At 41.9% G+C, this 121,896-nt stretch overlaps 3 protein-coding genes and 1 long non-coding RNA gene across 8 annotated transcripts; 2 read left to right on the top strand and 2 right to left on the bottom strand.

Moving 5' to 3' along the window:
* Positions 1 to 467: 467 nt before the first annotated feature.
* On the top strand, positions 468 to 93,482 carry URGCP (upregulator of cell proliferation). Of its 5 annotated transcripts, XM_033411282.2 has the most exons (6): positions 468 to 1,078; positions 11,887 to 12,010; positions 75,587 to 75,657; positions 88,145 to 88,177; positions 88,400 to 88,438; positions 90,156 to 93,482. In XM_033411282.2, exons 4-6 carry the CDS (start codon positions 88,162 to 88,164, stop codon positions 92,747 to 92,749), a joined length of 2,649 nt encoding a protein of 882 aa, XP_033267173.2. In that variant the 5' UTR covers positions 468 to 1,078; positions 11,887 to 12,010; positions 75,587 to 75,657; positions 88,145 to 88,161; the 3' UTR covers positions 92,750 to 93,482. The 5 variants fall into 5 exon arrangements, with proteins under 5 accessions (XP_033267173.2, XP_033267174.2, XP_033267172.2 ...); XM_033411283.2 differs by lacking the exon at positions 11,887 to 12,010; XM_033411281.2 differs by lacking the exons at positions 468 to 1,078; positions 11,887 to 12,010 and adding an exon at positions 24,981 to 25,074.
* Positions 23,693 to 25,085, bottom strand: LOC101273821 (ADP-ribosylation factor 4-like). Its single transcript, XM_012537853.3, has one exon. The coding sequence runs from the start codon at positions 25,083 to 25,085 to the stop codon at positions 24,570 to 24,572; it is 516 nt and encodes a 171-aa protein (XP_012393307.1). The 3' UTR covers positions 23,693 to 24,569.
* A 3,861-nt stretch (positions 93,483 to 97,343) lies between the features above and the next one.
* On the bottom strand, positions 97,344 to 101,014 carry LOC125965417 (uncharacterized). Its single transcript, XR_007479269.1, has 2 exons — positions 99,803 to 101,014; positions 97,344 to 98,647 (listed from the first exon to the last, which is right to left on the bottom strand). It is a non-coding gene; the product is annotated as an uncharacterized LOC125965417 (long non-coding RNA).
* A 307-nt stretch (positions 101,015 to 101,321) lies between these two features.
* MRPS24 (mitochondrial ribosomal protein S24) lies at positions 101,322 to 104,207 on the top strand. Its single transcript, XM_004283002.4, has 4 exons — positions 101,322 to 101,411; positions 101,499 to 101,567; positions 101,700 to 101,811; positions 103,775 to 104,207. The coding sequence occupies exons 1-4, from the start codon at positions 101,373 to 101,375 to the stop codon at positions 104,056 to 104,058; spliced, it is 504 nt and encodes a 167-aa protein (XP_004283050.1). The 5' UTR covers positions 101,322 to 101,372; the 3' UTR covers positions 104,059 to 104,207.
* The last annotated feature ends 17,689 nt before the right edge of the window (positions 104,208 to 121,896 follow it).

The raw sequence follows: 121,896 nt of genomic DNA, 5'->3' as shown, positions 1-121,896 counted from the left end.
TATATTAAACGCCTGCAAGGACTCCCAATTACTTACAGGACAAAAAAGTTATCCCAGCACTGCCCCTAAGGCCCACCCACTACCATCCCCAGCTCCAGCTGCGCTTAAACCCCAGTCATCCCCTCCCCGCCCCAAGCCCGACCACGTCTCTCCCGGGCCACGAATCCCCTTGTCCCTTTTCTGCACCTGCAGAGACCCTACTCATCCCTTAGGGCCCAGCTCAAACGTCGACTCCTCTGCTCAGCCCTCCAGATCCCCCGACAAGGGCATACCCTCCTTCCTCTGGGGCCAGCCGCCGTCACTCTGCTCAGGATGCCCGCGCACATGGCCCAAGGCGTGGCGAGTCCGCAGCTGGTTCCAAGTGCCAGGTGGAGACGCTCCGCTCGCCCCGCCCCGCCCCACGCTAGCCCCACGCGACCTCGCCCCACCACCACCCGCGCAGAGCGCGGTTCCCTTTTAAGGCCGCGCGGGCGCTGGTTCTGCTTCCCTCACTGGCAGGTGTCACCATACCCTGTTCCTTCTCAGCCGCCGTTCACTTGGCGGCCGCGCCACCCCCGCCCGCGAATCGACGCTTCGGACTAGCAAGGAGCCCGAGGGCGGGAGGACTCCTTACCTTTTGGGTCCGCCTCAGCGCCATCCTGCCCCCGCTGCTGGGGACAGGGGCTACCGGGCCTGCTTGGCCACTGGCCGGCTTGGCCGCCGCGCTGTGCTGCAAGCTGGGAACGGCCGCCTGCGCGTGCGCGCCGCGGGGCACTATGGGGCGGTGTTCTGCCTGTGGCGCGTCTCGGCGCGTGTCGGCGCGTCCTGGCGCCGGCGAGCGAAGCAGGCTCTGGCGACCCGGAGCGGCCGCGCCGCCGGTTGCCTCTCCCCTGGTCTCTGCCGCCCCGCGACCCTACCTCCCGGGTCAGTGAGGGTCTAGGGAGGCTGGCGGAGAGAGGGGCGGTCGTTGCTTTAACAGCGACCCGCCGAGCACCCAGGAGGTACCGCAGCCATGCCCTCTGACCCACGCCCCCGCCGTGTTCCATCCCAGGCTGTCACATACTCCTGAAAGTAGTGGTTCTGCTTTGAACTTAATTCTGTAAGTATTCATCCCCTTTCATGTGTTATTTGTCAAATATGTTACAGCTCTTTACATAGAAATACACGTAGTAGAGCTTTCTATGCAGTGGGCCTGGAGATGGGCATTTTCAGTAATGCTTTAGTTGATTTTGATGCACTGGCAAGGGTGAGAACCATGGCCTTAAACTGTACATATCCAAACTTAACTGTCTTCTTCCCCCTTTTCCCAAGACCTGACAGGCATCTAGGTCAGAGTTTTTGGGCTAGGAGCTATTAGTGTGTCAAAGTCAGTTTAATGGGTTGCAACCAATATATATATATTTTTAATGAAATAAAATAGAATGCAAAATCTCAGTGCATTTCGCATAATAAAGGTGAGAATTGTGAAAGTTCTGTTGTGTGTGTTTGTGTGTGTGTGTGTGTTTGTGTGTGTGTGTAGATGATAATATTTATCTTCCAAATTTGGGCGCTTTTGACAATGAAAGGGGGTGCAACTCTAGGACCAAAGGTGTAATCTGAGGCTGTCTCTGACCAACCAGGATGTATGGTCATCTGCATGTGAGTACGCCGAATATAAAATGTATCCCAGACATTTCCATGGTCCCCGGCCATGTCTTTGTCCAGAAGTCTTCAAGGATGCCCCGTGGCCTGCATGGATTGCATCCCATGCCATGGAAGCCCCTTCAAAATCCAGTGTCATCCAGTGTGGCTTACTATCAGGGGTTTACATCACTGCTCCGTTGACATTCCTTTACTCCTGGTTGCCCTCTAGAAAACTTCCTCTCTCTTTTTCCCCTAAAGCACAGCCATCATTCACCTTGTAAAGCCAGTTCAAGTCATTGCCCGCTGCATGGCCCTGGTTGGGCACCGCCTCTCCTTGGTGTAGCATGGCAACACAAATTCCTGTTAGTCCATGAGTCATCCATCCCCACATTGTTTACATGGCTCGCCCCTCATAGAACAAATGATCCTCAATTTTTATGAGTGTTTATAAGCTTGTGTGAGACTATAAACTTCAGTGACAGTGATGGTTATCCCTGTATGGTGAGTTTACTAATGATGTTAATTTCTAAAATTTCCAGAGAATTTGCATCACTTGTATAATCTAGAAAAAAGAAAAGAAACAGAATTGTGTTGAATAGCAAATGAAAAATTCCATTTCTCCTTCCTTTTGGTAGTCTAGAACATAGTCTTCTAAACTTTTTACATAGATTTTTATAGTTTTTTTATGTTGAAGTAATTTTAGATGTACTGAAGTCTTGCAAATATAATAAAAGATATGAAAGTTGACAAATTGGACTTCATAAAAATGTAAAACTTTTGTGCTTCAAACAGCACCATCAAGAAAGCAAAAAGAATGAGAAAATACTTGCAAATCATATATTTGATAAGGATCCAGTATCCAGAATATATAAACTCCTACAAGTCCATAAAAAAGATAAACTCATTAAAAAACTAGGCAAAGGATTTGAGTAGAAATTTCTTCAAAGAAGATATAGAAATGGCCAATAAGCACATAAAACAAAAAAAGCTCAACATCCTTAGTCATTACAAAAATGCAAATCAAGGCCACCATTAGATACTACTTCATACTCTCTTAGCTATGATCAAAAGGACAGATAGTAACAAGTGTTGGTGAGGATGTGGAGAAGTTGAAACCCTCACACTTCACTGGTGGGAATATAAAATAGTGCAGCTACTTTGGAAAATAGTTTGGCAGTTCCTTAAAAAGGTAAACATAGAATTATATGACCTGGCAATTCCATTCTTAAGTATATACCCAAGAGAAATTAAAACATGTCCACACAGAAACTTGTATGCAGATATTTACAGCAACATTTTTTATGCTAGCCAAAAGGTCAAAATAACCCAGATGCTGAGTGGATAAGCCAGATGTCATACAGCCACACAGTGGAATAATTTTGGCAATAAAAAGGAATGAGGTAGTGATAATATGCTGTATCATGAATATATTCAATTTCTGGGGTTGCCATATCAAAGTACCAGAAACTGGGAGGCTTAACAGAAATTTATTGTCTCATAGTTTTGGAGGCTGGAAGTCTGAAATCAAGGTATTGGCAGGGTTGGTTTCTTCTGAGGAGTGTGAAGGAAAATCTTTTCCATGCCTATCTAGCTTCTTGTAGCCTCAGGCATTCTGTGGCTTGCAGATGGTGTTCTTCCTGTGTCTTGATCTCATCTTCCCTCTAAGTGTACCTATCGCTGTGTCCAAATTTCCCCTCTTTATGAGGACTCAATCATTGGATTAGGGCCCACCACAGCTAATGACCTCATCTTTACTTGACATCTGCAGAGATCCAAATTTCAAATAAAGGCACATTCACAGGTACTGGGATTAGAACTTGAACATCTTTTGGGGGTACACAATTCAACACATAACAATGGATGAACCTCGAAAACATTATGCTGAAAGAAAGAAGCCGGTTACAAAAAGCTTCCATTTCCAAATGATTCCATTTATGTGAAAGGTCCAGAATAGGCAACTCTAGAGACAAAGTGTATTAGTAGTTGCCTAGGGCTGAGGGAGAGCAGGATTGCTAGTGGGTAAATTATACGTCTGTAAAGTTGTTTGAAATATAACAATACTCAGAGTTCTTGTATACCCTTCATCCAGCTTTTAATGTTAGTATATTACATAACTGTAATATAATTATTTAATTGAGAAAATTAACATCTATACAATACTCTTTACTAGACTCCATTTAAATTTCATTAGTTATCCAAACATGGATACCAAGGGGGAAAGGGGGGTGGGATGAATTGGGAGATTGGGGTCAATATACACTATTGATACTATGTATAAAATAGATAAATAATGAGAACCTATTGTATAGCACAGGGTACTCTACTCAGTGCTCTGTGGTGACCTAAATGGGAAGGAAATCCGAAAAAGAGGGGATACATGTATACATATAGCTGATTCACTTTACTATACAGTAGAAACTAACAACATTGTAAAGCAACTATACTCCAATAAAAATTTTTAAAAATAAACAAAATAGTTCAATAAAAGATGGTTCTTAAAAAAAATTATCCAAGCAATGTCTTTTTTTCTGGTTCAGGATCCAATTTAGGATCCCACTTTGTGTTGGTTTATCCTGTCGCCTTAGCCTCCTGGAATCTTAGACAATTTTTAGTCTTTCTTTGTCTTTGATGATCTTTGATGATCTTGACACGTGAAGAGTATGGGAAAATTATTTTGTAAGATGTCCCTCAATTTGGGTTTTCTGATTGATGAGAAATCAATCAGTTTGGGTTTTCTGATTGATGCATTTTTGGCAAAACGATTACAGATGTGATGTGCCCTTCTTGGTGCATCATATTAGAGGTACGTGAAATTGGTAAGTCATTAATGGTTAAGTCTGATCATTCTGTTAAGTTGTTATTTATCAGATTTCTGAACACTAAGGGCAAGAGAAGATTGATATCAGCTCAAGCATTTGCACTTGAGCTTTTGTTCTGTTCAGGCTCTCAATAGATTGGATGATACCCACCCACTTTGGAGAGGACCATCAGCTTTACTCAGTCCACCAATTCAAATGCCATTTCTGTTAAGTTGTTATTTATCAGATTTCTTTAACTGTAAAGTTAAAAACTTTTCTTTTTAAATTAATAAGTAGCTTGTGGGGAGAAACTTTAAGACTTTGCATTTACCTTATTTTTTAAATCAGAGTTTCATCCAGTAATTTTAGATTTCATTCTTGCTCACAGCAGTTATTACTGTGGTATTTACCAAATGGTGATTTTCTATTTCCTGTTTTCTTTCTACCTTTGTTAAATGGAATTCTACTCTAAGGAAGAGCTGTCCTTTCCCCTCCATTTATTTACAGACAGTCCCTGACTTACAGTGGTTTGACTTATAATTTTTTGATTTTACGACAGTGTGAAAGCAATAGAAGTTGAGTAGAAACTGTACATCGAATTTTGAATTTTGATCTTTTCCTGAGCTAGTGATATGTAGTATGATACTGTCTTGTGATGCTGGGCAGTGGCAGTGAACCAGTCAGTCACACAGTCAGGGAGGTAAACAACCAGTACACTTAGAACCATTCCGTACCCTTACAACCATTCTAGATTTTTACTTTCAGCATAGTATTCAATAAAATACATGAGATATTCAGTAGTTTATTATAATGTAGGTTTTGTGTTAGATGACTTTGTCCAACTTTAGGCTAACGTAAGTGTTCTGAGCACATTTAAGATAGGCTTGGCTAAGCTATGATGTTCCATAAGTTAGCTGTATTAAATGCATTTTCAACTTATGGGTTTATCAGGACATAACCCCACCATATTTTGAAGATCTGTATTTATTTATTCAATTATTTTGTTTATAACAGTATGGACTCATGGATGTTTATTCTATCAGTTTTAATCCATTAGTGTCATTTATTATGCTGCTCAAATTGTCCCAAATTTGGCCACTGAAAGCTTGTAGGGAGCCTCTAAGATGGCCTCTGACAATATCTACCTCTTAGTATTCAGGCCCTTTCTTAATCTCTCCTTGAGTGTAGGCTGGATATAGTGACATTTCTAATGAATCGAAAAGGTGATGGGATGTCACTGCTGAGATTAGGGTTAAGTAAAAGACTGGCTTCTCTCTTGAGCAGACACTCTTGCTTTCTCATTCTCTTGTTCCCTTGCTCCTTCACTTCCTCACTGTGATGGAAACCAGCTGCCATATTGTGAGCTGCCCTGTGGAGAGGCCCCTGTGCCAAGGAACTGAGAGAGGCCTCCTAGCAATAGCTAGTGAAAAACAGGCCCTCAGCCCAACACCCCACAAGAAACTGAATCCTGCCAACACCATAGTAATGAGCTTGGAAATTCATCCTTCCTTATTTAAGCCTTGGGATGATCCTGGCTGACAGCTTGACTGCAACCCCATGAAAAACCTTGAGCCAAGGGAATCTGTATTAGTTTGCTAGGACTACCATATGTACCACAGGCTGGGTGCCTTAAACAGCAGAAATTTATTTTCTCACAGATCTGGAGGTCAGAAGTCCAAGATCAAGGTTCTGGCTGACTTGGTTTCCCGTGAGGGCTTTCTTCCTGGTGTGTAGATGGCCTCCTTCTCACTATATATTTACATGGTCTTTCCTTGGTGCATGTACATAGGGATTGGGGCTGCATGGGGAGAACACTAGTTCTCTGGTGTGCCTTGTAAGGACACTAGCCCTATTGGATCAAAGCCCAACGTTATGACCTCATTTAACCTTATTACTTCCTTAGAGGCCCCATCTGCAAATACAGCCACACTCAGGGGTAGGGCTTCAAAATATGAATTTGGGGGGGAAATAAACAAGGACCAGGAAAGAGGCAACTTAGCAAGACAGAAAACTTACAGACAATAACTGCTTTACTGCAGCCAGACACCATGGAACAAAATGGGCCCTCATCCCCCTCAGCAAAGGTTAAGTGGGGAACCTAGACTTCCACGATTGTCTTGCTGGGATGATTTCAGAAAAGACCAAGAGAAGCTGGGATTGTCATGGCCACCCAATAATAATGAGACCTTTCCTCCTTCATAGTGTTCATGAAAGTCATGAACATGTAGGGAGCAGTTACAAGGCACTCTCCCCTCTTCCCCCCACCGCCCATGCCTCGTAGTAGGGTTCTCCTGAGAAACTAGAGGGAGGTGGGAAGAAGAGATGAACCAGGAACACTAAGGGCAAGAGAAGATTGATATCAGCTCAAGCATTTGCGCTTGAGCTTTTGTTCTGTTCAGGCTCTCAATAGATTGGATGATACCCACCCACTTTGGAGAGGACCATCAGCTTTACTCAGTCCACCAATTCAAATGCCAACCTCTTCTGGAAACACTCTCACAGCATATCCAGAAATAATCTTTACAATCAAGGCATTCTATAGCCCAGTCAAACTGACATACAAAATTAATCATCATACCCTCCCAGCCAGGGTGATGGAATTTCACCCCCACTTGGCAGAATTGAGGTGGGGTCTTCCCTTCTGTGCTGATGTGATGTGAGAGGAGCCTGTAAAGCAGAAGATTTAAATAGGATCTGAGTCTCAATGCAGTAATCAAAATGTCCAGGGTACAACTGAAAATCACTCATTATACCAAGAACCAAGACTATCTTAACTTGAGAAAGACAAGATAATCATCAGACACCAAACCAGAAATGACACAGAGATGGGCATTTTCTGACAAAGGTTTTAAAGCAGGCATGATAAAAATACTTTAATTAAAAAATTCTGAAAATGCTTGAAACAAAAAACTAGAAAGTCTCAGCAAAGAAATACAAAATATAAAGAGGAACTAAGTGGAAATTTTAAAACTGAATATTACAATAAAGGAAATAGTAAACTCACTAGAAGGATTCAGCAGCAGAGTGGAAATGATAGGGAAAGGATTGGTGAAAGTAAAGATAAAACAATAGAAATTAACCAACAGAGAAAAATAGATTGGAAAAAAAAAAGTGAATAGAGGCTCAGGGACCTATGGTAGTATAACAAATGATCTAATATTTATCTCATCTGCATCCCAGAGGGAGAGGAGAAAGAGGGTGGGGTTGAAAACATATTTGAATAAATAATGACTGAAAAAAAATTTTGGCAAAAGACATAAAACTACAGATTCAAGAAGCTGAGCTAACCCCAAATAGGATGCACCCCCAAAAATATCATGCCAAGGTACATCATAGCCAAAATTCTGAAAACTAAAGACGAAAAATCTTGAAAGCAGAAAGAAAAAAAGAATACTTTACCTATAAGTAAAAAACAATTTGAATTACAGCAAGTTTCTTATCAGAAACTAAAGAGGCCAGAAGGAAGGGGCATCACATTTCCAAGTGCTGAAAACAACTATAACTAAGAATTCTATATGCAGTGAAAATATTCTTCAGGAATAAAGTGTATAGATATCAAGACATTCTCAGATGAAGGAAAACTAGAAGGGTTTGTCACCAGTAGATCCACCCTATATTTTTTAAAAAGGGCTGAAGGAGGTTCTTGAACTGGAAAGGAAATGATAAAAGAAGAATTCTTGAAACATCAGGAAAGGAGATAGAACAATAGAAAGAGTAAAAATATTACTTAATACAATGGAATTTTTTTTCTTCTTAAGTTTTCTAAATTACATTTGGTGATTGAAGCAAAAATTGTAACATTGTCTATGGATCTCAAAGCATGTAGGGGAAATATTTAGGACAATTGTATTATAAATGACAGAGGGCAAAGGAACTGAAGGGATTGAAAGGTTTTTACACTTCACTCAAACTGGTGAAATCTTGACACCAGAGGACTATGAAAAGTTATGTGTGCATAATATAATACAACTAAATGTCTATACAAAGAGATACATTCAAAAGCACTATTGATAAAGCAAAATGGAATTCTAAAAGAAAAAAAGGTACAAGTAACCCAAAGGAAGGCAGAAGAAGAAAACAGAGGAAAGAAACAAAATGAAACAAAAAACCCCACTGAAGTCCTAGCATATCAATAATTACATTACATGTAAATGTCTGAATATACCAACTAAAAGAGAAGAACAGAGTAGATAAAAAACAAGACCCTACTATATGCTCCCCACAAGAAACTCAGTTCAAAATTAATGGTATAGGTAGTAAAGTAAAAAGATGGCAAAAGATATGCAATGCAAACATTAATCAGAAAAAAGCTGTAGTGGCTACATTAATGTCAGATAAAGTAGACTCTAGAGCAAAGAAAATTACTAGGGTCAGAGAGGGGCATTTCATAATACTAAAAGGGTCAGGCTATCAAGAAGACATGGCAATCCTAAATTTGTATGTACCAAACAACAGAGCTGCAAAATACTTAAAGCAAAAACGGACAGAACTGAGAGGAGAAATTGACAAACCCGTGATTATAGTTGGAGACTTCAATGCCCCTCTTTCAATAATTGACTGAACTATGTGGAAAATCAGCAAGGTTATATAATAACTCAACAGTACCATAAATTAACAGGATGCAGCATGCACACGCACACACCACTTCACCCAACAACAGCAGAATACACATTCTTTTCAAGTTCCCGTGGGTAGTTTACCAAGATAGACCACTTACCATGATAGAGCCATGAAACAAACTTCAACATGTTTAAAATAAGTGAAATCATACTGTGTGTGTTCTCACCACAAATGAACCAAGCTAAAAATCGGTAACAGAAAGATAACAGGAAAATCTCTAGTTGGAAACAAGTTGCTAAATAATCTTTGAGTCAAAGAGGAACTCTCAAGGGAAATAAAAACAACACGTTGAACTAAATGAAAATGAAATTAAAACACACCAAGACAAGTGGGCTATAACTAAAGTAGTGCTAGAGAAAAATTTATAGCACCAAATTCTTACATTAGAAAAAAGGGAAAGTCTCAAGAAAATCATGTAAGCTCTCACTTTAGGATCCTATCCGGTGCAGAAGTAGGGAAATAATGAAATTGAAAGTAGAAAAACAATAGAGAAAGTAAGCAAAAGATGGTTCTTTGAAAAGATCAATAATATTGCCAAATGATGCAAATTAGCAATATCAGAAATGAAGTTGGATACCACTACAAATCTTGTAGCTCTCAAAGAAGTAATAAGGAAATATAAATAATTTTACATACATAAATTTGACAACTAAAGTGAAATGGACTAATTCCTCAAAAATCATCCAATATGGAATATAAATTTTTTATAGTTCTATAAATATTAAAGAAATTGAGTTTTTAATTTAAAACCTCCCAAGAAGGGACTTCCCTGGCGGTCCAGTGGTTAAGACTCCATGCTTCCAATGCAAGGGGCGTGTATTCAATCCCTGGTCAGGGAACTAAGACCCCACATGCCATGCAGTGTGGCCAAATAAATAAATAAATAAAACATAAAAACTCCAAAGAAAGAATCAGATGTTTTCAGCAGAGAGTTCTACCAAACATTAAAAGAAGAACCAATTTTACACATTATCTACCAGAAAGCAGAAAAGGAGAAATTCCCCAACTCGTTTTGTGAGGCCAGTGTTATCCTGATATCAAAACCATACAAAGACCATTCAAGAAAGGAAAACTGCAGATTAATATCTCTCATGAATACAGATGCAAAAATTCCTCAATGAAACATTAATAAGTAGAATTCAGCAATATATAAAAAGAGCTTTGGGATTCTGGGAAGACAGAGTAGGAAGTGCCGGGAACCTTGTCTTCTTTCCTGGACAGTTATACTGGCAGAATCTGCTTGATATAGCTATGTTGGAACTCTGAAGTCTATTCAGACTTGCAACTTCAAGGAGAAGGGAAATTGCAGTTAATTTTGGTCAATTTCAGCCATTGCTACCCATCCCCCAACCTCAGCTCTGAGACAGTCAGTTGTGCATTTGTACCAGGAGCAGCTGACATGCAGCTTGCTGACCCAAGGTGGGCAATAAGGACCCTGTCCTCCAAATATCAGGGACCTGTTTTCTGATTGTTGATTGCTGCTTCTGATAATGGAAGTACAGACATAGAACTGGGCAGTCATTGCTGCACCACCCCTCCCATTGTTGCAAGCCCCAAGCCCTATAGCTGAAACAACTTCTAGGAGATTTAAAGAGCTGGCACTTTTCTCTCCATCTTTATTTATCTTTTCTCCTTATTTGGGGAGCCAGACATTTAAGGACTAGGACATTCAAAAGCAACCCATGTACAGATCACCATACATGTCTAAGGAAAAACACAGACTCAGACCTGATAAGACCTTAAGTTTATACCTCAGGCTTATCCCTGGAAGAGAGAGCATAAAACAATAAAAATACCAATAAAGCAAACAAAAATGAAACTCTTGAGAAATGGAACAATCTGATTTCCAGACTTACTACATTGTTAGATTCAAATATTAAATTTTCAGGGAAAAAAATTATAAGATGTGCAAAGAAACAGGAAAAAAATTTTTTCCATGCAAAGAAAAAAAAATCAACAGAAACTGGTGAGAAAGGCCATATGGCAGACCCAATAGACAAAGAATTAAAAAAAACCTGTCTTAAAGACGCTCAAAAAACTAAAGGAATACATAGAGAAAGTCAAGATAATGATGTATGAACAAAATGGAACTATGAATAAAGAGAAAGTATAAGAGCACACTAAAAAGAGATTCTGGAGCTGAAAAGTACAATAACTTGAATAAAAAACTCACTAGATCCCAGTCAAAAGCAGATGTGAGTAGGAGAAGAAAGAATCAGTGAACAAGAAGATAAAACAATTGAAATTGTCAAGTCTGCAGAACAGAAAGAATAAAGATTGAAGGAAAGTGAACAAAGCCCAAGGAACCTGTGGAACATCTTCAAGAGTACCAACATGCATTGTGGGAGTCCCAGAAGAAGAGAGAGACAGACAGGAGCAAAGGGATTATTTGAAGAAATAATGCCTTAAAACTTCCCAAATTTGAAGAAAGACATGAACATAAACACCCAAGAACCTTAATGAACGCCTAATAAGATGAATTCAAAGAAGGTCACACTGAGACATAGAAACTGTTGAAAGCAAAAGAAAATCTTGAAAGCAGCAAGAGAGAAGTGATTCATCACATAGAAGTGACCTTCAGTAAGATCATCAGCAGATTTCTCACTTGAAACTTTGGAGGCCAGAGGTCAGTGGGCTGGTATATTCAAAGTGCCAAAAGAAAACCACCAAAAAGTGTCAATCAAGAATCCTAAATCTGCCCCAAACTGTCCTTAGAAGGGAGGGAGAAATTAAACCAAAAGCTAGCACAAGGAATAAATAATAAAGATTAGAACAGAGATGATGAATGAAATATAAATTAGAAAAATGGCAGGGAAAATGAATGAAAACAAAACTTTTTTTTGTTTGTTTGTTTGTTTTTAAAAAGGAGGCTTCTGGGAAGATGGTGGAGCCAGAAACACCAGGAATCTGTCTACCCAACTAGGCAAAAATTGCACCAGCAGAATCATCTGATGTAACTGTTTTGGACCTCTGGAGTCTGTTGAACACAGGTAACTTTTAGGGGAACCCTTGAATGGTAAATTTCTGTCAATAATCAGCACTTGGCACAGTAGCAGCTACCAATTCCCAACACACAATCTGTGTGACTGTGTTCCTGGAGCAACTTGCACCCAGCTTGTGAGAGTCAGGGTGGGCAACAAGTACCTTTTCTTTCAAATATCAGGGATCTGTTATATGATTGTTGATTGCTGCTTCTGATCACAGAGGTGCAGACAAATAGAGCTAGAGGGGAGCCATTGTTGTTGCACCTCCTCCCATTATTGCAAGCCCCTACCCCATCTGGCTCAAGTGTCTTTCAAGATATTTAAAGGCCAGCACTCTTCATCCCCCCTTCATTTTTTGCTTTTCCTCTTTTGGGAGACAGACATTAAAGGCTAGACTATTAAAAAACAGCTGCATATATGGGTAAAATTAGAAAGTGATTACACATGCCTAAGAAGAGTCTCAGAAAAGACATAAGCCCTTAACTTTACACCTTAGGCTGATTCTCAGGACAGAGACAGCCTATGGCAATCAAAAACAACAACAACAGCAAACCCTGGGGAAGGGGGAAGAATCTGATTTCCAGAGCTACCACATTATTAGATTCAAATGTCCAGTATTCAACAAAAACATTACAAGGCATACAAAAAAACAGGAAAGTGTGGCCCATTCAAAGGAAAAAAATATATCAACAAAATATGTCCCTGAAAAGAGTTTATGGAAGGAGAGGAGGCAAGATGGTAGAGTAGAAGGATGTGAGCTCACCCCTTCTTATGGAAACACCGGAATCACAACTAACTGCTGAAAAACCACTGACCAAAAAAAAAAAAAATGCTGGAACCTACCAAAAAAGATAGGATACCCTAAATCCTAAATCCAAAGGCAAAGAAGAAGCCACAAAGAGATGGTAAGACAGGTGCAATCACCATAAAATCAAATCCCATACACACTGGGTGGAATTTGTTCTCCTACAGGAGTGAAAGTTCAGAGCGTCATGTCGGGCTCCTCAGCTTGGGGGCCTGGGAATGGGAGGAAGAGCCCCCAGAGAGTCTGGCATTGAAAGCCACTGGGGTTTGACCACAGCACTGGGGGAAAGAGAAACTCCACTCTTGGAGGGTGTACACAGGGTCTCATGTGCACCAGGACCCAGGGAAAAAAGCGGTGACCTCATAAGTGACTGGGCCAGACTTAGCTGCTATTGTTGGAGGGTACCCTGCAGAGGTAGGAGGCAACTGTGACTCACTGTGGGGAAAGGGACACTGGTGGTGGTGGCTGTGGCGAGTGCTCATTGGCGTGGGCCCTCTAGGAGGGTGCCATGTTCTCACCAAGACCTGGCACCACCCAACAGCCTGAAGGCTCCAGTGCTGGGACACCTCAGGCCAAACAACCAACAGGACTGAAACATAGCCCCATGCATCAGCAGACAGGCTGCTTAAAGTCTTCCTTAATAAACAGCCACCCAATAATGCACACACACTCAGACACAACCCTGCCCACCAGAGGGACCAGGCCCAGCTCCACCCACCAGTGGGCAGGTACCAGTCCCTCCCACCAGACAGCCTCAGGTGGCAGACAGCAGAGGCAAGAGAACTACAACCCTACAGCCTGTGGAACAGGAACTGCAATCACAGATAGTTAGAAAAAATGAGATGGCAGAGGAATATGTCCCAGATAAAGGAACAAGATAAAACCCCAGAAAAACAACTAAGCGAAGTGGAGATAGGCAACTTACCTGAAAAAAATTCAGAGTAATGGTAGTAAAGATGATCCAAGATCTCAGAAAAAGAGTGAAGGCACAGATTGAGAAGACATAAGAAATGTTTAACAAAGACCTAGAAGAACTAAAGAACAAACAAACAGAGATGAACAATACAATAACTGACATGAAAAATACACTAGAAGGAATCAGTAGCAGAATAACTGAGGCAAAAGAACGGATAAGTGACATGGAAGGCAGCATGGTGGAAATCACTGCTGCAGAACAGAATAAAGAGAAAAGAATGAAAAGAAATGAGAACAGTCTGAGAGACCTCTGGGAAAACATGAAATGCACCAACATTTGCATTATAGGGGTCCCAGAAGGAGAAGAGAGGGAGAAAGGGTCTGAGAAAATATTTGAACAGATAATAGCTGAAAACTTCCCTAACACGGGAAAGGAAACAGTCACCCAAGTCCAGGAAGTGCAGAGAGTCCCAGGCAGGATAAACCCAAGGAGGAACACACTGAGACAGATAGTAATCAAACTGACAAAAATTAAAGACAAAGAAAAAATATCAAAAGCAACAAGGGAAAAGCAACAAACGATATACAAAGGAACTCCCATAAGGTTGTCAGGTGATTTCTCAGCAGAAACTCTGCAGGCCGGAAAGGAGTGGCACAATATACTTAAAGTGATGAAAGGGAAGAACCTACAACCAAGAATACTCTACCCAGCAGGGCTGTCATTCAGATTCAACATAGAAATCAAAAGCTTTACAGACAAGTAAAAGCTAAGAGAATTCAGCACCACCATCCAGCTTTGCAACAAGTGCTAAAGGAACTTCTCTAGGTGGAAAAGAAAAGGCCACAACTAGAAACAAGAAAATTATGAATGAAAAGCTCACTGGTAAAGGCAAACATACAGTAAAGGTAGGAAATCATCTGCACACAAATATATCAAAATCAGCAATTGTGAGAAGAGGAGAGCACAAATGCAGGATATCAGAAATGCATTTGAAATTATAGACAATCTATATTGTCTTTATTGAATTAAAACAATCTATATTGTTGTTTATATACAGACGTCTACATCAAAACCTCATGGGAACAGCAAACTGAAAATCTACAATAGATACACACAAAAAAGCAAAAGCAATCCAAACAAAACACTAAAGTAAGTCATTGAATCACAAGAGAAGAGAATGAAAGAGGAAGGGAAGAAAAAACACAAAAACAAATCCAAAACAATTAACAAAATGGCAATAAGAACATACATATGATAATTACCTTAAATGTAAATGGATTAAATGCTCCAACCAAAAGACATAGACTGGCTGAATGGATACAAAACAATACCTGTATATATGCTGTTTACAAGAGACCCACTTTAGATCCAGGGAAACATACAGACTGAAAGTAAGGGGATGGAAAAATGTATTCCATGCCAATGGAAGTCAAAAGAAAGCTGGAGTAGCAATACTCATATTAGACAAAATAGGCTTTAAAATAAAGACTGTTACAAGAGACAAAGAGGACACTACATAATGATCAAGAGATCAATCCAAGAAGAAGATATAACAATTGTAGATATATATGCATCCAACATAGGAGCACCTCAATTTATAAGGCAATTACTAACAACCATAAAAGGAGAAATCAGCAGTAACACAAAAACAGTGGAGGACTCTAACACCCTATTTTCATCAATGGACAGATGATCCAGACAGAAAATCAATAAGGAAATGCAGGCCTTAAATGACACATTTGACCAGAGGGACTAAATTGATATTTATAGAGCGTTCCATCCAAAACAGCAGAATACACGTTCTTCTCAAGTGCACATGGAGTATTCTCCAGGATTGAGCACATGCTGGGCCACAAAGCGAGCCTCGGTAAATTTTACTGATTATTGACCCAGGGATTTTTGCAGAAAGTAATGCCTTTAGCTGGTGATTTTTATTTTGGCTGGCCAAAAATTAATTCTTTTATTTCACTAACACTTTGTGGGTTATTGCCTTCAATAGAGACACTTGACATACCTGTAAAATCTTCTAATTTTCATGAAATGTTGTTTTCACTTCACTATTCTGTAGAAGCAAAGGTGCATTCTCTGGCACCCTGAGTTTCATTTTCACTTTTTGTATCAGAATCAGTCACTATTTTTTAAAATCTTTTTATTGGCCTAATATTCACATCATCTGAATCAGAACTGTATTCTGAAAAACTATCATCTTCTGAGACACTAGTACATGTGTCAATCAGACAATCAGAGAAAGTATGTGCATAAAATGGACTGAAAAATTCTTCACTCAAAATTTTGCAATGCGTCATTTTGGAAGATTTTATGTATATAATATATACAAGGTTGGAACAAAAACTTAATGGAGCAAAATGTGAATGATAATGACAATTGTAAGTTGTATAAAGAACTTTGATCAATTTATGCTCTAACAAATTGCACAGTGATGTTAATTGTAGCACTCTCTAAGAACATATTGATACATCTCTGGTCAATAACATCCGGGTAACAAAAGATGTATTAATACGTCTCTGGTCAATAATGTGTTAATAAAATTGAAGTCATAACAATCATCTTTAATGGCCATAATGCTGTAAGATTAGAAATCAACTACAAGAAAGAAAAAAAGTGTACAGAACACAAACACGTTGGACGTTAAACAATAAGCTTCTAAACAACCAATGGATCACTGAAGAAATCAAAGAGGAAATCATAAAATACCTAGAGACAAATGAAAATGAAATCACAACAATCCAAAACCTATGGGACACAGCAAAAGCAGTTCTAAGAGGGAAGTTTATAGCAATAGAGACTTACCTCGGGAAACAAGGAAAATCTCAAATAAACAACCTAACCTTACACCTATAGCAACTAGAGAAAGAAGAACAAAACCCAAAGTCAGTAGAAAGAAACAAATCATAAAGATCAAAGCAGAAATAGATGAAATAGAGATGAAGAAACTAATAGAAAAGATGAATGAAAGTAAAAAGTGGTTCTTTGAAAAGATAAATAAAATTGACAAACCTTTAGGGCTTCCCTGGTGGCGCAGTGGTTGAGAGTCCGCCTGCCGATGCAGGGGACACGAGTTCATGCCCTGGTTCGGGAAGATCCTACATGCCACGGAGCGGCTGGGCCTGTGAGCCATGGCCACTGAGCCTGCGCGTCCAGAGCCTGTGCTCCACAACAGGAGAGGCCACAACAGTGAGAGGCCCACATACCGAAAAAAAAGAAAAAAAAATTGATAAACCTTTAGCCAGACTCATCAAGAAGAAGAGGGAGGGGGCTCAAATCAAAAAAATTAAAAATGAAAACGGGGACGTTACAATGGACACCACAGACATACAAAGGATCATAAGAGACTAGTACAAGCAACTATATGCCAATAAAATTGACAACCTAAAAGACATGGACAGATTTTTAGAAAGGTACAACCTCCCCAAACTGAACCAGGAAGAAACAAAATATGAACAGACCAATCACAAGTACTGTAATTGAAACTGTGATTTTAAAACTCCCAACAAACAAAAGTCCAGGATCAGATGGCTTCACAGGCAAATTCTATCAAACATTTAGAGAAGAGCTAACACCTATCCTTCTCAAACTCTTCCTAAAAATTGCAGAGGGAGAAACACTCCCCAACTCATTCTACGAGGCCACCATCACCTTGATACCAAAACCAGACCAAGATATCACACAAAAAAATTACAGGCCAATATCACTGATGATCATGGACACAAAAATCCTCAGCAAAATACTAGCAAATGGAATCCAACAACACATTAAAAGGATCATGCATCATGATCAAGTGGGATGTATCCAAGGGATGCAAGGATTCTTCAATATATGCAAATCAATCCATGTGATACACCATCTTAATAAACTGAAGAATAAAAACCATATAATCATCTCAATAGATGCAGAAAAAGCTTTTGAGAAAATTAAACATCAATTTGTGATAAAAACTCTCCAGAAAGTGGGCATAGAGGGAACCTCCCTCAACATAATGAAGGCAATATATGACAAACCCACAGCAAACATTATTCTTAATGGTGAAAACCTGAAAGAATTTCCTCTAATATCAGGAACAAGACAAGGGTGCCCACTCTCACCACTATTATTCAACATAGTTTTGGAAGTCCTAGCCATGACAATCAGAGAAGAAAAAGAAATAAAAGGAATCCAATTGGGGAAAGAAGGACAACTCACTGTCTGCAGATGACATGGTTCTATACATAGAAAATCCTAAAGATGCCACTAGAAAACTACTAGACCTAATCAATGAATTTAGCAAAGTTGCAGGATACAAAATTAATACACAGATATCTCTTGCATTCCTATACAATAACAGTGGAAGATTAGAAAGAGAAATTAAGGAAACAATCCCATTTACCATTGCTACAAAAAGAATAAAATACCTAGGAATAAACCTACCTAAGAAGGCAAAAGACCTGCATGCAGAAAACTATAAGACACTGATGAAAGAAATTAAAGATGACACAAACAGATGGAGAGATATACCATGTTCTTGGATTGGAAGAATCAACATTGTTAAAATGACTATACTACCCAAAGCAATCTACAGATTCAATGCAATCCCTATCAAACTACCACTGGCATTTTTTCACAGCACTAGAACAAAAAATTGCACAATTTGTATGGAAACACAAAAGACGGACTCCCTTTTTGTAACTCATAAAGGTAAAATAATATTTGCTTTGTGCCAAGTTTTCTCAAAAGGAAAAGGACTATATACCATGACCAAATTGGATTTATCCCCGGAATTTAAGGATGGTTCAACATAGGAAAACCAATCATTGTAATACATTACATTAACAGTAGAAAGGGAAAAAAAACCACATGATTATCTCAATTGTTGCATAAAAGCATTTTACACAATTTAACAGCTTTTTATGATTAAAAAAACACACAACAAACTATGAATAGAAGGAATACCTCAACATAATAAAAGCTGTATATGAAAACCCCTCAGTGAACATCTTTCACTCAAAGGTGAAAGTCTGAAAGCTTTTCCTCTAAGATCAGGAACAAGACAAAAAGGTCCACTTTCACCATATCTATTTAACAGAGTCTTGGGAATTCTAACCAGAGCAGTTAGGCAAGAAAAGGAAATGAAAGGCATCCAAATTGGAAAGGAAGAAGTAAAATGATCTCTGTACACAAATGATATGATCTTATAGGTAGAAAACTCTAAAGATTCCACACACATACACAGATTGTTAGAACTTATAAACAATTTCAGTAGAGTCACAGGATACAAAATCAACACAAAAAGTCAGTTGCACTTCTACACACTAACAGTGAACCAAAAGGAAATTAAGAAAACGATTCCATTTACATTAGCATCAAAAAGAATAAAATACTTAGTAATACTTAGGAAGCAAGGAGGTGAAGGACATGTACAATGAAAACTAAAAAACATTGCTAAAAGAAATTAAAGAATGCATGAGCAAATGAAAAGACATTCCATGTTCACATTGGAAATCTTAATATTGTTAAGATTATCAGTATTACCAAAGAAATCTACCATTTCAATGAAGTCGTTATCAAAATCCCAGTGACAGTTTTTGCACAAATGGAAAAACCCATTCTAAAATACATATAGAATCTCAAGGGACACTGAATATCCAAAACTATCTTGAAAAAGAACAAAGCTAGAGGACTTGCCATCCTGATTTCACAACTTAGTATTAAGCCATAGTAGTCAAAACAGCGTAATACTGGCAAAAGGCCTACATATATAGACTACCCGAAAAGAATAGAGAGCCCGGAAGTAACCCTCGCATAGTCAAATGATTTTCCACAAGGGGCCAAAGAGTATTCAATGGGGAAAGGACAGGCTTTTCATGAAATGGTGCTGAGAAAACTGGACATCCACATGCAAACATGATGTTAGACCCTCACACCATATACAAAAATAAGCTCATGTATGAGCTCGGGCTGCTGTAACAAAATACTACAGACTGGGTAGCTAAACAATGTAAATTTAATTTTCTCACACTTCTGGAGCCTGGGAAGTCCAAGATTAAGGTGCCAATAGAGTTGGTGTCTGGTGAAGGCCTTCCTCCTGCATTGCAGATGACTGCCTTTTGCTGTGTGCTCATCTGGCCTTTCCTCAGTACATATGGAGAGAGGGTGGAGGGGGCACTCTGATTTCTTTTCCTCTTCTTATAAAGTCATTAATCCTGTAGGATTAGGAACCCACCCTTATGACCTCATTTAACCTTAATTACCTCTTAAAGATCCATCTCCAGATACGCTCACATTGGGGGTTAGGGCTTAAATATGAATTTGGGGGGAACACAATTCAATCTATAGCAATTCAAAATGGATCCATGACCTAAATATAAGACCGAAAACTATACAACTCTTAGAATATAGGGCAGAAGCTTCATGTCATTGGATCTGGCCTTGATTTATTGGATATGACACCAAAAAATCGCAGACAACAACAACAAAAAAATAAAAATAGACCAATTGGATTTCATGAAAATTTAAAAAATTTGTGCATCAAAAGACATCAACAAAGTAAAAAGGAAACTCACAAAATGGGAGAAAATATTTGAAAATCAAATATTCATGAGAGATTAATATGAATATATATAGAACTCCTGAAACTAAACAAGAGAACAAACAACCTGATTAAAAAGTGGGCAAAGGACTTGAATAGGCTTTTCTCTAAGGAAGATACACAGATGGCTGATAAGCACATGAAAAGATGTTCAACATCACTAGTTATTCAGCAAATGCAAATTGAAACTGTAGTGAGATACCACCTCACACCCATTAGAATGACTGCTATCGAAAAAACGGTAAATAACAAGTGTCAGTGAGGATGAGGAAAAATTGGAATTGTGCACTGGTGGTGAGAATGTAAAATGGTACAACCACTGGGGAAAAGAGAATGGTGGTTCCTCAAAGAATTAAACATAGACTTACCATTTAATCCAGCAATTCCACTTTCCTCAAAATAATTGAAAGAGGGTCTGGAAGAAATATTTGTATGCGCATGTTTATAGCAACGTTACTCACAATACTCAAGAGGTCGAAACCAGCTAAGTGTCCAGTGATGTATGAATGGATAAGCAAAATGTGGTATATGCATTCAAGGCAATAGTATTCAACCTTAAAAAGGAAGAAAATTCTGACATATACTACAAAATGGATGCAACTTGAGGACATTATGCTAAGTGAAATAAGCCAATCACAAAAAGACAAATAATGTATGGTTCTACTTATATGAAGTACTTAGAACAGACAAAATCATAGCGACAGAAAGTAGAAGGGTGGTTGCCAGTAGCTGGGGGTGGTGGTGGTGGTGGAATGGGGAGTTATTGTTTAATTAGTACAGAATTTCAGTCTTGCAAGATGAAAAGAGTTCTGGAGATGGGTCATGGTGATGGTAGCACAACAATATGAATATACTTAACACCACTGAACTGTACACTTAAAAATAGTTAATATGGTAAATTTTATGTTATGTGTATTTCATCACAGTAAAAAAACAAAAAAAAGACAATTGAAACCATGATCACAGCAAACTTAATCTTTCATCTTGACAGTTTTGACAGCCTTGTAAGTAATGGGCTCAAAAATCAAATTCAAGACCTGTACTAGAGTCTAAATACATTTGTATCCCAAAGTGCTATGGCCCTAGATTAAGTGGCAACATGAAGTAACTCTTCTAAATTTCAGCCTAGGTTTGTACTGCTGGGTGGTCTGCAGAGGGGGACCTCAAACCTTGAATTTGGTGGAGATAATTCTAAACTGATAATACTTCCAGGTGCTTAACAGAAGCAAAAGCAGATCCTCTGTGGAGGACAGTGTTGTCATCTAAGGCCTCAAGTTAGTTAATTTTTTATGCATGATAACTGGTACCATGGTGAGAAGTAGCAAAACCAAAAGATAATCAAAACAGATTTTAAGCACTGGAATTATAAAAAATGAATTATCAGGAGCAGAGGTCCAGAAGGAAGTAGAAATCTCTCTATTGCTTAAGGCCTTGCCCTTTTGGAAGAAATATTATTTTTCAAAATTATAAGATCCTTGTTCACCAGTGTTTTTATTCCTCCTCCTTAAAAATATGCAGAGTTTATAAAAATCGATAAGGAAAAGGCCCAATGGAAAAAGCAGGTGAAGGGTATGAATAACAATTTACATTGGAGGAAATCCAATGACTAAAGACAGTTTGAAAAGATTCCCAGCCTCACTGGTGATCACGGAAAATGAAATTGAAAACAGCCAAGGGATATTCTTTTTCATTTAGCCAATAACCATAATACTTCAGAGCAGGGCCTCAGATGTTCCTGATGGGAGTATGGATTGCTCCATTCTTTGGGAAGAAAAGCCTGGAAATAGATATTAAGATGAAAAATACATATGTTCTTTGAAATTTCATTTTGGGGGATATATCTTGTGGAAATAAAGCATACACAAACACACAAACAAACACAGATATTTTCCACAGGCAGGTTTCTAGGGGCATAAATATATACACAATTAATTAACAACTGAACGCTACTTGAATGCCAATCAATAGAATGTTTGACTAAACTATAGTACATCTTTACTATGGATTATTTATTATGCAGTTATTAAAAAGATGAATTATATTTGTTATGGTAACCTGTGATCAGCGATCTTTGATATTACTATTTTAATTGTTTTGCATTGCCACAAACCACTCCCATATAAGATGGTGAACTTAATCAATAAATGTTGTGTGTGTTCTGACTGCTCGACTTATCAGCTGTTCCGTCATCTCTGTCCCTCTCCTCAGGCCTCTCTATTCCCTGAGGCAAAACAATACTGAAATTGGCCAATTAATAACCTGCAATGGCCTCTAAGTGTTCAAGTGAAAGAAAGAGTTGCATGTCTCTCACTTTAAGCCAAAAGCTAGAAATGATTACGCCTAGTGAGGAAGGCATGTCAAAATCCAAGATAGGCTGAAAGCAAACGGTTGCACCAAACAGTTAGCCAAGTTGTGAATGCATAGAGTACTTTCTTTTTTCTTCTTTTTAAAAATAATTGTTTAATATGCAACTAATATGTGATTACTATAGAAAAATTAGAAAATAAGTAAAACAAATCATCTAATTCTTTTGCATGAAAATAATGTTAACCTTTTTAATATCTTTCCAGATTTTTTCTCTATAAACCTATGTACTTTTTAAAGCAGCTTATTGAGAGACATTTCTCACACCATGCAAGTAATCCATTAATGTGTACAATTCAGTGGTTTTTTAGTATATTCACAAGATTATGAAAATCACCACAACCAATTTTAGAACATTTTCATGACTCCAAAAAAGAAACCCCAATTAGCGAGTACCCCCCATTTGCTCATAACCACCACCCTCAGTCCTGGACAGCCACTAATCTACTTTCTCTCTCTATTTACCTGTTCTGGCCATTTCATATAAATGGAATTATACAATATATGGTCTTTTGTGACTGGATTAATTCATTTAGCATGTTTTCAAGCTTCATCCATGTCGTAGCATGTGTCATACTTTTTTTAAATTGCCAAATAATATTCCATTTTGTGGATATGCCACAACTATATACTTTTAATAAAAACTATCATACAAAATGACTACTAGTAGATGTAAGATTTCTTTTAGAGGTGATGAAAATGTTCTATAATTGGTTGATGTCATGGTTATTCAATTCTAAATGTACTGAAAACCATTGAATTGTATACTTTAAATATGTGAACTGCATGATATATGAATTATATCTCAATAAATCTGTTATTAAAAAGTATACCATATTTGCTCTTTAGAAACCACTCTTCAATGATGTTATTAACATTCTCCCACATAACTAAGTAGGTTTCAAAATATAGTTTTTAATGGCCATATAATAATTTTTATTTTACTTAACAAATCCCCTAGTTTTATTTTTTTAATTAATCAATTAATTATTTTTCATGTTTTATCAATTTATTAGGAATAATTCCAAATGGGTTATGGAGAAAACTTATTCATTGAGTTTGATGAATTTTCCAAAAACTCTTAATGAAGACATGTTCACCAATAAACAATAAAACATGCAGCAGAACTATCATATACTGAGCAAAGAGTCTGGCTGATACCCAAAGCAACATGCAACATAAAAAAGATACAATATAAAGGAAGACAATCTGCTGAGTATTAAAAATCATCTCAATATGAACTCTTTGCAACTAGCACAGAATTAATTAGCTATCAAATCCAAACCACACCAAGGTAAGCTTGGCTGATGGAAGCCAGGAGTCAATAATAGGGGGGAAATATAAATTCCTCAGTGCAAAAGATCTGGACAGTGTTTTGGAGCATTTCCCTGGCTGGTACAAGCAGTATTAAAAAATCTTTTTGGCAAGGGAGAAAAATAAATACAAATGGATTGCTACATTTTTTAAATCAGCAGACTGTCCCAGGAATGATAAAGGTATCAATAAAATAGCAAGGGGACAACTTTAAAACATTATTTACTGTGGGCTCAGAAAAACATTCAAAATGGATTGATTTAAAGGTGTCACCTTAGCTATGTCCAAGCGTTTAGGCTTAAGGGAAGTAAAATTAAAAGAGGACACCTTTTTTTCCCCCAAGTTAAGGAGAATCTCTTTAAAACCAAGCATATTGCTAAATGGCAACATTATACTTGGTAAACAATAGCTGGCAACAAAATATGTTTAAATGCTGTAATATTCTGCCCAAACCAGTCCCAGATACTGTTTAATAACCAAGATGCAAACTAATTTTGTTGTAACAAGCCTAGACCAGTTCTATCAAATGTGTCCTTGGTTAGATATCTAGTTTCATTTAACGTTTTGAAAGCTCATTTGACAGTCAGTCAAGTCCCTCATGCAGACCGGTTCCTTGTGTAGCACAAGTGCCTTGAACATACCATGTTCTCTTACGAAGAGACTGAAGACCTAATTTATCCGTCATTTCCCTAATGGCCGTAGCATTTGGCAAATCCTGTTTGTTTGCAAAAAGCAGCAATGCTGCATCTCGCAGCTCATCTTCCTGAAGCATTTTATGCAGCTCTTCTGCTCCTTTCTGAATTCTTTCACAATCATTGCCATCTACCACAAAAATAAGACCCTGGGTATTTTGGAAGTAATGCCTCCAGAGATGCCTAATTTTATCTTGACCATCAACATCCCATACTGTGAAACAAACGTTCTTATATTCTACTGTTTCCACATTAAAACCAGTGGTAGGAATGGTGGTGACTATCTCTCCTAACTTCAGTTTATACAGAATGGTCGTCCTGCCAGCAGCATCCAATCCAACCATCAAAATACACATCTGCTTCCTGCCGAAGAGATGCGAGAAGAGGGAGAAGAAGGTGAGGCCCATGGTGGTAGTGGCACTTGCAATGGGCAGGAGCAGAAGGGGTTTAGGGCGTCTCTGGGCCTTCTTTCATGCTCCTGGCAAACTCAGGGAGGAAAGAGGAGATGAGGTTGGCAGGGACAGCTCGCTAACCGCTGTGTAGGCTGGAGCTGCCCTCTGGGACAGGAATTAGCGGGTGATGACCTGCTCGACGACTGGCGGGGCAGCTCTGGCTCTGGTGCTAAATCTTTAGCTGTGCCATGTCACATGGCAGCCGCGGCGACTCTGGCAGCGGCCCGGCCCCTCCAACGTGGAAAGAATCGCGTCACCGCCACCACCTCCCCCTCCCCAAGTTTTAAAAAGTTAGGTTGTTTCCAGTGATTTTGCAATTATACAAAATACCTTGATGAACCTCTTGGTACATAAATCTGTTTGCCCGTATCTGATCATTTCATGAAAAAAGCTTTTGAACTCTTTTTCTGGCACTACAGTTATGTTTCTGTTGCTAAAAATTCTTTCAGCTTTATTGCCATACATGGTAGTTTTCTCTCTGAACTCTAAATTTCTGTTTGAGCCTTATAATGATTTTATTAAAGATTCCTTTTATCCTTAAAAAATATTTAATAGGTTTAGTATCGGAAGTGAACAAGTAAAGCTTCCTAGGCTAAGACTCAGTTTCTTTACAGTTTTTTCTTGTAGTTGATTTCTAATATTATAGCGTTGTGGTCGGAAAAAGATGATTGATATGACTTCAATTTTCTTAAATTTACCGAAGCTCACTTTGTGGCCCAACTTGTGATCAATCCTGGAGAATGTTGCACGTGCACTTGAGAAGAATGTGTATTCTGCTGTTTTTGGATGGAATGCTCTATAAATACCAATTTAATCCGTCTGGTCTAATGTGTCATTTAAGGCTTGTGTTTCCTTATTGATTTTCTGCCTGGATCATCTGTCCATTGATGAAAATAGGGTGTTAGAGCCCTCCACTATTATATATATTGTTACCGTTGATTTCTCCTTTTATGATTGTTAGTATTTGCCTTATAAATTGAGGTGCTCCTATGTTGGGTGCATATATATTTCCAATTGTTATATCTTCCTGGATTGATTTCTTGATCATTATGTAGTGTCCTTTTCGTCTCTTGTAACAGTCTTTATTTTAAAGTCTATTTTGTCTGATATGAGAATTGCTACTCCAGGTTTATTTTGTTCTTGTTTTTGTTTTTTGCGGTACGTGGGCCTCTCACTGTTGTGGCCTCTCCCTTGGCGGAGCACAGGCTCCGGACGCGCAGGCTCAGTGGCCATGGCTGACAGGCCCAGCTGCTCCGTGGCATGTGGGATCTTCCCGGACCGGGGCATGAACCCATGTCCCCTGCATTGGCAGGCGGACTCTCAACCACTGCACCACCAGGGAAGCCCTACTCCAGGTTTATTTTGATTTCCATTGGCATGGAATACATTTTTCCACCCCCTCACTTTCAGTCTGTATGTGTCCCTTGATCTAAAGTAGGTCTCTTATAAACAGCATATGTACGGGTCTTGTTTTTGTATCCATTCAGCCAGTCTATGTCTTTTGGTTGGAGCATTTAATCCATTTACGTTTAAGGTAATTATCAATATGTATGTTCTTATTGTCATTTTGTTAATTGTTTTGGATTTGTTTTTGTGTTTTTTCTTCCCTTCCTCTTTCATTCTCTTCTCTTGTGATTCGATGACTTACTTTAGTGTTGTGTTTGGATTGCTTTTGCTTTTTTGTGTGTATCTATTGTAGATTTTCAGTTTGCCGTTCCCATGAGGTTTTGATATAGATGTCTGTATATAAACAACAATATAGATTGTTTTAAGTTGCTAGTCTTTTCATTTCAGATTCATTTCCAATATCCTGCATTTGTGCTCTCCTCGTCTCACAATTGCTGATTTTGATATCATATTTGTGTGCAGATGATTTCCTATCTTTACTGTATGTTTGCCTTTCCCAGTGAGCTTTTCATTCATAATTTTCTTGTTTCTAGTTGTGGCCTTTTCTTTTCCACCTAGAGAAGTTCCTTTAGCACTTGTTGCAAAGCTGGATGGTGGTGCTGAATTCTCTTAGCTTTTACTTGTCTGTAAAGCTTTTGATTTCTATGTTGAATCTGAATGACAGCCCTGCTGGGTAGAGTATTCTTGGTTGTAGGTTCTTCCCTTTCATCACTTTAAGTATATTGTGCCACTCCTTTCCGGCCTGCAGAGTTTCTGCTGAGAAGTCACCTGACAACCTTATGGGAGTTCCTTTGTATATTGTTTGTTGCTTTACCCTTGTTGCTTTTAATACTTTTTCTTTGTCTTTAATTTTTGTCAGTTTGATTACTATCTGTCTCAGTGTGTTCCTCCTTGGGTTTATCCTGCCTGGGACTCTCTGCACTTCCTGGACTTGGGTGACTGTTTCCTTTCCCGTGTTAGGGAAGTTTTCAGCTATTATCTGTTCAAATATTTTCTCAGGCCCTTTCTCTCTCTCTTCTCCTTCTGGGACCCCTATAATGCAAATGTTGGTGCATTTCATGTTTTCCCAGAGGTCTCTTAGACTGTTCTCATTTCTTTTCATTCTTTTCTCTTTATTCTGTTCTGCAGCAGTGATTTCCACCATGCTGCTTTCCAGGTCACTTATCTGTTCTTCTGCTTCTGTTATTCTGCTATTGGTTCCTTCTAGTGTATTATTCATTTCAGTTATTGTATTGTTCATCTCTGTTTGTTTGTTCTTTAGTTCTTCTAGGTCTTTGTTAAACATTTCTTATGTCTTCTTGATCTTTGCCTCCATTCTTTTTCTGAGATCTTGGATCATCTTCACTATCATTACTCTGAATTTTTTTCAGATAAATTGCCTATCTCCACTTCACTTAGTTGTTCTTTTGGGGTTTTATCTTGTTCCTTTATCTGGGACATATTCCTCTGTCAGATATCTCATTTTGTCTCATTTTTGTGATTGCAGATTTGTTCCACAGGCTGCAGTGTTTTAGTTCTTCAAGCTTCTGCTGTCTGCCCCCTGGTGGATGAGGCTGTCTAAGAGGCTTATGCAGGCTTCCTGGTGGGAGGGACTGGTAGCTTCCCACTGGTGGGTGGAGCTGGGTCTGGTCCCTCTGGTGGGCAGGGTCGTGTCTGGGTGTGTGTTCATTATCCGGCAGCTGTGTACTCAAGAAGACTTTAGGCAGCCTGTCTGCTGATGCATGGGGCTGTGTTCCCACCCTGTTGGTTGTTTGGCTTGAGGCATCCCAGCACTGGAGGCTTCAGGCTGTTGCGGCGGGGCCAGGTCTTGGTGAGAAAATGGCAGCCTCCAAGAGGGCTCACCCCAATGAGTACTCCCCAGAACTACTGCTGCTAGTGGCCTTGTCCCCACAGTGAGCCACAGCCGCCCCCCAGCCACCTCTGCAGGAGACACTCCAATACTAGCAAGTAGGTCTGGCCCAGTCTCTTATGATGTCACTGCTGTTTTCCCTGGGTCCTGGCACACATGAGACCCTGTGTGCACACTCCAAGAGTGGAGTTTCTGTTCCCCCCAGTCCTGTGGAATTCCTGCAATAAAGCCCCACTCACCTTCAAAGCCAAACTCTCTGGCGGCTCCTTCTCCCATTGCTAGACCCCCAGGCTGGAGAGCCTGAAGTGGGGCTCAGAACTTTCACTCCTATAGGAGAACTTCTGTGGTATAATTATCTTCCTGTTTGTGGGCCGCCCACCTAGGGTGTATGGGATTTGATTTTATTGCAGTCTTGCTCCTCCTACTATTTAGTGGCTTCTTTTTTAAAAAAATATTTATTTATTTGTTTATTTGGCTGTACTGGGTGTTAGTTGAGGCACACGGGATCTTCGTTTCTGTGTGCGGGATCTTTAGTTGCAGCATGCGGGGTCTTTTAGTTGTGGCATGCAGGACCTAGTTCCCTGACCAGGGATCAAACCTGAGCCCCCTGCAATGGGAGCACAGAGTCTTTTTTTTTTAACATCTTTATTGGAGTATAATTGCTTTACAATGGTGTGTTAGTTTCTGCTTTATAACGAAGTGAATCAGCCATACATATACATATATCCCCATATCTCCTCCCTCTCGCGTCTCCCTCCCACCCTCCCTATCCCACCCCTCTAGGTGGTCACAAAGCACCGAGCTGATCTCCCTGTGCTATGCAGCTGCTTCCCACTAGCTATCTATTTCACATTTGGTAGTGTATATATGTCCATGCGACTCTCTCACTTCGTCCCAGCTTACCCTTCCCCTGCCTCATGTCCTCAACTGCTGGACCACCAGGGAAGTCCCTGTGACTTCTTTGTTTTTGGATGTAGGGTATCTTTTCTGGTAGGCTGCAGTGTTTTTGTTTGTTTTTTGTTTGTTTTGTCGATTGTTGTTCAGCAGTCAGTTGGGATTTTGATGTTTCCATAAGAAGAAGTGAGCTCATGTCCTTCTACTCCGCTATCTTGTCTCCTCCTCCTCCAAGAGATACTTTCTTGAAGGAAATTAAAAATGCTACTCCAGTGAACACGTGAATGAAACAGCCTTATTGCTGATATGGAGATGGTTTTAGTGGTCTGGATAGAAGATCAGATCACAACATTTGCCACAACATTTCCTTAAGCCAACTAAACCAGAGCAAGGTCCTAACTCTATTAAATTCTATGAAGGCTGAGAGAGGTGAGGAAGCTGCAGAAGAAAAAGTTGAAACTAGCAGAGGTTGGTTCATGAGATTTAAGAGAATAAGCCATCTTCATAACTTCAAAGAGCAAGGTACGGCAGCAAGTGCTGATGCAGAAGCTGCAGCATCTTATCCAGGAGATCTAGCTAAGATAATGAAGGTGGCTACACTAAATAACAAATGAATCAGTGTAGATGAAACCGCCTTATATTGGAAGAAGTTGCCACCTAGGACTTTAAGCTAGAGAGGAGAAGTCAATTCCTGGCTTCAAAGCTTCAAAGGACAGGCTGATGTTCTTGTTGGGGGCTAATGCAGCTGGTCACTTTAGGTTGAACCCAATGCTTATTTACCATTCTGAAAATCCTAGGGCTGTTAAGAATTTTGCTAAACCAACTTGCCTATGCTCCATAAACAAAACAACAAAGCCTGCATGACAGCACGTCTATTGACAACATGGTCTACTGAATATCTTAAGCCCACTGTTGTGAACTACAGCTCAGAAAAAATGATTTCTTTCAAAATATTACTGCTCATTGACAATGTACCTGGTCACCCAAGAGCTCTAGTGGAGATGTATAATGAGATACATATTGTTTTCATGCCTGCTAACACAATATCTATCCTGCAGCCCATGGATCAAGGAGTCATTTTGACTTTCAAGTCTTATTAAGAAGTACATTTCATAAGGCTATAGCTGCCATAGAAATTCCTCTGATAGATATGGGTAAAGTAAATTGCAAACCTTCTGGAAAGGATTCACCATTCTAGATGCCATTAAGAACATTTGTGATTCATGGGAAGAGCTCAAAATATCAACATTAACAGGGGTTTGGAAGAACTTGATTCTAACCCTCATGATGAGTTTCAGGGGTTAAAGACTTTAGTGGAGGAAGTAACTGCAGATGTGTTATAAACAGCAAGAGAACTAGAATTAGAACTGGAGCCTGAAGATATGATTGAATTGTTGCAATCTCATGATAAAACTTTAACAGATGAGGAGTTGCTTCTTATGAATGAGCAAAGAAAATGCTTCTTTGAGGTAGGGTCTATTTGTGGTGAAGACTCTGAAGATTGTTGAAATGACAACAAAAGATTTAGAATGTTGCTTAGTTTATAAAGCAGCAGCAGGGTTTGATACGAATGATTCCAATTTTGAAAAAAGTTCTACTGTGGATAAAATGCTCTCAAACAGCATTGCATGCTACAGAGAAATCGTTCATGAAAGGAACAGTCAATCGATGTGGCAGACTTCATTGTTGTCTTATTTTAAGAAATGGCCATGGCCACCCCAGCCTTCAGCATCCACCACCCTGATCAGTCAGCAGCCACCAACACCAACGCAAGACCCTCCATCAGCAAAAAGATTATGACTTGTTGAAGGCTCAGATGATGGTTAGCATTTTTTAGCAATAAAGTATTTTTTTTTAGAATTGACATCTTTGCTATATTTTTTTAATTAATTTATTTATTTATTTATGGCTGCATTGGGTCTTTGTTGCTGCACACGGGCTTTCTCTAGTTGCAGCGAGCAGGGGCTGCTCTTCGTTGCAGTGCGTGGGCTTCTTATTGCGGTGGCTTCTCTTGTTGCAGAGCACGGGCTCTAGGCACATGGGCTTCAGTAGTTGTGGCACATGGGCTTCAGTAGTTGTGGCTCGTGGGTCTACAGAGTGGGCTTCAGTAGCTGTGGCGCATGGGCTTAGTTGCTCCACGGCATGTAGGATCATCCTGGACCAGGGATCGAACCCGTGTCCCCTACATTGGCAGGTGGATTCTTAACCACTGCTCCACCAGGGAAGTCCCTAAAACATGTTTTAATGTAGGTATGGACATTGTTTTTTTAAAAAAACATAATGCTACTGCACAGTTGATAGACTATAGTATAGTAAACATAACTTTTATATGCACTGGGAAGCTAAAAAATTTGTGTGACTCACTTTATGGCAATATTCACTTTATTGCTGTGGTCTGGAACCAAGTCTGCTATATCTCTGAGGTATACCCGTGAATCAAATGTTCAGATGGCAGTGACTTCTGGTAATTGACATAGTAGCTTGATTGAACCAAAACCCTCCCACAGATAATAATTACAAAATATGGGGAAAATTCAAAAAAATTATTTGAAGGCTCTGGAGACAAACAAAAGCAGGTAGAAGTTGGAGGGAAGTCTACCCTTGAACAGCCCAGGGCAGGGTTTACATTACCCTGTCTCTTTGCCTGTAGGGAAGCTGAAAGCTGAAGTGTCAATGGACAGAAGTCCAGAAATCATGGCGAAATCCTGGGGTAGGGCCATGCTGAGAGAGTGAATCCCCAAACTGTATATAAACTACTCCCAGATTCTCACTGGATAGCTGAGACCTGGGGCCTAGGCTGCATCGAGCCCATTGTGTGGAGGACATTCTGGAGGTAGCACCCAGCCTTCCTATGGACCTCAGTAACTGTTGGCTTCTTGTCTTCTTGGCTCAAGAAATCTGCTTTTGTTTATATGAAAATGGTTCAATGTATACAGAATTCTAGGAAATGCAAAATAAACTATAGAGATAGCAGGTTAATGCTTGAAGAAGATGGGGGAGAGGGAAGAGGAAAGGATTACTAGGGACATGAAGAAACTTTGGAGGTGATATGTTCATTATCTTGATTGTGGTGGTTTTGTGTGTTTATGCATATATCAAAACATGAAATTACATACTTTACGTGCAGTTTATTTATTGTATGTCAGTTATACTTCAATAAAGCCATAGTTTTATAAAACCGCACAGGGAGTTGAAAGCAAATGGATAGGAAAGATATATCATGCAAACTCTAAACATATGAAGGCTGGAGTATCCACACTTCAGTATTTCCAGAATTAAAGCAGAGCATTTAATAGTGGGAAAAGGATTAATCTGTCATAAAGCTATAACAATGATAAATGTCTATGCTCCAAATAATTGAACTTCAAAATATATAAAGCAAAAACTAACAGAAATGAAAGGGAAAATGGGCATATCCACAACAAGAGTTGAAGATTTTAACTCCCCTCTTTCAGTAACTGATAGAGCAGCTAGGCAAAAAGTCAGGTACAATACAAGACTTGAACGCCACCACCAATGACTTTGACTTAATTGACATTTATAGAACACTTTACCCAATAACTGCAGAATACACATCTTTTCAAGTGCACAGGAAACATTCACTGAGATAGACCACTCTGTGGTCTGAATGTTTGTATCCCTCACATATTCATATGTTGAAGCCCAATATAATGGTGATGGAACTTGGAGCCTTTTGAAGGTGCTTAAGGCATAATGGTGGAATCCTCATTAATGAGATTAGTGCTCTTATAAAGAGATACCCTAGAGAGCTTCCTAGACCCCTTCCATCATGTGAGGACACAGTGAGAAGGCACTGGCTGTGAACCAGGAAGAGGGCCTTCACCAGAATGGGGCCTTGCTGAAGACTTGATCTTGGACTTTGCAGCCTCTAGAGCTGTGAGAAGTAAATATCGGTTTATAAGGTACCCAGCTGATGGTATTTTGTTATAGCAGTCTGAACAGACTAAGACAGACTCTGGTCTGGGCCATCAAACAATAAAATTCAAATGTCTGAGTTCTCACAGACTGTGTTTTTTTACCATTATAAAGTTAAACTTGAAAAGCCCAAATATTTGGAAGTTAACACAGTTCTAAATAATGCACAAGTAAAAATCAAAACTCAAAATTATTTTTAACTGACCAGTAATAAAAACACAGTATTTCAAAGTTTGCGGGATGTAGCTAAAGTTAAGGTAGATTATTACATTGAGATAATATTTAATCATCCCTGAATGCTTAGGAAAAACCTGCTTGGTCATGATACGTTACTCTTTTAGAATAGATTGCTAGATTTCACTTAGGATTTTTGCATTTAAGCTCACAAGTCTGGTTTCCGGTTTTCATTGTTTGTACTATTTTTGTCTGATTTTGAAATTAAAGGTTACACTATCATCAAAGAATAGTTTGGAAGATTTCCATCATTTTTTCTCCTCTGTTCTCATTCTCTGATCATAATGTAAGAGAATGATCTCACAATAAAACGATGTAGTAAAAGCTCTTCCATAAAGTGCTGAACTGGTATCATTTTTAGGGTTAAAATATTTTCAAATTATTCCATACTTGTTGGTCTATTCAGGTTTTCTCTTTTTGTGAGACAATTTTATTAACTTACCCTAAAATAATCCTTTTTTTTTTTTTTTTTTTGGTACGCAGGCCTCTCACTGTTGTGTCCTCTCCCGTTGCGGAGCACAGGCTCCGGACGCGCAGGCTCAGCAGCCATGGCTCACGGGCCTAGCCGCTCCGCGGCATATGGGATCTTCCCGGACCAGGGCACAAACCCGTGTCCCCTGCCTCGGCAGGCAGACTCTCAACCACTGTGCCACCAGGGAAGCCCTTGAACTCTATTTCTTAAAACTGGGTATCAATAGACTTTTACATTTTTATTTAATTCAATATATTATATTTTACATTATAATTTCTTATTGATGCAAACTTTATTTAAAAGTGAGTTTCTTAAATACATGCACCCCAGTGTTCATAGCAGCACTATTTATAAAAGCCAAGACATGGAAGCAACCTAAATTTCCATTGACAGATGAATGGATAAAGAAGATGTACATATATACAATGGAATATTACTCAGCCACAAGAAATAATGAAATAATGCCATTTGCAGCAACACGGATGGACTTAGAGATTATCATAGTAAGTGAAGTAAGAGAGAGAAAAACAAATATTGTGTGATATCACTTATATGTGGAATCTAAAATATGATACAAATAAACTTATTTACAAAACAGAAACAGACTTACAGACATAGAAAACAAACGTGGTTACCAACAGGAAAAGTGGGGTGGTAGGGGGAGGGAATTAGAGGAGTTTGGGATTAGGAGATACAAACTACTATATATAAAATAGATAAACAACAAGGTCCTACTGTATAGCACAGGGAGCTATATTCAATATCTTGTGGTAAATTATAATGGAAAAGACTATTAAAAAGAATATATATCTGAATCACTTTTGTGTACATCAGAAACTAACTTCAAAAAAAAAACCTCAATTAAAAACAGTGAGTTTCTTAATTTCTAAACATAGAAATATTATTAAGTTGTCTTATTAATTTCTAATTTAATTACATTGTGGTCAGAGATGTGGTCCATATTGTTTTAATCCGAAACATTTTGAGAATGCCTTTATAGACATATATATGGTTAATTTAAAAAATTGATATAAAATTCACATACTGTAAAATTCACCACTTAAAAGTATACAATTCCATTGTTTTTAGTATACTTACAAGATTATGCAAACATAACCTCTAGTAATTCCAGAACATTTTCATCACCCCTGAAAGAAACCACAGACCCACTAGAAGTCACTGCCCACCCCCCCACCAGCCCCTTGCAACGAATCTATTTCCTGTCTCTATGGATTTGCCTATTCTGGATATTTCATATAAATGGATCATAAAATATGTGGCCTTTTGTCTCTAGTTTCTTTTACTTACCATAATGTTTTTAAGGTTCATCCATTTTGTAGCATGTATGAGTACTGCATTCCTTTTTATGGCCAAATTTATATATATATATATATAGAGAGAGAGAGAGAGAGAGAGAGAGAGAGAAAGAGAGAGAGCTTATATATATAGTTTATAAACTATATATATATATACATATAGTTTCTCAGTGATGGAAATTTGGTTTTTTTCCACTTTTTGGCTATTATGAATAATGGTACTATGGACATTAGTCTGTAAGTTTTGGTGGGGATTTATGATTTTATTTCTTTTAAGTAGAAATTTATTTCTCTAAAAGTAGAATTGCTAGGTCCTATGGTAACTCTGTGTTTAATTTTTTGAGGAACTGCCAAACTGTTTCCCAAGTGGCTGTACCATTTTACATTCCCACAAGCAGTGTATGAGGGTTCTGGTTTCTCCATACCCTCACCAACACTTACTGCTTTTTGTCTGTTGGGGAAACAGTGCTGTTGGGGAAACCCAAGATGAAAAGCAGAGTATGACAAATGAATCTAACTGTATTATAAATGTATGACATTCCACACTTGAAAAGGGTAGAAAAGAGCTAACCTATATAACTTTGAACAACAGTGTTCTGACTGAATATTGTAAGGCTAATAATAAAAAGAACTGTATAATACATAAACACTGAATTGGGTTGTTAAATTTATTTCTCACATCCTTTAACCCACAGGAAATGGGTTAGCAATTCTAAAACTAGTTTACATATATGACAAACAGGTAAATATATATATATTATGATAACGAGAGTCATGTTTCTTACTGTCAGAGAAAGAAGTTACAGATACACAAAGGAAAAATTCTATGCTGTTGTGCTGGATTAGATTCTTTTTTTTTTTAATTTTTAGCTGCGCTGGGTCTTTGCTTCGTTGCTGTGCACATGCTCCTTGTTACGACGCATGGGCTTCTCTAGTTGCGGTGTGTGGGCTCCAGAGCGTGCGGGCTCAGTAGTTGCAGTGTGTGGGCTTAGTTGCCCCACGGCATGTGGGATCTTAGTTCACCGATCAGGGACCAAACCTGCATCCTCTGCATTGGAAAGCAGATTCTTAACCACTGGACCACCAGAGAAGTCCCTGGATTAGATTCTGAGGTATTAGTCTGACCTTTTTTTTATATGCATTTTTAATGTGGTAAAAATACATAACATAGAAGTCCTTATTTTAATAATTTTTAAGTATACAGTACAGTGGAAATAGTACATTCACATTGTTGTGAAAGCACCACCATTATCAATTTCCAGAACTTTTTCATAATCCCAAAGTGAAACTCTGCACCTATTAAACAATACCGCCCCATTCTCCCTCCCCCAGCCCCTGATAATCTCTGTTCTACTTCATTTCTTTATGTTTTTAACTCTTCAAGCTTCCTCATATAAGTGGACGCATACAATATTTGTATTTTTTTGTTTGGCTTATTTCACTTAGCATAATGTCTTCAAGGTATATCTACACTGTAGCATGTATCAGAATTTCATTCTTTTTTAAAGATTATATATACCACATTTTGTTTATCCATTCATCCATTGATGGACATTTGGGTTGTTTCCACCTTTTGGCTATTGTGAACAATGCTTCTGTGAACACTGATTACAGACAATTGCTTGAGTTCATCTTTTCAGTTTTTTTAGTTATATACCCAGAAGGAAAATGGCTAGATCAAATGTTAAGACTATGTTTAATATTTTGAGGACAGCCATACTTTTTCCACAATGACTGCACCATTCTTTTTTTTTTTTTAACATCTTTATTGGGGTATAATTGCTTTACAATGGTGTGTTAGTTTCTGGTTTATAACAAAGTGAATCAGTTATACATATACATATGTTCCCATATATCTTCCCTCTTGCGTCTCCCTCCCTCCTACCCTCCCTATCCCACCCCTCCAGGCGGTCACAAAGCACTGAGATGATCTCCCTATGCTATGCGGCTGCTTCCCACTAGCTATCTGTTTTACATTTCGTAGTGTATATATGTCCATGCCACTCTCTCGCTTTGTCACAGCTCACCCTTCCCCCTCCCATATCCTCAAGTCCGTTTTCTAGTAGGTCTGTGTCTTTATTCCTGTCTTACCCCTAGGTTTTTCATGACATTTTTTTCTTAAATTCCATATATATGTGTTAGCATACGGTATTTGTCTTTCTCTTTCTGACTTACTTCACTCTGTATGACAGACTCTAGGTCTATCCACCTCATTACAAATAGCTCAATTTCGTTTCTTTTTATGGCTGAGTAATATTCCATTGTATATATGTGCCACATCTTCTTTATCCATTCATCCGATGATGGGCACTTAGGTTGTTTCCATCTCTGGGCTATTGTAAATAGAGCTGCAATGAACATTTTGGTACATGACTCTTTTTGAATTATGGTTTTCTCAGGGTATACGCCCAGTACTGGGATTGCTGGGTCATATGGTAGTTCTATTTGTAGTTTTTTAAGGAACCTCCATACTGTTCTCCATAGTGGCTGTACCAATTCACATTCCCACCAGCAGTGCAAGAGTGTTCCCTTTTCTTCACACCCTCTCCAGCATTTATTGTTTCTAGATTTTTTGATGATGGCCATTCTGACTGGTGTGAGATGATATCTCATTTTAGTTTTGACTTGCATTTCTCTAATGATTAATGATGTTGAGCATTCTTTCATGTGTTTGTTGGCAGTCTGTATATCTTCTTTGGAGAAATGTCTATTTAGGTCTTCTGCCCATTTTTGGATTGGGTTGTTTGTTTTTTTGTTATTGAGCTGCATGAGCTGCTTGTAAATTTTGTAGATTAATCCTTTGTCAGTTGCTTCATTTGCAAATATTTTCTCCCATTCTGAGGGTTGTCTTTTGGTCTTGTTTATGGTTTCCTTTGCTGTGCAAAAGCTTTTAAGTTTCACTAGGTCCCATTTGCTTATGTTTGTTTTTATTTCCATTTCTCTAGGAGGTGGGTCAAAAAGGATCTTGCTGTGATTTATGTCATAGAGTGTTCTGCCTATGTTTTCCTCTAAGAGTTTGATAGTTTCTGGCCTTACATTTAGGTCTTTAATCCATTTTGAGCTTATTTTTGTGTATGGTGTTAGGGAGTGATCTAATCTCATACTTTTACATGTACCTGTCCAGTTTTCCCAGCACCACTTATTGAAGAGGCTGTCCTTTCTCCACTGTACATTCCTGCCTCCTTTATCAAAGATAAGGTGACCATATGTGCGTGGGTTTATCTCCGGGCTTTCTATCCTGTTCCATTGATCTTTCTGTTTTTGTGCCAGTACCATACTGTTTTGATTACTGTAGCTTTGTAGTATAGTCTGAAGTCAGGGAGCCTGATTCCTCCAGCTCCGTTTTTCGTTCTCAAGATTGCTTTGGCTATTCAGGGTCTTTTGTGTTTCCATACAAATTGTGAATTTTTTTGTTCTAATTCTGTGAAAAATGCCAGTGGTAGTTTGATAGGGATTGCATTGAATCTGTAGATTGCTTTGTGTTGTATAGTCATTTTCACAATGTTGATTCTTCCAATCCAAGAACATGGTATATCTCTCCATCTATTTGTATCATCTTTAATTTCTTTCATCAGTGTCTCTTTTTTTTTTTGGCACGCAGGCCTCTCACTGTTGTGGCCTCTCCCGTTGTGGAGCACAGGCTCTGGAAGCGCAGGCTCAGCGGCCATGGCTCATGGGCCCAGCCGCTCCACAGCATGTGGGATCTTCCCGGACCGGGGCATGAACCCGTGTCCCCTGCATTGGCAGGCGGACTCTCAACCACTGTGCCACCAGGGAAGCCCAACTGCACCATTTTATACTTCCACTATAAATGCACAGAAGTTCCAATTTCTCCACATCCTTGCCAACGCTTCTTGTTTTCAGCTGAAAAAATACATACCTGTACAGATAGATTTTAAAATACAGATGTATGTATATATGACTTAATATTCACACATTTCCTTGTTCTGCCAGCTGAGAGGATCTAGAAGCAGTGACACACCAATGGTGATGAGAGAAAAAAAATGGGAGCACATAGAAAGACACAGGAGCCAACCTGAAAGAGCTCCCATTGTCACAGCTGGAAAAATTTGAGCAACATTTCTGTGGTATTCTCCAAAATTTGTAACCTCGGTCCACTTACAAGATTACATCAGGCAAACCCAAATTGAAGGACATTCTTCAAAATACCTGACCTGTGCACTTCAAAAATGTCAAGGTCATGAAAGGCAAGGAAAGAGTGAGGAACTGTCACAAATTAGAAGAAAGTAAGGAAACATGACAGCTAAATGCAAAGTGGAATCCTGGATTGAATTTTGGAAGAAAAAAAAGAACATTAGTGGGAAAATTGGTAAAGTCTGAGTAAGGTCTGTAGTTTAGTTAGTGTGGTATTGCAACAATGTTAATTTCTTAATTTTGACAATTGTATTATGGTTATACAGATGTTGACATTAGGGGATGCTGGGTGACGAACATAGCGAATTATGCAATCATTGCAAATTTTCTGTACATTGAAAATGTTCCTTAAGCCAAGTTTTTGTGAAAATGTTTTATGTGCTTAACTGATTTTTTGTGCATTTCTCAAGTATTGAATGTGTTAAAATCTTCCACCATGATGGTAGATTAGTCTATTACTCTTCATAATTGTATCAGTGTTTACTTTATATAGTTAATGCTATATTACTAGGCACATGCAAATTTAAAATTGTGTATCTACCTGGTGAAATAATACTTTATGAAGTTTTCCTCTTTATCACTTGTAGTGATTTTTGCCTTGAAGTCTATTTTGTCTGGTATCAATGTAACTTTAGCAACTTTCTTTTGGTTAGAATTTCCCTAAATATCTTTTTCTAACCTTTTACTTTCAACATCTCAGCATCCTTGTGCTTGAAAAGTGTCTCTTTAAAGCAGGTAGTACACTTAAAAAAAATCCAGTCTGACAACCTTTGCCTTTTATGATTGTAATCACTAATGTTTCAATTTACAACTATCATCTTTGTACTTTTTATTCTCCCACCTGTTTTATATGTATTTTCCCCTTTTCTTGCCCTATTTTGGATATATTCGGTATTTTTTCTCATCTTCCCCTTGTTATTTCCCTCTCCCCCATGCCCAGATTAGTCTGGAAGTTAGGGTTAGGGCTATAATACTTTTTTACTCCAAGAATTAAAATATGCTATTTCTCTTTAACAAGAAGTAATAAATAAATAAATTTAAAAATAATAAATAAAAATCTGGTTTGTAGCATTTGCCTATTTCTGTGATGTAAGTGCTCCCATCATGGCTGATTTCAAGCTAGCATCGTTGAATGTGGAGTCAGAAAGAAATGTCCAGAAATGGCTTGTAAGTGGCATTGAGCTGCCTGCACACCACTTACACCCTCAATCAATTAAAGGGTCTTAGAATACTTTTCTTCCACTTACTATTATGCTATTGTTGACATGTATTTTAACTCTCTGTATTAGTTTTTTCCTGCTGCTGTAACAAATCACTACAAGCTTAGTGGCTTGAAACAACACAATTTATTATCTTCCAATTCTGTAGGCCAGAAGTTCAATTCAGACCTCATTGAGCTAAAATCAATGTGTTGGCAAGGCTGTATTCCTTGCTAGAGGCCCTAGGGGAGAATCTGTTTCCTTGCCTTTTTCAGCTTCTAGAGGTGGCCTGTATATCTTGGCTCAGGGCCCCTTCCTTATTCTTCAAATCCAGCAACAGCAGGTCAAGTCCTTGTATCCTATCATTCTGAACTTTTCTTTTTTTTTTTTTTTTAACTTTTTTCTACCTTTAAGGACCCTTGTGGTGGACACTGCTCCTCCTCCAGTGATCCATTTCCTCTTCCCATATTAAAATCATCTGATTACCAACCTTAGTTCCATCTGCAACCTTAATTTCCCTTTGCCATGTAACATAACATGTTCACAGGTTATAGGGATTAGAATGTGGGCATCTTTGGGGCACCATTACTTTGCCTACTAATCTTGCCTTAGAATTGTTTTATTTAACCTAAGATACATTATTATCGTTGTTTTTGTTTTTAAGGCCGATGTTTGTTTAAATTTACCCACACAGTTACTATTTTCTGTGCTCTTTACTAACTCTTGCAGCCCAGATATTCCATCTGCCAATTTTCCTCTTCCCTAGAGTATATTCTTTGGTGTTACACATTTCATTCTTATCTAACCAGGTATGGATTTTTGTTTGTTAGTTCTGCTTGATATTTGTTTAGCTCTTTGCATCTGTGAGTTGTTGTATTTCATCAATTCTTAGTCATTATCTTTTCAGATATTGCTTCTTCTCCATTTTCTCTTCCTTCCCAGCTGGGTCCACAATTACATACATGTTAAACTTTCTCCATCTTCTGTGTTTCTTAACCTTTCTTCATATTTTCCATCTCTTTGACCTTTTGCTCCATTCTAGATAATCTTTTCAGTTCTATATTCCAGTTCACCAATTTCTTTTCAGTGTGTCTAATTTGCACTTAAACCCATCTATTACACTTGTGATTTTAATTATATTTTATTTGTTTTGATTCTCTTCCAAATCTCATTTGTCATTTTTTGTATATATATTCAAGATTATCTTTTATTTATTTCAAAGTGTTAAACATAGTTACTGTAAAATCTGTGTCTAATAATTCCATTTATTTAAAATTCTTGAAGGTCTGTTCCAGCTTTTTTTTTTGCATGCATGGGGCCTTGTTTCTGTTTGTTTTATTTTTGACTATCAGATGCTCATTTCTCTTGGAATTTTATTTCAGAAATTCTTTGAGGCCTGGAATAAATGTGTATTCTTCCAGAGAGGATTTCTGTTTGTGTCTTCCAGGCTCCTGGAAGGACTCCCAGTCCAGGATTACTCTAAATTGACTTCTCAATTTTCAGATTACCCAGACAGTATGAATTCAGGCTGTAAACTCATGTGAGGATCACTTATCACTGTGATATTCTCAGAGGTTATCCTCCTAAGCCAAATTGGAGACAGTCAACTCTCCTCTGAGGTGGAGGCCAGCTTACTTCTAGTTCACTCCCAGTACTATGTGTGTGGCCCTTTGGCGTTGCAGCTTTAGGGAGGGAGGCTCTTCTTTTACAGTCCTTGCCTTGGGTGGGTCCTGAGATTTGTTTTCTCTTTCTCAAACACCTGAGCCTATGAAAACCCAAACTCATGTTCCCTTGGTAAGGCAAAGATCCCCAAAGAGAAGGAGGCTGAAGTTGCTCTCTAGGTTCACTTCTTTGTTTCGAACCAGAGAATTCCTAACTTTCTTACAAACTCATTGGAGAGGTTTAATATTTTTTAAATTGTCCAGAGTTTTAAAATTCTTTATAGCACGAGGGTCAAAGCAAATATATAGCCTGCATTTTCTTTTTTCTTTTTTTTTTTTAAACATCTTTATTGGAGTATAATTGCTTTACAATGGTGTGTTAGTTTCTGCTTTATAACAAAGTGAATCAGTTATACATATACATATGTCCCCATATCTCTTCCCCCTTGCGTCTCCCTCCCTCCCACCCTCCCACCCTCCCTATCCCACCCCTCTAGGTGGTCACAAAGCACTGAGCTGATCTCCCTGTGCTATGCAGCTGCTTCCCACTAGCTATCTATTTTATATTTGGTAGTGTATATATGTCCATGCCACTCTCTCACTTTGTCCCAGCTTACCCTTCCCCCTCCCCGTGTCCTCAAGTCCATTCTCTAGTAGGTCTGCGTCTTTATTCTCATCTTGCCCCTAGGTTCTTCATGACCTTTTTTTTTTTTTTTTAGATTCCATATATATGTGTTAGCATACGGTATTTTTTTTTCTCTTTCTGACTTACTTCATTCTGTATGACAGACTCTAGGTCCATCCACCTCACTACAAATAACTCAATTTCGTTTCTTTTTATTAGCCTGCATTTTCGGATGATTAAAATCCACTCTTTCAGGCCTTTAATTTCAACAATATATTTAAAAGACTCTGAGATATGTAATTGATTCTCTTATAATTTTTTTTTGTGGTAACATATAAATGTACCATTTTAATCATTTTTAAGTGTACAATTCAGTGGCATTAACTACATTCATAATGTTGTGCAACCACAACATCACTATATCTATTTCCAAAGAAAACTTTTTATCATCTCTAGGGACTCTGTAACAATTAAGCAATAACTCCCCATTCCCCATATACCTCTGGGCCCTGGTAACCTCTAATCTACTTTCTTTCTCTATTAATTTGCCTGTTCTTGTTATCTCATCTAAGTGGAATCATACAATATTTATCCTTTCGTGTCTGCCTTACTTCACCTAGCATGTTTTCAAGCTTCATCCATGTGGTAGCATGATTCAGAATTCCATTCCTTCTTATGACTGAATAATATTCCATTTTATATTTATACCATATTTTGTTTATCTGCTCAGTTGTTGACGGACATTTGGGTTACTTCCACCTTTTAGCGATTGTGATTCATTGCTGCTGTGAATATTGGTGTGCGTGTATCTGTTTGAGTCCCTCTTTTGAATTCTTTTGAGCATATACCCAGAAGCTGAACTGTTGGATCATACGGAATTTCTATGTTTAGCTTTTTGGACAACTGCCAAACTGTCCTCCACAGTGCCTGAACCACTTTACATTCCCACCAGCAGTGTCTGAGGGTCCCAACTTCTCTACATTCTCATCAGCACTTGGGGTTTTCTGTTGTTTTGATTGTAGCCATTTTAGTACATGGGGAGTGGTATCTCATTGTGGTTTTTATGTGCATTTCTTTAATGACTAATTGTGTTGAGCATATTTTCATATACTCGGAGGGTATATCTGCCTTGGAGAAATGTCTAGCCAAGCCCTTTGCCCATTTTTTATTGGGTTTTTTTTTGTCGTTGAGTTGTAGGGTTTCCTTATGAATTTTGGATATTAATCCCTTATCAGGTATGTGATTTGCAAATATCTTCTCCCAGTCTACAGGGTGCCATTTCACTCTCTTTTCATAGTGTCCTTTGATGCACAAAAATTTTAAATTTTGATGAAGCTCAATTTATCTATTTTTTCTTTTGTTGCCTGTGCTTGCAGTGCCATATCCAAAATATTATAGCTAAATCCAATGCCCTGAAGCTTCTCCCCTATGTTCCTTCCAAGAGTTTTATTGTTTTAACTTGTATGTTTAGGTCTTAGATTCATTTGAGTAATTCTGTATATGATGTGGGCTATGAGTCCAACTTTAATCTTCAGTATGTGGATATTCAGTTTTCTCAGCACCGTTTTTGAAAAGACCATCCTTTCCACATTAAATGGCCTTAGTACTTAAGTCAAAAATATATTGGGCCAAGGGGGACCAAGATGGAAGAGTAGGGGGACATGGAGCTCACCTCCCCCAACAAACACATCAAAAGTACATCTACACGTGGAACGATAATCACAGAAAACTAGCTGGAAACTGGCAAAAGAACTCCTCCTGTACAGCCAAAGCTGGAAGAAAGATGTCCATGTAACTGTGCAGGATGGGGAAAAAAGGCATTGGGTCAGAAGCTGCACCCCTGGCAGGGATCTGTAAGGAACAGAAGTCCACATAGGTGAATTCTCACCCTGGGGAGCAGGTTGACTAAAAATATGGGCATCCCAGTTCTGGGGTCCTGCAGGGAGGAGACAAGCCCCCTTGTCTGCTGGGAAATCCGCTGAGACAGATAGAAGGGCTGAGGAAGCCTAGACTCTACTTGTGAGCAGTGCCTGCATGTTGGCTTGATAAGAATCAGGGTGGAGAGAGCCTTGTACTGGCTGCTGCTATCTTGCCACACTTCCCAGTCCAAAAGGATGAATACCCCACTCCTGCTCACTCCACACCACAGCCTGGCACAAGATCAGGGCAAAGATCAGTCTAGCTATGCAGAGACAGACCAGGGCACCTGGGGTGTGATCTGGGTGGAACCACAGAGACCATTGTCAGCACATGCACTGGAGCACCAAGCCTGGCTGGGCAGACGTTGTCAGCGCACACACTGGGGGATGCCATAAGAATGCACAAACGCTAAGCACTGACTCTCAGGCAGACTGGCCCTGGGCAGGAGTGCACAGTGGTTTATGTCGTAGCATGAGTGCTCCAACCCCACCCACTCCACAGCACAGATTAGCACTAGATCTGGGGCAGACGGGTCCTTGGAGAAGTCTTCCACAGAGGCAGCCCAGATCTCAGATGAAGCACAGCCATCTCAGTTCCTGCAGCCACAATGCCCCAACCCCCAGTCCCAGCCTACTCCACACCACAGCCCTTCACTAAATGTGGGATGAACTTAACAGAGAAAGGGACGGAACCTTGGGATGCTTCTGAGTGGAACCATGGACACCTGCATGGGTGACCCATAGGTTAGCTGTGACCACAAAGGCCTCATTTACTTCAGCAATTACAAACTTTGGGGCAGGTGACACACTCGAGGGTAACAGAGCCTGATGAAACCCAACCCTCAAGGCTTCTATTCCAACTGGGAAATGGACCCTGCCCCCAGTAGGGCAGTGACAGCCAGGAACAAAGAGAAAGAACCACCTCATATCCAGCACAGGCTCTAGACACTGAAACACCAACCACACCCCCTATCAAGGGGATAACAGCCAGCACACTCGGAGGAAAGACGTGGCTGGTATCCATACCAAAACCAGCCCTTGCACCAAAAATATTGGACACACACAGTCTACACAGGGATGCTCCCACATAAAAATTCCCCTTCAAGATTACAGTAGACAACTGTTTCTCCTAAATTCATAGAGATAAAGTTAAGTAAAATAAAAAGGCAGAGGAATTATTCCCAATTAAAAGAACAAAAGGGGCTTCCCTGGTGGCGCAGTAGTTGAGAGTCCGCCTGCCGATGCAGGGGATGCGGGTTTGTGCCCCGGTCTGGGAGGATCCCGCGTGCCGCGGAGCGGCTGGGCCCGTGAGCCATGGCCGCTGAGCCTGCACGTCCGGAGCCTGTGCTCCGCAACGGGAGAGGCCACAACAGTGAGAGGGCTGCGTACCACAAAAAAAAAAAAAAAGAAGAGAAATCCCCTGAAAGAACAAATAATGAAATAGACCTCAGTTTACTAGAACCCAATTAAAAAGGAGGTATTAAAAATACTAAAGGAATTAAGAAAGATTATCATTAGAAATGCATATCATTGTAACAAGAAACTATAAAGATGAACCAACCAAAATTAGATAATTCAGTTGCTGAGATAAATACCAATCTAGAAGCAATGAATAACACACTAAATGACACAGAAGAACGAAAAAGTGATCTGGATGACAGAATAATGGAAATCACCCAGCTAGAACAACAGACAGAAAGACAAAAGAAAAAAAAAGCAATATATGAGATCTATGGGATAATACAACACATGTCAAATGATGCATAATATGGGTTCCAGAAGGAGGAGAGAAAGAAGGGAATCAAAAATATATTTGATGAAATTATGGCTGAAAACTTCCCAAGTGTTAAAAAGAACACAGATATCCAGGGACAGGAATCACAGAAGATCCCAAACAAGGTGAACCCAAACAGACCCACGCCAAGACATATCAGAATTAAAATGGCAAAATTTAAAGATAAAAAGAGGATTCTAAAGGCAGCAAGAGAAAAACAAAGAGTAGGTCACAAGGGAATGCCTATAACACTATCAGCTGATTTTGCTGCAGAAAACTTTGCAGGCCAGAAGGGAGTCAAACGACAAATTCAAATTCCTGAAAGGGAAAACCCTACAACTTTGGATACTCTACCCAACAAGATTATCATTTAGAATAGAAGGATAGATAAAGAATTCCTCAGACAAACAAAAACTAAAAGAATTCAGCAATATTAAACCTAGCCTAAAGAAATATTTAAGGGTTTTCTCCAAATAGAAAAGAAACAAGGGGCTTCCCTGGTGGCACAATGGTTAAGAATCCTCCTGCCAAGGCAGGCGACATGGGTTCGAGCCCTGTACCGGAAGATCCCAAATGCCACGGAGCAACTAAGCCCATGTGCTACAGCTACTGAGCCTGCACTCTAGAGCCCGTGAGCCACAACTACTGAGACTGTGTGCCACAACTAATGAAGCCTGCACGCTTAGAGCCCATGCTCTGCAATGAGAGGCCACCACAATGAGAAACCCATGCACCACAACAATAGAAAGCCCGCGCGCAGCAATGAAGACCCAACACAGCCAAAAATAAATAAATAAATAAATATATTAAAAAAAAAGAAAAGAAACAAGAATAGAGGAAAGGGGAAATCACAATAGGTAAGGCAAACATATGAAAGGATTGAGGATTGCTTAAAAAACAAAAAATCTGTAGAAGTGATGATAACTACAATTAACAGCAAAAGGATAAACATGAAGTTGTAAAATAGGACATAAAAATCACAAAATGTGGCAGAGGGGTATATAAAAATGTACATCTTTTAGAATGTGTTTGAAGTTGAACAACTATCAGTTTAAAGCAAATATATATAGTATGGGTCAACATACTTGAACTCCATGGTAACCACAAATCAAAAACAGACAATATATTCACAAAAAACAAAAGGCAAGGAACTCAAGTATACTACAAAAGAAAATCAACAAACCACAAAAGGAAAAACAAAAAGAAGAAATGAACAAAAGTAACTACAAAGATGACTGGAAAACAAAGTTTAAAATGGCAATAAGTATATACCAATAAATAATTACTTTAAATGTTGATGGACTAAATGCTCTGATCAAAAGACATAGAGTGGCAGACTGAAAAAAAAAAGACCCTACAATATGCTGCCTACAAGAAACTCACTTCACAGCGAAAGACACACACAGAGTGAAAGTAAGGGGATGAGAAAATGTATTTCATGCAAATGGAAATGACAGGTTAACTGGGGATAGAAATACTCATATCAGACAAAATAGACTTTAAAACAAAGTCCATAAAGAAAGACAAAGAAGGACATTATATAATGATAAAGGGAAGAATAGTATGTTACACTCATTAACATATGCACCCAATAGAGGAGCACCTAAATACTAAAACAATAATAACAAACATAAAGGGACAAATGGACAATAATACAATGATAGTAGGAGACTTTAACAATCTACTGACACCAATGGACAGATCTTCCAGAAATTAAATCAATAATGCAATGGAGGTCCTAAATGACACAACAGACCAGTTGGCTTTAACTGATATCTACAGGACACTACATCCAAATACATATTCTTTACAAGCACACAAGAAAAATTCTCTAGGATGGACCACATACAAGGTCACAAAACAAGCCTCACAAATTCAGGAGGATAGAAATTACAACAAGCATGTTTTCTGACCATAATGATATGAAACTAGAAATCAACTGCAAAAAGTAATATGGGGAAATAACAAACATAAGGAAACTAAACAACATACTACTAAAAAATCCAACAGGTCAACAATGAAATCAAAGAGAAATCAGAAAATACCTCAAGACAAATGACAATGAAAATACAACATTACCCAATCTATGGGATGCAGAAAAGCAGTTCTGAGAGGGAAGTTCATAGTGATATAGGCCTTCCTCAAGAAACAAGAAAAATCTCAAACACAAAACCTAACCTACCACCTAAAAGAATTAGAAAAAGAAGAATAAACAACACCCAAAGTCAGCAGAAGGAAGGAAATAATAATGATAAGCGTGGAAATAAATAATATTTATATTAAAAACAATAAAAATGATCAATGAAACCAGGAGCTGGTTTTTTTTCAAAAGGTAAAGTCAACAAACCTCTAGCTAGGTTCACCAAGAAGAAAAGAGAGAGGACCCAAATAAACAAAATAAGAAATGAAAGAGGAGAAATCACAACATATACCTCAGAAATACAAAAAAAATCATAAGAGAATACTATTGTTATATGCCAACAAATTGGACAACCTAGAAGAAATGGACAAGGTTCTAGAAATATATAGCCTGCCAAAACTGAGTCAAGAAAAATCAGGTAATTTGAACAGGCCAATCACTAGAAGTGAAATAGATTCTGTAATAATAATAATAAATTCAAAAAATTCAAGGACTGGACAACTTCTCTGGGGAATTCTACCAAACATACAAAGAATTTACACCTATCCTGCTCCAACTATTCCAGAAAATTGAAGAGGAGGGAATACTCCCAAATTTATTCTATGAAGCCACCATCACCCTGTTACCAAAACCAGACAAAGACACTAAAAAAACAAAAACAAAATAGAAAAGAAAAAGAAAATTATAGGTCAATATCTTGATGATTATAGAGGCAGAAATTCTCAACAAAATATTAGCAAACTGAAGCCAACAAAACAAAACGATCATACACTACAACCAAGTGGGATTCATCCCAGGTTCACAAGGATGGTTCAACATACACAAATCAATCAATGTGATACATCACATTAACAAAAGGAAAGACAAAAAATATATGACCATCTCAATAGATGCAGAAAAACATTTGACAAAATTCAACATCTATTCTTGATTAAAAAGTCACCGAAGTGGGTATAGAGGGAACATAATTCAACATAATAAAATCCATTTATGACAAACCCACAGCCAACATAATACTCAAGAGTGAAAAACTGAAAGCCTTTCTGCTAAATTCAGGAAAAATACAAGGATGCCCACTCTCACCACTTCTATTCAACTTCTACTGGAAGTCCTGGCCACAGAAATCAGACAAGAAAAAGAAATAAAATGAGTAAAATTTGGAAGGGAAGAGGTAAAACTGTCACTATTTGCAGAGTACATGATACTCCATATAGAGAACCCTAAAGTGTCCACACAACTATTATTAGAATAAATGAATTCAGCAAGGTAGAAGGATGCAAGATTAATATGCAGAAATCTGTTACATTTCTTTACACTAACAATGAAATGTCAGAAAGAGACAGCCAAAAAAAAAAAAAATCCCACTTAAAATCATGTCCAAAAAAATAAAATACTTATTACTCATTACTTCACTGCCTTTGGGGACACAACTGTCAACAAGACAGCCAGCCTGGCCCTCAGGGGGCTCACCACCTGGTGGGGGAGGCAGAAGTGGAGATCCAGTCATTGCCAAGGTGGTGAGCGCTGTGGGAAAGGACAGAGCGTCACCTCACATGTACCAGCGGGTCCACAGTGGGCAGGGGGTGGCGAGGCCTCTCTGAGGAAGTTACTTCACTGCCTTAACCAAGGCAGTGAAGTAACTATACACTGAAGAGTCTAAAACATTGATAAAGGAAATGAAGACCATTCGAAGAAATGGAAAGATATCCCATGCTCTTGGATGGGAAGAACTAATATTGTTAAAATGGCCATACTATCCAAAGCAATCTACAGATTTAATGTGAGCCCTATCAAAATACCCATGATATTTTTCACAGAAATAGAACAAATAATCCTAAAATTTATTTGGAACAACAAAAGACGCAGAGTTGCCAAAGCAATCCTGAGGAAAGAGAATAAAGCTGGAGGCATAATCCTCTGGACTTCAGACTATACTACAGAGCTCTAGTAATCAAAGCAGTGTGATATTGGTACAATAAGGGATATATGGATCAATGGAGCAGAAGAGAGATCCCAGAGATAAACCCACACACCTATGGTCAATTAATCTGTGACAAAAAAGGCAAGAATATACAACGGAGAAAAGACAGTCTCTTCAACGAGTGGTGTTGGGAAAGCTGGACAGCTACATGTAAATCAATGAAATCTCTCCCAAGGCAAAAAAATAAAAGCAAAAGTAAACGAACTGGACTACATCAAACTTAAAAGCTTTCGCACATCAACTAAATGAAAAGACAACCTACAGAATGGGAGAAATATTTGCAAATGTTGCAAGCAACAAGGAATTAATATGCAAAATATACAGACAGCTCATACAACTAAATATAAAAAAAAAAACCAAACAGCCCAATGAAAAAAATGGCAGAAGACCTAAATAGACATTTTTCCAAAGAAGACATACAGATGGGCAACATGAAAAGATGCTCACAATCGCTAATTATTAGAGAAATGTAAATCGAAATCATAATGGGTTATCACCTCACTCAGGTCAAAATGGCAATCATCAAAAAGTCTACAAATATCAACTGTTGGAGAGCATGTGGAGAAAAGGGAACCCTCCTACACTGTTGGTGGGAATGTAAATTGGTACAGCCACTATGAAGAACAGTGGAGGTTCCTTAAAAAACTAAATATAGAGCTATCATATAGCAGCCCCACTCCTGGGTAGATACCCAGAAAAGACAAAAACTATAATTCAAAAAGATACATGCACCCCATGCCAAGACATGGAAACAACCCAAGTGCCCATCAACAGACAATTGGCTTAAGAAAATGTGATATATATACATATATATATATATAATGGAATATTACTCAGCTATAAAGAATAATGAAATATTGCCATTTGTAGCAAAATGGGTGGACCTAGAGAATATTATACTTAGTGAAGTAAGTCAGACAGAAAAAGACAAATATTGTACGCTATCACTTACATGTGGAATATAAAAAATAATACAAATGAACCTATATACAAAACAGAAAGAGACTCACAGACATAGGAATACAAACTGATATTTACCAAAGGGGAAGGGGGGAGTGATAAATTAGGAGTATGGGATTAACAGATACAAACTACTCTACATAGAATAGATAAGCAACAAAGATTTACTGCATACCACAGGGTACTATATTCAATATCTTGTAGTAACCTATAATGGAAAATAATCAGAAAAAAAATATATAATATATATATAAATGAATATTATATACATATATAAATGATCACTTTGCTGTACACCTTAAACTAACACAATACTGTAAATCAAATATACTTCAATTATATATATGACAATATATTTGAGATTTTCTGGACTCTTTATTCTATTCCATTGTCCTATATGCCAGTACTACACTGTTTTGATCATTGTAGATTTGTAGTTAGTTTTCAAATCAGGATGTGTGAGTTCCAACTTTGTACTTTATTTTAAAACGGTTCTGATTATTCAGTGTTCCTTGAGATTCCTTATGAAGTTTAAGAATAATTATTCTATTACTGTAGAAAATGCTTGGAATTTTCATAGGGATTTCATTGAATCTGTAGATTGCTTTGTTAGTACTGACATCTTAATATTAAGATTCCAAAGTGAAAATGGGATGTCTTTCCATTTATATTTTCTTTAATGTTTTTCAATATTGTTTTCAGTGTTCACATGTTTTGCCTTTTTGGATAAATTTGTTTCTAAATATTTTTTCTTTTTGATGCTAACATAAACAGAATTGGTTTCTCAATTTCTTTTTAGTTATTACTCATTGTTAGTGTATGGAAATGCAGCTGACCTTTTCTTAACCTCTTGATTGAGTATGATTGACTTAAAAATGCCATATATGTCTGATGTATACAACTTGATCAGCTTGGAGATAAGTATACACCTGTGAAATCATCACCACAATCAAGGCCATAAACTTATGCATCACCTCCTAAAGTTTCCTCTCACTCCATTCATTTATTAATTTTATTATTTATTTGTTTGTTTACTTATATATTTATCATACATTTTTTTTTTTTTGCGGTACGTGGGCCTCTCACTGCTGTGGCCTCTCCCATTGCGGAGCACAGGCTCCAGACACACAGGCTCAGCGGCCATGGCTCACGGGCCCAGCCGCTCCGCGGCATGTGGGATCTTCCCGGACCGGGGCATGAACCTGCGTCCCCTGCATCGGCAGGCGGACTCTCAACCACTGCACCACCAGGGAAGCCCTATCATACATTTTTTTTTCTTTTGTGGTAAGAGCACTTAATGTAAGATCTACTTTCTTTGCAGATTAAGTATACCGTATATTAGTGTTAACTTAGGCCTTAAGTTGTGTAGCAGATCTCCAGAACCTACTCATTTTGTGTAACTGAAACTTTGTGCCTTTTCACTAACCAACCCCTCTTTATTTTTCCCTCTTATCAGCCCCTGGTAACCAATATTCTATGCTCTGGTTCTGAATTTGATTAAATTCCTCATAAAAGTAGGATAATGTAATATTTGTCTTTTTATTTTTATTTTTGTGGCTGTGTCATGTCCTAGTTGCAGCACGTGGGATCTTTGTTGCGGCATGCTGGATCTTTCATTTTGGCGCACGGGTTTCTCTCTAGTTGTGGTGTGCGGGCTTTAGAGAGCATGGGCTCAGTAGCTGTGGCACACAGGGTCCAGAGTACACAGGCTCAGTAGTTGCAGTGCATGGGCCTAGTTGACCCCACGGCATGTGGGATCTTAGTTCCCTGACCAGGGATCAAACCTGCTTCCCCTCTGTTAGAAGGTGGGTTCTTAACCACTGGACCACCAGGGAAGTCCCAGGATTTGTCTTTCTGTGTCTGGTTATTTCACTTAGCATAACGTCCTCCAGTTACATCCAGGTTGTTCCAGATGGCAGGATTTGCTGCTTTTTAAAGGCTAATATTCTGTATTTATATACCACATTTTCTTTGCCCATTCATCTACTGACAGTCATTTAGGCTGTGTCTATATCCTGATTATTGTGAATAATGTTGTAATGAATATGGGAGTTCAGATACCTCTTTGAGACTCTCACTTCAATACTTTTGGATATATACCCAGAAGTGGGATTACTGGATCATAAGGTATTTCTATGTTTAGCTTTTTGAAGAACCTCCATAGGTTTTCCATGGTGGCTGTAAAAATTTACATACCCAGCCACAGTGTACAAGGCATCCCATTTCTCAACATCCTCACCAACATCCTCACCATCCTTGTTATCTTTCATTTTTATTTTTAATTTTTTTTGGTAATAGCCATTCTAACAGGTGTGAAGTGATATCTCATTTTTTAATTTATTTGCATTTCCCTGATAAACACCTTCTCATATGCCTGTTTGTATAACGGAAGACATTTGTTTGTCTTCTGGGAAACGTCTATTCAGGTTCTTTGCCCAATTTTTAACGGTTCCTTCTATATTTTGGGTATTAACCTCTTATCAGATATGTCTTTTGCAAATATTTCTTCCATTCCATAGTTTCCCTTTACATTTTATTTCTTTTGCTGTGCAGTAGCTTTTTAGTTTGATATAATTCCGCTTTGTCTATTTTTGCTTTTGTTGCCTGAGGTCTTGGTGTCATATCCAATAAATCATCACAAAGTCCAATATTTTGCTTTTTTCATGTTTTCTTCTAAGAGTTTTATGTATAAAGGTTTCATGTTTATTTCTTCAATGCATTTTGAGTTGATTTTTCTATATGGTGTGAGACAATGATCTAACTTCATTCTTTTGCATGTGTATATCCAGTTTTCCCATCACTGTTTATTGAAGAAACGATCCTTTCCCAATTTTGTATTATTTATTTATTTATCTTTTGGCTGCACCACCTGGCTTGTGGGATCTTAGTTCCCCAACCAGGGATTGAAACTTGACCCTCGACAGTGAGAGCACAGAGTCCTAACCACTGGACTGCCAGGGAATTCCCAGTATTCTTGATACACTTCTCGAAGATCAATTGACTGTAGATGTGTGGACTTATTTCTGAGCTCTCTACTATGTTCCATTGTTTTATTGCCAGTACCATAGCTTTGTAATATATTTTCAAATCAGGAAGTGTAATGCCTCCCGCTTTGTTCTTCCTTTGTAAAATTGCTTTGGACATACAGGGTCTTTTATGGTTCCAAGTGAATTCTAGGATTATTTTTTCTATTTCTGTAAAGAATGCCATTGGGATTTTGATAGGGATTGCATTAAAACTATAGATCACTTTGGGTAGTATGGATATTTTAACAATATTCTTTCAATCCATGAACATGGGATGTCCTTCCATGTATTTGTGTCTTCTTTCATTTCTTTCATCAATGTTTTATAGTTTTTAGTGTGCAAGTCTTTCACCTCCTTGATTAAGCTTATTCCTAAGTATTTTATTCTTTTTGATGCTATCATAAATGAGATTTCTTTTTTTACTTTCCTTTTTGGATAGGTTTTTATTTGTGTATTGAAATGCAACTGATTTTTATGTTGCCTTTCGTATCCTGCAAATTTACTGAATTCATATATTGGTTCTAACAGTTTTGGGTGGAGTCTTTAGGATGTTCTACATAGAAGATCATGTCATCTGCAAACAGAGATAATTTTACTTCTTCTTTTCTGATTTGGATGCCTTTTTTCCCCCTTCTTATTGCTTAATTGCTCTTTCTAGGACTTATAGCACTATGTTGAACAGAAGTGGCAAAAGAGAGCATTCTTTTTTTTGGTTGTTGTTGTTTGTTTGTTTCTGATTTTAGGGAAAAACTTTTAGGCTTTCATCATTGTTCTGGGTTTTTCATATATGACCTTTATCATACTGAAGAAGTTTCCTTCTATTCCTAGTTTTAGTGTATTATGTTGTGAAAGATTGTCGAATTTTGGCAAATGTTTTTTTTTTCTGCATGAATTGAGATGATCATGTGGTGTTTTTCCCTCATCATATTAATGTGATATATTACATTGATAGATTTTCATGTGTTGAAGCATCCTTGCATTCCAGGAATAAATCCACTTGGTTATGATGTATAATCCTTTTCTATGTTTCTGTGTTCTGTTTGCTAGTATTTTGTTGAGGATTTTTGTATCAATATTCATAAGGGATATTGATCTGTAGTTTTCTTATAGTTTCTTTGTCAGGCTTTGGTATCAGGGTAATATTGACCTCATGAAATCAGAGGTGCTCTTTAACATTTTGGAAGAGTTAGAGAAGTATTTGACTTAGTTCTTCTTTAAATATTTGGTGAAATACACCAGTGAAGCCACCTGGTCTACAGTTTTCTTTGTTGGGAGGTTTCTTGACTACCAACTCAAAGTCATTACTTGTTATAGATTCATTCAGATTTTTTCTTTCTTCATTATTGAGTTATAGTTGATAGTGTGTTTCCAGGAAATTATTTTTTTTCATTTAGGTTATCCAGTTGGTTGGTGTACACCTGTTATAATGTTCTCTTAAAATTATTTTTGTTTCTGTAAAATCAGTAGTAATGTCCTCACATTTATTTCTGATTTTAGTAATTTGAGTCTTCCCTCCTTTTTTCTTAGTGAGTTGAGCGAAAGATTTGTTAATTTTGCTGATCTTTTCGAAGAATCAACTTTTTACTTCATTGATTTTTCTCTATTGTTTATCCTCTAGTCTATTTTTTCTCTGCTCTAAACTTTAATGTTTCCTTCATTTTGCTAGCTTTGAGTTTGGTTTGCCTTCATTTTGTTGTTGTTGCTGTTGTTCCTTAAGACATAGAGTTAGGTTATTAATTTGAAATCTTTCTTCGTCTTTAACATAGATGTTTACAGGTATAAAATTCTCTCTTAGCCTTGACTTTGCTGCATCACATAAGCTTTGATATATTGTGGTTTTATTTTTAGGAAGGTATTTTGTAATTTCCCTTATGATTTATTCTTTAATCCATTGGATTTTTAAGAGTGTGTTAATTTCCACATATTTGTGAATTTTCCGGTTTTCCTTCTTTTTTGGTATCTAGTTTCATTCCACTGTGATCAGAAAAGTAACTTTGTAGTATCTTTAAAGATCTTTAAAGATGATTTAAGTCTCTTAAAATTTATTAAGACTTGTTTTGTGGCCTAACGTATGGTCTATTCCAAACAATGTACCATGTGCACTTGAGAAGAATGTGTACTCTACTGTTATTGAGTGGAGTGTTCTGTATATGTCTGTGTGGACTGCCATACAGTAAACAAAGTATGTTGCAGCCACCAAGCCATCAGCCCCTGCAGCCGTCCCAGACTGTGTACCCCGAGGAAATTCAGGATCGTTAAAAACAGGATACTGGCCTTAGATAGTTAAGGTGAATGTCAAAGGAATGATTTCAATGAGTCCGTAGTTTTGCATCTTGCCATACATAGAAAAGTGCTAAATTCATTAACTTGAGATGTCTGGATTTTCTTTAATTAACAGTAATCTTTTGATGTTCCAACTACCTGGTTTTTGTTGCAAAACTTCTATGTATCCTGGTTCCTCCCTTACCCTTTCAGAGCAGCCCCTCAGAGCTATCTGAGAGGCTGTCTTCTGGGCTTAAGTCCTCAGAAAGTCCTAATAGAACACAATTGTCACCTTTTAGGATGTGCATTTTTTTCAGTTGACATCTGTTAGGTACAATTGACTTGTAGTATTGTTTAGGTTCTCTATTTTCTTATTGATCTTTTGTCTGGTTCTCCTATCTACTATTGAAAATGATTATTGCAACTATTTTTGTGGAATGATTTTTCCCTTCAATTCTGTGAATGTTTGCTTCATTATATTTGGGGGCTCTTTTTAGTACATACATGTTTATAATTGTCTTGTTGGATTAACTTTTGTTTAATATATAATGTCTTTCTTTATCTCTTGTAAGTTTTTAAACTGAAGTCTATTTTGTCTGAATTAGTATAGCCTACCCAGCTTTCTTTTGGTTAATATTTACAAGGAATATGTTTCCATCCTTTCACTTTCAATCTTCTGTCTTTAGAGCTAAAGTGAGTTTCTTATAGACTGTATATATTTGGATCATTTTTCTAATCCATTCTGCCTATCTCTGCCTTTTGATCAGACAGTTTAATCTATTTACGTTTAAAGTAACTACACTTAAGGAGGAACTTACTACTGTCACTTTGCTACTTAATAAAAAAGTCTTACAGGGCTTCCCTGGTGGCGCAGTGGTTGAGAGTCCGCCTGCCGATGCAGGGGACACGGGTTCGTGCCCTGGTCCGGGAAGATCCCACATGCCGCGGAGCGGCTGGGTCCGTGAGCCATGGCCGCTGAACCTGCGCGTCCGGAGCCTGTGCTCCGCAGCGGGAGAGGCCACAACAGTGAGAGGCCCGCATACCGCAAAAAAAAAAAAAAAAAAAAGTCTTACAGTATTTGTCTCTATTACTGCCTTCTTTTGTGTTCAGCTGATTTTTTTTTGTAATGACATGTTTTACTCTACTACTCCTATACATTTCTGTTTCCCCTTCATGTTATTAATGTCACAAATTATACCTTTATACGTTGTGTGTCCAATAATATAGATTTATAACTTATAAGTATTTTAATGCATTTGTCCTTTCGGTCCTGTTGGAAATAAAAAAGTGGAGTTGCTACCAAAATTAAAGTAATGCTGCCTTTTATATTGCCCATGTATTTCTTTGTCAGATCTTTCCATCTTCATACTGCTGCGAGTTACTGTCTAGCATCCTTTCCTTTCAAACTGAAGGACTACCTTTACCATTTCTTACAGGCCAGGTAGTATACAAATAAGGTCTGCTCTGCTCCCTCCAGTTCAAGGTGACAGGAATGTGGGGACTGGGAAACAGGATGCTACCTTCTCAAGAACAAGACCACTGCCACACTGGGGAAGGAGTGGGGCGATGGCAAGTGAAAATGCCACAAAACTTTGCTGTCATTTTTAGGATGGCTTTTTCTTGCTTGAATGTTTGCTTGGTTGCTGTAAACCTTTAACTTTTTTAGAGACACTACAAAATTAGTTCAGACAGCTTCTGGTTGTTTTCTTCATGTTTCCATGGGAAAAGGTGAGCTTGGAACTTCCTAGTCTGCCATTTTGCCAAAATACTGTTTTTTAACCTATCAAATTTGCAGTGATAAAGAAACTGTGAAATTTATTGAGACTTTTGGCAAACTGGCACTATCATCAGTGTTGGTGACCGTGCTGGGACAGCAGTCTCTATGTGTGTGTATATATACGTGTGTGTATACGTATACATGTATGTATATATATAAGTATATGTATATTAGTATATATGTGTTTGTGTATGTGTGTATAAGTATACAAACACATACAGAGATTATATATGTATCTGAAAAGACTTAAAATACTAGTATCATCTGACTCCTGGGAACTCAGCTTAAGGAAATACTCATGGATGTATATGGGGAGTTTTGGCTATAAGAATATTTACTGTCCACATTCCTTATAATAATGAAACACTGGCAGCAAAATTTTGTCTAATAATAGGGGCTGGTTAAAACATATGATGGTCCACCATGCAGTGAAATGCTACATACCTAGTAAAACTCATATTGAGGAAGAATAATTTCATTGAATTAACACTATTCATTATTTCAAAACATGTTTTAAAACCAACAGCTTATTTTTAAAAAGTATCTGACCTCCCCCACTCCAATGGCAGTCATTACTGCCTTGAATCAGGCCTTTTAGCAGTTGCCCACTCCCCAAACTCTTCCTTAACCCTGGTCCTCTTAGATTTATACCTACTTTGGGTCTCACAAACCCCCGTGGCTTTACTTATCAGCTCACATTTACAGAGCATTATCTTCTGAACTCAAGGCGGCAATTCTGAGATTCCATTTTACCGAAGGAAAGAAGGATGTGATGGATTCCCAGGAGGTTAAGAGGCCATTTACCAGGCAATGTATTAATCACTCTACAAATATTAACTCATTCAGTCCTCAGAGAGAGGAAGGAACCTATTATCCTCATTTTTCAACTGAGGAAACTACAGCCCTGGGAAGCTTCTATCTTGCCTGAGCTTCCAGAGCTGGTAATTGGTAAGAGTTCAGATTTCAACCCAGGTAGTCTGGCTCCAGAGCCAAGGCTTTCAGTCACAGCTTTACTGTCTCTTGTTCTTATTAGTAGTAAAAATAATAATGATTATTAATAATATTTAATATAACACAGAAATGTGATCAACAGTGGTTTTCATTATCCAGAGCTTTTTAAGTGTTTTTACTTACAAGAGCTCACTTATCTCTGGAAACTCATTTTGCCGAGACAGGAACTGAGGCTCAAGTACCCATCGCTGATGCTGTGAAACCCACCGCAGGAATTACAGACTCATTATTATTGGTAAATAATATAATGTAAAGGATAATAAAAAGTGCCTCCACAGTCCTTAGGGCTTCACAGTGTGATCTGACACACCTTTTACAATGTGTAACCGGCTCTGAGAGGCCAGCAACGCGGGCAAGGCAGCACACCAAGTAAGATAAAGCAAAGTTATCGTTTTGCTTACTAATAATAACGCCTCGTCCTCCAGAGCTAAAGAAAAGGCTTTTCTTAAGGAAATCAAACTCATACCGCAGGGAGGTGGTGACTTCACCTGGGTCCTGCAGCTGCTTCGTGGCCCCGGGGCAGTTTCTCCGCTGGTGCGGCACCGAAGGCGCCTCCAGGCGAGTCCCGGCCTGCGGGCACCTGGGCACCTGGGCAGGTGGGCGGGTCCGGGCTGCGGGTCGCGGACCGCCCCCGTCCCCGGTGCCAGCCCCGTTCCGCCCGCGCCCCCGCCGCCCCCAGGCCGCTCCAGGCCGACCCCGGGCCCCCTCCCCGAGTCTCCACCGCCCCGCACGCTCGGAGCCGATACCCGGCCTCACTCTCCTCCGGCTCCGGGCCCACTCACACCCGTCTCCGGCTGACCCGGGGCCCTCCCCGCGCCCCCGCCGCCTGGAGCTGCCCGGGCGGGCGGCCGGCGGCCGGTGCGAGGCCCCTCCCCGGCGGAGTCGCTCAGCTCGGAGGAAGCGGAGGCGGCGGCAGCGCCGAGACCTCGCCGCGCTCATGGCGTCGCCCGGGTGAGTGCGGCGCTCGCGGCCGCGCCGGGGGGGGGGGGGTTGCGGGGTGGGGGCTGCGGGCCGCCGCTGGCGGCCTTCCCCGGCCTGCGGCCCCGGACCCCCGCCCGCTCGCTCGCCCGCCAGGCCCCGCGGCCCTCTCCCGCCGACCTCGGGCGGAGGCGGCCCGGGCGGGGGCGGGCTGGGGGCGCGGGCTGAGGATCTCGGCTCCGGGGGCGGGCTCCGGGGCCCGGGGCGCGGAGGCCGTTGGTGGGGGGCGGGCGGAGCGGGAGGGCGTGCGGGAGCGGCAGCCCCCCACCTCCCAGCGGCGCCCCCGGCCTGGAGCCGCGGCGTCTGGTGCTCGCCCGGCGTCTGCCGCCCTGCCTTCCGCATCTGTTTTCTCCGCTTGCTCGCGTTGGAGTTGATGCTGGGTTCTCACCGCCGTCGGGATGCAGCCTGGATGTCCCCGAACGTCCGGAGCAGGGGCCGGGGCAGACCCTGCCTCGGCCTGGTCCGGGCCTCCAGCTTGGGCTGGGCCGCGGGCCCGGGTACAGTGGCTGCCCCTGTTCTGACATCACCTCCATTCCACTGTCTTGGTGTGAAAATGTTCTTTCTTTTAGGAAATGATGGTGACCTACTGAGTTTGTAATTTAAAAAAAAATTTTTTTTTGCAAAATAAAACCTCAGCAATTCATTATGATTACTTTTTGTTTTGGTAATTTAGTCGTGAAAGCTGGGAATGACAAGAGTTAATGCAACAGCTACGTTTCACAGAGGAGGAAAATTAGTCTCAAGGTCATTGCTTTAGTTGGTAACAGGCTTCATTTGACTGCTGTCCACCATTCAGTGTGTCTCAGACCTAGTGGTTATGGTAGCAATTCGCTGCACATCCTTGCACATCACAGAGGGCTTTTACTGGTGCACGGGGTGGGGTCGGGGGAATGGTGGGCTGAGAGGCAGAGAAGATGGATATCAGGCCCCTTACAGGTAAGGGAAGTTCACTAGAGTGAACTGGTTCAGTGCAGTGGGCCTTGATAGAGCAAGCTGGGTTTTGACTCCAGCCAAGTCATGGGCATTTCCCATCTACCTGCTGTCTTTCTAGGTTTAGGGAGGAGCAGTCAGAAGTACGCAGTACTTTGAGCTTGTAATTAGAATAAACAGCTCATCCCTCAGAAGGCCAGGCTGTCACCCAGAGGTTCAAGGTCCCACTGGGTTCCTGGCCCTCGTGTCAGGAAAGGGTGAGGCAGGGCGCATCGGAGGCAGTAGTGGGTGGCTGAGCCTGTGTGGGGCTGCCGTGAAGCCTTTAAAAAGTGATGGTGCATTGGGCAGCCCAGCCCACTGCATTAAGTCAGAGGTGGACTTAATGCTCGGCTGGTGTGCCCTTCTGTGGGCCAGTAGTCCCTAAACTGTGTCTCTGTGGAAGGTCATGTAAGTGCAGATTTGATATTTGCAGTCCTGACTATTTTTGAGGGATCTCATGAGTCTGCAGTTGGTACTTATTTCTGAGGGGTACCCATTGCAAAGCTGAGGTCACAGCGTTTTTAGTATACTTTATGTCGTTTCATGGAACGAACTATGTACTTATTATGGTATATACAAATTTGGGGACAGTCTTTGTCTCCATATGTCCGCAGGCTTTGCTGGTAGACCAGAGTCTAGCCAGGGAGACTTGGTTTCCTAAGCTTCTTTGGCCTCTCCAAGTCAGCAGACATTCAGCCTAGAAGACTAGGTGCTGCAGGAATAAGTCCAGAGATTCAGGGCAGGGATGGGAGGGGAGCCGTGATTTGTGCTGGACTGTTAACGGAGGAGCCTCCAAATCTGGTGTTCTTTTCTAAGTGACAATTTCCGTAAGAGAGTTGAGAAGGAAAGAAGGAATTCTGACAATTTTTGAGGAGCTTACCAATGTGCTAGGCCTTATGGAAAAGAAAAGGACAAGAATGAAGGCATCAAAGGAAAAGATATATTTGAGATGACTCACAGCCCAGTGTGTTTGGAATTAAGGAGAGACAAGGCCAGAGATGGAGGCAGGGCCAGACTACAGGACCTGGCCTCCTTTTGTGGGCTTACTGCCCACTGTTCACTGAAGGATATTTGTCATCAGGCTCTTGGGGAATCCATGTGACAGCAGTATGGAAGAGGCGGAGGGGACAGGGGAGATGGAGCTCATCAGCCTGCTACCGCTCTCAGCCTGCTACCGTCTACCCTCTTCTGCGGGCCTCCACTCCTTATGGCCCCCATCTCTTCTTTACTCTGCCTGCTTCTTCATTCTTGGGGTTTCCTTGGGTTCCGTAGCCCATCTCTGCTAATTCCTACCTAGCACACGTTCTCTGCATGATTGCATCCATTTCTGCAGCTTTAAATGTCCAAATCAGAGGTTCTTAACCTGGGGTACACGATTGGGTGGGCTTCCAGGGTCCTGCATTCCCTGAAGCCGTATGCAGCATTGGGGTCTGTGTGCATTTTCCGGGGACCAAGGTCTATAGTCTTCATCATCTGCAGCCTGCCTCGAAGGGCCTCCTAGCCATAGCAAGTTTACAGTCATCCATCCATACCCACCTAGAGAGATAGCAAACCTAGTTAACTGTGCAAAATATATATATTTTTCAGATTGTTAATGGTAGATAATTTGAAAAACAAAGTATAAAACAGAGAATAAAAATCAAGTGTAGTCTGACTTTCTGTAGACCACCACTTGAAACATTTTGGGGTCTTTTAAATTAGGCCATTATTTTTATCAGAGAGACATCCTTACAGATACAACTAGAGTCCCCCCCGCTACCCCCAACCTCCCTGCCTATCTTAGTTAGGCAGGTATCTCGACAGACATTTTCTATTGCATTTACATGTTATATTTGTTCTTTGCTCTGTTTTTCCCCCAGATTTTTTTTTTTTTTTTTGCGGTACACGGGCCTCTCACTGTTGTGGCCTCTCCCGCTGCGGAGCACAGGCTCTGGACGCGCAGGCTCAGCGGCCATGGCTCACGGGCCCAGCCGCTCCGCGGCATGTGGGATCCTCCCAGACCAGGGCACGAACCCGTGTCCCCTGCATCGGCAGGCGGACTCTCAACCACTGTGCCACCAGGGAAGCCCCTCCCCCAGATTTTTAAATTTATTATTTTACACATAACGTAAAATTTGCCACCTTAAGCACTTATTTGCGCCTTTTTTACATAAATGGACTCATACTGTTCTGCAGCCTGCTTTATTCACCCAGCAATATGCTTTGAAATGCTTTTCATGTGAGAACAAAGAACAGATCTACCTAAAACTTGACATTTATATAATATTCTGGGTCATGGTTATGTTATTTAGTTAAGAATGTTTTCAGTTTTCTTTGTAAGATAATGCTGCACACTTGGTGTCTCCCTCTGGACACGCGCAAGTGGTTTTCTGAAGTAGGTACAAAGAACTGTGGTCAGAGGGCCAGCCCATTTTTTTAGCTCATACTACCAAAGTATGCTTATGAATGATTGTACCACCTTCCCCTTCCACCACCACATTTTAAGGGCTCTCTCCACCTCCCAACATGTGATGACATCGGACTTTAAAAGTTTTGCCTGTCTGGTGGAATTATTGAGTCAAGAAATAGGAAGCTAATGGCATCTTTATTCACCCCATGTTCAAAGATAGAAACTTCCTCCCTGACTCCTATATTCCTTCAGAAATAGTCAGTCCTCATTTCTTTGATCCGGTTGCGAACATCGAATTCTAACCATCCATATCCTTAAGTAAACTCTTACCTTCAGGTTTTTGTTTCAGAAAATGTGGTCATTGTAGCACTTAAGTAGTCTCTGCACTGGGCCAGGAGTGATGTAATGAGACCTGTCCTGGAGTCAAAGTATGGGAGGCAAGGAGCCCCACCAAGCACCTCACCTGCCTTCCTGGCCACTCCCTCAGGATTCATCTCCCCTGGAACTGAAAGCACTCCCAGTAACATCCACTGGACATTTCAAAGTACCCTGGACTGAACTTCAACCTTTCGTCTTCCTTGTCCAGGAAGATTCTCTCCCAACACCAACATTTTGTGGGGAAGGAAAGGATCCTGGGCTTCCCCTTCTGGGAAGGGCTCAGCTTTCCCGCTGAAGCCTAGCCTGGTCCAAATGGGCCACAAGAGCTCCAAGCTCTTCACAGTGGGTGGAGGAAGGGTCCTCTAGCCAGGCCAGGGGTGGGGAGGAAGAGGCCCACAGATCACACAGTGGGGAGGAGACACTGAGCAAGTCGGGCAAGGTATGTAACTGCTCCTGGGTGAGGTCCAGCCGGGAGCCCTTGGCCTCTGCTCAGGAGCTGCTGTGGCTTCCAGAGAACACACATGGCTTTGCCAGCGGGATGCAGACTCTGCTCTTCCCCAGTAGATCTGGGGTTGCCCAGTGAGCCAGCAACCACCCCAGTGTGTCCCTACTGGAGAAAACGAGAGAACTGGGAGGGGTGTTGTAGCTGAACCATCCCTGGCTCTGCAGAGCGGCTCACCAAAGCCCACTTACCTCCTTGTAGGTGGCAGATGTGCCACTGCTTCATCAGATGGAGTGCCGTGTGGCGAACCTGGCCCCCAGCTCAAGGAGAGCCTCTTCTTATCCACAACCAGGAGCCCCTGGCAGGGGCTTTCCAGTCCAAGGGAATGCTCTTTTAAATTTAGATCCTGCCTACTTCCAAAGAGTGTATTGTTAGGCCCTGTTCTAAGTGCTTTTGCTTATAATATGTTATTGAATCTTCGCGACAACGCTATAGTAAGTACTGTTATTATCCGTATTGTATGGGTGAGGAAATCGAGGCCCACCCAAGCAGTTTAAGTTAGAACTTGATGCAAAATGACCCCATTATGAATAGTCGGTTTAAATTTGGTTACTGAGGCACAACAAAAATGTTGGACTCAGTACTCGGTTCTGATCTCAAAGCACATGCACTGTGTCTCCGGCACGCTCGGGATGAAACTGGAGTAAGAATGTGTTCACTTGGTTTGTCTGTATTAGCAGAGTGGTTGTCCTTTCAATTATGCTTTTACGAAATATGGCTGAATATGGAATAACTTAGACGCGCTCTTTCTTTTAAAGAAGAATTCCCTCCGGGAGGCTATATATTCTGAGCGAGACCACCTGCATGTAGTTCAGAAGTGGTGGTTCTGTCCCAGATTCTCCGCGTTGTAACTTTTTATAAAATTGTTAGTTGCCTTACTTTTAAAAACAAGTAATATATGCATATGGTAAAAAGTTCAAAAGGTATAAAAGGAACATAAATGAAATCTCAGGCACCTTGCCCCCTGTTCCTGTCCGAGAAACTGGCATCCTCCTTAGAGAAGCATCCTCCCGGGAGGCAGGGCACAGTGTGGATTGGTGTCCTCCTCCTTGTTCTGTTTTAAACCCAGAATGACTTTTGGAGATGTCTTTTGTTACTTTGTTTCTGTTTAGATTCTTGGTTCCTTCTCATGGATTTGTAGATCTTTGTACATTGAGAAAACTGACTTTCATTGTTTGTGTTACAAATGCTTCTCCTTTGTTATTTACCTTTTGACTGTATGAAGGCTTCCCTGCTCTGAGATCTTTGTTTTAAGTCTTTAATATTTCTTTCAGTGCATTTTTGGTTTCATTTTCTAATTTACCTCTTAGATCCAGGTCGTTTTCATTTTGGTGAAAGGAGTAGTAGGGATTTACCTTTATTTTTTCCATGTTGTTGTAATTGAATAATCACCAGACGCTTAGAGCTGCCTGGATCAGGGACAAAATTCCCACCTGTATTTGGGCCTGTTTCTGGGCTCTTCTCTTACTGAGCTCTGTCTATTCATGAACCAGTGCTACAGCCTTAACTTACTGTGGCTTGTACTATGTTTTGCTGTCTCGCAGGTTTTGTCCGCCTTCATTCCTGGTCTTTTTCAGAATTTTCCTGATTATTATTGCACAAATATTTCTGAATAGAATCAGCTCCCCTGTTTTCAAACCTAAATTCACTTATTGGTTAATTTAGGGAGAATCGACTTTAAAATTATAGTGAGCCTTTCTTTCCCCAAAGGATATGGCTTTGTCCGAGTCTTTTATATTCTTTAGTATTTAGAAATTCTTTTCATATAGATGTTGCACATTTATATGTGTATTCTTAAATTTTTTCTTGTTGTTACTCTAAATGGGAGTCTTCCTTTCACATCGCTAAACTTGTTTGTATATAAGAAGGCAATTGGGTTTTTAAAAAAAATGTTTTTTATGTCCCCAGCTTACTGAATTCTCTCATTGCTCACAGCAGTTTTCCAGTTGATCTCTTAGTTCTTCCACATCACCATTTCTTTCTGTTATCATGGATAAATATAGCAAGGTGCTTCTGCCTTTGTTGTGGGCAGACTGTGTGTCTGAAGGAAGGGAGCCAACAGTGGTCTTTTGGATACATTGTGGAGCGCTGCCTTCCCTAAGCGGCCCCAGCCCTTTGCGGCCCCTGTGCCGCTCAGCATCTCCACGGAGGCCGTCCACGGGTCTTGGGCCACAACACGAGCACTAGCTTGCTCGGGGTCCCGTCATGCACATCCACAGACTTCCCGTTCGAGACAGTGGCAGCTCTACTGAACCTGAGCATTTGGAGGTTTCCTGGACTGTCTTTCTCACACACTCTGTCCAGTCCTTCACAGAGACTTTCAGAGCCCAGCCCTGTGTTGTCGCCTCTGGTGCCACTACCCAGGTCTGATCTTTGTCACCTCTAATCTGTTCTCAACATCAAACAGGCATGTCGACTTGCATGCAGCCCATTCTCCAGAATAAAAGCCAGAAAGTTCGGTCTTACCCAGCCTCTTCTACCGCCTGCGTCCCGCTCACTCCATAACAGCTGCACTGGCCTCCCCCCCGATCCCTGAGCCCCTCCTGGCCTGCATGGCACCTGGAACGCTCTCCCCAGGGGGCCGTGTGGCTTACGCCCTCCTCTCCTACCAAGCCTGCCCTTGCATGTCCCCTTCTCCGGGAGGCCCACCCTGACCTAATTACAGCAGTCTGTGCCCCCATTCACCACATGCCCGGTACCCTGATCCTAGTCTACACTTTCTTTCTTTCTTCCAGAGCACTTAATGCCTCCCAGTGTATCTTCTATTTAAAACTTTCAAAAATTGTTTCTTGTCAGTTCCCCCCCGCTCACTGAATGTAAGCTAAGAGCAGAGACATTTATGTCCTTCGCCGATATATCCCAAACTCCTAGAAAAGTTCCTAGCGGGAAATAAATGTGTGGATAAATCCAAGAGAACACTGCCTTATATAAACTTGCTTCACATGTGTAAGTCTCTCTGGGTCCCTATAGCAACCTGATTAGGTGTGCAGGACAGGGGTGGCCAGCTTTGTTTTAAAGATTAACATACCTGTATTTTGTAGAGTTCATGTAATGAGTGTTCATAGTATCTCTCCAGCCTAACCCTAGTATAAACTCCTGGAGGACTGGGGCAGCATTTTAGAGCTGTTTCCTCTTGTATGGTGAACCTACATGGCACGAACCTGGGACCAAGACCTGTTGCTCATTACACTGATTCTCTCCTTGCAACACTCTTAGGTTGGGGTGTGGCAATGATTATTGCCCCAGGATCCTGCTGGAGGGGTAACAGCAGTAGGCAGGACACCTTTGCCTGACATGTGAGGGGTGTGTCCTTTCCCAGTGTGCTGCCTCTCCTGCCTTCAGGAAATTCTAGGTGCATAAAAGCAGGACTGCAGTGGGTCCCTCTGCCATGCTCCCTGCATGTGCCAGCACATTTCAGGGACTAAATGCCGGGCTTCACGGTGCTTGTCTATTACCTACGTTATAATAACTGACATCTACTTGTCCTCATGTGCTGTTTGATGGAAACTTTTCATGTATGTTTTCTTAGCCAGTCCCCACTGCTGCACAGTGAGTTTTAAACTTTTCAAAGCATGTGGTCACCTTGCAGAGGTGGGATGGCCCCTAGTTTTGGCTTCGATATTGTGGATGAATTGTGTTCCCTCCAAAACATATGTTGAAGTCCTAACCCCTAGTACTTGTGAATGTGATCTTTTTTGGAAATAGGTTCTTTGCAGACGTGATTACTTAATATAAGGTTGCACTTGCACTGGGTTAGGGTGGGCCCAAATCTAGTGACTAGTGCCCTTAAAAGAGGCAGAGAAGAGACACAGACATGGGACTTCCCTGGTGGTCCAGTGGTAAAGAATCTGCCTTCCAATTCAGGGGACGTGGGCTCGATCCCTGGTCGGGGAACTAAGATCCCACATCCCGCGGGGCAGCTAAGCCTGCGTGCCACAACTACTGAGCCCATGTGCCTCAACTAGAGAGCCCATGTGCCGCAAACTACAGAGCCCACATGCTCTGAAGCCCATGAGCCACAACTAGAGAGAAGCTCACACGCCGCAACAAAGAGCCTGCACGCCACAACAAAAAGATCCCGCATGCCGCAACGAAGATCCCGCGTGCCACAACGAAGACCCAAAGCAGCCAAAAAAATAAATAATATTTTCAAAAAGAGTGATATGTGGACACATACAGGGGAGAACCCATGTCAAGAGAGGCAGAAACTAATACAGCTGTCAAGAGCCACACATACATTGTCTTCATTTGGTAGGGATGCTATAACAAAGGACCACAAACTGGGAGGCTTAAAGAAAACAGAAATCTTTTTTTCACAGTTCTGGATGCCAGGTGTCTGAAACTAAGGTGTCAGCAGAGTTGGTTCCTTTTCGAGGCTCTGGGGGAGAGTCTATCCCAAGCCTCTCTCCTACCCTTTTGGTGGCTGCCAGCAATCCTCAGTGTTCCTTCGATTGTAGATGCATCATTCCAATCTCCACTTCCATCGTCACATGTTCTTCTCCCTGTGTATCCAAATTTTCCTCTTATAAGCATACCATTCATTGCATTAGGGGCTCACCCTACCCCTGTATGACATGATCTTAATTTAACTAATTAGATCTGCAAAGACCTTATTCCAAATAAGGTCCCATTCATAGTAGGGAGTTAGGACCTGAACATATGTTATGGGGAAACACAGTTCAACCCACCAGGAGGGTTTGAAAAAGTTTATTACTAATTTAGTGAGGCTTTCTGGGTAGAGCAACTGGCCTCAGGTTTTGTTTTGTTTTTTGTTTTGTTTGGGGTGTTGTAATGGGGTGAGGGTCCCTAGCTAACACCAAAGAAAGGAGCCCTCAGGCTCTCTTGTCTGCTGGCCCAGATGTGGGGCAGGTCAGGAAGGGGAAGATCTTGAAAGCTATTAGCATCAAACAGCAAAAATTGGGTCAAACTATTATCCAAAGTTATTAATAATATACTGTCAACTACATTATGGTAAGCAACTGCCCCATATTTAGTCTCCTTCTGTTAGATTTTCTATGCCGGCTTGTTTTATTGGTGCCACCCAACGAAGGAGCCAGGTTTGTTGCTAGGAATTAGCCCTGCTCGCAAGGTTTGGACAGTTTATTCTTGGCCTTGAGGGGCACCGTCCAAGGAGTGCCCAACTCTGAGGTGGTAGCAGGCATCTCCCTTTCAGAGATGGGTCTGCTGAATCAGAGTCTCCAGGTGTAAATAGGAAAGCTCCTCAGGTAATGCTGTTGTGCAATGGAAAAAGAGAATGCAGGACACAGAAAGTGTGCCTTGACCTGTCTTCCAGGACTGACAGCCAGTGAGGCGGATGGCCTAGGGCTGTCAGGTTGCTGACTCTGCCTGCCAGACCTGAAGGGAGCCCTGTGCACACACCAGGCTGTCTGCTTCCTAACTTTGTGAGAAAGAACTGTTAGATACACTTGGCCCTCAGGGTGGCATTCCGATCGCTTCTTGCCCTGGAGAGAAGTCTGTGTGGGGAGGTGCCCCCAGAAGGGAAGTCGAGCCGTGATGCCACGGCACCGAGGCTACAGGCCTGGGCAGCATGGAGACCAGGAGCCCATGCCCGGGCCGGACCTCTGTGCTGGTGGCCCCCAGGCGGGGCCTGCGCTGGGTTCCACTTTTGGCTCTATGCCCTGGGGTCTTGAAAGGACCAACATGGGCCTCAGGAGAAGACCAAAATCTAAATAGCCCTTAATGAGGAAGTAAAACGGGATGCAGAGAATGTAGTCCTATATATCGATTAATGCAATGAGCTACAGCAACATGAATAGGTCAGAAGTAGGAGGCGGGGGTGGGGGAGGATTGGTTAACATATTGAGTAATTGTTCAAAAGAGCAAAGGCATTTTCTTGGTACTTTTCTGTATATTTGTCTTATTTTTGGAATCAGAAGAAGACATTCGCAGTTTTCAAAAACTGCTTTGTAAAAGGCCGCTCTGCTCACGTCTGGGCCCATTGGAAGCACTGCTTGTTTTCACTCCCCTGGTCTTGTCTGCCTGTGGAGGCAAGAGCAGGCTTGGCAAGACTTGGAGTTGGCAGATGGGCTGTTTTTTGTGGTTTTTGTAATTACCAGCTATAATTATGTTACCTAAAACCTATCTGAGGCTTACAAATAATGAGCCGAAAGGGAACCAGAAGATTCACGTTCGGGTTCTGGCCCTGTGCTTCCTAGCTTGGTGATGCTGGGCTGCTTAGGCTGCCATAACAAAGGACCACAGACTGGGTAACTTAACATTTGTTTCTTGCAGTTCTGGAGGTTGGGAGTCCCAGATCACAGCGCGGGCAGATTCAGTTTCTCCTGAGGTGTCTCTCCCCGGCTTGTAGATGGCCACTGTCTCACTGTGTCCTCACCTGGCCTTTTTCTGTGCACCTGCAGAGAGAGAGCAAGCTCTTGGGGGTCTCCTCCTCTCATAGGACACCCGTCGCATCAGATCAGGGCCTTACCTTGGTGACCTCATTCAACCTTAATTACTCCCTTAAAGGCCATATATGCAAAAGGGTTTCAACATAGGAATTTGAGGGGACACAATTCAGGCCATACAGGTATTGAAAGCAGAGTTGTAAATTAAAAAGCATTGCACAAAGGTGATGTTCTATTGCTGTTCTCTCTTGCAAGACTTGGCTCTGCTTCCAGTTTACAACACAGAGACTCAAATAGGTGTGAACTTTGTTGGCAAGAATCAAGAACAGATTTATATGTATATTTTCAGAAATTAGCACAAACTCAGGGTTGTCCCTGTGATAATTTCACTCTTGTTTTCTACTTTCTTGCATGGAAAATATAGGGTTGGAGTTAAGCTCCTCTCCTGGGAAATTCTGGCGAGTGTGTCCTGAGAGCCTGTGTGCAGTGGGAAGAGGCCGGGCAATGCCCTGGGTATAACTACCTGTCCTCTGCCCTTGTCTTACCTGGGTCTCAGCACAGGGCTCCATGCCACCACCAGGCCGGGCCTGCTTCTTCCCCACTGGGAAACTATTTTTAACCAGTCATGTTTTCTTTTTTTAAGGTTACCTTTTTTTCTTATTACAAAAGCAATATATGTTCTTTGCAGAAAAATGAAGAGAAGACAATGAAAAGTCCCATTTTTATCAGCATCAGGGTCAGATTAAGTCAGAGAGCTGCCTAGTCCTCTGCACTGATAAAGTGGCTAAAACAGCCGTGAACACAGTGACCACTGAGGTTACTGGAACTCCCTTCAGAGAGGGCTGAGGATGAGACCTTCGGGGAACATGCTGGAATAACAACCAAGCATCCTGAAATCCTTCTTTCCTCTAGGAGGGTGGATTTGATTAACACAAAACAGTTCTTCTGCTGATGAATTAACTGGAACTGGATTGCTTGTCTCTGAGGGGGCCTGCCACAAACTAAAGTTTAAACCTGTACACTCTTGGAAGAACATTGGTTTGAAGGGGTGGCAGATGACCAAGTTTTCTTGGGGCACACACATATCTGATTCTGGCCCTGACCCAGACTAACAGCATTACTTTAATGGCTCATTTCGTTTTATTAAATCAATACATGCCTCTTCTATTTAAAAAATTCAAATAAGACAAAATAAACGGATATCATACTACCCAGAAATAACTAACCACTATTAATTTTAAAACATTTTATTTGGACATAATTTCTACTTAGAGATAAATTACAAAATTAAAAAGTCCCCTTATACAGAATCTCCTATTCTTAACATTTTAGCTCATTTACCATTCTCATTTATCATTCTTTCTCTCTTGCTGTCTCTCTCCATGCATATGCATGTGTATACACACACACACATAAATACACATGTATATAATTTTTTTCTTAACCATTAGAGAGTAACTTGCATACATCATCACCCTTTATCCCTAAATCCTTCAGTGTCTTATTTCCTAAGAATAGAGATATTCTCTCACATAACCACAGTACAATTATCAACATCAGTAAACGTGACATTGACAGCGCCTATATTTCAATTTAGTCAGTAGACCCCAAAATGTCTCCTTCTAGTTCAGGATCTAGTCTAGGGTTAGGTATTGCATTTTTTCTTGTCTCTTTAGCACCCTTAATCTGGAACATTTCCTCGATCTTTTTTTTTTTTCTTTTGTGACATTCATACTTTGAGATAATATTGTTCTCCCCCTCTAGCATAACATTTCATTTTGGGTTTGTCCTTATGATGAGATCAGGGTTCTACATCCTCAGCTAGAATGCTGTATAGGTGATGATGTGTCCTTCCTCAGGGTACCACAGCTGGGGGCACACATAGCCATCTGTCCCCATGGTCACTGGCTTTGATTACCCAGCCAAGTATAACTGCTAGGTTTTATTTTTCTCCTAGCACCTAATAAGCAATCTGTGAGGAAACATTTTGAGCCTGGGCAAGTATCTTGCTCCTTGTCAACATTTTTCTGCAAGAATTGGCATTCATTGGTGTTGCTAGCTTGCACCATTCTTGATTAGGATGATTCTGAAAGTGATGCTGCGCCAGCTGCAGCACCCTTCACATTAGCATTCTCTTATAAACAAGAGCCCTCATTCCCCCCCGCTCCGTTTGTTTATCTATTTGTTATCTGTATGGGCTCATTAATACCTGTTTTTCAATGGTGTTAAATTAATTACTGTATTTAATTATATTCATGCCCAAATTGACTCACACTTGGTAGTGGGATCCCCTTCAAGCTGGCTCCTGTGTCCTGTGACATGCCCCGGCATTTTCTTTTTTTGAGCACGTCCTAATTTTCTGAAATAAGATGCTCAGGCTCATCTTGTTCTTTTGCTGCTCCAGCCCTGGAATCTGTAATTTCTCCAAGGAGACCTGATATCTGTTAGTGTGGAATGATATGAAAGGGTGCTTGGTATGCTCACTGGTACTATAGTGTCTTTGCTTCGTGGCCCTTTCAGTGGACAGAGCTAGGAAATGTATGCACGTTTACACAAATGGATACACATGTATACAACGGGCATGCATATAGAAATCACGAGTACACACCAGTACCTCCAGTTCCAGTGTACCTCTGTGAATTCTTTTTCTAACTTCCTCCATTCCTTATTTGTACACCCTTTCTTCAACAGTGGAACCCTGACTTCTGATGAAATCAACACATTTACTCATTCCTATGATATACCTAAAATAGTTTATTCTTAAATAGACTATACTTATCAAGCCTACTTAAATTAATTCAGGGGGCTTCCCTGGTGGCGCAGTGGTTGAGAGTCCGCCTGCCGATGCAGGGGACACGGGTTCGTGCCCCGGTCCGGGAAGATCCCACATGCCGCGGAGCGGCTAGGCCCGTGAGCCATGGCCGCTGAGCCTGCGCGTCCGGAGCCTGTGCTCCACAACGGGAGAGGCCGCAACAGTGAGAGGCCTGCGTACCGCAAAAAAAAAAAAAAAAATTAATTCAGGATCATCTCTCCCTGCCCACTCTATTTTTTTTTTTTTTTTTTTTTTTTGCGGTACGCAGGCCTCTCACTGTTGCGGCCTCTCCCGTTGTGGAGCACAGGCTCCGGACGCGCAGGCTCAGCGGCCATGGCTCACGGGCCTAGCCGCTCCGCGGCATGTGGGATCTTCCCGGACCGGGGCACGAACCCGTGTCCCCTGCATCGGCAGGCGGACTCTCAACCACTGCGCCACCAGGGAAGCCCAGAAATTGCAATACCTTTTTTTTTTTTTCCCTGCCCACACTATTAACTTTTGATGAACATCCTTCTAGATCTCCCTGTATACACCTATAGATAAATAGACATAGTTTTATTAAATAGTAATCACACTGTACATACTCTTCTATAACCTGACTTTCCCCCCACTAATGAACATATCATTAACATCGTTCCATAACGTATCATACATCTTTTTGTCCACAAAATGAGATCCATAGAATATTTTTTAATGATTGCAGAATAAGACTGTACCATAATTCCTATTATTGTACTTTGATTTAAAAGGCATCTAGGGGACTTCCTTGGTGGCGCAGTGGTTAAGAACCTGCCTGCCAATGCAGGGACACGGGTTCGAGCCCTGGTCCGGGAAGATCTCACATGCCACTGAGCAGCTAAGCCTGTGCGCCAGGACTCCTGAGCCTGAGCTCTAGAGCCTGCAAGCCACAACTACTGAGCCCACGTGCCACAACTATTGAAGCCCGCGCGCCTAGAGTCCACGCTCCGCAACAAGAGAAGCCACCGCAACGAGAAGCCTGTGCACTGCAACGAAGAGTAGCCCCCGCTCGCTGCAACTGGAGAAAGCCCGTGCACAGCAATGAAGACCCAACACGACCAAAAAAAAAGAAAAAAAAAAGCGTCCAGTTTTTCACTATTATATATAAAGTTGTCATCAACATATTTGTAACTAAATTTTAATTATTTCCTTAGGGTAGAAGTGGAATTACTGGTCAAAGGATATGTATAGTTTTATGTTTTTCTGAATGGCTGTTTGCTCTGTCTCACAGTTTTTGAGAGTGCTGGTTTTTCTAGACCAGCGTGGGCACTTTTAAAAGCAGAGATGCCCAGTCCTGGCTTTGAAATTCTGGTTTCGAGGATCTGGAGTGTAACCAGGATTTGTAGTTTCTAAAGGCTCCTCAAGAGATTTTGATATGCAGCCAATTTGATAGGTGAAAGTGGTATTTCATTAATTTAATTATAATTTTCTTCTGAAATTGTTTCAGACACTCAAATTTGGGAGAAGTGGCCCCAGAAATAAAAGCATCTGAGAGACGAACAGCTGTGGCCATTGCAGGTAAAGTTGGGCTTCTGTCCACTCGGAAGCAGATCTGTTTCTTCTGGCCCATTGGGATTCTGGATCCCAGCACCACCCTGGGCTGTGGATCATGGACCTCCAAAATAAATAAGCATAAGGTTTTTATTTTCCCTTTTACAAGAAGACCCATTTAAGGATCTTTTAAGCTTCCCTCATATATTCAAAATAGGATTCACTTTTAAAAAGGTATTTACCACACAGTTTTACCGGGAGCACATTACTCCAATTTCAGCACGTTGCTGTTCCTGCCATTCTGACCTGTGTTGAGGGCAACTGTCTAGTTTCTAAACTGGACACACCTGAGAGTGAGCAGTGTGTTTTGTTGGGACAAGAGGTATGAATTGGGACTGTCCCTAGGAGACTGGGACTTGTAGTCTTCCTGATCATGGTCCTTACAAGCTGGTTTTTCTTTCTTTGGGGATTTGAGGGGGTGGGGCTGTAGCTGCCCCTCATGACTTCATCTTTAAGGTGTGGTGGCCACACTGTAGACATCTTAATTTCTCTTAATAACTCATTTTGGATCTATCTTTCATTAGTTTGGTGCTTCTCACAATGAATGTGTTCTATTGGATATTAATAGCATTATGCAAAAATAACCCCACAAAAATATGCAAATACGTTTGGGTTAATCCAGTTTTATTTTATTCATTCAAACAAATATTTATTGACTATTTACCATGTGCTGGCCTTGTTGTAGGGGTTGTGAATATAGGAAACAATAGTGAATACAATGGCCAAAAGTCCTGGTCTTCATGGAACTTAAATTCTAGAAGGTTGGCACTATGGGAGTTCATGGCCGGTTGGTCAAGGCTCGTAGCAAAGTTGGGATCAAGCAGTAATTGCCCAAAGCCCTTCAGTGTCTCAAGATCTTGAGTTGTGCTACTCAATACACTAGCCACTAGGCACACACTTTAAAATTAAACAAAATTAAAAATTCACTTCCTCATTCACACTAGCCATATTTCAAGTACTCAACAGCCATACAGCAAGTGGCTGCATGTTTAACAGTGCAGAAGTAGAACATTTGCTCCATCACAAGACGTTCTATTAGAGGGCATTGCTATAGAACACCAGGCAAGAAAATTTGAGAGTGGGCTGAGCAAAAGAAACGACCTTACTGGCCTACTGTGAGCTAGGCTGCCCTATTACAACAGCCTCATAAGATAGTTATTATTGGTCCTTTGTTTCATTTGAGGAAACTGAGGCTCAGAGACCTTCTGGCCCTTCCCCCAAATTTTGTCTTTGTGTGTCTCTCCAGTGAATAAGTCTTGTGTAATTGTTTTTAAAAAATTTCTTTCTGAGGTATGTGAATTCCTCTTCAGTACGTATTTTATTTTTAAGACTTAAAGTAAGCTCTTCAACCTATAAGATTAAAAAAAAAGTTGTATTGAAGTATAATATACATATGGAAAAGTGCCCATATTGTAAGTGCATAGCTTGATAAAGTTTCACAAACATGAACTGACCTAAGTTAACCAGCATCCAGGAGAAGAAGCCAAACAAAACCATCACCTAAGAGTTCCACCTTCTAATCACTTCCTACCCTGCCTCTGCCAGGGCTAACCACTCTCCAGACTTCCAAAAGCATAGATGCAGGGTTAGTTCTGCCTGATTTGTGCTTTATATAATCATCCTATAGAATGTATTTGCCTTATCTCAAGTCTGAGGACTCTAATTACTTCATAACTCATTCTTTAAAAAAAAAAATTTATTTTCAGTCATTAAAGAGAATTCTGGAAGATGGCACAGCAGGAAGCACCAGGAATCCCTCTCCCCACCTGGACAACAGTTGTGCTGGCAGAATCTGTCTGATGTAATTATTCTGGAACTCTAGAGTCTGTCAAAGGCTTACAACTTCCAAGGGAAGAATTAGAGGGTAAACTGCAGTTAATTTTGGTCAGTTTCAGCTCTTAACACAGTAGCAGCTACGCATCTCCCACTCCCAGCCAAGTGGCAGGCAGCTGTGCACATGATCTTAGAGCAACCTGACACAGCTTGTGGGAATGAGGGTGGGCAAAAAACCCCTGCCCTCCAAATATCAAGTATCTGTGCTCTAATTGCTGATGGCTGCTTCTGATCACAGAAGTGAAGACAAAGAGGGGGGCAGCAGTTGTCACACCTCCAGACATTGTTGCAAGCCCCTCCCCCTCCAGCTGAAGTGACTTACTGGGGAATTAACAGGCCAACACCTTCTCTGCATCATTTTTTGCTTATTCCTCTTTTGTAAGGCACACATTAAAGACTAGAACATTCAAAAACCAACTGCATAGGGGCTTCCCTAGTGGTGCAGGGGTTAAGAATCCTCCTGCCAATGCAGGGGACACGGGTTCGATCCCTGGTCTGGAAAGATCCCACATGCCGCAGAGCAACTAAGCCCATGCGCCACAACTACTGAGTCTGCACTCTAGAGCCCGCGAGCCACAACTACTGAGCCTGCGTGCCACAGCTACTGAAGCCCTAGAGCCTTCGCTCCACCACAAGAGAAGCCACTGCAATGAGAAGCCTGTTCACCACAATGAAGAGTAGCCCCTGCTCGCCACAACTAGAGAAAGCCCACGCACAGCAATGAAGACACAACACAGCCAAAAATAAAAATAAATAACTAAAAAAACAACAACCCCCCCCCAAGAAACAACTGCATATATGGGGAAAATTAGAAAGTGATTGTGCATTTCCAGGAAAATGCTCAGAAAAGACCAGAGAAGACCTTAAGTTTACACCTTAGGCTGATCCTCAGCACAGAGACAGCCAACAACAATCAAAACAAAAAAAACAGACACAAAATAACAATAGCAAACCCTGGGTAAGGCGGAAGAATCTGATTTCCAGAGTTACCACATTATTACATTCAGAGGTGTTCAACAAAAACATCATAAAGCATACAAATGAACAGGAAAGTATGGCCCATTCAAAGGAAAAAAATCTATCAACAAAATCTGTCCCTGAAAAGACTATGGCAGATATATTAGAAAAAGGCTTTAAAACAACAATCCTAAAGATGCTGAAAGAACTAAAGGAAGATATGGAGAAAGTCAGGAGAACGGTGAGTGAACAAAATGGGAATATCAATAAAGAGATAGAAAACCTAAAAATAAACCAAAACAAAATTCTGGAGCTGAAGAGTACAATAACTGAAATGAAAAATTCACTAGCAGGATTCAAAGGCAGACTTGGCAGGCAGAAGAATGAATCAGTGAACTTGAAGATAGGACAATGGAAATGATCAAGGCTGAGGAGCAGAAAGAGAAAAGATTGAAGAAAAGCACATAGAGCATACTGGACATCATCAAAAGGACCAAGATACTCATGTGGGAGTCCCAGAAGGAGAAAAGAAAGAGGCACAGAGAATATTTGAAGAAATAATGGCTGAAAACTTCCTGAATGTAAAGAAAGACATACATGTAACCATTCAAGAAGCTCAATGAACTCCAAGTAAGATGAATTCAAAGAGACCTACACCAAGACACATTATCATTACATTTTTAAAAGAAATAGAAAAAGAAGATATCTTGAAAGCAGCAAGTGAGAAGCAAATCATTACACACAAGTGATCCTCAAAGAGATTATCTGCAGATTTCTCATTAGAAACTTTGGAGGCCAGAAGATAGTAGGCAGGTGTATTCAAAGTGCTTTTAAAAAAAACTGTCAACCAAGATTCATGTATCCAGCAAAACTGTCCTTCAAACATGAGGGAGAGGGACTTCCCTAGTAGCGCAGTAGTTAAGATTCTGCCTGCCAATGCCAAAAATAAATTAATTAATTAAAAAAGAAAAATGAGGGAGAAATCAAGACATTCCCAGTTGAACAAAAGCTGAGGGAGTTTGTGACCATTAGACTGGCCCTGGAAGAAGTGCTCAAGGGTGTGCTGCAAAGATGAACATTAGACCGTAACCCTAAGCTGTACGGAGAAATAAAGATATCAGTAAAGGCAAATACATGGGCAATTATAATAGCTAGTATTATTGTAACAATGGTTTGTAGCTGCATGTTTTGTTTTCTAAATGATTTAAGAGACCAATATATTTAAATTAAAAAATCAATGTAATAGCTAGCATTACTGTTGGTTTATAACTCCAAATCTTGTTCTGTATGTAATTTAGGAGACTAATGCATTTAAAGAGTTATTAGTTTATGTTTGGGGGCACGCATTATATAAAGATATAATTTTGTGATATCAAAAGCAGTGGGGACAGAGTGTAAAGGAGCAGAGTGTTTGTATGTTGTTGAGGTTAAACTGCTATAAATTCAAATTAGAATGTTACAACATTACGACATTAAATGTAATCCCCATGGCACCCACAAAATAAATTGTTATAGAATATACACAAAAGGGAATCAAGAAGGAATTCAAACATTTCACTACTTAAAAGTCAACTAAACACAAAAGAAGAGAGGAATGCAGGGAATGAGGGACAAAAAGCTATAGGTCTATAGAAAATTTGTTTCTATAGCACAAACACAGAAATAAGTGCCTCCTTATCAGTAATTACTTTAAATGTAAGTGGATTAAACTCTCCCATCAAAAGACAGAGATTGGCAGAATTGATAAAAACACATGGTCCAACTATATGCAGTGTTTAAGAGACTCACTTTTGAGATCCAAAGACATAAACTTGTAAAAGTAAAAGGATGGAGAAGGATATTACATGCAAATAATTACCAAAACAGAATGGCAGTGGCTATACTAATTTCAGACAAAATAGGCTTTAAATCAAAAACAGTTACAAGAGACAGAGAAGGACATTACATGTTAACAAATATTTCAAAACAGCAAGAAGATATAATAATTATAAGCATTTATGCACCTAATGTCAGACCATCAAAATATATGAGACCAAAACTGACAGAATTGAAGGGGAAAATAGACAGTTCTACCATAATAGTTGTAGATTCCAATACCCCACTCAGAATAATGGATAGAACAACCAGACAGAAGATAGGCGAGGAAATAGAGGGCTTCAACAACACGATAAACCAACTAGATCTAATAGACTTATACAGAACACTCCACCCAACAACAACAGCATACATATTCTTCTTAAGTGCACATGGGACATTTTCCTGGATAGACCATATGTAGGACCACAGAGTAAATCTCAGTGGTTTTTTAAAAGACAGATATCACACAATGTATCTTCTCTGACCACAGTGGGATGAAATTAGAAATCAATAACATAAACTGGAAAATTCACAAAATTGCAGAGGCTAAACAACGTCCTTTTAAACAACCAGTGGATCAAAGACGAAATCACAAGGAAATCAGAAAATAGTTAAGAAGAGATAGATGAAAATGTAAACACACCATGTTAACACTTATGGGCTGCATCAAAAGTGGTACTGCGGGGGAAATTTATAATTATAAATGCTTACATTAAAAACAAGAAACATCTCATATAAACAGCCTAACTTTACAACCTTAAGTTGTACTGGGACAAGAAGAACAAACTAAATGCAAAGCTAGCACAAGGAAGGAAATAATAAAGGTTAGAGTGGAGGTCAATGAAATAGAGAATAGAGAAAATCAGTGACCCAAAAGTTGGTTCTTTGAAAAGGTCAACAAAATTGACAAACCTTTAGTTAGGTGAACTAAGAACAAAATAGGGAAGAGACTCAAATTACTAAAATCAGAAATGAAAGTGGGGACATTTAGAAATAAAAAATAGAGTACTATGAACAATTGTATGCCCCCAAATTGGATAACCCTAGGTGAAAGACAGTTCCTAGAAACACAAAGTTTACAAAGAAACAGAAAATCTGAATAGACCTAACCTAACAAGACTAAATCACACAAAAATAAAAAATCTGAATAGACCTATAACGAGTAAGCAGATTGAATCAGTAACAATAATTAAAACAAAAAAAACACCTTGCAACAAAGAAGAGCCCTGCTCCTGATGGCTTCACTGGTGAATTCTACCAAACATTTAAAGAAGAACTAATACCAACCCTTTTCAAACTTTTCCAAAAAATTGAAAAGGAGGGAACATTTTTTAACTCATTCCTAAGGCCAACGTAATCCTGACACCAAAGTCGAAATAAAGACACTACAAGAAAAGAAAACTACAGACCAACATCCATTATGAACATTGATGCAAAAATCCTCAACAAAACACTAATATTCAAACAGAATTCAGCAATATATTAAAAGGATGATACACCATGACCAAGTGGGATTTATTCCTGAATTGCAAGGATGATTTAACAATATGAAAATAGACCTGTGTACTATACCACATCAACAAAATGAAGGAGAAAAAAACCCACGTGATCATCTCAACTGATGCAGAAAAATCATTTGACAAAAGTTAATGTCCTTTCATCACACACACAAAAAAACCACTCAACCAAGTAGGAAGAGATGAAAACTACTTTCACATAATAAAAGACTTATATGAACAACCCACAATAAACATTAACGGTGAAAACAGAAAGCTTTTCCTTTAAGATCAGGAATAAGGGAATGATGCCCGCTTTTACCACTTCTATTATATCTAGTACTGGAAGTTCTAGCCAGAGCAGTTAGGCAAGAAGAAGGCATCCAAATTGGAAAGGAAGAAGTAAAATTATCTTTGCAGATGATATGACCTTATACATAGAAAATCCTGAAGATCCACACATAAAGTTATTAGAACTAATAATGAATTCAGCAGAGTAGCAGGATACAAATCCAACACACAAAAATCAATTGCATTTTTATACTAAAATGAAGAACCTGAAAAGGAAATTACAAAAACAATTTCATTTACAATAGTGTCAAAAAGAATAAAATACTTAGGAATTAGCTTAAACAAGGAGGTGAAAGAGTTGTACAATAAAATTATAAAACGTTTTTCAAACAAATTAAAGAATATATAAATATGTGGAAAGAGTTACCAAGTTCATGGACTGGAAGACTAAATATTGTTTGTTTTATTGAGGTATAGTTGATTTACAATATTATATAAATTTCAGGTGTACAACAGTGATTCACAATTTTTAAAAGTTATATACTCCATTTATAGGTATTATAAAATATTGGCTATATTCCCTGTGCTGTACAATATATCCTTGTAGCTTATTTATTTTATACATAGTAGTTTGTACCTCTTAATCCCCTACCCCTATCTTGCCTTTCCCCGCAGAAGACTTAACATTGTTAAAATGTCAATATTACCCAAAGCAATGTACAGATTCAGTGCAATTCCTATCAAATACCCAATGACAGTTTTTGCAAAAATATAAAATTCATTCTAATCATATGGAATCTCAAGGGACAGTGAATAGCCAAAACAATCTTGAAGAAGAACAAACTAGAGGCTCACAATTTCTGATTTCAAAACCTACTACAGAGCTACAGTAATCAAAACAATGTGATATTGGCATAAAGACAGATATACAGACCAATGGAACAGAATAGGAAGCTCACAAATAAACCTTTGCATATACAGTCAAATGATGTTTGACAAGGGTGCCAAGGCCATTCAATGGATAAAGGACAGTCTTTTCAACAAATAGTCCTGGAAAAATTGGGTATTCTCTTGCAAAAGATGAAGTTGGACTCTTACCTAAAACTGTATACAAAAATTAACTCATAATGGATGAACGTAATCCTAAATGTAAGACTGAAAACTCGGTCTTAGAAGAAAACATTGGACAAAAGCTTCATGAATTTGGATATGGCTACAATTTCTTGGACATTAACACCAAAGGCTCCTGCAACAAAAGAAAAAATATACAAATTGGACTTCATGGAAATTTAAAAAATTTGTGCATCAAAAAGACACTATCCACAGAGTATAAGCAGCCCACAGAGTGGGAGAAAATACTTGCAATCATATATCTGATAAGGGATTAATATCAGAATATATGGAGAACTCCTAAAACTTAACAATAAAAAAAAAACTGATTCAAACATGGGCAAAGTCCTTGAATAGACATTTCTCCAAAGAAGATACACAAATAGACAATAAGCACTCTAAAAGATGTTCTACATCACTAATTATATTAGGGAAATGCAAATCAAAACTACAGTGAGATACCACCTCACACCCATTAGGATGGCTACTATAAAAATAACAGAAAAGAACATGGGTTGGCAAAGATGTGGAGAAATTGGAACCCTTGTGCACTGTTGGTGGAAATGTAAAATGGTGAAACCACTGTGGAAAACAGTATGGAGGCTCCTCAAAAAATTAAAAATAGAGCTACCATATGATCCAGCAATTCCACATCTGGGTATATACCCAAAAAAATCAAAAGCAATGTCTCAAAGAGATATTTGTATACCCAGGTTCATAGCATCATTAATCACAATAACTAAAACATGGAAGCAACCTAAGTGTCCATCAGTGAATGAATGGATTACCAAAATGTGGTATATACATACAACGGAATATTATTCGGACTTTAAAAGGAAGGAAATTCTACGGTATGCTACAGCATGGATGAACCTTGAGAACGTTATGCTAAGTGAAATAAGCCAGTCACAAAAAGATAAATAATGTATGTGTCCACTTATGTGAGTTAAGTAGACAAAATCGTAAAGTCAGAAAGTATAATATAATGGTGGTTGCCAGGCGCTGGGGAGAGGGGAGATTGAGGAGTTATTGTTTAATAGGTATAGAATTCCGTACGTACAAGATGAATAGAGTTATGGGGATGGATGGTGGTGATGGCCGTGCAACAATGTGAATATACTTAATGCCACTGATCTATACACTTAAAAATGTTTAAGTTAGTAAATTTTATATTATGTGTATTTTAACGCAATTTTTAAAAAGGAAAAATATTGGGGAAAAAAGCATTTTACAGCGAATAATCCTATGACATTTAGTACATTCACAAAGTTGTGAAATCACCGCTTATCTATTCATTTCCAAAACATCTCCATCACTTGAAAGTAAAACTGTGTATCCATTAAGCAGTTTCTCCCATCCCTCCTTCCTCCCAGTCCCTATAGGAACCACCAACCTATGTTAAGCCTTTGTTTATCTATTCTGTATTTTCCTATAAATGGAGTCGTACAATATGGGCCCTTTTTTGTTTAGTTTCTTTCACCTAGCATAGTGTTTTAGGGTTCGTCCATGTTGTTCCTTTTTAAGGTTGAATAATATTCTAGTGCATGGATAGACCACATTTTGTTTATCCATTCATCTGTTGACAGACATGTGGGTTGTTTCCACATTTTGGCTATTGTGAACAGTGATGCTATGGACATGCATGTACCTGTACTTGTTTGAGTCCCTGTTTTCACTTCTTCTGGGTATACACCTCTGATGGAATTACTCAGTCAAATGGTAAGTCTGTGTTTAACTTTTTGAGGAACAGCCAAACTGTTTCCCCAGCAGCTGCACAACTTACAGTCCCACCAGAAAGGTACAAGGGTTCCAGTTTTTCCCCATCCTGTCAATACTTGTTATTTTCCATCCCTTTTTTAAAAATTTTTTTTATTTTTATTTTTTTATAAATTTATTTGTTTATTTATTTTTGGCTGTGTTGTGTCTTCGTTTCTGTGCGAGGGCTTTCTCTAGTTGTGGCAAGTGGGGGCCACTTTTCATCGCGGTGCGCGGGCCTCTCACTATTTCGGCCTCTCTTGTTGCGGAGCACAGGCTCCAGATGCGCAGGCTCAGTAGTTGTGGCTCACGGGCCCAGTTGCTCCGCAGCATGTGGGAACCTCCCAGACCAGGGCTCGAACCCGTGTTCCCTGCATTGGCAGGCAGATTCTCAACCACTGTGCCACCAGGGAAGCCCCTCTATCCCTTTTTAAAAATCACCATCCTAGTAGGTGTGCAGTGGTATCTCACTGTGGTTTTGATTTGATTTCCCTAGTGAGTAATGAATTTGGGCATCATTTTATGTGCTTGTTGGCCATCTGTATATCTTTTGGGAGAAATGTCTATTCAAGTTTTTGCCCATTTTGTTTTGTTTTGTTTTTTTGGGATTTTTTTAGCGGTACGCGGGCCTCTCACTGTTGTGGCCTCTCCCATTGCGGAGCACAGGCTCCGGACGCGCAGGCTCAGCAGCCATGGCTCACGGGCCTAGCCGCTCCGCGGCATGTGGGATCTTCCCAGACCGGGGCACGAACCCGTGTCCCCTGCATCGGCAGGCAGACTCTCAACCACTGCGCCACCAGGGGAGCCCTGCCCATTTTTTAATTGAGTTTTTTTTGTCTTTTTTGTTATGAAGTTGTAAGAATTGTTTATGTATTCTAGATACTAGACCCAATCACATATGATTTGCACATATTTTCTCCACTCTGTAGGTTGTCTTTCACTTTCTTGATAATGTTCTTTGATGCACACAGGTTTTTACTTTGATGAAGTCCAGTTTATGTGTTTTTTCTTTTGTGGCCTGTGCTTTTGGTGTCATACCTAAGAATCCGTTGTCAAATTCAAGGTTATGAAGATTTACCCTCATGTCTTCCTCTAAGCGTTTTATGGTTTTAGCTCATATTTAGGTCACTGATACATTTTGAGTTAATTTTTATATATGGTGTGAGGTAGGAGTTCAACTTCATTCTTTTGCATGTCGGTGTCCATAGCTCATTCTTAACACTAACAGCCCCAAGGTGTCAAATAGTGTCTTAAATGTCCATTTACTGCCCAATAACAAACATTCCAAAATGTGGTGAAAAACTCTACAACGTGAGTACTGGCTACTTTAATAATTGAAAAAAACAGTCATTCAATTTGATGGCTGAGATGGTTTTAATTGCCCCACTTAGAGTTCATTTTCAGTAGTAGGTCCTGTCCACATTCTGCCCCTTGTGTTCCATTTGAGCCCAACATCCCCACTGGGTTGGAACCCAAGCCTGTTCCATCCTGACCAGTTCTTGTCCAACAGAAAATATAGTGGAGACCTTGGCCCATAGTACCAAGCCCTTGCTGGCCTCTTGTATTTGCTGCTGGCTTGTGTCCTTGGCTGAAGCCCTGTGCCTCCTCTTCTGTAGTCTGCTGGTGACCAATGGTTTTCATGGCTTCCAGTGCTCTCTACTCAGAAACTCTCCCACCCCTCATCAGCGATTTCCTTAGTCTGACAGCGTAACCTTCGGCCACTTTGTGCATCCTTGACTTTATCCACCTATTATCTCTCTGTTCCAAATCAGAGCTGTCTCCTGTTACTAGCAAAGCAAGGCCCTGCCTTCTCTGGGTCTGAAGTTTATTCCTTGCTTCCAGCTCAAAACTACTCTCTCGGAGCCACCTTGATCCCATCTCAGGCTTCTCTAGGTGTCCCGTTCTCGTCTTTAACCATTGTACCTTCTCAGATGGCATTTTAGGCTCCTTGGAAAAATTCTTGTGATGTCTTTTGTCCACTGTGAATAAAATAATCTTTTGACTGCTCAACACTGTGGTTCAATCTGTATCAATCATCTGTGTCTTCTCTAGTATGTTCATGCTCATGTTCTCCAAAGCCCCCTTCCTCTTCTCTTGTTTTTCTCTTTCCAGCTCTTCATGTGTATCTCCCAGAGATGTCATCAAAGAAGACTGAATTGTTTATCTATCTGATTATATGGAAATCATGAGAGAATAAATCTGAAACTGTCAGAATTTTTTCCTGATTCATAAGCTTTTAAAAGTACAATTTTAATTTTGAAATAGGTGATACTTTTACTTGGATCAAAAGTTGAAACAATAAAAATATGTACAGAGAAGTCTTGCTCCCATCATTCCCCTTTTGCTGGCAAATCTAGAGTTTTATGGTCTTTTTTCCCGACGTAAATATCTGAAGCGCACTAAATTAAATAATCCAGTAATTAAAAGTACTTAGTGTTGATGAATACATTATGCTGTTAGAGACTCTGAACAAGTACGTCTACTTGTGAGTTATAGCTATTCCCCACTCTATGCCCTCCCCCCACATATGTGCATCATTTTAAGTGATAACAGGAACTCCTTATGCTAGAATAAAAATAAAGTTTGTAGGAGGTAATCTTGAAATTAAACCAAAGAACTTATATCAACTTATATTTTAAATAGTTTCTAAAATCAAAGATTAATCTATGTATGTTTCATGAAGTTATTTATATTTTATTTTCACAAAATTTAGTAAATTTTACAAGGAGTATATCCTAGAGCAAATCATTATTTTGTGTGTAGCTATTACAACTTTGTGTCATATTTGGGGTTGTCAACAAATGAAATTTACGTAGGAAAAACCGAAGCTAATAATAGTACTCAAAATAAACATTAGCTACCATATCTTCACTTGAACTTTTTTTTGTGTGTGTGGTACGTGGGCCTCTCACTGTTGTGGCGTCTCCCGTTGCGGAGCACAGGCTCCGGATGCGCAGGCTCAGCGGCCATGGCTCACGGGCCCAGCCGCTCCGCGGCATGTGGGATCTTCCCGGACCGGGGCACGAACCCGTGTCCCCTGCATCGGCAGGCGGACTCCCAACCACTGCACCACCAGGGAAGCCCCCACTTGAACTTTTTGATAGAAGGGTCCTAACTTGCTGATGAAACTGTGTGCGTATGTCTTTTTCTTCCAGATTTGGAATGGAGAGAAATGGAAGGAGATGATGGTGAGTTTCATTATGGAGGGAGAAACTACAGGATCTGGCACCAGATTGGACTGGGGAAAGAAGGCAAAGTGAACAATAACTGGGATTTTAGATTTTGAACAATTGGGAGAAGTTGCTACCTTATTAAGGAAGAGAGAGGATTCTGAGTTTAGCTTAAATTAATTTGTGTCAATTCAAGCCACCTGATTTGATTGACGCTTCATTTTCCTTTGCTTTTTTTAGATGGTCCCAATGAGGCTCAGGACAGTGACTTTCCAACAGGTATGTTTCTTCTGTCTGCTCTCGTTGCCTGTCCTATTGAAGGAAGACATCACCTGGGCCGGTAGTTCCAACCCCTGTGACTGCATCAAAATCACTGCTAGTCCATTAACCCTTTATGTGCCATAAATAATATTGCCAGAGAGACAACTCCCCGGGGACCTGTTACCATACAGAGTTAACACAGAGAGTTTGTATCTTTGGAAGTAAAGCCCAGAAATCTTATTTTTAACAAGTTCCCAAAGTGATTCGAAAGCACATCCAAGTTTGGGAATCTTTCGTCTGATCCAGTGGCTTCAATAATAGATCCGCCAAGGGTCCCGGACTGGGCATGAGTGCATATATTAATAGGTTTGTTTGCTCTGGCTTTTCCCTGTTGCACTTAGCTACCATGCTACGTAAGAACAGTTGTTCTCTGTCTGGATAAGAAAAACAGTGTCCCTGGTTTCATGCAGGCAACACTCAGAAACCTGAGTTACTTATATGATGGATTTCTACTACAGTCTCCCTCCCCATAGAGTTCTTTAGTTTCTGCAACAGGTTTGCCAGCTCCTGTACTCTCTGGGGTGGTGGCACAGCCCGCAGAACTCTCTCAGCCCCTGTGGAGTGTGGAGTTTCTGAAGAGAGACATTAGGCAGCAAGTGGACCCCTACAGGGGAACGAGACACCTCTTTTCCAGTGCTTTGAGTCCTGCCGTTCACCAGGCACGGTCCCAAACCCATCATATGACTTCCTGGGAAACAAGAAGAGGGCTGATCACCTGCGCTTCCTCCTGTGGTTTATATCCACATTTAAGGTAGCAGCACAGGCATAGTAGCTTCCTCTTTCGAGAAAAGAATGGAGAGAATCCTGGAGCTCAGCAGGATTTGTATTGATTTATTTTGTTAATAGACTTACCATTTAAAGTTTACTAATTATATGCAGGAAATTATATGCAATGAAAATTGGTAAGATGCCATGGCCAAGAATGGGGTCGGTGGATGAAACCTTTGCAGGTGGCCTTACTGTTCTGAGCATCTAGTGCTTGTAAGAATTCTTACTGTATTGGATGTTATGGTTGAAAATCTGAACAAATAAGTACAGACTTGTGATAATCTCTACCAAGTATTTTTATCAGTGGCTTCAGTTTTGCAAAATGTTATTTATCTGTGATTTCTGTTACTCTGTACCCAGTAGTAACTCCCTGTTTCCTTTACACATTTTCCAGCTTGTCTGTAAAGAGCAGAGAACATTAACCAGAAAACCACAGTGAATCAGTGATTGTGTCCCCCGTGGGAAATTCCTGGTGACAGGGTTAGGGAGTCCACTGCTGGGCCAGAAGCACAGGAGTATCTTGGAGGGAGCGGAGGCGTGGCCAGAGAATGGGGCCTGTGTTCCACATCTAGGGTGCACAGCTGCTCACTCTAGCCAATTAAATTTGGGATTGGTGTTGCTGAATCTCAGAGGTTTCAAGAGAAACCAGACATTTCCTCCCAATTCTTAACAGTTGCCCCCAGACGTCCTTTTCTCTTCCCTCTCTCATGTCACATGATGCCGACCCCACTTGCATCTGGGGTGGGTGATGTTACTTCTGTCTTGGTCTCAGGTGGCCTAGGGGTGCCTGCATTTTACCCTGAAGGAGGCCACCTCCTACACGCCAGGCTGGGCTCTCCCCTCCCCACCTCTAACCTGGGTCCCTGACACGCAGGGTAAGCGCTGATATCTTCATTTCTCTCCACAGTGGAGAGGAGCAGACTACAAGAAATGCTGTCCCTCCTGGGACTAGAGACGTACCAGGCACAGAAACTCAGCCTCCAGGACTCCCTGCAGATCAGTAGTGATAGCATGAAGAACTGGGCTCCACAGGCTCCCAAAGACTTGCCCTGGAATTTCCTCAGGAAGCTGCAGGCCCTCAACGCCGAAGCCAGGAACACCACCATGGTGCTGGACGTACCCCCGGACACCAGGCCTGCGGAGAAGGAGAGCCAGGTGGAAGAGGAGATCATCTACTGGGACACGGCCGACGACATCTCTGCGGACATCTATTCCTTCTCCGAGCTGCCAACACCCGATACGCCTGTGAACCCCTTGGACCTTCTCTGTGCCCTTCTGCTTTCCTCAGATAGTTTCCTGCAACAAGAAATCGTGCTAAAAATGTCCCTCTGCCAGTTTGCACTCCCTCTCGTTTTGCCCGACCCAGAAAACCACTACCACACGTTTCTGCTGTGGGCCATGAGGGGGACTGTGCGGACATGGGGGTCACAGCCCCCAAGGGCGGTGGGCAGCTTCAGAGAAGACAGCGTGGTCCTGTCCCGAGCGCCCGCCTTCGCCTTTGTGCGCATGGAGGTCAGCAGCAACTCCAAGTCCCAGCTTCTCAACGCCGTGCTCAGCCCTGGCCACAGGCAGCGGGACTGTTTCTGGCATCGGGATCTGAACTTGGGCACCAACCCTCGGGAGATTGCAGACGGGCTGGTGGAAATTTCCTGGTTTCTTCCCAGTGGCAGGGAGGACTTGGACATTTTCCAGGAGCCCGTGGCCTTTCTGAACCTGAGAGGTGACATCGGCTCTCACTGGCTGCAGTTTAAGCTCTTGACAGAAATCTCCTCGGCCGTGTTCATCTTGACTGACAACATCAGTAAGAAGGAATACAAACTGCTGTACTCCATGAAGGGGTCGGCCACGAAATACTACTTCATCCTGAGCCCCTACCGCGGGAAACGGAACACAAACCTGCGGTTTCTGAACAGGTTAATCCCTGTGCTGAAGATGGACCCCTCGCACGTCCTGGTGAAGGTCAGCAGCACGGACAGTGCGGGCTTCGTGCGCCGGATCCGCGCCATCGTGGCGCACGTGACCCGGGCCCCCTGCAGGAGGGTATCCGTGGAGGACATGGCGCATGCGGCCCGCAAGCTGGGGCTGAAGGTCGATGAGGACTGCGACGAGTGCCAGCGGGCGAAGGACCGGATGGAGCAGATCACCAGGAAGATCAAGGACTCGGACGCCTACCGCCGGGCCGAGCTGCGGCTGCAGGGGGACCCTTGGAGAAAGGCGGCCCAGGTGGAGAGGGAGCTCTGCCAGGCCCAGTGGGCTGGGGACCCTCCTGAGAGGTGCAGGGCTGAGCTGAGGCATCGGCTGCTGGAACTTCGAATGCAGCAGAATGGCCACGATCCTGCCTGGGGGCTTCAGGAGTTCATCTCGGGCATCAGCAGCCCCTCTCTGGGCGAGAAGCAGTACTTCCTGAGGTGGATGGAGTGGGGACTGGCCCGGGCGGCCCAGCAAAGGCCGAGAGCGTCTCCGGAGACGATGCTTACCCTGAGAGCAAAGCACCGTGGGGCCGTGGACTTCAGCGAGCCCCTCTGGCCGGAGCCCCTGGGGGTGGAACACTTCCTGCGGGAGATGGGGCAGTTCTACGAGGCCGAAAGCTGTCTCGTGGAGGCCGGGAAGCTGCCGGCGGGGCAGAGGCGGTTCGCGCACTTCCCAGGCTTGGCCTTGGAACTGCTGCTGAAGGGGCTCCCCCTGGAGCTGATCGACGGGAACACCCTGAGCACCCCCCTGCGCTGGGTCACGGGGCTCCTGAAGGAGCTGCACGTCCGCCTGGAGAGGAGGTCGCGCCTGGTCGTCCTATCGGTGCTCGGCGTGCCGGGCACAGGCAAGTCCACCCTCCTCAACACCATGTTTGGGCTGCGGTTTGCCACGGGAAGGGGCCGTGGTCCTCGAGGGGCCTTCATGCAGCTCCTGACGGTGGCCGAGAGCTTCAGCCAGGACCTGGGCTGTGACCACATCCTGGTAATCCACTCCGGGGGCTTGATAGGCGGAGTCCTGACCGAGGCAGGGGAGAGGTTTGAGCAAGAGGCTTCCCTGGCCACGTTGATTATGGGGCTGAGCAATGTCACTGTGGTCAGTTTAGCTGAAACGAGGGACATTCCGCCGGCTATTCTGCATGCGTTTCTGAGGCTGGAGAAAACAGGGCACATGCCCAACTATCAGTTTGTGTACCAGAGCCTGCAGGATGCGTCTGCCCCCGGCTCCAAGCCGAGAGAGAGGAAGCAGCTCCTGGACGAGCCCAGGGATGCGAGCAGAGCCACGGTGCAAATGGAGCATCAGGGTGGCGGGATCCGGACGCTGGCTGGCCTGGCCTTTTGTGACCCTGAGAAGCAGCACATTTGGCACATCCCCGGCCTGTGGCATGGAGTGCCCCCCATGGCCGCTGTGAGCTTGGGGTACAGTGAGGCCATTTTTGAACTGAAGAGATGCCTGCTGGAAAACATCCGGAATGGCCTGTCCAACCAAAACAAGAACATTCAGCAGCTCATCGAGCTGGTACGACGGCTGTGAAGCATCGAAAGAAAAGGAGTCCAGCTGCCAGAGGCCCGCCGCGAGCAGCCTGTTCTGATGGGGGTGTCCACGTGGGGCTGTGCCCAGCTCCTGAGAGGGGAGCCAAGTGACGGACGGGGCCCAGGTCTGGAGTGGCCTACGCAGTGTCAGGGAAGGATGTGACCTCACAGATCAGCTCAGAGATGCTCTCGGGAGTATAAGAAGCCTGGGGCAGGAGGGGTAGACACAAGCAGTAACTTGTCCTTTGTCTCTGAACTTCGAGGCCCCTGGTGGCTTGGCCTTTCGTACAGCTGCTCCCCGTTCTCTGCCTCTGGAGTGGAGAGTGGCTCCTGAGCGCTGCAGCCCGGGCAGCTGGTACCGGGGACAGGGTTGGGGCGCTGCCCTGAGGAGGCAGAGGTCGGCCTTCCCTCCAGCGAGCCTCAGCATCGGCCTCGGTGACCTGGTCCTGCCCGCTGAGGAAAGGGCCCGCCGTGGGCAGGGGCTACTGTGCTACTCAGTGTTGACCGACCCTGCCTCGGGGGGGGTTCCTGTTGGCTCTCGTGCGCCCACAGCGCTCCGTTCACACCTCTGTCGCAACACTCAGCACGCGCAGCGTGACTTACCTGTGCACGTGTCTGCCTCTCCCCTAGACCTGTGAGCTCCTTGAGAGCAGGGGCTGTACACTACCCAACTTTGTACCCCCAGGGCCTGGCACACCGCAGGCACTTAATAAATGTGTGTTGAATGAATGAAACTAGTGGATGCACAAATGATAGTAATGGGTGGTTTCCTCTCTGTGCCTTAATTTTTCTGTTTCCTCCAAGAGGATCACAGTGTCTGTCTGAGGGGGTTGCTTGCTAGAACATCTGAAATAGTGGACACCCGAGAGAGGTGTCTTTAAAAATGCCACCACGTCCCCTCTCTTTAAGCAGAGATCCATTCTTCAGGCTGTTACTGGAAAACCGAACTAAGCATCTTCACAGGGGCTCCAAAATACCTGCATCGTTACCCCGTTTTAGAGGCGAGGCAAGGAGGCCTAGAGCAGTTAAGCAGCTTGCCCAGCCCACAGACCTGCATCGGCAGAGCGGAGCTGATGGGGACGCCGGTGCCCTCAGCTCTGTGCCTCAGCTTCCCGGCCGTTCATCTCCCCCAAACTTCCACAGCTTCCGGGCTCACCCCCAGCCTTGCCCCTGGGTGTCAGCCCTTCATCTCACTTCCGTGCCTCCAGGGCCAGGCCTCCTCCCTGGCACCATCCGTGGCCCACGTGACACCATGAGCCAGAACGTGGAGCTCCTCCTCTGCTGAGTCTCCAGCTGGAACCTTTGTCTGTGCTGGCTCTTACCAAGGGCCAGGGTCACCTCTCTGTGCCTCGGACCCCAATCCCAGCTGTGCCACTAGTTCTGGGAATCTCTGCTTGGGCCCTAGGGCCTCCTCCCCTCTGTATTTTGTGATTCCAGGAAAATCAGTCCCCCGGGTGGTAACCAGGAGCTTCTCTCTATTCCTTGAACTCCTCCTCCCAGACTCGGAAAGGGAGCCCCCTGGACTGGAACCCTTTTTTGGGTTCCAAGGCTGTCAGCCCCTTCTCTGGCCCCAGGATGCTCCAACTACTGCTCCCCTGATGTTCAGAAAGTTGCCCCTGTGTTCCGGGAACCTGGCTCTGATGTGTGAAACGGAGGCTGGAAGAAGTGCTGGAACTCAGGAAACCTAATCTTTTTTTTTTTTTTTTTTTTTTGCGGTACGCGGGCCTCTCACTGATGCGGCCTCTCCCATTGCGGAGCACAGGCTCTGCACGCGCAGGCTCAGCGGCCATGGCTCACGGGCCCAGCCGCTCCGCGGCATGTGGGATCTTCCCAGACTGGGACACGAACCCGTGTCCCCTGCATCGGCAGGCGGACTCTCAACCACTGCGCCACCAGGGAAGCCCGAAACCTAATCTTTTGCTAATAAATTCACTTTAAACCTTTTCACTTCTGAAACTCAAAAAGAGTGTCTAATCCTCAGGCACTACGAATTCATTTCTTCGTGGATCATTAAATAACACAAATATTAAGATGTTGGTTCACCTGGAAATACCAATACCTCTCTTTACTTTTTCCCCCTAGAGCCATGAAAACTACCCAGTTGCCTCTCTAGCACTGTAGGAATTTCACCCAGGATATTCCTGGGTCCCAAGTTCAGGCACTGGAAATCTCTCTTAACAATTGTTGACTATCAACCAGTTCCTTTAAAAATTGATTCAAGCTATCCCTGAACTCTGAAACAGGGAAGCCAGCTTTAGTGGCTCCCTACTTTAGTGGTTCCTAAGGATTCTTTACTTTGGGTCTGTCCATTGTCCAAAGATAAGGTTCAGTCACTCAGTTCCTGAAAATCAGGTGTGTGCTTTTTTTGGAAGGGAGAGGGGAGGAAGAGTTCATAGCTTTCAACAGATTTTCAAAAGGATGCAGGATCCAAGATCGATTAATAACTGCTTAGTAATCAGGAAAGTTATTCCATATATCCCTAGGACCTAAGAAACTACGAAATCACATCCAACACTTGCCCAGTATATTTAAGGTTCTGAAAACAGACCAGTCTGAAGACTGAATGTAACAGACCTTGAGCAAGAGGTCGCCCTCGGGCAGCCCCAGGCAGGACTGCTGTGGAGGACTCACAGTCAAGCAACTGAGGAATTCTGGAACTGCCTGCGCAGTGTCCACAGACCATTGCCTCTGTCAGGTGCAGGAACGGGAAAGGTTGCCCTGGAGCACTGATTTTTCCAGAGTCAGTTATGGTGCTCGCATCACTCGTTTTTAGGGGTTGATGTGGAATTCCATGACCTGCGAGAGGGGTTCACCTTCAGACCCTGAAGTCAGTGTCGCTCTTGTAATTAAATTTCCACAATACCCGGGCCTTGACTGGTGCCCTGGAGCCAAGAACACTAAACATCAGTCTACCCTAGCCATTCCTGGGTTCACCACAGCCAGAGGGCCCCCCTACATCAGACCTGAAGACACCTTAGCGTCTGAGAGGTCACAGAACTTGCTATGGGGCTACTAGGCAGCAGTGTCCTTGGACCCCAGCTTAGTGACGTGACAGCCTCTCAGAGACAGAAGGGTGACTGGGCTGCTCCCAGGGGGATCAGGAACTTTGGTGAAAGCAGGAACCACATCAGTGATCTTGGAGTAAATGGGCCTGGGAGTCTAAGACTGGGCACAAGGGCCCCTGTCCCTCTCCCTGGAGATGGGAAGTAGCTCGGTCAGCATATGGAACTCGAGGCCTGGTTCTGAAGTTGGTCTTGCTTCCTGCTAATTACACAGCCTTTGAGCGAGTCATTCAACTTCTCTAAGCCTTACTCCCCACTACTAGCACCTGCTCTGGGGTGAGTGCGCAAAAGCTGGTTTTGGAGGAGCCGGCCTGTGCACGTAAGTAAGGCACCCGAAGCTGTGCCTACACCAGTCTGTGCACCCATGAGGCTCGTGCAAAGCGAGCTGTGTGCCTTCTACATCGACCTCAGACATTTTAACAGGCCAAACAGGATTCATCTTGTAATCGATCAGCGGTATCTTAAAATTAATTTGCGTCCATTTCTCTTTCTTAATGGTATATCAAATAATGTCTTCTAATCGATGTTATCTTAGATTTACTGAAACACATCTAGCAGGGCTGGTGTTGAGAAATGTGTACCAATGTAAACTTGATCTGGTAGCTCTCCCCAGCTCCTCAGATGTGAATTAGCACAGTAAAGAAAAATCCTCTTTCTGAGCCGGTAATAAAAAAATGAGTTTCGCTACACACCTATCCTGAGTTCCTAAAACTTCAACAAAATTACATCAGAGTGCAGCCTTACAAGTGCCAGTAAGTCAGAACCACAGAAGAGAGAGCCGAGGTGCCCTTGGTCCTGGCTTTTGTGACTTTCCACCCCTCACCCACAGGACCCACACGCTCTGGATCCCGCGGCTTCATTCACGCTCTGTCTGCCTGGGGCCTCCTTCCACCTGTTCTTGGTGAGGCTGACACTTCTTCAGGACAGACTTGGATGGCAGCCCCACCTCCGCTCTACCACCTGAGGGGGCCAGGGGCCTTTCTGTGTTCCTGTCATGGTCCTTATCTAAGCCCCTTTCGCGTGCCTGCTCCTCTGTGTTCCCCATTGGAAGGGAGGGTATCAAGCCCATTTTCTTGTGTCCAGGTCTAGCACAGCATCTGAGAATCAGGGAGTGAGGTCTCCATGGCTGTCACACGTGAGGCCCACTCCTCCTGTCCAGGTACTCCAAGCCCTGGAGTTGTGACGTTCAGCCCAGGGTACCAGTGTGGCAAAGGGTGCTTCTAATGGTTCCACTATCGGGAGACTGGACCTCCCCAGCGCGCCAAAGCTGAAGTCGGTAATTATAGCTTGGGACTTGACCCTTCTTCCTGCGCCTCAGCAGAAGCAGAGTGGGGGTAGGAGGACGCAGCAGGAGCTCAAGGGGAACATGGGGTAAGAGTCCCCTGGCTGCCTATGCAAGGGAGAAGACAGTTCAAGACTCTGCTTTGGTCTCAGTGGTTGTTTGGCTTAGTTCCCGGAGTCGAGGTTGTGAGAACCTCTGGGATTCTTCTTGGTGAATGGGTTGGTTATTAGGAGAAAACGAATTAGCAAGAGTAATATAAAAACCATAGGATTACAGGGCTTCCCTGGTGGCGCAGTGGTTGAGAGTCCGCCTGCCGATGCAGGGGACACGGGTTCGTGCCCCGGTCCGGGAGGATCCCACATGCCGCGGAGCAGCTGGGCCCGTGAGCCATGGCCGCTGAGCCTGCACGTCTGGAGCCTGTGCTCCACAACGGGAGAGGCCACAACAGTGAGAGTCCCGTGTACCGCAAAACAAAACAAAACAAAACAAAACAAACCCCATAGGATTACAAAATGTGAAGTGTCAGCAGTTCCGAATTAGAATAAGTCCGTCTCGTGAACACCAACATGAGTGGAGTTGTCTCCGCTAATCCCACCACCAACAGGAAGGCAGACGTCTCGGCCTGGGGCAGCGCTCCCTGAGGCTGGATTCTGGTGAGTTCCAGGAAACAAACACTATGTTCTAGGCCGGACCGTGCTCTGCAAGCCCAGGTAGGCCCAGAGTCTCCCTCTCGCACAGTGTCACCCCACAGCCTGGCCAGTGTTCTATCCTTTGATACAGGTGAGCCCTCGGGACAGACCGTCTTCAAAAAAATCCAGACCACACAGCAGCCCCCTATGTGTCTTGTGGCCCAGTCCCCTCAGAGTTAAGAGCTGTGATGGCCTCACAGGACTAGTGGTAGGAAAGGGCTGTAAGGACCATCCAATAGCCCTTTCCTGCAAAGGGGTCTCTACGGATCAGGTTCTGGGGGTCTCCCACATAAACCTGGAGTTCAGGACGCTGGTTCCCAACCTTGGCTGTATATTGGTATCATCTAAGGAGCACTGAAAAAGGACGGGTGCCGCGCCTCTGTCCAGTACTGTCCTTGTGGTGTGGGACCCGATGGGCTCTAATGTGCAGCCGGCGTGGAGAATCGCTGCTCTGAGAGCATAAGCGGGAGTCTGGACCCTCCTGGCTATCATGAGGAGAGCACAGGGGCTCATGTGTGAGAATAAACCGCTGGACATCCCTGTCTCCTCAAGGCTCTGGTCTGGAGCCCCCAGCAGGGGAGTAGGCAGCCTCTTCATGTGAGTCCCTTGCTCCTACATGTGGCTTCTCCACGCCCAGGAAGTCCCCCCAGGGCCAGTCCTGAGTGGTCTGTGTCCAACCACAGACACACAGCCCATTCCTCCATCCTGCACGGTTCTGAACATTCACCCCCACCAAGTGGTGCAGTGGAACCTCAGATGTGGAACGAGTACATGCTTTGGAACAAGAAGGCTGCTACCCTTGGCTAGTTCTGTCACCCAGGCGAGTCTCCATCTTCTGATCTGCCAAACCTGGACAATATTGCCTCCTTTACAGCATTGATGGGAGAAGCAAAAAGTGCAGAAAAACACTGTTAGCGTTTTGTTAAATAGAAATAAATATCCTACTAAAATTTTTCTATTGGTGATTTAAAACAATGTAACAGTTCATACTAATGCATTAAAATGCACTTTTAAGTTATTTAAATCATGCAAACACACTCCCGTGACCCCCTTCCCCCATTCCGCACCACCCCCTTTCAAGGAACCAGGTGAAACCCTTTTTGCAACAAGGCATAGTATAAAACAAAGATAATAAACAAAAGGCCAATGAAAGATCTAGATCAGTTTGAAATTCCTGGGAGACTCTTCAGGCCTAAGGAAAAGTGGCAAAACTTGAACCCCAAGCACAACAGCCCCTGCTCAGCTGGACAGCACCGCCTGCTGCTGCTCCGATAGAAGTCCATGCCATTGTCACATGCATGGAAAACCAGCCTCTTCTCCTTTCCTCTGGTGGTGTTCCAGTGAGTTCTCACGGACCCTCAATGGCTGGTTCATCTCCCTAAGAGGAGGCAGATAGCAGGGACTCTATTCTTTTTTTAAAAAAACATTCATTAGTTGCTCACTCCATCAGGCATTTTACAGTGTGGTTTTCACAACAATCATCATGGTTCCCGTTTTATAGATGAGAGAAGCTGAGGCTCAGGAAGGTCAAGTCACTTGCTGAAATTGCAAAGCCAGGAAGCTGTATTTCAGATACCAGATCCCATGTTCCTCACCACTTTGGAGCACATCCACAAAATTTTATCAAATTATAAAATTATCAAACTTTATGGAAACTTTAAAAAGAAAAAATGACTACCAGCTTAAAAGGGTCCTTCAGGGGCTTCCCTGGCAGCGCAGTGGTTAAGAATCTGCAGGGGACACCGGTTCGTGCCCTGGTCCGGGAAAATCCCACATGCCGCAGAGCAACTCAACCCGTGCGCCACAACTACTGAGCCTGCGCTCCAGAGCCCGTGCTCTGCAACAAGAGAAGCCACCGCAATGAGAAGCCCACGCACCGCAATGAAGAGTAGCCCCTGCTCTCTGCAACTAGAGAAAAGCCCGCGCGCAGCAACGAAGACCCAATGCAGCCAAAAATAAATGAATAAAATAAATAAAATTTTTTTAAAAAGGGTCCTTCAGTTAAAGTTGAGAGTTCTTACATTTGGATAGTATTGTGATTGGAGAACATCTGATTCCTGTTTTGTCCCCTTATCCAATATGCAGAACAGCTGGAGGCCACAGTTTAAATTTTAGAAATAAAATATTCCTAGTAGAGTGGACATGAAAGACGCTGTCCCTTTTTGGAGAAACCAGCTCCAAATGGTCAGAGGAATCTTGACCGTGGAAAATGTACTGAAGCCAAGAGTCCCTCTTGGACCTTCCCCAGTGTGATCTGAGGCGGCTCACTGTCTGCCTTTGCCTCCATTTCCCTTCCACATAGATGACAGCAGTATGTAAGCAGCATCAGGGTGGATGATTAAGTCAAAATGGCCAAACGTTGGCAATTTCACATGATTCAACCTAACAGAACTAATCACAGCTCTATGAGTGGTATTATGAACAAAACCCATTATACAGATTATGGAACTGAGGCTCAATTGCACAAAGATTGTTCCACCCGAGCCTGAATCCAGAGTCCACGTTTTTTCCATTACTATGTGTGAGTTCTGAACTAGGATATCCAGTGTTGCTATTTTTCCCTCTGACAATAATTACTGGATACAAATTACAGTGCCAATGCTTTGGTTTGAGTACAGCAGGCTCTGTAACATCTCCAGGAATTAAGCGACCATCAGCCCTTTCTCCCTTAAAATTTTCCTTCCTCAAGGGCCAGACACTAGGGTATGGTCAGATGTGAAACCCTACCCTCTGCATAACCCATCCTTGAAGAACTGGCTGATTTTTAAAGTACAGTGAGTTTACAATATTATATTCGTTTATAATATTATGTTAGGTGGACGATACAGTAATTCAATATTTTTATAGATTATACTTCACTTACTATAAAATTTAAAAATTTTCTATATTCCCTGCGTTGCACAGTATTTTCTTGTAGCCTCTTTCTGTTTACATTGCAGGCTGTGTTCCTTAATCCCCTACCCCTATCTTGCCCCTCCCAAGAACTACGTAAAGTTTTAACCGAAACATATTTCCTCTCTATTTGTGGATAAAAGGGTGTTTCTTTCTTTTCTTTTCTTCTGTTTTTTAAAGGATATTATTTGGAGACAGAACTCAGCAGCCTAATTTCTAGGACGTGGTGAAACGCTCCGCTCCCCCGACAGTCCCCGCCAGCCGGGCGGGGCGGGGCAGTAGGCGCCCCCTTCCCCGGGCCCGCCCCCCGCCAAGACACTCTTCGACCGGCCGCTGCGAGCTCTCGGACCGCGAAACCTCACGCTCCGCATCATCCAGTTTCCGGATCTGAAACACGGCGCAAACCACTACTGGGGGCGGACGTAGGGGTGCAAGACGTGTCCAGGGCTGAGGGGGAGGCGCAGAGTCCAGCTCCCCCCACCTCCCGGCCCCACACGGCCCGCCTCGCAAGCCCGGAGCCTGGGCCCCCGCCGCCGCCCACAGTAGGTCGGCGCGGACTGCATGCGGCCCCGCCCGGCCGAGAGGCTCGCACCCCCGCGCCGGCTTGCGTGTGGTCTCGCCCGCGCGTCCGCCTCCCGCGCCTGACCTTTACCCCGACGCCGCCCCGCCCCCCCCGCCCCGCCCTCCGCTCGGCCCAAGATGGCGGCGCCCATCTGTGGTGTGTGGCTCCGGCCGCTGGTGAGTGGGCGGCACGGACGGGGCCGGCGGTTGGAGGCGGGCAGCGGGGAGCCCTAGTTTCGGTCTGATGCCCCACTCGCCCTACAGGTGCTGTCCTGGAACCGGGAGCTGCCATGCGTCTGGCGCGCCCTGCACACCTCCGCGGTCTGCGCCAAGGTAAGTGCGGCGTGGAGGCCTGGGGTCTGGGCGCCCAGGGCCTCGGAGGGTGGGACCTGCTGGCGAGGGTGTAATCCAGGGCGCGCGCTGGGTTTGTGGTCGCGGAGAGTCACGGGCCCTCTTTTCTTCCAGAACCGGGCGGCCCGAGTCCGAGTGGGCAAGGGGGACAAACCAGTGACCTACGAGGAGGCCCACGCGCCGCACCACATCGCCCATCGTAAGGGCTGGCTGTCATTGCACACAGGTGAGGCGACGATGCCTGTCGCGGTGGCGGGAGGGGACGAGGACGTGCTGTGGGCCCGACTCCTGGCCCCAGGGAAGGCGTTCTCAGTTGTGCCTGTCTGTCACATAAACACGACGTGAACACGTGTCAGAGATTTTGTTTAACTCGGTACTCAACGCGAGGTTCAGAAATCAGTGAGACGCTCTCAAAAGAGGAGTAAAATAGACATATGTGGTCAGGATCGTTGAAATGTATTTGAAAGGGATGCAAAACTCTTTTTCCATGCGGGTCAAAGGTTCGGTTGAACTTCCACAGAAGTTGTTCGCATGCCTAAAGACAGTTGTTTTGCATCGCTGCCCGTTATGTGTAATTTACGGATGTAAAAAAGCCCAGAGGCAGTGAAAAGAGTGAAACCCCTTGGAATTCGATGACCCGGAAGACTGTTGTGAGTATTGAATCTTTCACTACCGGTATGTACAGTTTGCCCGGGTTATTTGCAGATTCCGTGTTTGTGAATTTGCCTACTCTAGGTGCTTTCACATTCATTCTCAGACGTGGGCAGAGCAGGCACCCCACATGCACCTTCCCAGCTGCGGTTGATCAAGGCCCTGACTTCTGGTTTCAGCTCGCATGCTGTAAACAAGTACCCTTTTCGAGATCTATGAGCGCCATGTATTCAAGTTTTGTACTTTTTGTTGGTGATTCCACTGCCTTAAAATAGCCTGTAATGCTGAAGTGCTGTCTCGTGTTCCTAATTTCAAGAAGACTGATGTACCTTGCATGGCATGATTGTTAGAAAAGCTTCCTTCAGGCATGAGTTACAGAGCTGTTGGGAGAGAGTGCAGTGTTAATCAGCCATTTGTAGGTGTCTTTAAACAGAAAAAGAAAATAAGGCTATACATCACTTTGTTGATAAAAATATTGTAACCAAAGGCTTGCAGAAACCTAGCTGTATTTCCACCAGGAGCAGTGGTTTAGCATTTGCTAATTCGTTGTTCATGGTGATTTTATAGAACATAACGAGTGACGTTACAGAACATAACTACTGTGAGTTGATGAGGGTCAACAGTGTTTTGTTCACTATGAGGGTTCTCAACTTGAACGTTTGAGATATACCTGTTTAGAGAACTACCTCAAAATATGGATTTCTGTCCCCCACCCTTTTCAAGTTCTAGTTCTAAGGTCTGGGTGTGTGTGTGTAGACTCTTAAAAGAGGTGCAAAGGTTTCGTTGTCCACAGTGAGAATCCACTGGTTGAGGCCGTGGCTCTAGTCAGTGAGAGAGCTCACATCCCTCGTGTCAGAAGTAGCTGGTAGGGCTTCCCTGGTGGCGCAGTGGTTGAGAATCCGCCTGCCGATGCAGGGGACATGGGTTTGAACCCTGGTCCGGGAGGATCCCACATGCTGTGGAGCGGCTGGGCCCGTGCGCCACAGCTACTGAACCTGTGCCCTGGAGCCTGCAAGCCACAACTACTGAGGCCTGCACGCCTGGAGCCTGTGCTCCGCAGCAAGAGAAGCCGCTGCGGTGGGAAGCCCAGGCACCACAACGAAGAGTTGCAACTGGAGAAAGCCTGCGAGCAGCAACAGAGACCCAACTCAGCCAAAAATAAATTAATTAATTAAAAAAAAAAAAAAAAAGAAGTAGTTGGTGGCCTCATCTCTCTGGTCCGTGGGTGACCAGTGCTTCTATAAGGCAGTCAAGAAAGGAGAGGGGCACTCTCTGTCTACATAGAAGAATCATCTGCATTTTTTGCTCTCCTAAGGCCTCATTCTTCTCTTTTGTGAAACAAGGATAATGATAACACGTACTTCACAGGATTTGTTTGGGGATTATTGGAATAACGTTCTTTGAACTTTAGAGCGTTATTCCACTTACAGAAGAAAGGAGAAGAGGCTGGAGTGGGGTGTGGAACTGAGTGCCCAGTGCTCTTGGATGTTAACCTCTGGAGTTTTGGCCAACTCACCATGGTGCCCTTCTCTCTTCAGGTAACCTGGATGGGGAGGACCATGCTGCAGAGAGAACAGTGGAAGATGTTTTCCTTCGTAAATTTATGCTGGGCACCTTCCCAGGCTGCCTGGCCGACCAGATTGTTCTAAAGCGCCGGGCTAACCAGGTGGAGATCTGTGCCCTGGTCCTGAGGCAGCTACCTGCACATAAGTTCTACTTCCTTGTGGGCTACAGTGAGACTCTGCTGTCCCACTTTTACAAGTGTCCTGTGCATCTGCACCTCCAGACTGTGCCCTCAAAGGTTGTGTATAAGTATATCTAGGACAACCCACCTGTTTGCATCAAACTGTAGCCTGCAAAGGACAGAAACTTGTGGAAAAGGACTGAAGTAGAAACAGGGGAAATGCATCCCCTCAGACTACTGAGGCTTTGTTTTCAAAGTTGGCTGTTGAATAAATAGACTCTCCATGTTGTGTTGCTTCTTGGTCTGCCTAGAGAACTAGAATAGGGTTTCTTTGAGGATGCTCCAGGGTTCCTAGGAAGGCTGCCAGTTCCTGAGGTTTAGGTAATAGCTGTGGTTCAGTGAGTATCTTGTGCCCATCACTGTGTCAGGAACTTTACCTGAAGTTCTTTGTTTTCTCTTAAAATGGAAAGAGCCGTTTTTGGAGATTATAAAACAATATGGACATGTATTCAATCAGCCGTGAAGCTTACTTGTAATTCTACCCCAGAGAAAGCTACTGTGTACAGTTTGTTGTAATTCCAGATGTACTTTTATTCCCCCAGAAATAATGTAGCACACAGTCATCTATTAAAAAAGCTTAGCTGCACCTAGTCTGTGCCAGACACTCTTCTAAGTAGCTTGGAACCCATCAATGACCAAAACATTCCATTCCAAGATCCTTGCCTTCGTAACACTTGTATCCCAGTGGAGGGGGACAGGGAGGGTTGGGCCGCATTGAAGGCTCCAAGCAGGTGAGGAATATAGATATGCAGGTAAATGGAGGAAGAACATTTCAGAAAGTGGCATCTGCAAAAGCCACACATGGTGCTGGGAATTGGGACAGGGATTGCTCACCTTCAACTTCACCCCGACACTGATGACCTTCACCTTGACCATGATCCTGGTGCCCTTAACTTGACCCTGAACTTTAACACACCCACTCTAATCCTAACCCTTGATGGTCCCTGATCCTACCCACAACTTGACCTTTACCCTCAGTCTCACTCTTACCTGAGGGTGCCAACCAGGCCCCACCCCGCCCCGATCCTGTCTCCAGTGCTAGCTGACTGACTCACCATGACCCTGACCCTGTGTCCCTCACATTTATGTAACCCTGACTCGCAGTCAGAAACTTGACTCAAGACTTCATCCTAACACTGTCTCGACCCTTACGGTGACCCTAACTCATCCTAACTGGTAACGCTGATGCTCGCTTTGACAGATTATGTGCCTCATCCAAACTCTTATGACCTTGACTGTGACCTTGACCTTGAAACTCAGCCATCACCCAGACCCTGTCCCTCACACAGATCTGACCCTACTCTTGACCATGACCATGACCCTGTTCTTAGACTCAACAATCCTGAAGTTGTCATTCAGACCCTGAGACTCACCCTGATACCCTGATGACAAACCTCAACCTGAACCTGACTTTGATCCTCACCCTGACCCTTCTGACCTTCACTCTCACACTGACCCTCACACTCAGTCTGATCCTGGACCTGGCTTTTCATCTGAATTTGACCCTTACCCTGTTCCACGTTTGCATCATAATACTGACTCTGACCAGGTGTTCTGACCCTCACCCTTACGCTGACTGTTACCTTGACTGAACCTCAGCTGGACTCGATTATGTCCCTGACCCTCATGACCCAGATCCACCCATGTACTGAATCTTATTCAAATCCTCAACCTGACATTGGCCCAATCCTGTACCTGACTGTGACCCTTAGGCTCACCTTTGCCTTGATATTGACTCATCCAGACCTTGACCCTGATCCTTTTTAATTTAATCGAAATACATTGGACAGGTAAAGTTATATAAGTTCAAGGTGTACAACATGTTAATTTAAGGACATTGTTATATTTTAATGTGATTGTAGCAATAATTAGCACCTCTATCTCATTACAAAATTATCCTTTTTAGTAATTGAAAAAACTGTTATAGTCTGTTAGCAAGTTTGATGATTATAATATTTTTGTCCCTATTGTACGGTACTAAGCATTATATCTCTAGGGCTTATTTACTACTTGTAAATGTGTACTCTCAACATCTGTCCCCCCACCCCCTCATCCCCTGCTGATCACTTTTATTCTGTTTTTAAAAATTTAGTTTTCTTAAATTGTACATGTAAGTGATGTCATACTGTCTTTCTATGTCTGCAAGTCCATCCATGTTGTCGTAAATGGCAGAATGTCCTCCTTCCTCGAGGCTGAATAATATTCCATTGTGTGTGTGTGTGTGTGTGTGTGTGAGTGTGAGAGAGAGAGAGAGAGAGAGAGATCTTTATCCATTTGATGAGTACTTATATTGTTTCCATGTCTTGGTTATTGTGAATAATCCTGCAATAAAAATAGGAGTGCAAATGTCTCTTTGAAATTCTGTTTTCATTTACTTTAGCTATATACCCAGAAGTGGAATTGCTGGATCATATGGTTGGTCTATTTTTAATTTTTTTGAGGAAGGTTCATGTTTTCCATTGTGGTTGAACCAATTTACATTCCCACCAACAGTGCGTAAGTGTCCTCTTTTCTCCACATCCTTGCCTGCACTTGTTACCTGTTCTCTTCTTGATGATAGCCATCCTAACAGGTGTGAGTGTTGCCTCGCTGTGGTTTTGATTTGCATTTTTTCTGATGATTAATGATGTTGAGCATCTTTTCATTTACCTGTTGGCCATTTGAATGTCTTCTATGGAAAGATGTCTTTATTTCTTCCGCCCATTTTTAAATCAGGTTGTTCCTTTTTTTGATTTTGAGCTGTGAGTTCTTTATATATTTTGGATAGTAACCCCTTATCTAATACATAGTTTGCAAACATATTCTCCTGTACAAGTTGCCTTTTCATTTTTAATTGTTTCTTTTGTTGTGCAGAAGCTTTAAAGTTTAATGTCCCATTTGTTGATTCTTGCTTTTGTTGTTTGTGCTTTTGGTGTCGTATTTTAAAAATCATTGTCAAGACAAATGTCAAGGAGCTTTTCCTCTACATTTTCTTAGAGGAGTTATAGTATCAGGTATTAAGTCTGATCTATTTTGAGTGAGTTTTTGTGAGTGGTGTAAGATAGGTGTCCAGCTTCATTGCTTTACATGTGTTTCTCCAGTTTTCCCAATATCATTTGTTGAGGAGACTATCCTTTCCCCACTGGGTGCTCTTAGCTCCTTGTTGAATATTAGTTGACCATATAGGTAGCAGTTTAATGCTGGGCTTTATATTCTGTTCCAATGGTCTATGTGTCTATTTTTGTGCCAGTACCATACTGTTTTTTTTTATTATTATTATAACTATGCCTTTGTAGTATAGTTTGAAATCAGGAAATTTGATACCTCTAGCTTTGTTCTTTTTCCTCAGGATCGCTTTGGCTATTTGGGGTCTTTTATGATTCCCTACAAATTTTAGGATTGTTTTTTCTGTTTCTGGGGAAAATACCATTGGTATTTTGATGGGGATTGCATTGCATCCATAGGTGGCTTTGGGTAATATGGACATTTTAACAATATTACTTTCTCCACTTCATAAGCATAGGATGTCTTCTGAATTGTTTGTGAGTTTGATTTCTTTCAGGAAAGCCTTGGAGTTTTCATCATACAGATCTTTCACTTTCTTTGTTAAATTTGTTCCTAACTATTTTGTTGTTTTTGATGCTCTTGTGAAGAGAATCATTTTCTTTATTTCCTTTTCAGGTATTTCATCCTTAGTGTGTGAAACGCAACTGATTTCTGTATGTTGATTTTGTATCCTGCAACTTTACTGAAATTGTTGATTAGTTCCAGTGGTTTTTTGGTTGAGTTTTGGAGATTATTTTATATACAGAGTCCTATGACCTGCAAATAGCAACAGTTTTACTTCTTCCTTCCCAATTTGTATGCTTTTGTTTTGTCTTGATTAATTGCTCTAGTTAGGACTTCTAATGCTATATTGAATAAGAATGGTGAAAGTAGCCAATCTTGTTCCTTTCCTGATCTCAGAGCAAAAGCTTTCAGTTTTTTTGGTGAAAGTAGCCATTCTTGTTCTGTTCCTGATCTCAGAGCAAACGCTTTCTGTTTTTCTCCATTGAGTATAATGTTCTCTGTGGGTATGTCATATATGACCTTTATTATGTTAGGTATGTTCCTTCTATACCCAATCTGCTGAGGGGTGGTTTTTTTTTTTTTTTAATCATGAAAGAATGTTGTATTTTGTCAAATGCTTTTTCTGCATCTATTGAAATGATCATGTGATTTTTTCTTTCATTTTATTAATGTGGTATATTATGTTTACTGATTTGCATATGTTGAACCATCCTTGCATTCCAGGGATAAATCCTACTTAACTATGGTGTATAATCCTTTTTATGTGTTATTGAATTCTGTTTGCTAATATTTTGTTGAGAATTTTTGCATCTATATTCATCAGGGATATTGGTCTGTAGTTTTCTCATTGTGTCCTTATCTGGCTTTGTTATTAGGGTAATGCTGACCTCCTAGAATGAGTTTGGAAGTATTCCCTCCTCAGTTTTTTGGAAGAGTTTGAGAAGGATTGGTCTTAATTCTTCTTTGAATGCTTGGTAGAATTTGTCATTGAAGCCTTCTGGTCCTGGGGTTTTCTGTTGGGAGGTTTTTGGTTACTGATTCAATCTCTTTACTTGTTATTGGTCTGTTGAGGTTTTCTATTTCTTCCTGATTCAGTCTTGATAGGTTGCGTGTTTCTAGAAGTTTATTGATGTCTTCTAGGTTATCTAATTTTTCATCTTATAATTGTTCATAATAATTTCTTATGATCCTATGTATTTCTGCCTTATCAGTTGTAATGTCTCCATTTTCTTTTTTTTCCCATTTTCATTTCTAATTTAATTTATTTAAGTCTTCTCTTTTTTTCTTAGTCTAGGTAAAGGTTTTGTCAATTTTATCTTTTGGAGGGACCACCTCTTAGTTTTGTGGATCCTTTCTATTGTTTTTCTGGTCTCTATTTCATTCGTTTCCCACTCTCATCTTTATTATTTCCTTCTTTCTACTAACTTTGGGCATAATTTGTTCTTCTTTTACTAGTACCACGAATTATGAAATTTGTTTTTTGACATCTTTCTAATTTCCTACTATATGCATTTATTGCTATAAACTTTCAGGACAGCTTTTGCAGCACCCCATAAGTTTTGATATGTTGTATTTTTGTTTTCAATTGTTTGAGATATTTTTTATTTCCCCTTTGACCCATTGGTTTTTCAGAAGTGTGCTGTTTAGTTTCTACATATTTGTAGATTTTCAAGCTTTCCTCTTGTTGATTTTTAGTTTTATACCATTGTGGTCAGAAAAGATAGTTGGTATGATTTCAGTCTTCTTAAATTTTCTAAGATTTGTTTTCTGTCCTTTCAAACTATCTATCCTGGAGAATATTCCGTGTGCACTTTGGAAGAATGTGTATTCTTCTGCTGTTGAATGGAAATTTTTTATACGTCTGTTAATTCCATTTGTTCTAGAGTGTAGTTCAGTTCCACTGTTTCCTTACTTGACTTTCTGTCTGGATGATCTATCCATTGCTGACAATTGGGTATTGAAGTCCCCTACTATTAATATATTGTCTGTTTCTCTCTTTAGATGTGTTACTATTTGTTTAATATATTTTGGTGCTCCAGTATTGGGTGTGTATATATTTACAATTGTTATATCTTCCTGATGTATTGACCCTTTTATCAATATATAATGACTGTCTTTGTCTCTTGTTATCATTTTTGGGTTAAAGCCTATTTAGTCTGATATATGTATTGCTATGCATACTTTCTTTTGGATTCCTCTTGCATGGAATATCCTCTTTATTATTTTCACTTTAAACCTGTGTGTCTTTGGGGCTGAAATGAGTCTCCTGTAGGCAGCATATAGTTGGGTCTTGTTTTTTAATCAGTCCAGCCATTTTTGTGTCTTTTGTTTGGTGAATTCAATCCATTTATATTTAGAGTGATTACTGATGTATAAGGACTTACTGCTGCCGTCTTATTTATTGTTTGCCTTCTGATTATTTTGTATCTATCGTTTCTTTTCCCTCTGTTTCTGTCTACCTCTGTAAAGTGGTGGTTTTCCATGGTAATTTTCTCAGTCTCTCTTTTTTTGTGTGTGTTTTGTGACTCTACTGTAGATTTTTCCTTTGTGGTTACCATGTGGCTTACATAAAACATCTCACAGATAAAATAGTCATTTTTATGCCGATAGCACCTTAACTTTATCCACTTATAAAGTTTCCACCATTTTACTCCTTTTTTTTAAAATACTTTTGATGTTACAATTTACCTCTTTTTATGAAAACTGAATTTTTTGAGAAATTATAATATCAATAGCTATAGTTATTTTTAATGTACTTTTAGCCTTTATATTAATTGGGTAATGCACCACTGCATTAATATGTAGAGTTACAGTTTTTTAATTCTGACTTTATTTTTCACCTTTGTTAGAGTATTGTGTACTTTCGTTTGCTTTTATGTCACTAATTAGTCTTTTCATTTCAGCTTGAAGAGCTCCTTTCAGCCTTTCTTGCAAGGCAGATCTAGTGGTGGTGAACTTCCTTAGCTTTGTCTGAGAAAGCGTTTAACTTTCCTTCTAACCTGATGGATAACTGCCAGGTAAAGTGTTCTTGGCTGGCAGTTTTTGTCTTTTAACACTTTGAGTGTGTCATTCCACTTTCTCCTGGCCCCTCGAGTTTCTTCTGAGAACTATGCTGATAGCCTAATGGGTGATCCTTCGTGGATTACTTTCTTTTTTCCCACAGGCTCCCTTTAAGATTCTTTGTCATTGACTTTTGACAATTTTCCTATAATATATCTTGGAGAAGGTCTTTTTGCATTGAGGTAGTTAGATGTTCTCTTAGCTTCATGGAGTTGTATATCCAGTCTCTTCCCCAGGTTTGGGAAGTTCTCAGCTATTATTTCTCTAAATACACTCTCTGCTCCCTTCTCGCTCTCTTTCCTTCTGATATAACAATTATTCTTATATTTGTTTTTCTCTTTAAATCTCATAGCTTGTAGTGTTTCTTCACTTTTTAAAAAACTTAGTTCTCTTTGAGGAAGGAGTCATTTCCAGATTTCTGTCCTCCAAGTTGCTTATTCTTTCTTCCATCCAGTCTGCCCTAAGCTCTCTAATGCATTCATCTCGTTAATTGCATGGTTCAGCTCCAGAATTTCTGTTTGGTTCTTTATAAAAGTTTCTATCTCTTTGGTAAAGAACTCCTTCTGTTCTTTAATTTTATTCCTGAGTTCATCGAATTGCCTTTCTGAGTTTCCTTGTAAGCTTATAGAATTCTTCAAACCAGCTATTTTGAATTCTTTATCAGTTAGATCACAGTATTGTGGACCTCGGAGTTTAGTTGCTGGAGTATTGTCATTTTCTTTCTGTGATGCCATATTACCGTGATTTTTCATAGTTTCTGGTGAAATGTGCCTCTGCCATCACATTTGAAGTAGCGAATAACCTTAACTAAGAAAGCCTTTGCTTGCTTGCTTTGTACATACAGTTCAACAGGCTGGCAATTAGAAACTTTTCTTTTGTTTACCGGAAGGTGGCAGTATAGCTCAAGTTTTTGGTTTCTCTTTACCTGTGCTGGCTCTCATGGCTGCACTCACGGACACATTAAAAAGAGCTGCATAGCACAGGGAGATCAGCTTGGTGCTTTGTGACCGCCTGGAGGGGTGGGATAGGGAGGGTGGGAGGGAGGGAGACGCAAGAGGGAAGAGATATGGGAACATATGTATATATATAACTGATTCATTTTGTTGTAAAGCAGAAACTAACACACCATTGTAAAGCAATTATACTCCAATAAAGATGTTAAAAAAAAAAGCTGGTGGGGCTTCCCTGGTGGTGCAGTGGTTGGGAGTCCGCCTGCCGATGCAGGGGGCGCGGGTTCGTGCCCCGGTCCGGGAGGATACCACGTGCCGCGGAGCGGCTGGGCCTGTGAGCCGTGGCTGCTGGGCCTGCGCGTCCGGAGCCTGTGCTCCGCAGCGGGAGAGGCCGCAGCAGTGAGAGGCCCGCGTACCGGAAAAAAAAAAAAAAGAGCTGGTGGCAGAGTGTGGGGAGGTGAGGGCTTAGCACCTGGGGCTTCAGGCTACCCACAGCCTGGTCGGGGGATCCTTCAGTGGGGGCACTCACAGAAGTTCAAGGGCAGACCTGCTGAAATCCTGAAGCAGACAGCAGAAAACATACCCTTTAATGCCCTTTGTTGTTCTTATCTGCCTCTTTCCCTTTCCTCACCTCCCCAACTCCCTGCCCCATCATGGGGGTTCCTCCTCAGAAATCTGGGTGCTGCCGGCGAGAAATGGATCCCTCCAGCTGTGATCCATGCAGCTGGGCAGTGAGCTGCTCACCACTTCTGCTTTCTGCCTCCTTGCGAGAGAGGTCACTGCTGTCACCTGGGAAAGCCCAGCATGTTGCAGTGTCGCCCTGGGGAGGGGGCACTGACTCCTTGCTGTCCCTCCTTCTCCTCTGCCTCCAAATTTGTCTCCATCTCCTGCAGTGATGTGCCTGGTTTTCCTGTCAGGCTGGCTGAACCTCCGCAAATTCTGTCCCCTGTGAGTGTCCTCCCTGTTTTGTACGCTCTAGTTTCACTTTTCCCCCCTCCTCAGCAAGTGAAGGTGGGGCAGGATCACAGACTGCCTTGGATTCACAGCCCCCTGAGGTCCTACCCGCCTGCATTTGAATGATCATAAATGTGGTAGCTTAGAGCAATATAAGTTTATTTCTTACAGTTTTGTAGGCTGAAGTCAGACCTGGGTCTCACTGAGCTAAACTCAGGGTGTTGGCAGAGCTGCATTTCCTTCTGGAGGTGTGAAGATGGATGAAGGGACCACGAGCCATGGAATGCAGGCAGCCTGTAGGGCAGAAAAGGTGAGGGAAGGGCTTCTTCTCCAGAGCCTTGCCAACCCATCTTAGACTTCTGAGTTTCACATCTGTGAGATAATATTTGTGTTCTTTTAAGCCACCAAGTTTGTGGTGATTTGTTACAGCATTAATAGAAAACTAATGCAGTACTCAAACTTCAGATGTCAACCTAAAAGTCACTTTTCTTTTACATTTGTAAAACCGTTAATTGAGTCCCGCTGGGTAGAAGCTTTGATTTACACCAGCCATATTCTGATCCCTATTATATATGGCCACCTCTGTAAATTTCTTTATAGCACTGATCACAATAGCTCTAATGGAAGAGCAATTTGTTGACTATTTAATATCTACCTCCCTGCACACACCACCACCCCCCACCGACACCAGGCTCTGTGAGGACAGTGTATGGCCTGGTACACAGGAGCACAGAGCAGATCTTGGAGAGCCCCATCACAGGGCTTCACCTGAGCCTAAACTGGTTGTCACTCAGTGGACAAAGGTTTCCTCCAATGTACCATGATCGATCCTGTGCCCTGAGGACGCTAAGGGTCCCTCTCAGAGACTGCCATGAAGAGCTCCTGGTCTGGGGGAAACAGACACTCAGACAATCACTACCCAGTGATGTGGGCACAGGTTAGCCTGGCACCAAGGGAAGGACAGCAACTTGACCTGGATGAACCAAGGAAGACTGCTCAGAGGAGGACAAGCTGAGCTGGCACTGGAAGGGATTTTCCAGGCAACAGGGGATAATGCATGAAGGCAGAAGAAACTGTTCGTGTAGAAGTTTGGGAGAGGTGTCCAAGTATCGGGAAAGTAACGAAGCAACTTCTAGCAGGAGCAGGTCATCTTATTTTCAAAGGATACCCCAATTTTGTTGCCATCTTTGTATCCCAAGGTGGCTACCTGGGGAGGTTTCCCCAAGAGCTTCACGTGACGAGGAGACGGGGAAATCTGGAGCCTTGTGTGCTGTTGGTGGGGATATAAAATGGTGCAGCTGTTATGGAAAACAGTGTGGTGGTTTCCTGAACATTTAAACATAGAATTGCCATATGATGCAGCAATTCCGCTTCTAGGCATGTACCTAAAAGAATTGAAAACAGACTCAAACAGATACTTGAATATGGGTGTTCATAGTAGCATCATTCACAATCACCAGTACATGGAAATAAGTCAACCGTCCGTCAGCAGATGAATGGATAAACCAAATGTGGTATGGTACATTTAATGGAATAATCATTCAGTCTTTAAAAGCAGTGACACTCTGACACATGCTATAACATGAATGAATGTTGAAAACATTTTATGCTAAGCGAAATAAGCCAGACGAAAAGGACGAATGTTGTATGATTCTATTTATGTGAAGTGTCTATAAAAGATAACTTCATCGAGACATGAAGAAGAATAGAGGTTCCCAGGGCCTAGGGGCAGGAGGGAATGAGGAGTTATTGTTTAGTGGATTCAGAGTTTCTGTTCGGGATGATGAACGATATATGGAAGTGGACAGTGGTGGATGGTTGCACAGCATTGTGAATATACTTAATGCAGCTGAATCACATGCTTAAACATGGTTTAAATGGAAAATTTTTTGTTATACATTTTTTATAGTAAAAGTTAAATTTCTCAGAACTGGTTCTGAAATAGTTACATGTAATACGGAATAAGACCTTTGTCTCCTAGAGTGAGAAGTAGCCTTCTTGTTCACACTGGTACTACACACCCCAGGCTTTTTCATTCATACCCAGCATGATGACATGATCTTCTAACCAGAGGAAGTTCACTCTCATCTGGCCCATTTGGACCTCCTTCCATCATCCCATTCCCCTTTTCAACTCACCCCTCCCCGCAAAGCATGGGCCATCACTTATCTGTTGGCCATCTCTGTAGTTCTGTCTTTTCCAGAATGTCATATAGCTGGAATCAAACAGTGTGTAGTCCATTCAGACTGGCTTCTGTCACTAATTAATATGCAGTTAATCTTCATCTTTGTCTGCATGGCTTGATAGTTCAGTCCTTTCAATGGCCCATTTCAAGTATTTAGTAAAGTCACATTGTTGTACCTTAGATCTCCAGTACTTATTCATCTTGCATAACTAAAGCTTTGTACCCATGGACTAATATCCCAACAGCTCCCCATTCTCCCTTCCCCCTGGTGACCACCATGCTCTCTGCTTCCACGGATTCAACTCCTTTAGATTCCACATAAAATGAGATCATGCAGCGTTTGTCATTCTGCATCTGGCTTATTTCACTTAGCATAATGCCCTCCAGGTTCATCCATGTATCCCAAATGGTGAGATTTTCTTCTTTTTATGGCTGAATAGTTTTCCGTCTTCTGTGTATACTACACTGTCTTTAGCCGTTCATCTGTAGATGGACACTTAGGTTGTTTCTATGACTTAGCTATTGTGAATAATGCTGCAATGAACATGGGAGTGCAGATATCTCTTTGTGGTACTGATTTCATTTCCTTCAGAAATATGCCCAGAAGAGGAATTCCTGGATCATATGGCAGTTCTGTTTTTAACTTCTTGAGGAACTTGTGGCTGCACTAATTTACTTTCCCACCAAGAGTGCCCGAGGGTTTCCTTTTCTCCAAAGTGAGCATTTTCAATTTGGAGTGATCGTCAGTGATGCCTCTGTAGAACCTTGCAGCTGGTTACTCCTGGGTCTGAGCACCAGACCTTTCAGCTGTCTCGGAAGAGATCTGTGGGTATGAGGGAGCTTTGTTTTGCAGAGGGAAGTTGAGGCTGTGAGGATGAAATGCAGGACCTGTGCAGGGAGGGCAGGGAGGCATCACAACCTCCTTCATGGCAGCTCGTCAAAGGGCCCTGAAGGATGCAGACACAGCCTGGCTCTGTCTTGAGAGCTGTATCTGAGGAGCCTGGCTTGAGGGGTTTATTCCATGTGGGTGGCTGGGGTCTCAGTGAAGTCTCAGGAGTACCAGGGCCCTGCTGCAGGCCTCTGGAAGAGCAGCCCCTGTGTCCCCCTGCCCCCGGTCCTGGCTCCCAAATGCTGGTGGACACCCACTCTGCTCCCAGATGCCCACCTGCCCTGAAGATACCTGCTTCACATGCTTTTCAACTCGGAAACACCTGAATTGGACATTCCTGGGTAAATGCAAATAAGTTACTCTTTCATTTTCACCCACTTTAGCCATTATTTCAGCCAAGCCTGTCCTTCGTGTATGGAGGACCGAGGTCTCTAAGAATAAAGGACCATGGTTTGATGTTTTGTTTTTCTCTTCTTCCCCTCTGCCCACCACCTGATCATGAATAGAAATAAATTGGCAACTCATGTTGTGTATCTTTTGCTACATCTAGAGAGTTGGTTATATGCATGATCGAATATATAAAATACATCTAGAACAGGTCTAGAACATTATTTCCAGCGGTCACCTGCTAATAATTGACATTTAATAAATGCTAGCTTTTTAAAAAAAGCTTTTCTCCACACCCTCTCCAGCATTTACTGTTTGCAGATTTTTTTGCTGATGCCTGGCCCTTATTTGGTGTCGCTGATGCCTGACATCAGAATCCTTGGCCAGTCCCCAGACTGGCTCCACAGTTGTCATGTCACTTGTGTGCACAGAACCACACACCCATTCACATCTGTTCCATAATTTGCATTCTTCTCGTTTCAGTCAATGTTGTTACATAAGCGTGTTCTCATGCCAATAAGTGGTTTGCAAAGTTTCCATAATGTCGCATTATTTAGTCAGTGCCATGCTGCTGAATATTCAGTTTTTTAAGTTATTATAAATGAGATTCATCTTCCTAAAAAAACACTCGAGTAGTGTTCGGGATGAAAATGCCATCTTAGTAGATGCCAATTTGATTTACCTGATTTTCTTTCTTTTTTATAATTAAAGGGTCAGTTGCATGGGCTGTTCTCATTCTGCAAGTGCATGTGCGCATTCCAGAATGGGAGCTAGACTTCCTGCCTGCCTTTTAGGAAACGTGTGATTATGGAGGCCTCTGGCTCCAGCAAACAGACCCTGTGTTCCTCTGCCTCTCTGACTCAGAGAGAAGATCTGGGCAATCTAGATCTGGGGAGCATCTGTCCTTCACAGTCATCAACCCCAGGAGTATATAGCCTGGCTTACAGAGTTGAAATCTCCCTAAGATCAAACATCTTGACTAATAAGAGTTAGGTACAGCCAGGTGCTCATGTATGTGCACATGACCAGGTTGACACCCGTGTGAGGCTGACCCAGGCATCCCGGAATCCCTAAGGGCCACCTCATGTCCAGATGGTGATGGTGAGGACACAGCTTTGTACACTGGTGTGCCCCTCAGGCTCTGGCTCATGGCCACTTTTTTTCTTCTGCACTCTGTTCCGAAAATTTTAGCTGTAGGAGGGCTGGAGCATAGAAGATGGAAGGTAGGGGCAGTTGCTGTTGCAGGAGAGGTTCACTGGCAGCCATGACAGGAAGAAAAGACCGGAAAACTGTTAGCAGCAGATGGGGCAGCTGGTGTCAGGGCTGCTTCTTTGGGTCCAAGAGTCTAGTGCTTTACTATTCAGTGACCAGTGGCCTGATCTTAGAGATGTGCACACTGAGGCCGGATGGGTCAAGGGATTTCCCAGGTCTCTCTACCGTGCGCTTGGCAGCCCACCTCTCTAGCCCACCTCTCAGGGATCTTCAGGGGAGGGTCCCCTTGTGGGCGGCCTCCAGGCTGGCATCCTCAATCAGGAATGAGGCCTTTGTGTTTCAAAATGGCCCTTATGCTTTTCCCGTGTGCCAGGGAGGTGCTTGGTGGGGACTGTTTTTTCACCAGTTCCCTGCTTTTCCATTCTTGCCTCTCCCCCCAGGAGGTCTTTGTAGGAAAAGCTCCTCCGGGTTCATTTCTTTCAATTTCACTCTTCCCTCCTCATTTTAGAAGGTTCTGAAGCACATTCTCTTGCTCCCTTGTAAAGCTGTTGTGTCAGAGTTTGAACACCACCAGAAGACACCTGAATCCAGTGATGGTTTTGCCGTTGCTTAATCAAAGGGACTCAGGTGGAAAATGGAACCATTGCAGGCCCTGCCAATGTCCCCACTGGGAATGGATCTCATCAGGGCACCAGGACTCACAGACTTCAGGAGAACCCTGCCCTCTGGACTGGTCTCCCTCCTTGCTCTCTGCTGCTGCTCAGAGACCCAGGCACCTCTGTCCTTCCACGTCCCAGGACCTGGAAGGGCCCGCGTTCTGGGCCAACTTAGGGATAAGGCAAGACCTCCATACCCCTTTATGTGCTTGGGGGCGAGAATGTCTTGAAAGCTGCAACTAACTGATTCCAGAGTGCTGAGAGTTAAATGCCCAGCTGTTCTGGGTGGAAAGATTGAGTGTGAGGTTCCTTTGTCTGCAGGGCCTTCCCAGGGTAAAGAGCTGTGCACTCCCCAGGGCCAGTCGGTTCCCCTCACCATCCTCCCAGGAAGCTCAGACCCAGGATTAGGAGGGCAGAGGCTTCTCTCCTTACAAATTACCACTCCAACCGTGAGGAACCTGGCTCCCACTATCTGCCATTTATTCAGTTCATTACTCCTTTTCGGATTAGAGATATAGTGGTTTCAGAATTGTTAGCTACTACCCCATGGGAAAGGACTTCATGAAATAGAGTGCACTGTTTATGAACCGTACATTTTGCCGTTATTCCATTTGTTTCCAAATCACTGCGCTCAGTACCTTCTGCCCCATAACCTACAGTGAGGTTTTTTTCATATGTTTCTAGTGCAGTTAGATTCTTTGTCATATTTTGTGTTCCATCCTGCACCACTCCTACATCCTAAATAACTTACTTTGAATTGATTATGGTTTACTCATTGTTCTGTAAAAATCTATAGGTTTTGATGTGACCAAACTCAGGGTTGGCTGCTCGCCACTTGAAAGCCAATACTCAAGAGACAAGTGTTGGTAGGAAAGGAAAGTTTGCTTTACTCAGGAGGCTGGTAACCTGGGGAGAAGGTGGACTTGCATCCAAAAACCAAATCCCAGTTGCTGTTGGGGGCAGGGGAAGAACTTTTAAAGGGGAGTTTTAGGAGTGTATAGGCAGAGGGAGGGGGCTACGTGCGGAACAGCACAGTCAGCTCTGACAGTCGTCTTGACGTTGGTCATGTGGTGGTCTGATCAGTGTCATCTTGATTGCTTTAAGTACAGCTAACCTTCAGTTCTAGGGTCCGTTTGTTCCCATTTCCTTGAGGCCAGTTCTTGGAATTTTGCAAGGTGGAGCAGCTTATGTCATGGCTACAGTCTAGTCATCATGTAGTTAACTTCTTCCGCCTGGTGGGGCTTTCAGTATCTGCAGGACAGCTCAAAGGACGTGGCTCAGAAAATTATCTCTAGCCCTTGAGGAGGAACTAAAGGTCCCTGACTCTGTGTAATGGCTAAACTATTATTATTTTGTCGTGTTTGACTGCTCTCCTTTGCTTCTGCGTTTTCTCACTTCTCTGATGAAGGTTATTCTCTGGCTAAAGTTTTTCTACAGACAAGAGGCAGGTGGAGGATGTGGGGGAGGGGGCATCTGTCCTGGGAAGGGCTCACAGGTCCCTGCTCCATTACGCTGACACATGTATAGTGGCAGTGTCCATCACTAAATATCATACGGAATACTTCAGACCCCTGCCCCGTGATCTGTTTATCATCGCTATAGTTTTGCAGAATACCGTATAAATAGGGGTCATACTGTAGCCCCTTCGGTTTGAATTCTTTCACTTGGCAATATACACGGAAGATTCATCTGTGTCCTTACGTGAGCTGATGTTTCATTCCTTTCTATTGCTGAATTGTATGCCATTGTATGTGTATGGGAGGGAAAATAATTTTCTTTCTCCCCTTCGAGGATCTTGGCTGAAAGCCCTCCTTAATAAAATGCAGATTAATAGGAGAAAAACAAACAGAAGTTTAATAACATGAATACCTCCTGTATACATGGGAGAGACCCAGAAAAAATGAGGAACTGCCCAAAGTGGCCTAAGCCATCGTCCTTAAATACCATCTTCATCTGAAAACAAAAGGAAGATGTGGAGGGAGTGGGGATCCAGTTAAGAGAGGTTATCAGGCAAAGCACAGTAAAGGAGGGAATGGTTGTTATGCAGGTTTAAGTCCAGGCCTTCTCCTTTGATAAGAGTTTCTTGAAATTTAGTCATCCTTCTATTCCTGCTGGAGAGGGAGACACCCTTAAAAATGGAGATTTCCCTTAAAACTGTAAATTTCCCTCTCAAAAGGGCAATTCTGTTCTGGTTTTCAGAGATTCTTCTGTGTCTGCTGGGTTTTTTTTTGTTTTTGTTTTTGTTGTACGCGGGCGTCTCACTGTTGCGGCCCCTCCCGTTGCGGAGCACAGGCTCCGGACGCGCAGGCTCAGCGGCCATGGCTCACGGGCCCAGCCTTTCCGCGGCATGTGGGACCTTCCCAGACCGGGGCACAAACCCGTGTCCCCTGCATCAGCAGGCGGACTCTCAACCACTGCGCCGCCAGGGAAGCCCCTGTGTCTGCTGTTTTTAAAAATTAATCAGCCCCCAATAATCTTTATGCCAAAGAGGCATATTTTGGGGGTGGCATATTCTGCTCCCCTTGACATGCTTATGCATTCATCTACTGAAGGGCTTCCTGAATTCTTAAAGTTTTTAGCTATTAGGAATAGAGCTGCTGTGCATAGTTGCACGCTATTTTTTGTTTGGATAGTTTTTCAAAGCAGCTGCCTAAATACTTAGAGTCACGATTATTGGCTCCTAAGGTGAGACTTGTTTAGCTTTGGGAAAAAAACAGTAAAACTATCTTCCAAAGTGGCTGTAGTCATTCCATCAACCATGAATTAGAATTTCTGTTGTTTGTCACCCTCCAGCAATTGGTATTGTCATTTATTTTTTTAGTTTAGTGGTTCTGTAGGTGTGCAGTGCTACCTCACTGTTGTTTTAATTTGTAATTGTATGGTGTTGAGCATTATGTTATATGCTTCTTTACTATGTATATTATCTTCTTTGGCAAGGTGTCTGTTCAGATCTTTATGCATTTTCAATGAGTTGTTTGTTTTTGCAAACAAAAACAAGAGTGTCACTCATCATCACTCATCATTATACAAAGGATTAAGTCACAACTCACTGCAGTCACCCACTGACAGTGTGCCCTGAGGGGAATTCAGGATGGAAAACACAGGATGAAGCGCTCTGTGCTTTGGATATTCGGGCCCTTAGATAGTTAAGATGCACATCAAAGGAAAAATTTCAATGATTCTTGCACCTTCCCATACATAGAAAAGCACTAAAATCATTAACTTGAGATTTCTGTTCTTTGTGATTAGCAGTAATCTTTTTATGGTTGACTACTTGTATTTCCCAGCCAAAAAATTCATATATATGCTGCCTCTTCCCTACTCTTCTGAAACAGCTTCTCAGAGCTACTGAGAGTTTGTCTCCTGGGCTATAGTTCTCAGTAAGACCCTGAATAAAACTTAACTCGCAACTCTCACATTGTGTGTTTTTCTTTCAGTTGACAGTTTAGAGTTCTTTCTGTATTTTGAGTATAAATTCTATCAGATATATGTGTTGCAAATATTTTCTCCCAGTTTGTGGCTTGCCTTTTGGTTCTCTGAGCAAAGTCCTTCACATAGTAGAAATTTTTAATTTTATAAAGTTCATGCTGTTTATTGTTCTTTTGTGGATAGGCTTTTGGTGTTGTTTTTTAAACCTCATCACTAAACCCAAGGTCATGTGGATTTCCTTCTAAGTTTTCTTCTAGATATTTTACAGTTTTGCATTTAAAATTTGTCTGTAGGGATTTCCCTGGTGGTGCAGTGGTTAAGTCTCCGCACTCCCAATGCAGGGGTCCAGGGTTTGACCCCTGGTCAGGGAACTAGATCCCACGTGCATGCTCCAACTAAGCGTTTGCATGCTGCAACTAAGGAGCCCACATGCTGCAACTAAGACCCAGTGCAACCAAATAAAAACAAATAAATAAATAAATATTTAAAGAAAAATAAAATTTATCTATAGACAATTTTGAGTAAATTTTGGTATAAGTTGTAAAGTTTGTGTCTACATTCATTTCATTCCATATCACCTCCAATGAATTTTTCCTTAAATATTTTTGGAGGAGTTATGGGATATTCAGCTCCATTTTAGTTTGA

The sequence above is a fragment of the Orcinus orca genome, chromosome 9, assembly GCF_937001465.1.
Source record: "Orcinus orca chromosome 9, mOrcOrc1.1, whole genome shotgun sequence".
Taxonomy (NCBI): domain Eukaryota; kingdom Metazoa; phylum Chordata; class Mammalia; order Artiodactyla; family Delphinidae; genus Orcinus; species Orcinus orca.
Note: the sequence above shows the minus strand (reverse complement) of the source record. Positions and strands in the feature narration are given on the sequence as shown.

What these genes read in the sequence shown, in the direction of transcription:
- LOC101273821 (XM_012537853.3), bottom strand. Translation starts at nt 25,085, where the DNA reads ATGGGCCTCACCTTCTTCTCCCTCTTCTCGCATCTCTTCGGCAGGAAG.
- URGCP (XM_033411280.2), top strand. An exon ending in AACAGCTGTGGCCATTGCAG is followed by an intron (nt 75,658 to 88,144) that starts GTAAAGTTGGGC and finishes TTTTTCTTCCAG; the next exon opens with ATTTGGAATGGAGAGAAATG. An exon ending in AGAAATGGAAGGAGATGATG is followed by an intron (nt 88,178 to 88,399) that starts GTGAGTTTCATT and finishes TGCTTTTTTTAG; the next exon opens with ATGGTCCCAATGAGGCTCAG.
- MRPS24 (XM_004283002.4), top strand. Translation starts at nt 101,373, where the DNA reads ATGGCGGCGCCCATCTGTGGTGTGTGGCTCCGGCCGCTG. An exon ending in CCTCCGCGGTCTGCGCCAAG is followed by an intron (nt 101,568 to 101,699) that starts GTAAGTGCGGCG and finishes CTTTTCTTCCAG; the next exon opens with AACCGGGCGGCCCGAGTCCG. An exon ending in CTGGCTGTCATTGCACACAG is followed by an intron (nt 101,812 to 103,774) that starts GTGAGGCGACGA and finishes TTCTCTCTTCAG; the next exon opens with GTAACCTGGATGGGGAGGAC.